The sequence below is a fragment of the Pan troglodytes genome, chromosome 8 (genome assembly GCF_028858775.2).
Source record: "Pan troglodytes isolate AG18354 chromosome 8, NHGRI_mPanTro3-v2.0_pri, whole genome shotgun sequence".
Lineage (NCBI taxonomy): Eukaryota > Metazoa > Chordata > Mammalia > Primates > Hominidae > Pan > Pan troglodytes.
Genome location: NC_072406.2, coordinates 28,933,507 through 29,077,685, shown reverse-complemented (window position 1 = coordinate 29,077,685; position 144,179 = coordinate 28,933,507). Strand labels below are relative to the sequence as shown.

The window sequence follows — 144,179 nt, the reverse complement described above, 5'->3', positions numbered from 1 at the left end:
TTATTAAAAATAGCCTTTAATTAATTGACTTAGGAAGGAGCCTAAGAAAAATGAGAAGTGAGGCAAGGACCTGGAGAGCTTCTGTCTTCAAGTCCTGTTTCTGAGCACTGAAGGGAGGACCCCAACAAGGCCTTGGTAGGGCACAGTCATGGTGATGGTGGTACAGCGAAGCTGCTTGACTGTAAGCTTCATGTCATCACCGATGGCCACAGACAGGGATGCAGAAGGCAGGATTGACATGTGGAATATCACGTTGCGCACCCTCTTCTCTAGGTGCTGTGTCTATGGTGTGTCTTATTCTCTGGATACAATTCAGGATTATTGACCAAGAGTTTTAAACTTTGAGGGGCTCACTAGAACTTGAAGAATAAGACAGGACATCCTTGACAATTTGGAGAGATACAAGATTTACGAAGATGGTTTTGTAGCTGGAATCATTCATAAGATAGGAGATTGGGTGTCATTCAACTCTCAGACCCAATTATATCACCATGAGCTCTACACACCAGAGAGTCAACATTGCCTGTTTGACTGTAGCTTCATGATAATGGGGAGTCTGTCTTTCTTACTCAATATGTTTTTCCCAATATTTATCACACTGCCTGGCATTGAGTAGAGGCTCAGTAAATGTTTGTTGAGTAAATACATAGTCACAAAAACATTCAGAATTAGGTGAGGTATCCATTAGCATATTTTGATGTCAATTAAATTGAAATATACTGAAACTAGGTAACCTACACAAAGTCACTTAAGTCAGTCAATAAAGTGGTACTCAATTTAATAATTAATGATAACTAATACTTAACAGTACTATACACCAAGCACTATTATAAGAATTTTACATACAGTAATTTTAAGGCCCACTGCAATCCTATTTGGTAGTTAAATGAGAATCTCTATTTTACAAATAAGACAACTGAAGCACAGAAAGGCTAAATAGGCTGGGCGCGGTGGCTCACTCCTGTAATCCCAGCACTTTGGGATGCTGAGGTGGGCAGATCACTTGAGATCAGGAGTTTGAGACCAGTCTGGCCAACATGGTGAAACCCCATCTCTACTAAAAATACAAAAATTAGCCGGGCATGGTGGCACGCACGGTAGTCCCGGCTACTCGGGAGGCTGAGGCAGGAGAATTGCTTGAACCCAGGAGGCACAGGTTGCAGTGAGCCGAGATCATGCCACTGTACTCCAGCCTGGGGACAGAGCAAGACTCCATCTCAAAAAAAAAAAAAAAAGAAAGCTAAATAATTATCTCCAGTTCCTGTGACTCCTGAAAGAGTTGAGCTGGAATTCAGATGCAGGTGGTCAGGTTCCCCAGCCTAAGCTGTGAACCATCACCTCCAATTCAATGGAAAAATATAGCAAGTTCAATCTCAGATTTCCTCTTTCTAAATGAGTCTTATTGTACCATGCTGTCTTTTCTCTAAATGCAGTCAGTTCAGTCAGGACTGTGTTGATTCTGAACCTTGTTCTCCTTGCAAAAGTTTCATCTTAGATATTTTTATGTTTTCATAACTAGTTAGGTTAGGCATTCTGTTTATTTTAAAAAACATGCAGAAATATTGATGTATTGAGTCAAAGTGTGCTGTTACCTAAATGAGTTGATTTTTAATGAAAACTAGTCAGTCCTATCTGTAATAAAATGTAGCCCAACACTGTCAAAAGCTACTCAGTAGCTTTTGGGACAGTGCCTTCTCACTGCAGGAAGTTTTACTTAAAACATGTTCATTAAGGCTGGGTGTGTTGGCTAAGGCCTATAATCCTACCTCTTTTTGAGGCAGAGGTAGGAGGATCCCTTGAGGTCAGGAGTTCAAGATTATCCTGGGTAACATTGTGAGGGCCAATACTCAAAAAAAAAAAAAAAAAAAAAAAGGCCTGGTAGTGTGCATCTGTAGTCCCAGTTCGTTGGGAGGTCGAGGCAGGAGGATCATTTGAGCCCAGGAATTCCAGGCTGCAGTGAGCTATGATCATGCCACTGCTCTCAGCCTGAGTGACAAAGCAAGACCCCAACTCTAAAGAAAAAGAAAAAAAAAAGTCAATTAACTTGCTGGCTATACTAAATTAATCTTTTCCAAAGGGCTTTAGATTTTTCAAATTTAGATGTTTATTGTCCAATTATGAGACATCATGTTTGTGATAATGTAGCATTTTGACTCTACTATTTTTGTACATGGCCTAGTGATTTTCAAACTATGGTTTCAGCGAAGAGTCTACTGCCTAAATGGGCTGGTTTCCTGTTTGAAGGTTTTTGGCCTGTTTGTCAGAAAAGAAAAGTTTTCTGTTCCATGCATACATATTTTTAAAGGCATTTCTTTGCTATATCAGCATGCCTGTTTCAGGTAAGTATCAAATATATGCTTCATATCCGTGGTGTGATAAAATCAATACGTGTAAAGTCTTCTATTCTCAAATTTATGTAGACATCAATATTCTTTTTAGCCAGATATGTGAAAATTGGCATCTACTTAAGTCCAATATAGAGCATAAAGAGAATTTTCAGAGAACTAAAGCACCATTTACTAAAATGTAAATTGAAGGTGGCGGAAGAAGATAATATAGCATTTAGAAAACAAATTGCATTTTGCAGGCAACACAGAGTGAATCCAGCTGGAGAAATCTCTCTACATTATTAAAAAAAAAAAAAAAAGACTGATGCAAAAGGAAAGCATTTTAGGGCATTGAGAAATGCATTCTCTTATGGGATGAACTATCTCATTAGTGCAAATGTGGTCTTGAACTCTATATGAGGGTGAACCTGAGGCCAAAGGCAGTGTCATCGACGGTACACAATTCACTCACATTTGAGCTAATATTATATAATCGAAGGCCTTCTTGGGCTTATCATATCTTGCCACCCAGTGCAGTTCCTGAAGGCCAGGATTGCTTTAAATGCACTCAAAAAAAAAAAAAAAAAATCAGGCAGACCCTACTACATTGAGCATTTGTTCTCTGGTTTTGTGCCTTTTTTCAGCAGGATGGCTATTCCACAGAAAAAATACTTTCAGTATAATAAACTGCCATAACTGTGCCCCAGATCTGCCATTGCCCTCCACATAGACTCTCCATCCTCCACCATCTTGTTTCTTGCTTGGGAGGTCAACCCCTAAGGCCCATAGCAATAGGTGCTCCTTTCCTCAGGCTTGCTTTTGGGTTAGCAAACAGAGAGTCCCAGCAGATCATCAAAGGGAGAGAGGAAAGCATATTTGGTTGCCTCAGGCTGGTCATGTCCCTCCACAGAAGGTCACAGTTCTCAAAACACACCATTTTCTCCTTTCAATTTCCAATATCATTATCTCAACTCTTCCTTTTGGTCCTAAGGTTGGCCATACCTGGTATATTAGCCCCAAGGCACTGTACTATCTCGGAATTTCTCTCCGCTCCCGTGCTACCCCTTTTACGTAGTCCCCTTACAAAACACCTCTGCCCCCTCATGAATTATCCTAACTTGAGTGTGCCACCAGATTCTACTTGGGCTTGATTGATAAAGTTAACAGCCTCAGAAAAAACATGTTTTAAACTCTTAAATGTAATAAATAGCGCTTAGAAATCATGTTAAATTCTTCTGCAAATCAAGAATGTATAACTTTCCTTTTGCTTATAAAATAAATAGTTAAAACATTTTTAAGTAAAATGACTAAAGAACTTACTAAAGCCTTACTTTATCCTTTACTGGACAATCAACGTGATGCAATATAACCTCTGACTTAAGAGACCATCCTTCATTTTTCACTTAGCACCTGTTACATACCAGACACTCTGCTAAGCGATGGAGTTGCAGCAATTGATAAGAGACAATCTCTGCCTTGAAGGAGCTCACATATATGCACCGATTATTATAATGCTGTGTGACAAGGGTGATGACAAGAGAAAGTGTGTTATAACTCAGCTCAAGATACAAGCAAAAGTTTCCAGCAAGAAGAGGGATTTTTTCTTTTTAACTGAAAGAAACTGAACCCTTTTATACCTGGAGGGAAGGAACAAATTTCTGGAAGAGATGTCAAAAAATAAAGTTAAGAGTAAACATGAAATTAAGGTGTTAGAAGCTAATTACATGTCACTTTTTTAAAAAAGAAACACTTAAACAAGAGACACCTTTTGTTTACGTGGATGATGCAGGGTTGAGTATTTTAAATTATGAAAATCAGTTTCAGCGCTGCAATCCAGAAGGACTCTATCTCCACCCAAGGATTTATGATTACTCAGCCATCTGTGACCAACAGTCCCCACAGAATTGTTCCAAATTTATTCTCCAAAGTTAAGCCTATGATGGAAAAAAAAATCTGGCACCCGTGCAGTACGTGAACATCTGGATTCATTTTGAACAGATAAGAACCAGATACCTGATATTTTAAATTTTTAATGACCATAAGGAATAATGCAGAAATATATTATTCTATTGTAATAAAGTAGAAAGAATTAATTAAATATATTGGAAGCATACTGAAAGTGGTTGCAATACCAAAAGGTCTATGAAATTGCAGAATACTGTTTTGAAGATTTACTTTTAGAAAACAGGAGGCCACAGGGAAAAGATACTGAATCCTAAAAGTCAATTGAATATAGGATTCATTGTCCCAAATTTTGTTTAAATTGGAAGATCGGCCACTTTAACAATTGTTCTTGAAAATGCATTTCAAATTTGAATGTCTGTAAGTTAGATAACACATACATGATTTGGCTGGCAAGGGACGGAGTGGACCTCGTTCCCAGAGAACAAAATATAATTATAGAAAAACTAATTCTAACTTGAAAGGCTACAGCTTTAATTACAGCCTTCCTTAGACCAACACACTAACAGAGGAAGGATAATCAGAAGCATCGGCAAGCAGTCCTGATCACTGGGAAAATCTGTCCCAATGTCTACTTTATCCACAGCCCTTTGTGCTTCTCCAGATTCACTGCAGAGATGAATATATTAATAGATGGAAATGGGCTGGGCGCGGTGGCTCACGCGTGTAATCCCAGCACTTTGGGAGGCCAAGGTGGGCGGATCACGAGGTCAGGAGTTCAGAACCAGCCTGACCAAGAGACCAGCCTGGCCAATATGGTGAAACCCCATCTCTACTAAAAATACAGAAACTAGCTGGGCATGGTGGCAGGAGCCTGTAATCCCAGCTACTTGGGAGGCTGAGGCAGGAGAATTGCTTGAACCCAGGAGGCAGAGGTTGCAGTGAACCGAAGATTGCACCATTGCACTCCAGCCTGGGTGACAGAGAGAGACCCAGACTCAAAAACAAACAAAACAAACAAAATAGATGGAGATGTAGTTCTTAATCTTTAAAGCTCACATCTATCTCGATTGCATTCTGTTATAGCAGCCTAGACTGAGTAAGACACCTGTAAAATCAGAAGCTTGGACAAGGTACCAGTTCTAAGCCAGGCAAAGAGGAATCAGGGATGGGTATGTCCTGGCCTTAAGACACAATCTAGTGTAGAGATAATAGGAAGATTCAATAAAGCAAAGCAATGAGGCTGCTATGGAACACAGAGAAAAGGAACTTAATCCCAGACTTTTTGTGACTCCTTTTCTTCACAGCAGATAAGGCCATGTGAACAATGGGATCATTTGACCTTGAACGCATTGACTCATTATAGAGTTAGATACAAACCCAACACAAGAAGTAGAATGATATGAAAAGTTACCCTTACATATTTACAAAATTTAAAAGCCCATGGAGGGAATATACAGAAGCATCAGTGGAACAAATTGAGAGTAGAAAATGTTCCCCAAATGGTGATCTCATTATAAGTTAAAGGTAGCACTTCAAATCATTAAGGAAATATTATTTAATAAATATTAATAGCCAACTATACAGCCACTTGTTTTCATTAAACATTGAAATATTTACATGAAAATGACAAATTCCAGAAATGTACCTGGAAAGGGGGTGGATGTAAACAGGCCTGTCTTTCCAGACCTCAGGAATAACAGCAGAGCAAGGCCTCCAACTCTACTCCTTTGCAAAACACTAGGACCTCATAAGGCCTTCTGTGCAGAGAGCTGGGGATTAGGGTGGTGGCGGGGGGAGAGAGGTCTCAACAAGAGACAATAGCAGGGCCAAAAATAAAAGGTTGGTCCTATGTGATAAAGCAAATCTTGGGCCAATAGTGCCTGTCCCCCAAGAAGCGGACCAGCAGAGGGAGCTGCTCTAGCTTGCCACCAAGAACGATGAACATCCCCTCCTTCCTCCAAATGTAATGAGATTATCTGCACATATTCCTTTATATGAGTTTCTGTATGTTTCCTTCCTGAGAATTTATAAAAAGCCTCTTACTAGGTAAAGTATGTGAAGTTTTTAACGTCTGTAATACATATATATATTTATATGTAACCATGTACATATATATATATATATATAAAACCAAGATACTTTCTAGAAGGAGTATACCAATTTTTACTCCCACCAACAGTGTGTGATGTGCTGCCAGTATTGAGTAGTAGCTTTTTTTTTTATTTTAGCAAATAGGTGAAGAATTGTATCTCGCTGTTATAAATTGTATTTCCTTGTTGCTAATGAGATTCAAATTGCTTTCAACTTTCAGTCGCCTGTGATTATCCTGGTGTGTGTGCATGTGCACACAGATGTGTATGTGTGTGCAAATGTGTGTGTATCCTCTGCTTTAGACTGCTATTCTTTTAAATTGGCTATGTCAGTATAATTTCATCTCTCTACATACCAATGTCTTGTCATGCTGACTATAATGGAACTTGGTCATAAGATCACCCAACATAAGACTTCTAACTGTCAGAGGAAGGTTTTACACACTGTGCAGAATTTACCTGTTGATAGAGGTTAATTATGAATGTTTCTTCTTTTCTAAATCTTTCCCAACGCCTAAGCGACTTGTGGAGAAATGCCCAAGATTTGGTTTAAGGTAGCTAGACTTATAGATGTTTTAGATTAAGTATACAAAATACATTTATTCAGTCAGGGTCCTACCCCTGATTGTATAGCACCTGTACAGCACTTTTTCTTTCCATTTTAAGCCCAAGTATGGGAACAAGCTCATTATTCTAAACAACGAAGAGTACTGGTACCATCTCTTTATAATTTATGTCTTGATTCAACACATAATGCATCTTTTAAAATGATACATTTTTTTCTCGTAAGGGATTCATTTGGCAGGAGACTTTTCTTAATCACATCATGTTTCTTAACAACTCAAAGAGATATTTTAAGACACTTAAATATCTTTAAAATGTTCCCTCCAATTTTTATTTTTAAATCCTTAAATTTCTACTTAGCACAAAGTTTTTCCTTACAACTATTTCTTTTTTAGAATGAATAATAATTCACTGTGAACACATTAATGTAATACTAGTGCAGATCATTTAAAAGCAGTTATTCAAAGTAATAATGCTCATTCTCACTCTACAATAACTTGGCCACATATTACATCTTGACACATTCATTTATTGAGCAACTACTATAAATTGACACTATGCTCTGTCGTCATGAATGTGAACAAGACAAAGACTCAACAATCAAAGTGTTTATAATTAAGGTTGCCAGGTTTAGCAAATAAAAATATTAAATTTTTGATTAATGTGAATTCTAGATAAATTCTTTTTAGTGTCAGCATGTTTCAAATATTTTATGGGATTTAGTTATACTAAAAAACATTTAGTGGCATGAACCCGGGAGGTGGAGCTTGCAAGGAGCCAAGATTGTGCCACTGCACTCCAGTCTGGGCGACAGAGCAAGACTGTCTCAAACAAACAAACAACAACAACAACAAAAAATTTAGTTCATCTGAAATTCAAACTTAACAGGGCATTTTGTATTTTTTCTGGAAATTTAGTTATGATCTAATAGAAGAATAATAAAAATCATGATGTATTTAATAAACATAAAATAAACAGTTGTACTGAGCACTAGAAAATAGGAGCTTAAGCTAGGCGTGGTGGCTCACACCTGTAATCCCAGCACTTTGCGAGGCCCAGGTGAGCAGATTACTTGAAGTCAGGAGTTCGAGACCAGCCTGGCCAACATGGTGAAACCCTATCTCTACTAAAAATACAAAAATTAGCTGGGCGTGGTGGCTCATGCCTGTAATCCCAACTACTCTGGAGGCTGAGGCAGGAGAATTGCTTGAATCCGGGAGGCGGAGGTTGCAGTGAGCCGAGATTGCGCTACTGCACTCCATCCTGGGTGACAGAGTGAGACTCCCTTTCAATCAATCAATCAATCATCATCAATAAAATAGTAGTTTAATCATGCTATGCAAATTGAGAAGTGGAAGAAAAGAGAAGGATTTATTAAAGAGTTGTTTCTGAACTGGGTTTCAAGCAAGCAAGTTATATTCAGACAAATGGTAAGCACTGGAGTTCCAGAAAAGGGGGAAGGTAGTGGACTCAAGAAAAGAGCCACATTTATCCTCATAATTGTGGTCCATTTGGGCTGGCAAAGAAGTTTATACCGGGAGATATAAAACAAGCGGTACCATAAATAATGTAGGTAAGTCTAAAGTGATAAAGTATGAAAAATATGCACCACATTATAGTTCTAGTATATTAATTATAAATTCAAGGGTACAATAGTTCAACAGTACAGCTCGGTGATGTAATTTCTGTCTAGAAAAAACAGCTATTTATATCAGGAGTTATAGCCCCCTCTACTGGTCAAAAGGAGAAAAATCCTCCGTTGATACCAAAATACAGTGGTTGGACAGACTGGATATTTCATTATAAACCATTTAGTAATATTGGCAGTTTTGTGGAATGTCTTATTTTAAGCTGCACAAGTCTTTTTATAAATACTGCAATTCAGAAACGAATTAATAATACAAAACACTCCAAAAGTTGGGGGATTCCTTTAAAGCCATTAAATGGAAAATGTTAGATTGTTCAAATGAAGCTCACTCAAGTTCTTGCTTTCCTCACCAAGATTAGGGGTTTTTGTCTGTCTAATCTGACCAAAAGTCCCCAGATGGCAAACACTAAGTCTGTTATAAAATACATTTTCTAACTACCTATAAAAGAACTATGTGTAAATAAGACTTACTCTGTGAGCCTGTAGAAATACTGCTTTCATCCCAAACCCATGGAAATGAGCACTGCAAGAGCGGCTTAGCAATCTTCAGTTGAAACAATTGGCCCCGAGTGGTTCTTATTGGACCACTTTGGGAGCATTTCTCCAAAGGAAATACTCTTCAGTACACTAAACTTCTTCAGCTGCTAACTTGCTGATTGACTCCTGGGTACCCTCAATTAATCAGCACCACCTGTTTAACAAAAGCAAATCACTCCCTATTGTCTGTTAGATCAACTCTGAAATCTCTCTCTGGCAGGAATTTAATCTCTCCGCCAGCTGGTCTTGACTCACCTGCTCACATTCCTGTCCAAAGCCTGGATTCCAGCGAGGGTTCCTCCTCATTGGTCCCCGCTCTGCCATGGGTCTCCCTGAAAAAAAAAAAAAATCACCCCTACAGGAAAATGTAACTTCTCCTCTCTTTTCAGGGTCTACCTCAAGTCTCCACATCTACTGTACTGTGCAGCTACCACCTACCATGTCTTAACTCTCTAAATCCTTCATATTCATTATGTTTTAGACTTGCTCCTCTATGTCATGTTGTATTCACTGTTTTCTTGTCAATTTCTGAGCCAATACATGTGTAGGACCTCCTGGAAGGTTAATAATTTGGTACCTTTCTAATTCATGTTAGTTACATGTTAATCCAGAAGAGATTCACGGGGTATGAGGAAGCACATAGGGCAGGGACCACAGAGCACAGTCACTACCCTACTGTTTCCAAGACCTTCCTACTTCACTCCCTAAAACACAAGCCCTACAGTATGGCGTATCTCTAAGGGTCTCACCACCCTCTTCCTCACCCTCAAGAAGCTACTTGAAAACATTCATTCCAGACACACATAGTGCATACCCTCAGAAATGATTTGTTTATAGGATCTTCTCGGTCTTGTTATTTTTCTACTGATATTTGGCATGCCCTCCAGACTGAGACACAGCAGTTGCCTGGCTAGCCTACTCTGTGGCCAGCTCTGTATATATTAAAGTAGTGCTTGGCTCCTCAGCTACCATGTTTAGATACTTTATTTTAGTCTTCTGTATGTGCAATGGGATCTGTCATAATTCAGCATACACTAAAACTGTTTTTCTTCTTTTTTTCTTCACCTTTTGAGTTCGGGGTTACATGTGCATGATGTGCAGGTTTGTTACATAGGTAAACATGTGCCATGGTGGTTTGCTGCATAGATTATCCCATCACGTAGGTATTAAGTCCAGCATCCGTTAGCTATTCTTCCTAATGCTCTTCCCCCCTCCACACTGCAGCAGGCCCCAGTGTGTGTTGTTCCCTGCCATATGTCCATGTGTTCTCATGGTTCAACTCCCACTTATCAGTGAGAATATGTGGTGTTTGTTTTTCTATCCCTACATTAGTTTGCTGAGGATAATGGCTTCTAGCTCCATCCATGTCTCTGCAAAGGACATGATCTCATTCCTTTTTATGGCTGCATAGTATTCCATGATGTATATGTACCATATTTTCTTTATCCAGTCTATCATTGATGGGTATTTAGGTTGATTCCATGTCTTTGCTATTGTGAATAGTGCCGCAGTGAACATGCATGGGCATGTATCTTCATAATAGAATGATTTATATTGCTTAGGGTATTATATACCCAGTAATGGGATTCCTGGGTCAAATGATATTTCTACCTCCAGGTCTTTGAGGAATTGTCACACTGTCTTCCATAATGGTTGAACTAATTTGCACTCCCACCAACAGTGTAAAAGTGTTCCTGTTTCTCTACAACCTCACCTGCGTCTGTTAGTTTTGACTTTTTAATAATAGGAATTCTGACTGGCATGAGATGGTATTTCACTGTGGTTTGATTTGCATTTCTCTAATGATCAGAGATGTTGAGCTTTTGTTTCATATGTAAAACTCTGGATAAATACTTGAAAAATTGACCATAATCATGGACAATCATCATTTTACTGCTGTCTACCATCTCTGGTTTAAGGGCATTAAGGAGGTTTTACATCAGCATTTTGAACTTGTTTATGTTTTTAGGCTGCAAAAGTACAATTCTTTAAGGTATATGTATTACTTCAATAGAAGAATGCCTTACATTACCATATAGTTACTTTAGCAATTCCAAACAACCTAAAGAATTTAATTTCTAGCCATAAGACTGACAAATTAACCTGACGACACCGACACTAAAGCACTAGAAAAGCTAAATACAAGTTAGCAAACATTCTTCTGGGGCAAAGTACTTAAAAATACATAAGAGAAAAAGGATATTATCCAAAAATGTCAGGTATATTTGACAAAGAACCAAACATAAAATTGGAATATTTATTAGAAAATAAATTTATTTGTTATAGCAGAAAACCCCTAAATATTCAAACTCTAAGACTATTATATTCACTTCTTTGACATAAGGTTTGTGTCTGCAATTATGTCTCAGCCATTGTGATCCAGAACATCAAGCTATTTTGTGTATATTATATTCAGGATTGAATTTCAGCCAGGACACAGCATAGTACATGAGACATGGCAGATACCCAGTAACAGTTCGCTACATTGTTTGAAATGAACAAACCACCTTAGACTAAGTATTCTGATTTAATTATCAGAATTAAGCATCAATTTGATTTGAGAGCACCTATTATCTATTAATTAAACAAAAACAGCAGAATATATATATACACACACACACATCACACACACACAATTTATCTGATGAAGTTGCACACTAGGTATACCAGTTGTTCATTGCTACAAAGCAAATTGCTACAAACGTTGTGGCTTTAAGCAATATTAATTTGTTATATCACAGCCAGGTAGGTAAGTAAGAACTCTAGGATGACCTGACTCATTCATGGCTGGATTCTTTTCATAGGGTCTCCCAGTACTGAAACTACGGTATCAGCCGGTTGGTCTATTATTTGGAGTATATGGAAGAATCCACGTCTAAACTCATCCAGATTGTTGGCAGAACTGGAGGTCCCCGTTTCCTTGCTGGCTGTCAGCTGGAAGCCACTCTCAGCTCCTAGAGGCCACCTGCATTCCTTGGCCTCTAGGAGCTGGGAGTGGTCCCATCCATCTCTGAAACCAGCAAAGATGCATCAAATCCCTTTCCAAGCTTTGGATCCCTGATTCGTTTCACCAGTCCATTAAAACTTGGCTTTTAAAGGGGTTCATGTAATTAGATTTTCTCCCTTTTTGCCATATAATATAATAGAGTTTATAATCATGGGAGTGGTATCTCATCATATGCATATTTTCCACTGCACTCAAATGGAATAGAATTCCACAAAGGTAGGGGCTATTGGGGTCTTCTATAGAATTCTGCCTACTGCATGCCAAGTGTGTTACTTAGTTGGTAGTTATGCTATATATTAAAAGAAGATAGAACATGGCCAGGTGCAGTGGCTCACACCTGTAATCCCAGCACTTTTGGAGGCTGAGGCGGGCGGATCACCTGAGATCAGGAGTTCGAGACCAGCCTGACCAACATGGAGAAACCACGTCTCTACCAAAAATACATAAATTAGCCGGGCGTGGTGGCACATGCCTGTAGTCCCAGCTACTTGGGAGGTTGAGGCAGAAGAATTGCTTGAACCTGGGAGGCAGAAGTTGTGGTGAGCCGGGATCATACCATTGCACTCCAGCCTGGGCAACAAGAGTGAAACTTCGTCTCAAAAAAAAAAAAAAAAAAAAAAAAAAAAAGAGAAGAAGATAGAACATATACTTATTAATTTAACAAACATCTATAGCACTCCATGTACCAGATGCTATTACTACAAAGATTAATAAACCATAGTCCCTGCCCCCAAGGAGATTGACTTATAAATTGACTTATTGTCTTTACTGTGGTGAGTGCAAGAATGGAGAACTCTTGAAGATATAAGAGATGGGTCTGAAACTTGACATGGGACCCAGATGGGCACTAGCGCGAGATACTAAAATCTAAGCAGCATATCAGATGGTAGAGGGTCTTGCACATCATGCTAAGGGATTTGGTTGTATTCTGTAGTTGATACAGAGCCCTTGGTAGTTATCAAGCAAGGGAATGGCATAAGATTCCTGCAAACAGCAGCCATCCAGACATTGACAATGTCACTAGCAATAAATAGTATAATACCAGCTTCAACATATGCAGACTGACTCACTATTATCCTTACTGTTTGGGGAGAAGCAAATTCTAATGACCTAGTGGCCAAAAATATTAGTGCAATTTTCAAAGGAACTTAATTTGTTAACTCAACCATCATCTCGGCACTGAGAAAATCTGACTCAACCCGGCATCTCTTCCATCGATATTCTGTGACAAATTTCTAATTCACCATAATCTACTATGTCATCCTTCCAAACTTTCATGACTTTCCCACCCACCCTCTGCCAGGCTTTTCAACTACCCACAAAAAAAAAAAAAAAAAAAAACGATTTTTTATAGACTAGAATTGAAGTTTTGCACACATTTGTTTTTTAAAAAGCTGCACATTTTTTACCTGCTGTTGCTTCCTGAGAAAAGGTTACAGGAATCTCAAGTAAATTTTAATGAGTTGGCTTCTTGGGTCTCAGAACTGATTTATGTAGGGAAGCATTTGAGATTTTGTAGTAAGTGCATAGTTGACATGAATTATCACGTAGGTGTACACCATTCCACATACATAGTCCTCTTAGTTTAAAGAGTGTCCAAGTTACAGAAACAGAATAATTTTTAAATGTCACTGTTGGATCTCTGCTAACTACAAAGAACTAAGTATTTAGAAAATCAAATTTCTGCCTCCTAGAAGTGACTCATCATTAACTTCTTGTCAGAGGAATATATTGTTTAAAAAAATAATAAATGCGGAGGAGGAACGACTATTTCCTGATTAAGAGGAGAAGAAAAAAAATCAAGTAACTCCCTTTGCATGACTGTCCCTACTCGTGAGTCCATCCTGTTCTCCCTCCTGTTAGCAGACATGTGTATGACTCATGAGATTCTATTTGAAGTTTCAGCTCCGCTACTTTCCTCCTAGAGTAGCATTTTCTGGCAAAATCTATGAGGTAATGAAATGGAGAAGCCTGAGCTTTCAAGATTCCTGACTACCAAGAAGACAGATCAACATTTTTAAACAGGAAGGCTCAAAAATCAAAATAGTAATATTTAAAGGAACATAATGTCATCTCCCCTAAATATTTTAAAAATCCATACCACGATAAGGTAATGGGAAGTTTTAGGGCTTCTATAAATTAACTTCTGAAATATCTAAATTCCTCAAAAAGAATTTTTATTCAATTAAAAAAAAATGCTTCTTAACACCTACCATGTTCAGGCAGGATACTCTGCATGGGAAATACAATGTCGAATGAAGCGCCTTGTCAAATTCTATTTTAACCATAGGGTGTGGGGAGTTTATATCCTGGGAAACCTTCAAATATCAACCCCCCACCCATGCATTGCAACCATGGAAGCTTTACTGATCTTCCCAGCTGAGGTAGAAGGTAGGTGGGGCTTGACTCTGGAACAGATTGAAGACTGGCCAAAACCTGGAAGAGGCACAAAAAACACCTTTCCATAAGACACACCTACCAGCGCCATGACAGTTTACCATCACCATGGCAACACCCAAAAGTTACTGCCTATTTTCTAGCTATTTCCTGAACAACACACCTTTTCATTAGCATGAAGTGGGTATTAACATGACTGCCAAACTGCCCCTAAGCTGCTACTCTCTGCACGCTGCCTATGGGGCAGCCCTGCTCCACAGGGGCAGTCACGGAACTGGAACACCACTGATGCCTCAATAAAGCTGTTTTCTTCTACCACCGGCTCACTCTTGAATTCCTTCCTGAGCAAGGCCAAAAACTTGAGCTAAGCCCCATTTTGGGGGCTCACCTGTCCTGCAACACAACCGGATGTTATAACTTCTTCCTGTAAGGAATCAACCGTATTTAGAGCCTTTAGCCCATTCTTCTTCATATTCAAGTTATTTATTCAATTGTCCTTTTAATCACCATTATCAAAACAACACAGTTCACCATATTCTAACTCCCCCAACACATCCCTTTATGAACTACAAATCCTCCGAGACAAAGACTTTCCATTTCTTCTGTAGCCCTCAAAGCAGAAACGTTAAGAAAATATTAGACAAATTGAAATATTTCAGTTAATTACCTTTCATTTTCTATAACTCTGACTCAATGAAGAGTCCAGTTGTATGATGTGAGGTCATAGTCACAGCACCTATTCCTGTGGCCTTGTAGAGTTACAGAAGAATCTATTATTTTGCCATTCTCAGGGTTAGCAAAATTTCCTAAAAACCTAAATTCCATTGAATAGTACTAAGAATATGTTATTCTCTGATATAATAGTAGACAATAAATTTTCTATAATTTAAGGGATGTCTTGTACAATTTCAAGAATAATTCCCAGTCAGTTGGCATCTACAAAGCAGGGCAGGCAAAATTCTATAGGAAAAGAGCCTTGTGAAATTTCACAGGTGGAAAAGTCAACCTCTCCTTATCTTACAAAAACACAGTAATTAGATCATTTTTCTCAATATATATAAGGATACTTAAGTCTTCATTTCAATATCACTTAAGATATGGATATTTTGGATAATTAACAAATAGATGCTGTCTGTACCTTTGGAAAATTAAATAATAGGCTTTGAAAATAATATTCAATTCATTTAGTCTATTAACAGGGTCCAAATGCATGAACGTTCGGGGCAGACTAGAACACCTGTCTTTTGACTAGAGTTCTGCTGATTGGTAGATAGGTGCCATGGTTGGTACCAACAGCTGTGGGAGACAGGTTATGAGTGATTTTTTGCTGGTAAGTTTGTAGCCTTACATTTTGCATGAGGTATAGACATATTGAAAATAACAATATAATTGCCACACTGAACCATACTCTACTATTCTAACACTCACCCCCTGAAATCAGCATCCTTGCTGCATTGACAAACTTTGTAACAATGTTCTGTTTTAACTTTATTCCCCTAATATTATTAATCATTATTCATATTTTGGAAGAAAAATCTACCACAGCACTATCAGCCTAATCCTCTATTCATCAATGTCTGGTAGGAGAAGTTTCCCAAGAAGTGCTCCTTCTTGGAGAGGAGAGTGGAATGTTTCATAAGATTCTGGCAAGAGAGCATCACCAAAGTCAGCTAGCACAAATTATTCTTGCATCTTAGCAGTCATTACTTGGGCAGCTTGGTTTCATCAAGAGAAGTGAAGAGAAATAGTCGTTGGATAAATTCAAGCGAAGGCAAGGTGGGGAAGGACAGCTGCCAGGGACAATGACATGCAAATACCACAGTGGGTAATTCTCTTTTTTTTTTCCCAACTTTTAGTTTAGATTCAGGGAGTACATGTGCAAATTTGTTACATGGGCATATTGTGTGATGCTGAGGTTTGAGGTATGAATTATCCCATCACCCAGGAAGTAAGCATAGTACCTAATACCTAATAGATAGGTTTTCTTTCTTTCCTTTTTTTTTTTTTTTTTTTTTTGAGACAGAGTCTCACTCTGTTGCCCAGGCTTGGGTGCAGTGATGCAGTCTCAGCTCACTACAACCTCCGCCTCCTGAGTTCAAGCAATTCTCCTGCCTTAGCCTCCAGAGTAGCTAGGAATACAGGCACCCGCCACCATGCCCAACTAATCTTTGTATTTTTAGTGGAGAAGGGATTTCACTATGTTGGCCAGGTTGGTCTCGAACTCCTGACCTCAGGTGATCCGCCCACCTCGGCCTCCCGAAGTACTGGGAATACAGGCGTGAGCCACTGCCCCCAGCCAGGTAGTTATTCAAACCTTGCTTCTCCTTCTCCCCACTCTTAGAGTCCCCAGTGTCTATTATTCCCATTTTTAGGTTCATATGTACTCAATGTCTGGCTCCCACTTGTAAGTGAAAATATGTGTTACTAGGTTTTCCACTCCTGCATTAATTCACTTAGGATAATGCTGCATCCATGGTGCTGCAAAGGACATGATTTTATTGTTTTTCTGGCTGCATGGTATTCCATGGTGTATATGTTCCCACAGTGGGAAATTCTCAAGTCTCAAGTCCTGCAGGGTTTCTCACAAGATTAAGTTGATTGAAAGTAAAGGCTAAAACAAAATAAGAAAGTTGGCTCTTAGCAATAAGTAAGAACAAAACTCCACTGTAAGTAGATACCTTCTAGCTCAGGACATTACATCACTATAGTACTGTACATACTATAGTACATATATACTATATATGTATATGTACTGTATGTGTACCGTATATGTATATGTATATGTATTATATATAGTACACATACATAGGGTACTATACACATATACACATATAGCACTATATAGTACTATAGCATACATATATACATATGCCATATATAATATAGAATATACACATATATGTATACTATCTATATACACTATATGTAGTATACATACATATACATATAGTATATATGTATCGTATATACTATCTCTGTAGTATACACATATATGTATATATAATATACATGTACTATAGTATGTACAGTACTACAGTATATACATATATACTATAAATAGTATACACATATACTATATACATATATACTATAAGTAGTATACACATATACTATATATACTAACTATATATGCAAATACAGTATCTACATATAGTATATCAGTGTATACTATTATAGTGTGCATATATACATAGTGTACATATGTAGTGCAAAGTATAGAATAGATCATTATATAATAACTTAATGAATTTTGTTAAATATTTATTCAACTCCTGCTGAGCAAAGGATATTAATTTTTGTCAACATGTTGCAAAATGATGCAGTTACTTCTTGGTAGGAGGCAATTTGGTATAATGGCTACACTAGGTCTTTTTGTGATTTGAAAAAATATTAGCCTTGGTTACATGATTTTATAGATTTCCCTGTTTTGATTGTTCTTAAAACTACAAAATTAATTTTACTTTGTGTATTTAGTTGTTCATTTAAAAAAGGTATTAGTACTATATGTAAAGTGTTTTGCTAGGGCATTATAGAAAATGAAGTATTTCACTTGGAGGCTTTAATATGCTTGGGATGAAAGTGCTAAGATAAAAATATGTTAGCAATATCAATGAGAATCTTTGGCACAAGATAAGTAACTATATGTTTATTTTCCATATCATGCATCTTTACTTCTTTATTTACAACGAATAAAAAATGAGAAAATATAATACCTTTAAAAATCATCCATAATTTCACCTTCTGGTAATAAATGATATTAAGACTTTATATCTTTCAGCCTTTTTTCCATACATGTAAGTGAATATGTGATAAGGAAAAAAAAACAGCATCGTCAGTTCTGTGCTGGCTGGGAATCCCATGGCTGACAGCAGAGTGCCTTGGTTGTTTACTGTCCAGAATGAGGTTGTAGGGGATGGGGAGATACAAGAGGAAGCAAGGTTGGCTTGAATAAGCTACAGAGAAAAGAACATAGCATAACAAAATAGATCTGGAATGTGGAAGGAAAAGAGAAAAGACCAGTCCAGTAAAGACTGTGGTGTGACACTTTAGGTGATCTGGAAAGACCCAATAACGCTTTGAGTAGAGGTGACAGAGAGAGAGGCAGACAGAGAATGAGAGAACAGAAGAAAGTTTAAGAAATGTATGCCATTTACATTTAAATTGCTTTTCAAATTTTGGGAAGATGTCATACTTCTAATTATTGAATGAAGACCCATAGGTGATTCAACTGAAATGAATATATTTCCATATTTTCATGACACCTGTTGGATTTGTGCCCAGCTCTACGCATTCCCTTTTTTTCCAGTAACAGCATCAAATCCCCAAACCTATTCCTGGCAGCAGCACTTGAAATGACATAATCTATTTCCTTGGCCATATTTCATACACTAAGGATAGACATCATATATGTGTATATTCTTGGTCCAAGTCTCTCTAGGAATTTGAAGCTGGAATTTACAGAGTGCCAAGCAGTGTCTAGATATAGCTGGACTGTAATACATAAAGTTGGGAGTTCTGGGATAGACATAACCCACCACATGGATCATGGAATTAAACAGAGAGAGAGATGAAAGATGAAGAATACTGACAACTTTTTAATACGTGGGTGAGACTTTTCTTGGGACATTTCTCATAAGAAGTAGCCTTGGGATCCTTGAGATCTCTTTGTTTTGTTAAAATAAATTCCTTTTTTTCTTTGTTTTGACTATTCAGGTTAGCATCTTTTTTTTTTTTTTGCAACCACACACACACACACACACACACACAAACACACACACAGATGTTTGGTAACCTGTCTTTTCTCATTCAGTAATATCGCAAGAACCTTTTTCATATTAATAAATATAGATTTACCTCTTCTACATCAATTACTGCATAATTTTGCATTGAAAAATGCCCCGTAACTTATTTAACTAATCCCTATTTTGTGCATGTTTTGCTTTAATTAACAATCTTTACACATACATCTGCATACTTAATTGATAATTTCCTTAGGACAAATTTATAGTAGCATGCGTACTGGATCAAAGAGTGAATATTTCTTTTAAGACTTTTGAGACGTGTTGACAAATTATCTTAAAAATATGTAACAATTCATCAAAAATAGCTGTAAGTATTTACTAGTTCAATAGGAGGTGAGACACACATCCTGTTTTAAGGTACATCCCTTTGATCACTAGAGCAGTACAATATTTATTCACATGTAGGTCATTTTCTTTCTTTGTTAATTATACTTTTACATTCTATTCTTAATTCTTTTTTTTCTTTTTTTTTTTTTTTTAGATGGAGTCTCACCCTGTCACCCAGGCTGGAGTGCAGTGGTGCAATCTCGGGTCACTGCAACCTCCACCTTCCGAGTTTAAGAGATTCTCCTGACTCAGCCTCCCAAGTAGCTGGAATTACAGGTACACGCCACCACACCCAGCTAATTTTTTGTATCTTTCGTACAGACTGGGTTTCACCATGTTGGCCAGGCTGGTCTCAAACTCCTGACCTTATAATCAGCCCGCCTCGGCCTCCCGATCTTAACTCATTTTTATAAAGGTATATGGTTTTGTGTCCTTGATTTGTAAGAGATCTTTTAAATATATTAAAAGTAAGGAGTTCTGAGATAGACCGGGATCATGGAATTAGAGAGGAGATAAAAGATGAAGAATACTGACAACTTTTTAATATTTTAAATATATTAAAAGATATTTTAAATATAAATCTTAGTCCTTTTTTAGCATATGTGCTACACATATATTTCCCTAGTTTGTTATTTAACTTTCATTTTTCTGTCTGGTGGATTTACGACCATTTTGTTTTAAATTTTTCTTAATTTATCATATGGCAATCTTAACCTTCTACATTTCTGCCTCTGAGAATACACTTAGAAATTCCTCTTGCATTCCAAGATTACATAACCAGTCAATTGGTTCTCTTAGTTTTTCCAGGAAGGGAATCATATGATCATCTCTGTTCTATTATTTAAAACGGTTTTTCCTTTCTTCTTCCTTCGTCCTTTTTCTTTGTCTCATTACATTGACTAGAATTTCCAAAACAATAGTAAAAAAGAAAAAAGCAACATAGATCGTAGGCATCCTATGTCTTATTCCAAATTTCAGTGGAAAAAACATGTAGTGTTTTTCTGTTAAGTCGATGTTCGGCAATTGGATTCTGAAGCACACTGTTTATGCTACCAAAGTAACTTGCTGTTCACAGCTTCCTGGGAGGTTCTGTGCAGATTGGAAGCTGACTTTGCTCAAATGCCGCTTCAGCATCTCTAGAGCTAATTTTTTCTCCTTTGACCTATTGATGAGATAAATTATATTAATAGATTTTCTGATATTGCGCCATCCTTAAAATCCTAGAAAAAATTTAATTTATTATGATGGCATTATATGTTTTAATTCCTCTTTGAAAACCTTAAGATTTATATTCTTAAGTATTACTTGTTTATCATTTTTATTTTTCTATATCTTTTTCAAGTATAGTATGAATACACTAGCTATAGAAAAAGAATTCAAAATGTAATTTCCTATTACTGTCTAATAACAGTTAACTGTGCAGAGGAGTTCTGTTCTATTATTCACCCTTTCTCTGGTGATAGTAACTACCCCTCTCTCTATTCTCAACCATGTGGTTTTGTGGGGGTTTTTAAAACTTTTTTTATTATGGAAATTTTCAAACATATGGAAAAGTAGGGGAATACAAGTAAACTGAATACAAAAATAGGGGAATACAGTAAACTGAAATACAATGAATCCATCATTTGGTCCCAGCTTCAAAAATGACCACATTCTTCACAATTTGTGTGTGTGTGTGATTTTAAGGAGCAGAGAGTTTAATAGGCAAGAAAGACAAGAGAAGGCAGAAGGAAGAAGCTCCCCTGTACAGAGACAGGGCGGCAGAGAGGGCTCCAAAGCCAAAAGAGGAGGTCCCTCCCCAATTTTTTTCATTTATTCCCCCTCATGTTTTAAAAATTTAATGCTTGGCATCGTGTGATTTCACAGTAAATTCTTCATGATATATCTTTAAAGGATGCAGTGAAATGAACCAATGAAGTGCCTTAGTTCTTTAAGCTTAGAAGTTTTTGGTTGGTTTTTTACTTCAAGCAAAACATCTTAACTAAGGAAGATTGCACAGTTGGTGTCTCTAGAACATTTCACAGGCCTTGCTCATAGATTCCTGAGTCTAATATGTTTGAGGGACCACTCCTCTAACGTAATCTTCGCATTTCTTCTATGATTATTAATCAGAGTTCCTCTCATATGCTTTATGTGTTGTTTCAAAATAAACTTTTCTCTTCACTGCTTTTGGTTTATTATTTTCTCCTTTTTTCTCTATTTCTCCTATACCTTTCTCCTATAGCTCTTTGGTATATTTTAATATTCCTTTATTAGGTTTTATTGAACGGTACTTTAGTTAACTTATATCTATGAGTTGTTGCTTAATAATAAACAATGAGGCCATGAATTTCTCATATTTTATGAAGTTAATAGTTTTACTTTGGCCCAGAGAAGTTATACAGGAAAATATTTTACATGTTTCTAAGTAGTTAATTTTTATTATTGATCTTTTGTTATTAATTTCAATATGATGCCTTTGTGATTAAAGAATGTGTTCTGCACACTTCACACATTTACTGAGAAATATATTTGTGGCCGAATACACTATTGATTATGAGAAATGTTCGAAGGCACTGCTTAAGAGAATGTACATCCTCAATATAAAATGCAAAGTTTATAATATTTATACATGTGTCCTAATCTGCTTTGTGTTGCTATAATGGAATATTTGAGACTGGGTAATTTACAAAGAAAAAAAGGTTTATTTGGCTCATGGTTCTGATGGTTGGAAAGTCCAGGATTGGACTTCTGCATGTGGTGAGGGCCTCAGGCTGACTCTACTCATGGCAGAAGGTGATGGGAGCTGGTATGTGCAGAGATCACACGGCAACAGAAGAAGCAAAAGGGAAAGTGGGGAAGTGCCAGGAGCTTTTTAACAACCAGCTCTCTCGGGAGCTAATAAAGTGAGCACTCACTAACTGCAAAGGAAGGCCACTAATCTATTCACGAGGGATCCTCCCTCATGACCCAAACTCCTCCCATCACCCCCACTTCCAACATTCGGGGTAAATTTCAACATGAGGTTTAGAAGGATGAAACATCCAAACCACAGCAACATGCATGTATGTAACTGTAAAATCAACATTTTTTGTTGTTATATTAGTCACAGTGTATTTCCAGAAATACAGAGGACCCTATATCCTGAAAAATTCTCCCAAACTTCCCAGGAATGAAATACACCTGTAATCCCAGCACTTTGGGAAGCCTAGGTGGGTAGATCACCTGAGGTCGGGAGTTTCAGACCAGCCTGACCAACATGCAGAAACCCCATCTCTACTAAAAATAAAAAAAATAATAATAATAATTGGCCAGGTGTGGTGGCATATGCCTGTAATCCCAGCTGCTCAGGAGGCTGAGGCAGGAGAATCCCTTGAACCCGGGAGGCAGAGATTGCTATAAGCCGAGATTGCGCCATTGCAATCCAGGCTGGGCAACAAGAGCGAAACTCCATCAAAAAAAAAAAAAAAAAAAAGAGAGAGACAGAGAGAGAAAGAAAGAAAGAAAGGTAGATAGATAGATAAAACAAGCCTCTTTAAATGAAGAGCCAAGCATCCAAGAATAAGAAAAATTCTTAGGAAAAAAAATAAGGTGTTTAGAAAGCTGAATCCTGAGTGGTAGTTGAAGCTGAAATTTATGGATCATGTGTTTTGTGAAACTACTAGGGAGCAGGAAACAAGGCCTTGCACCTACTTAAGGGAACTGGGACTGAGGCACCCACCACCCACGCTTATTAAAGGTTGCAGGGTTTATCACATACGTAAAAGTAAAAGGACTGGCAATAATAGCCCAAAGAACAGCAAAGATGAAATATAGGTACAATATTGTGAGATTTGTATACTCTGTATGAAGTGGTGAAAGTAGATGGTAATTTATTAAAGACATATAGTAAACCGGCCAGGCGTAGTGGCTCATGCCTGTAATCCCAGCACTTTGGGAGGCTGAGGTGGGTGGATCACCTGAGGTCAAGAGTTCGAAACCAGCCTGGCCAACATGACGAAACCCCATCTCTACTAAAAATATAAAATTTAGCTGGGCGTGGTGGTGGGTGCCTGTAATCCCAGTTACTCGGGAGCGTGAGGCAGGACAATCTCTTGAACCTGGGAGGCAGAGGTTGCAGTGAGCCAAGATTGGGCCACTGCACTCCAGCCTGGGCAACAGAGTGAGATTCCATCTAAAATAAAATAAAATAAAATAGATACATAGCAAACCTAGAACAGCCACTAAAAGATAAAGCCAACAAAGGAGATGAAATGGAATTCTGAAAAATACTCATTTGTTCCAAAAGAAGGCAGGAAAAAGAGGGAGGGAAAAAACAAATATAGGACTAACAGGAAACAAATAGCAAGAGTTAAAGATTTAAAGCACAGCAACTTGATAAATACATTGACTGTAATTTAAGTGAACCCAGTGGACTCAGAGTGAAACAGACCTGGGCCAGGAGTTCATCGATTTCCTTTCCCCTGTATACACGTGTCTGGGGCATGGGATGGGGGCTCTGTGGGGGAATGATACCACTTAGGGTCTTTGGATATCAGTTCCATCTTGGATCTGTATCCAACAGCTTGCAAGATAGCTGGGTCTTGTCCTTTCTCCAGTGTACATTTATCCAAATAAATGGCTCTAGTTGTCTTTGTTGAAGGATTAAGACAATCACTATTTCATACACGTGCTGTGGAGTTGCAGAGTTCTTTTCTGTGAAGACTCCAGCTCTCTTCTTCAGTCGATGAGTTCAGAATGAGAAAGCTCAAGCCTGGGTACTGGACAAGGGCTAATTTTTTTTTTTTTTTTTTTGATACAGGATCTTTCTCTGCCACCCAGGCTGGAGTGCAGTGGTGCCATCATAGCTCACTGCAGCCTTGAACTCCTGGACTCAAGCAATCCTCCTGCCTCAGACTCCCGAGTAGCTGGGGCTACAGACATTTACCACCATGCCTAGCTAATTTTTTTTGTTTTTAGTAGAGACAGGGTATCACTGTGTTTCCTAGGGTGGGCTCGAACTCCTGGCCTCAAGCAATCCTCGTGCCTTGGTTTCCCAAAGTGCTGGGTTTACACACATGAGCCACTGTACCTGACCTGTTTGCTTCTTCCATGTGATATGGGTAATGTGCCCATGTTGCAATAAGGTTTGGGAGTGACACATCTCACACATGCATGCATGTGAATACTCAATCATCACACTTACAAACTACCAGAGGATCTCATCATTTTCTATTGGAGCACCCACCTCAGCCTCTGCTCATCCATGCTTTTTTTTTTTTTTTTTTGAGATGGAGTCTCACTCTGTCGCCCCTGCTGGAGTGCAGTGGCATGATCTCGGCTCACTGCAACCTCCACTTTCTGGGTTCCAGTGATTCTCCTGCCTCAGCCTCCCAAGTAGCTGGGATTCCAGGTGCATGCCACCATGCCCAGCTCATTTTTTATTTTTAGTACAGATGGGGTTTCACCATGTTGGCCAGGATGGTCTCGATCTCTTGACCTAATGATCCACCCACCTCAGCCTCTCAAAGTGCTGGGATTACAGGCGTGAGCCACCGCACCCGGCCTGTTCATCCACTGTTTATGTCTTTTGACTGCATACAGCAAGCAAGGCCTTTATTGACAGCTTCTTTGGACACTGTGATGCACCACTCAGATGCCCCTTCTATGAAAGGCTTGAGGTCCCAGATGCTGGGATGCTCTCTGAAGACACCTTTGAACTGCCAGCATCCTTACGTATCATCCAGCTGTAGAGACACTGTCAGCTAAGGTCATGCTCCTTCCCAGAATGGCCTACATCCAGTGACTGCTTGGTGCAGGAATATAAAGGGCTAGCATCCCCACTCAACTCAAGACAATACTAAAGGGCCATTTCAGCTCCAGGGCTCCCCTGCAGTCAGCCAAGACTGGTGTTGGGTCTGCCACAGAGCTAGATTTCCCTCTGCCCAATCCTGCTTCCATAACCTGCCTTCCACAGGTATTGACTCCAAGTGCACCCTAAATTCTGCCCTAGAGCCTGCGACAGTTGATCCCAGAAGTATTCTGTGAAAGCAGGAGATAAGATGGGGTTTTGAAGATAGCACCTGCCACTGGCTGCAGTAAGGACCACATCCGTAGGGGTAGGCAGAACACAGGTGCTCCCAGAAACTTTCGCTGGTGGTAAACCGGGATGGCAGATCAGTAGTACAGGGGTGCACTAGCTGGTATATCAGAGATTTGAGAAAGATGGAGGGAATCACAGCTACAAGATCAAGAAAATTGGATGAGTAGGGTTCAACTGTGTTAAACTCTGGAAATAAGTAACAAAAATCTGAGACTTATTAATGGAAAACTATGTCTGAAAGCCAGATGGTGTTCTTTGTCATATACCTCTCATTGGGAGGGCAGTGAGAACTGAGGGCCATGTCCAGGTATGAATTGTGGAGGTGACTGAGCTCCAGGGAGAGTTAAACTAAAATCAAAGACAGATCCACTATTCTGAGGTCAGGGTTTGGTTTAGAAAGAATAGATCCTGGCCAGGCACAGTGGCTCATGCCTGTAATCCCAGCACTTTGGGAGGCTGAGGCAGGCAGATCACTTGAGCCCAGGAGTTTGAGACCAGCCAGGCCAATATGGGGAAACCGTTTTCCTACCAAAAATACAAAAATTAGCTGGATATGATGGCCCATGCCTGTAATCCCAGCTACTCAGGTGGCTGAAGCAGGAGAATCGCTTGAACCCGGGAAGTGGAGGTTGCAGTGAGCCGGGATCGTGCCACTGCACTACAGCCTCAGTGACAAGAGCCAGACTCCGTCTCAAAAAAAAACAAAAAAATGGAAGGGAGGAAGAGAGGAAGGGAGGAAGGGAGGAAGGGAGGAAGGAATGGAGGAAGGGAGGGAGGGAGGGAGGAATGGAGGAAGGGAGGGAGGGAGGGAGGAATGGAGGAAGGGAGGGAGGGAGGACGAGAAGAAGGGAGGGAGGGGAGGAAAGGAAGAAAGGGAGAAAGGGAGAGAGAGAGAGAGGGAAAGAAAAAAAAGAAAAGAAAAAAGAAAAGGAAGGGAAGGGAAAGAAAAAAGGAGAGAGAGACAGAGAGGGAGAGAGAGAGAGGGAGAGAGTCCTGACACACAGGAAGGGGGTATCTGGTTTGATACTCTCCCCAAATCTTGAATTCCTAGATGTCTTTGACTCCTTCGAGCCTGCACAAATGCCCATTCTTTGTGTTAAAAGCTAGCATGCTCCACCTTGCCTGAAGACAATGCTAGAAATCTTTCCCTTGCAAGTCGAAATGTGCCCCACCTGAGATCTGCTTTTAAGTCCTTTCCTGGCCTCTCTAAGCCTATAAGCCAGGTGAAGTCCTAACTTAAGCCAGTCCAGAATGTGCTGGGCCTGATAAGGAAAGAAAGGAAACTATACTTCAAAAGGAGCTGCAAGACTTAGCCTGTGCACACTAGAAATATATATTCAACAGTGAACTCTGTAGTTGGTCCCACTAACCTTCCTCTTCCTGGTATCCCACAGACACACCAGCTGGAAGAGCAGTTCCTAGAAAGCGTGTGACAAAGTAGACACAAGAGGTAGACTGTACTGAACACTCTAATACATCACCCACGTCCCCAGTCAATAAAGGGCTCATGGCTCCAGTTTTTAGGGATGTTATTGTCAGATATGCTTCAGTTGACGAATCTTTTGGGATTTGTCAGTGGCAGAGAGCTGCCTTACCCAACATTATACCCCATGATGGTTCATTTTATGGTTCAACCTGCCTGGGCCAGGAGATGCCCAGATATCTGGTGACACATCCTTTCTAGGTGTATGTCTAGGAGGATGTTTCCAAAAGGGATTAGCATTTGACAAAGTAGACTGAGTAAAAAAGATGCCCTCCCCAATGTGGATGGGCATCATCCAATCCATTGAGGACCTAAATAAAACAAAAAAAAGGGAAGAAAGTTTGAATTCCCTCCTTATCTGATTGCTGGAGCCTGGACATTGATATTCCCCTGCACTCAGCACTCCTGCTTCTCAGGCCTTCAGTCTTGGAGTGGAATCTAGAGAACCAGCTTTCCTGGATCTCCAGCTTGCAGGTGGTAGAATCACATCCGCCTCCAGAATCAGCCTCCATAAGCCTCTACAGTCATATGAGCCTATACCTTATAATAAATCTCTGGAGAGAGATGGAGATTCAGATGTCTGTCCCATTGGTTCTGTTCCTCTGCAGAATCCTGACTAATACCTGCCCCTTCCCAAGGTGGCCAACATCTATTCATTGATCAGTGTGGGACAATAAGGCCTGGCCATCCCAACCCAACTTGGAACACTGCTAAAAAACTATGTGAGTTTCACAGCTTACCCTGCGGGTCAGCCAGGCTTGTATGAAGTTCATTTCCCTCTGCTTAATGCCACTTTCTTTCCCTCAGTTTCACGAGTTTCAATCCCAAGGACATACCTGAGTGAACAACCTGCTTCCTAAACACCAGCCTCTTTCTAGAAAACCCAACCTGTGACAGCGGCTCAGCACTCTTGCCCTTAGGAGAACCATGTCATCTCCCAAGTTCCCTGCAGATCAGTTTCCCCTGAATGAAATTCCAGTCTTGCTACCTGTTATAGTAATTATGTTCATCTTTCTTCTGATTCTTAAAGGCTGCCTCCTGGCCTCTGCTTTCCTGGGATCTAGTACCCTCGTTGCTACTAAAATGCTCGGTTCTGCAACACCATCAGCTACCTTCAGCCTCAACCTACAGAAGACAGACTTTCCTGAGGTTCTCAAAATGCTGGTGCCCCTTCCCCTCACCAGGGCATTTCTTATCAATTGGGCAAATGTAGTATTTTCTAGACCCTCCTGAGGACAGTCAGCTGGTGGGTTTTCTGGTTAGGTACAGTAGACTCATTATAGCATTTTCAAGTCCTTGAACACCCCTTTCTCCACAATCTCTCATGGATTTTCTGGCATCTCTACTTCTGTTAAGAGGTGTATCAGTTTTTCCAAGCTAAAACCATGCTTACTAACTGTTATTTAGCAACACATCAAGAAACTTTATAATAGAGAAGTCTTGAGAGTCACCACTTTGGTCACTCAGGTGATCAAAGTAAACACCATTGGACAAATTAAAATCACATGAGAGAATGCAGTGAAAGCACAATATCCCCTGTGAGAGACTCCCACCCAGAATCCATAACCTAGATCTCATGAGGAAACATGAAACAAACTCAGATCGAGTGACATTCTGCAAAACAACTATCCTAGTGTTAAGGTCATTGTCGTGGGCTGAACTGTGTCACCCCCCAAATGCATATGATGAGGCTCTAACTCCCCAGTGTGACTATATTTACAGATAGTGCCTTTAAGGGGGTAATGAAGGTTAAGTAGTCATAAGAATGGGACCTCCCATAGAACTGGTGACATTCCAAGAAGAAGAAGGGAGAGCGAGTGTGCTCTCCAAGCTTGCACAGAGGAAAGGCTGTGTGACCACACAGAGAGAAGGCAGCCGCCTATTAGCCAAGAAGAGAGGCCTCACAAAAACCAACCCTGATTACACCTTAACCTTGGACTTCCAGCTTCTATAACTGTGAGAAAATGAAGGTCTGTTGTTTAAGCCACTCCTTCAGTGATATTTTCCATGGCAGCCCAAGCTATCACAGCCACATTTATGGAGATCTGCATTTTTCTACCATCCCTCTCTCTTTTCTTCCCTACTTATTGACATTTTAGCTAATATTTCCTAGCTTTATGATTCTTTTTCTAAATAAGGAACATTTCTTCTTGTATCCTGCTAGGGCTGTAAACAATGTCCAGAGATTTACTTCTTGGAGTATTTTCCAGGGGAAGTGTGTTGTGTTCTTGCAGCTCCAAATCTGTTTTCTACGAACTTCAACAAGGATAAATCAAACTCTCATTTTTATCAGTTCTAAGTTAAATAATATGATGTAATATAATATATGACCACTTTGCATAAAATTTCTGTAAAAACAATTAAGAGCTATAATTTTTAACGAATAAAAAGCATGCTTACTGCTATCAAGAAATATAAAGTCTCAAAATTAAAAGTTCATCCTCATTAAAAAAATCACTGTTCACTTCCCTGACATAAAGGAAAAAGGGCAAAAGTGTACTCTGTTATCTCTCACAGAATGGATAAGAAACTGCAAACAAACTTTAAGAGAATGTAATGGCAGATGGGAATTGAATAATAACAAAATAAGTCTTGGATCTGCCCTCATTCTCTTTTGTGCCAGGCAGAAGTATATTTTCCGCTCTTCACTTACTACCCCAATTAGAAAAAAAAAAAAATGCCAGATCTGAAAGTCAAAGAGGTCCTGCATGCACAATTTAAACCTTATTGAAGATAGAACCATATGGCAACACAATTCATGGAAAGGATAGGGGGAAAATATCTATTATCACAATTTAATAAAAACAACACTTGGCTGGGGGCGGTGGCTCACGCCTGTAATCCCAGCACTTTGGGAGCCTGAGGTAGGCGGATAACGAGGTCAAGAGATCAAGACCATCCTGGCCAACATGGTGAAACCCCGTCTCTACTAAAAATACAAAAATTAGCTGGGCATAGTGGTGCGTGCCTGTAGTCCTAGCTACTTGGGAGGCTGAGGCAGGAGAATCACTTGAATCTGGGAGGTAGAGGTTGCAGTGAGCTGAGATCGTGCCACTGCATTGCAGCCTGGAGACAGAGCGAGACTCTGTCTCAAAATATATATTTATTTTTATTATATATATTAAAATATATATGCAAACATATATATTTGTACAAATATAAATATATATATTTTACAAATATATATGTGCAAATACAAATACATATATTTGTAGCCAGATGCAATGGCATGTGCCTATAGTCCCAGCTTCTCAGGAGGCTGAAGCATGAGGATCATGAGCCCAGCAATTCAAGGCTGTAGTGCGGCATGATCACGCCTGTGGATAGCCACTGCACTTCAGCGTGGGCAACCTAGAAAGACTCCCATGTCTAAAAGGAGTAAACAAATAAAATTAACATTTGTACTATTCTATACACTGTATTTGTCCTCTAAACTTATTCACTTACTCTACAACAGAGCAACTATAGTTAGAGTTAAAATTTCATATGTTCAGTCTCCATTGTGGAATAAAAAAGAGAACATAATTTAGAGAGATCCAGCTTTTAGTCTGGGCTCCACCTCTTACTTTCAGAGTAACTTTTGAAAATGTATCTTAATTGTGAAATGGGGATTGTGACAGAGTTGCATAATAAGAATGAATGAGAATAAACTCAAGAATAAATTTCAGAATGTGTCTGTGAACCACAGATATATGCTGTGTAAATGAAAACTACACATTCAAACTTAAACCAAAGGAAAGTGATTTTAAGAATATTTCCCAGTCTATTAATAAAAGAAAGAATATGTTCAGTGTATTGATAATTGCATCATTTAATATATAGCCCCTAACTTGGATGTCTGCTCCCAAATAAATCTTATTTTGTCTACTTTGAAACTGAATTTTTCATCTGCTAACCTATTCATCCAATTTATCCAAATGGTTCTAAATGTTTGTTTCATTTCTTGATATTTCTGTTGTTTACAGTTTTAGCATTACTAAAGAACTGTATCATTTTCAATTACTGTTTTTTCTGATCATCCATTACAACAATGTAGGACTAATTAGCTTAGAAGAGCTGGCTGTTGCTGAAATCCCTGAGGAGAATCACAAGAAGTCTCAAACTAATTTCTCTGTCAGTGGCTCATGCCAACTTCCTATTACCACCTCCTGTGATCATGCTGTGACTTTGACAACTACCCTTGAGGAAATAGCTTTGCCAGTTTACAACAGTGAATTGCAGGCAGAACAAAGAATGGGGTAGAGTCTGATGTCATCCTTTCTTTCTTCTCTTTATGACAGGGCATATGAGGTTACCCATCTCAAGCTGTCCACATGACTTGCCACAACTCGAAAGGGATCTCCACAGTGTTGTTTCTGGCAACACATAGCTACAAAGAGATCTTTTGGCAGAGCTGTGACCCATGTCCCATGTTATATTTAATGGTCTATGTAAAGAAAAAAACACAAATCTTGACTTGCTTTCCTTGGTATTGCAAAAAACGTGAATTTTTTTTTTACTGATACCCAGTAGTTTTTTAAATTTATAAAATGAAAATAAGATGAGAATTTTCAGGAACAAAAATATTAAAGCAGATATTCTTTATATATCAGAATATATAACTACCTATTATGAATATTATTTTCGGTTTTTCATGACTTTGTAGACAAAATAGCAGACATATAGTGTGCAATTTCTAGACTTAATATACATGAGAAGAATCCAGGCAGTTTTGCTCTGCAATATAACTTTAACCATATAACATTTTTTAAAACCCTGAAGTCAAAGTTTCTCAGGGTGCAAAAGAAGCTCTAAAAAAGCTGAGATGCTTATCAGTGCAAGTAACGACAAAATATTTTTCTTTCACAACATTCAAATTATAATACAATGGCACCACCTGTTGATGGAATGGCAGAATTGAATCCTAAGACTGCAACACAATATCAAATGTTTACTGGAATTTTAAATCAAGGGATAGAACATAGGTCATTGACCACTGAACAGATAATATATCAGTGAGATGGCTAACTCACATTTGATGTGGTTATATCAATTGCTACTTTGACATTCTGGCATTCTGTAGAATGGCACAGCATTTCCTTAAGTGCTAATCATTGCATGAACGTAAGAAAATGTATAATTAAGATTAGTTTTCTTACATATATTTAAATGTAAGTTTTAGAGAAAAAGTTTTTCTAACATTAAGTTTTTTCTTCCAACACATAGTTACACTGGATTGAATATGAGTGTTCTGCAGAACACATTTTTGGAAAACTAAACTCATTTTTTGGAAACATGCTGGACTGGATAAATAACCAGTAAACACATTTAAAAGTTACTCTTATAACATAGCAAACATACTCTCGGAAAAAAAAAAAAAAAAAAAAAAAAACTGTGTCAGAGGCTTCCAAGACGGCCGAATAGGAACAGCTCCGGTCTGCAGTTCCCAGCAAGATCGATGCAGAAGATAGGTGATTTCTGCATTTCCAACTGAGGTACTTGGTTCATCTCACAGGGACAGGTTGGACAGTGGGTGCAGCCCACGGAGGGGGAGCTGAAGCAGGGCAGAGTGTTACCTCACCCAGGAAGTTCAAGGGGTCAGGGGATTTCCCTTTCCTAGACAAGGGAAGCTGTAACGGTCTGTACCTGGAGGAATGGTACACTCCTGCCCAAATACTATGCTTTTCCCACAGTCTTTGCAACTGGCAGACCAGGAAATTCCCTCCCGTGCGTGGCTCAGCAGGTCCCAGGGCCACAGAGTCTGGTTCACTGCTAGCGCAGCAGTCTGAGATCGACCTGCAATGCTGCAGCTTGGTGGGGGGAGGGGCATCCGCCATTGCTGAGGCTTGAGTAGGCAGTTTTGTGCTCACAGTGTAAACAAGGAGGCCAGGAAGCTCGAACTGCGTGGAGCCCACCGCAGCTCTTCAAGGCCTACCACCTTGCTGTAGATTCCACCTCTGTGGGCAGGGCATATCAGAACAACAGGCAGCAGACAGCTTTGGCAGACCTAAATGTCCCTGTCTGACAGCTCTGAAGACAGCAGTGGTTCTCCCAGCACGGTGTTTGAGCTCTGAGAATGGACAGACTGGCTCCTCAAGTGGGTCCCTGACCCCCCATGTAGCCTGACTGGGAGACACCTCCCAGTAGGGGCTGACAGACACCTCATACAGGAGGGTGCCCCTCTGGGATGAAGCTTCTAGAGGAAAGATCAGGCAGCAATATTTGCTGTTCTGCAGCCTCCGCTGGTGATACCCAGGCAAACAGGGTCTGGAGTGGACCTCCAGCAAACTCCAACAGACCTGCAGCTGAGGGGCCCGACTGTTAGAAGGAAAACTAACAAACAGAAAGGAATAGTATCATCATCAATAAAAACCACATCCACACCAAAACCCCATCTGTAGGTCACCAACATCAAAGACCAAAGGTAGATAAAACCACCAAGATGGGGAGAAAGCAGAGCAGAAAAGCTGAAAATTCCAAAAACCAGAGTGCCTCCTCCAAAGGATTGCAGCTCCTCATCATCAAAGGAACAAAACTGGACAGAGAATGAGTTTAACGAGTTGACAGAAGTAGGCTTCAGAAGGTTGGTAATAACAAACTCCTCTGAGCTAAAGAAGCATGTTCTAAGCCATCGCAAAGAAGCTAAAAACCTTGAAAAAAGGTTAGATGAATGGCTAACTAGAATAAACAGTGTAGAGAAGACCTTAAATGACCTGATGGAGCTGAAAACCACGGCATGAGAACTTCGTGACATATGCAAAAGCTTCAGTAGCTGATTTGATCAAGTGGGAGAAAGGATATCACTGAAGGAAGATCAAATTAATGAAGTAAAGTGAGAAGACAAGATTAGAGAAAAAAGAGTGAAAAGAAACAAAGCCTCCAAGAAACATGGGACTATGTGAAAAGACCAAATCTACATTTGACTGGTGTTCCTGCAAGTGATGGGGAGAATGGATCCAAGTTAGAAAACACTCTAAAGGATATTATCCAGGAAAACTTCCCCAAATTAGCAAAGCAGGCCAATATACAAATTCAGGAAACACAGAGAACCCCACAAAGATACTCCTTGAGAAGAGCCACCCCAAGACACAATTGTCAGATTCACCAAGGTTGAAATGAAGGAAAAAATGTTAAGGGCAGCCAGAGAAAAAGGTCAGGTTACCCACAAAGGGAAGCCCATCAGACTAACAGCAGATCTCTCAGCAGAAACCCTACAAGGCAGAAGAGAGTGGGGGTCAATATTCAACATTCTTAAAGAAAAGAATTTTCAACACAGAATTTCATATCCAGCCAAATTAAGCTTCATGAGTGAAGGAGAAATGAAATCCTTTACAGACAAGCAAATGAGGAGAGATTTTGTCACCACCAGGCCTGCCTTACAAGAGCTCCTGAAGGAAGCACTAAACGTGAAAAGGAAGAACCAGTATCAGCCACTGCAAAAACATGCCAAATTGTAAAGACCATCGACACTATGAAGAAACTGCATCAATTAATGGGCAAAATAACCTTCTAAGATCATAATGACAGGATCAAATTCACACATAACAATATTAATCTTAAATGTAAATGGGCTAAATGCCCCAATTAAAAGACACAGACTGGCAAATCGGATAAAGAGTCAAGAACCATCAGTGTGCTGTATTCAGGAGACCCATCTCATGTGCAAATACACATGTAGGCTCCAAATAAAGGGATGGAGGAAGATCTATCAAGAAAATGGAAAGTGAAAAAAGCAGGGGTTGCAATCCTAGTCTCTGATAAAACAGACTTTAAACCAACAAGGATCAAAAGAGACAAAGAAGGCCATTATGTGATAGTAAAGGGATCAATTCAACAAGAAGAGCTAACTATCCTAAATCTATATGCACCCAATATAGGAGCACCCAGATTCATAAAAAGAGACCTTAGAGACCTACAAAGAGACTTAGACTCCCACACAATAATAGTGGGAGACTTTAACACTCCACTGTCAATATTAGACAGATTAACAAGACAGAAGGTTAACAAGGATATCCAGGACTTGAACTCAGCTCTGGACCAAGCAGACCTAATAGACATCTACAGAACTCTCCACCCCAAATCAACAGAATATACATTCTGCTCAGCACCACATCACACTTATTCTAAAATTAACCACATAATTGGAAGTAAAACACTCCCCAGCAAATGCAAAAGAACAGAAATCACAACAAACTATCTCTCAGACCACAGTGCAATCAAATTAGAAGTCAGGATTAAGAAAGTCACTCAAAACCGTACAGCTACGTGGAAACTGAATAACCTGCTCCTGAATGACTACTGGGTACATAACGAAATGAAGGCAGAAATAAAGATGGTCTTTGAAACCAATGAGAACAAAGACACAACGTACCAGAATCTCTGGGATACATTTAAAGCAGTGTGTAGAGGGAAATTTATAGCACTAAATGCCCACAGGAGAAAGCAGGAAAGATCTAAAATTGACACTCTAACATCACAATTAAAAGAACTAGAGAAGCAAGAGCAAACAAATTCAAAAGCTAGCAGAAGGCAAGAAATAACTAAGATCAGAGCAGAACTGAAGGAGATAGAGACATAAAAAACCCTTCAAAAAATCAATGAATCCAGCAGCTGGTTTTTTGAAAAGATCTACAAAATAGACAGATTGGTAGCAAGACTAATAAAGAAGAAATGAGAGAAGAATCAAATAGATGCAATAAAAAATGATAAAAGGGATATCACCACTGATCCCACAGAAATACAAACTACCTTCAGAGAATAGTATAAACACCTCTACACAAATAAACTAGAAAATCTAGAAGAAATAGATAAGCTCCTGGACACATACACCCTCCCAAGACTAAACCAGGAAGAATTTGAATCTATGAATAGACCAGTAACAGATTCTGAAATGGAGGCAATAATAGCCTACCAACCTAAAAAAGTCCAGGACCAGATGGATTCACAGCCGAAATCTACCAGAGGTACAAAGAGGAGCTGGTACCATTCTTTCTGCAACTATTCCAATCAATAGAAAAAGAGGGAATCCTCCCTAACTCATTTTATGAGGCCAGCATCATCCCGATACCAAAGCCTGGGAGTGACACAACAAAAAAAGAGAGAATTTTAGGGCAATATCTCTGATGAAGATTGATGCAAAAATCCTCAATAAAATACTGGCAAACCAAATCCAGCAGCACATCAAAAACCTTATCCACCATGATCAAGTGGGCTTCATCACTGGGATGCAAGGCTGGTTCAACATATGCAAATCAATAAATGTAATCCATCACATAAACAGAACCAATCACAAAAACCACATGATTATCTCGATAGATGCAGAAAAGGCCTTTGACACAATTCAACAGCTCTTCATGCTAAAAACTCTCAATAAACTACATATTGATGGAATGTATCTCAAAATAATAAGAGCTAATTATGACAAACCGACAGCCAATATCATACTGAATGGGCAAAAACAGGAAGCATTCCCTTTGAAAACTGGCACAAGACAGGGATGCCCTCTCTCACCACTCCTGTTCAACATAGTGTTGGAAGTTCTGGCCAGGGTAGTCAGCCAAGAGAAAGAAATAAAGGATATTCAATTAGGAAAAGAGGAAGTTAAATTGTCTCTGTTTGCAGATAACATGATTGTATAATTAGAAAACCCCATCGTCTTAGCCCACAATCTCCTTAAGCTGATAAGCAACTTCAGGAAAGCCTCAGGATACAAAAATCAATGTGCAAAAATCACAAGCATTCCTATACACCAATAACAGAGAGCCAAATCATGAGTGAACTCCCATTCACAATTACTACAAAGAGAATAAAATACCTAGGAATCCAATTTACAAGGGATGTGAAGGACCTCTTCAAGGAGAACTACAAACCACTGCTCATCGAAATAAAAGAGGACACAAACAAATGGAAGAACATTCCATGCTCATGGATAGGAAGAATCAATATCATGAAAATGGCCATACTGCCCAAGGTAATTTATAGATTCAATGCCATCCCCATCAAGCTACCACTGACTTTCTTCACAGAATTGAAAAAACTACTTTAAAGTTCATATGGAACCAAAAAAGAGCCCGCATAGCCAAGACAATCCTAAGCAAAAAGAACAAAGCAGGAGGAATCGTGCTACCTCACTTCAAACTATGCTACAAGGCTACAGTAACCAAAACAGCATGGTACTGGTGCCAAAACAGAGATATAGACCAATGGAACAGAACAGAGACCTCAGAAGTAACATCACACATCTACCACCATCTGATTTTTGACAAACCCGACAAAAACAAGCAATGGGGAAAGGATTCCCTATTTAATAAATAGTGCTGGAAAAACTGGCTAGCCATATGTAGAAAGCTAAAACTGGATCCCTTCCTTACACCTTACACAGAAATTACTCTAGATGGATTAAAGACTTAAATTGAAGACCGAAAACCATAAAAATCCTAGAAGAAAACCTAGGCAATACCATTCAGGACACAGGCATGGGCAAAGACTTCATGACTGAAACACCAAAAGCAATGGCAACAAAAGCCAAAATAGACAAATGGGATCTAATTAAACTAGAGCTTCTGCCCAGCAAAAGAAACTATCATCAGAGTGAACAGGAAACCTACAGAATGGGAGAAAATTTTTGCAATCTACCCCACTGACAAAGGGCTAATATCCAGAATCTACAAAGAACTTAAACAAATTTACAAGAAAAAAAACAAACAACCCCATTAAAAAGTGGGCAAAGGATATGAACAGAAACTTCTCAAAAGAAGACATTTACGCAGCCAACAGACTTATGAAAACATGTTCATCATCAATGATCATTGGAGAAATGCAAATCAAAATCATAATGAGATACTATCTCATGCCAGTTAGAATGACGATCATGAAAAAGTCAGGAAACAAGAGATGCTGGAGAGGATGTGGAGAAATAGGAACGCTTTTACACTGTTGGTGGGAGTGTAAATTAGTTCAACCATCATGGAAGACAGTGTGGCAATTCCTTAAGGATCTAGAACTAGAAATACCATTTGACCCAGCGATCCCATTACTGGGCATATACCCAAAGCATTATATATCATGCTACCATAAAGACACTTGCACACATATGTCTATTGCGGCACTATTAACAATAGCAAAGACTTGGAACCAACCCAAATGTCCACCAATGATAGACTGGATTAAGAAAATTTGGCACATATACACCATGGAATACTATGCAGCCATAAAAAAGGATGCAAAAGTTCATGTCCTTTGCAGGGATATGGATGAAGCTGGAAACCATCATTCTCAGCAAACTATCACAAGGACAGAAAACCAAGCACTGCGTGTTCTCACTCATAATTGGGAGTTGAACAATGAATGAGAACACATGGACACAGGGCAGGGAACATCACACACCAGGGCCTGTCGGACCTGTCGGGCCTGTCGGGGGGTGGGGTGCTGGGGTAGGGATAGCATTAGGAGAAATACCTGATGTAAATGACGAGTTGATAGGTGCAGCAAACCAACATGGCACATGTATGTATACCTATGTAACAAACCTGCATGTTGTGCCCATGTACCCTAGAACTTAAAATATAATAAAAATTATAAAAAATAAAATAAAAAACACTCATGCAAAAACAAAAAAACCCACCTTATACTTGCAAGAAAGTAAGGGATACCCCATAGGAAAAACCAGAGGAAGAACCCAGAAAATAAGAGCAACAAACCAACGAACTTAATATTTTTCAGCTGTCCTGGAGGAAAGAATATGTATTTTGAGTGGTGGCAACTGGTTTCAAAGTTGTTTGGTTTGAAGGGCTCAAGACAAAATATAATAACTTGAACTTGACTAGTGATGTCACCAGTTGAAACTGAGCCATTCAAATGGCTGTACCATTAGTGCAAGTGTGGAATAGAAAAAAGAAATATCTGCCAGCCCAGGAAAAAAACATGGATGCTTGTAATCTTGACCTGGGATCTAGATGGATAAGTAAAATGTCAGTTCTGAGAATTTTTGATAATGGAGTTCCTGGCATGGGCTCAAGTTCTTCAGTCCATTTTCTATGTGGTCCAGGAATGTTTCAGCTGAGAAAGCAACATAAAATTGGCCTGTGGTTGCATCATGCATAATATCACTGGAAGTACCTGGATGAACCACATTCAAAACCCTTTAGGGGACACGTACTCTCTTTAGACTATATAACCAGATAGGATTCTTGCAAAAAAAAACAAAAAACAAAAAACAAAAACAAAAACAAAAAAACCTCCATTGAACATGAGTTCATAACTCATAAATCAGAAAAACTAACATGAAAATATTATAAGTGAATTAGTAAATACTATCATAAAAGTTCAGACAAATCTGGGAAACAATGAAATGGAACTTGTATAAATAAAAATATGTTATTGAAATTAAAAACCCAATAGGTTGGACAAAACAGATAAGACAGAGCTAAGCAGAGAATTAATACATGGAAGACTTTATTGCATATATATAATGCTCCAGAGAGAAAGAAATGGAAAATGGGAAAGAGAAATTGAGCCATGGAAGATGGAAGAACTAAGCCCAATGTATGTCTATTCAGATTTCCATAGATGAACAAGAAATGAAATGATGGAGAGAAAATATTAAAAACGAAATGGTTGAAATGTTCTGCAAACTGATGAAAGACACAAATTCCCCAATTGACAATGTATAACACTCCCAAGCAGGATAAATAGAAGTGAAATACCTAGATAATCCAGTGGAACAGCAGAAACCTAAAGATGAGGAAGCAATCCCAAATGCAAACAGAGAAACAAGACAGGTTTCCTAAAAAGGAATGACAATTAGATAAACCACCGACCTTTCAAAAGTAACAATAAATGGCAGAGAACTGTAGAATGCTATCTTTAAGGCATGCAGGAAAGCAACTCACAATATATTCATTTATTTCATGTATTTTATTTTTAATTTATTAGAGATGAGGATTATTTTTTCCTATTCCACACTTTCACTAATGGTACAGCAATTCGACTGGCTCAGTTTCAATTAGTGAAATCACTAATCAAGTTCAAGTCACTATCTTCTGGCTTTAGCCCTTAAAACCAAACAACTTTGAAACCAACTCCCACCCCACAAAACATATACACTTTCCTCCCGGACAGCTGAGAAATAGTGAGTTCTTTGGTTTATTTCTCTGATTTTCTGGGTTCTTCTTCAGATTTTGCCTATGGGGATATCTGTTACTTTCTTGCAAGTATAAGTTTTTGAGAGTATGTTTGCCATGTTATACAAGTAATTTTAAATGTGTTTACTGGTTATTTATCTAGACCAGCATATTTCCAAAAACAGTTTATTTTATTTTCAATTTAATAATCATAATAGAGACAAAGTCTCATCCCTAAAAATAAAAAAAACTGTACCTACCTTATGTCAGTTAAATGAGTTAACATTTGTAACTCTTAAACAGGGCTGGCTCATAGTAAATGCCATGCAAATGTTTGTTAAATAAAAACAAAATACATAAAATCCACCCTCCACCTTTGCCTCCTGAGTAGCTAGGACCACAGGCGCAAGCCCAGTGGTGAGCATACCCTTAATTTTCATTTCACTGGTGAAAAAACTGAGGAAGAGTTAGGTAAAGCAACATTCTCAAAGTCACATGTCTAGTAAGAATTTAGACCTTGGAATTTTATCCCACCTAAATTATCACATAAGAATAATGACAAAACAGGTCAGGTGTGGGGGTACACGCCTGTAATCCCAGACCTCCAAAAAATTAGCCAGGCATGGTGGTATGTGCCTGTAGTTCCAGCTACACTGGAGGTTGAGGTGGGAGGATCACTTGAGCCTGGGAGTACAAGGCTCCTGTTAGCCAAGGTGGTGCCACTGCACTCCAGCCTGGGCTACAGAGTGAGTCACTGTCTCCAAAAAAAAAAAAAAAAAAAAAAGAATGACAAAAATAAGCACCTTCTTTACAAATCAAATCAATGTTTAACGACAATAAAATTTATCATTACAAGAATTCAAAAACTATATGCTTTATGAAATGGGAAAAAAAATCCAAAAAGAAAGAAAGGTAAGCAAAGAAAGTGACAACTAGGACAGTAAACCTGAACAAACCTTGACTATAAAAACATAACACATATGAAGACTAATTATAGAGATTACACAAAGGGGAAGTAAATATTGGACACTGCCTTTCTTCTAATATGATCTTACAGATTAAATGAATTATTTGTTAGATAGATATAACAACTCTAAATGTGTGAATATCAGATATATAATATAGCAATATCTAAAGCAGTGCTCGATACAACAGCAAGAAAAGTATTGACAAATCCACCTCAACAGTGGGAGATTTAACAATCTCCTAAGTGATTAACTAGATTTAAACATTTTTTAAGGCTGTGGATGGATAAAACAATTAACTACTTTCTTAAACTGTTAGTAATACATAAAATCCTCTACCAAAAAATCAGAGAGCTGATAATTCTTCTCAATTATGCATGAAATTTTTTAAAAAGTTGACCATAAACTAAGCCTAAAAGTAACTTTCACCAAATACCAAAGTATCAGGATTATAAAAACAATTGTCCTCTGAACAAAACATAATTAAATTAAAACAATAATAAACAGATAACTCTAAGAGACGTCTGAAGGTTTAAAATCTACTTGTAAATAACAAATGGGTTAAGGAAAAAAATGGGAATCATAAAACATTTGAAATGAATGGTAATTATAAAAGTAGTATATATCAAAATTTGTATGAGACTTAGATTGTAATTTTATAGCACTAAATGTTATATTAGAATGCAGTAGGAAGGTTGAAAAATAATGAACCAATCATCCAACTCAAGGAGTGAGAAAAACAACCACCAAAAAACAGAAGGTGATTATTTTGCAACTCTCAATGGAATAATTGATTCAAGCAAGAATTTTTAGTGGCTGCTAAACCATTAAATAAAAGGCTAACAGAGAATTGAAATGACACAGAGCTAAGGTAGAGCCCACAGGTTACTTGCAGGGGGACACCTTACATGAATAATCAATGTTAGCAACACTAGTAATTAGATGACCAGCTTTTGGTGTGATGCAGTAAGAAAAAACATAACATTATTCTTAAGCTATTCTTGCAAAGAAGTGTTTTGCCATGTAATTAATGTACTCAAATTAAATCGAATCAAATCTTTCCATCTAAACTTCCGATTTACGCGAAATTCCAAAACCTAAGCAAGGTACAAATCAAACATTCCTACAAGGAAACAATCAGACAAGGAAACAATCAGAATCAAACGTTCTAAAGGAAAATTGATACCATCTCTTCAACAAATTAATGTCATGAAAAAACAGGGGAAGAGGAATGTTCTACGTTAAAATATTCTTTAGAGAAATGCCATATGTTGTCATTGATCAAATCGTGACCTGTCAAAACTAGCTCTAAAAGGCGTTGTAAAACTTAATGGAGACATGCAGATAAAGAGTGATGATAAATTACTTTAGGAAATTATTAATTTTCTTGGATGTGATAATGTGGTTATGTGGGAATGTTTTAATTTTCAGAGACGCATTCTGGAATAACTAGGGAAAAATTGTTATCACATCTGTAATCAGTTATTTTAAAATTTACCAAAAATAGATGAAACAAATGATTTAATTATTAAATCTAGGTGTGACAGGTGTTTATTATACCTTTCTCTCCATTTTTTCATATGTTTGACATTTTTAATAACACATTTCAAAAATAAAAACCAAAGAATGTAGAAGCAGCCTTGGGGGCTCTACTGTTGTTTGCTTTTGAAGGTGCAAAAGACCTCTGTCTGTCCATCTAGGCTCCAATCCCGCCTAAGGCTGCTTCCCAAAGCCGCAGAATGTGCAACACAAGGCCCAGGGGCAGAGGGCATTCATTGTTCAACAAGCATGACCTTCTGCCTGGACAGATGCCATGCTGGTGATCATGACATGAATTGAACCAGGGAGTTTGTTAATGATCACATGCCTTTTCCTACCCGGGTTTTCTATGCAACATTCCAATATCAGTTTTTAGCCAAGCAAATCTGGACAGCTTCTAAGAGAACCAAGAAAATTGGGAGAGAGACTGGGATAAAATTAAAAGCAGTTTCAACTCATAGAATCAATTTTGTTTTACTATCACTGACTTAGTTCAAAACTGCCAGACGTTCTTTTCTGGGCATCCAAATCCATTCAGTTTCTGAGCTTTCCCCAAAAGAAACTGTCATTCTTCTTCCAGACTATGGAAGAAGAGTTCAATATTGTACCATAATCCCCTGCCTTAGCCACAGTCTCTCTTTCCAGTTTGTTACCCATGGTCAAGAAGATTGCATATAATACAATAAGATATTTTGGGAGAGAGAAAGAAAGAGACCACATTTACATAACGTTTACTACAGTAGATCGTTATAATTGTTCTATTTTATTATTAGTTATTTTTGTTCTTCTCTTACTATACCTGATTTATAAGTTAAGGTTTATCATACGTATGTATGTATGTGAAAAATCATAGTATTTTTAGGATGAAGTATTGTCTGCAGTTTCAGGCATCCACTGGGGGTTTTGGAATGTATCCCTCATGAATTTTTGCCATATTGGCAAAAGTTAAGCTGCTGGATTTGATATGTTTTTATTGGAGTCTCAATTCATCCAGAGGGGATTTGATCAGTGCTGTGAGGGAGTCACAAACATGCACAAAAGTAACAGTACTAGAGAAAGGTCTTAAGGATTAAGGGCAGGGTGTGCTATAGAAGTCCAGAAAAATGCTAAGTACAGAATCGAACCTGAGACAGGCTATGAATCATGAAGCTTTATTTCTATTAGTCTTTTTATGTATTCTTTTTGCCTTCCTTCATTATATCGAATAGAAGTGATGGTTGTAGGATGTCTTATATTGTTGCCATTCTAAAACGGAAATTTTTCTTCATTAAGTATGTTGTTGCTACAGACTTTTTGATTTTTGGTATGCATAGATTCCACCTAGATTCCTTTCATTGAACCAGTCGGTATATCCATCCCCCAGCTACTGTAAATTCTTGGCAGTTCAAAGTTTTTAACTGTCTCTTTCTACAAGGAGTAATTATCCTTGACCAAACTAGAGCCACAGGGACAATCCGTGGCTAATCACTGACTGATATTGAATTGCAAAGACTGTCTGCTTTTTAAGTGCCATTGAAATGATAAGGAAAGAAAATGACAGGCTTGTATTTATTAATCAGCAACCTAAGATGAAATATGAGAGTCAAAAATGGTCCCTGGCAGCATTTAAAACAAACACGCAAAACCAAACAAAACTTACTTCCTGCAGTGGCAGAAACAAACAAAGCTGAAGGCCAAGGCAGAATTTATTTTTTGAGAGTAGGAGAATTTCAGAAAAAGCTGAATTTTCTTTGTCTTGGTGAAGGTCCTAATAATAACCAAGTGGGATCTTAGAGACTGGGGATGGGAACATCTAGCCTGAATTTCTCTTTATGTGTGCCTGTCCATAGACAACTTGAGTACCCTCACAACATGGCAGCTGGCTTCCCCCAAAGAAACAGAGCCACGAGACCAGGCAGAAATTGCAATGCCTTTGAAAATCACATCCCATTACTTTCACAATATCCAGTTGGTCAGGCAGTTGGGGTCTTTTCAATGTGGAAAGCAACTACCCAAGGACATGCCCATCAAGAGGCATGGTCACTGGTTGCCACCTTGAAGGCTAGCATTAAGAACATTTGTGATTCATGGAAGGATATCAACGTATCAACAGGAACAGGAGTTTGGAAGAAATTGATTCTAACTTTCATAGATGACTTTGAAGGGATCAAGACTTCAGTGGAGAAAGTAACTGCAGATGTGGTGGCAATAGCAAGAAAATGGGAATTAGAAGTGGAGGCTGAAGGTATGACTGAATTGCTATAACGTCACAATCAAATTTTAATGGATAAGGAGTTGCTTCTTATGGATGAGCAAAGAAAGTGGTTTCTTAAGATGGAATCTACTCCTGGGGAAGATGCTATGAACACTGTTGAAAATGACAATAGAGGATTTAGAATATTCCATAAACTTAGTTGATAAAGCAGCAGCTGGGTTGGAGAGGATTGACTCCAATTTTGTAAGAAGTTCTACTGTGGATAAAATATTATCTCATGCCACAGAGATCTTTTGTAAAAGGAAAAGTCAATCAATACGACAAACTGTCTTATTTTAAGAAATTTTCACAACGACCCCAATCTTCAGCATCCACCAACCTGATCAGTCAGCAGCCACCAACATGGAGGCAAGACCCTCCACAAGTAAAAAGATTGCAACTTGCTGAAGGCTCAAATGGTCATCAGCATTTTTTAGCAGTTGAGTATTTTTTAAATTACAGTATATATGTCCATTGTCTTTATTAGACATAATGCTATTGCACATTTAATAGACTATGGTATAGTGTAAATATAACTTTTATATGCACTAGGAAACCACAACATTTGTGTGACTGGTTTTATTGCAATATTCACTTTATTATGATGATCTGAAACTCAATTGGCAATATCTCTGAGGCATGCCTGTATTTAACATTTAATATTTTTAAGAGACTGTATTAGTTTGCTTGCGCTGCCATAACAAAATAGCACAGACTGGGTGGCTTAAACAGCGTAAATTTATTTTCTCACAGTTCTAGAGTCTAGAGGTCCAAAATCAAGGTGTTGAGAGGTTTGGTTTCTTGCGAGGCCTCCCTTCCAGGCTTGTAGATGGCGACCTTCTCACTGTGTCATTACATGGCCTTTTTGGTATAGAGGGAGACATCATGCACTGGTGTCTCTTTCTCCTCTCTTTGAAGGAAATCAGTCCTATTGGATTAGAATCCACTCTTAGGCCTTCATTTCATCTTAACTACCTTCTTAAAGGCTCTATCTCCAAACCCAGTTTAATCAGGGGTTAGGGCTTCAATATATGGATTTTGGAGGGACAGAATTCTGTCCATTACACCCTCCATAACCCGATATTCCTGACTCATCTCTCTTTACTAACACAAATGCTAAGATTCTGCCACGAGAGTATTTCAAGCATAAAATGCACATCCTCCCTTTTTTCTCTAGTCAAGATTTTATCCAGGTCAAACTTCTCTGGTTTTCCCCAGTTCAATGCAGAAATAATTCATACGCCATCTTTGCTCCTTTATAATGTTTTGCCTAAATCATTAATAAAACTAACATAAGAATAGTATTTTTCAATGCTTGTAATTCTTTCGTGCCTAATGTTCCCTATTAAATATCACAATCGTTGTATGATACAATTATTAATAAGATCATTTTATGAATGTGGTAACTGAGCCTGAAAGAGGGTATTTATTCATTCTATCACAATCAAGAACATTAAGGAATGAGCTTTTTGTAGATCATGGCACCATTCACTGATATATGAAACATTGAGAGTAAAGCAGGGTTTGTGGGAAGAGTCATGTTTAATTTGGCACATATTAAGTTTGAGGTGCCTATGACACATCCAAGTGTGTAAATATTATATGGTTACTTTATATAGCTAGTCTTGTGTTAATGTACAAGTTGGAATTTTATCTTCTCATTTCATAATGTTAGCACAAGTGCTAAAATGGCAAATGACCTCTTTTATTCTATGTCTTAAAGAATAATGCCATAATTATTTCTCTATTCCATACACGTTTCCGATATTCTTTTTCTCCCCATTATCCCCATACATTTCAAGTTAAAGACAGCCACTTTTTAGAATCATAGAAGTGTACAGGACCTGCAGTGAATATGACTTTAAGAAGTAACCTATATTTAGTTCTCTTATTTTACAGATGAAGAAAGCAAAGTACGGCTAGTTAAATGATTCACCCAACATCACACTTACTGCCCATATGGGGACTAACATTCAGATTTTCTAATTCCATTCCAAGAGACGATTTCATTAGACCCCTGATTCCCTAACAGTATTTTGCAGAACATAAATGATATAAGAAGTTCAGTGAATGAAATGATTCAAATGTGTCTTTTAACATTAAACACAATCCCCACTCCTGGAGAGTTGCAGTGAATGACTTGTTTAAATTTATTTAACCCAGCATTTAATGAAAGATCCCCTTTGCCACCATGTATTAATGTCAGTAGGAGATGCAATGGGGAGTGCTGCACTATGCCACCCTTGAATATGATGTTGGTGAGTTTGAAAGGGACTTGTTTGCTCAGCTGGACAAGTATTATCCTGCTGAGATAAGGTTAGGATGATGCAGAAGGAAGTAGTTTCATTTGCTTTGGTAGATTTATGCTGCTATTGGAAGGCAGAGGACATACAAATGAAAAAGTTTTAGTAATAAATGAGTATGGGGTTGTTTTAATGACCCACCTAAATGTTATTAATCTTATGACAGGGTGAGTTTTTGAAATATTTGATTTCTTCTAGGTAAGGAGTAATGTAAATACACTAAATTAGGAGTCCAGGGTTTCCAAGTGGAGAATTGTACTTTTCATGTTAGTTGCTAGGAACTAGGCAATAAAGTTGTTGTGCTTTTATTTGGCAAAAAAGTTTGAGGAAAGACAGGAAAATAATTAAACAGAGTTAGAGTTTAATGCTGAGTAATTAATTTTGTTGCCTGAAGTAGTAAAGATGGATAAAAAGAATTATTATAATGGAAATCTCAGCCCAGTTTTATGGAAGCACCCTGACTTGAATTTGAAAGAAACAGAAGTATTATTAATAAAACTTACATATAAATAGGAAGTGAAAGATTATTAATGCAACCTATATACACCTCAGTGATACAAGTTTAATCGAAACCATAGACAGTCCTGAGAAAAACAATATGCTAAAATATGAAGTGTTATAAATACATGAAAGAACATTTACATAATTTTCCAAGTCATTATAACAAGAGAAAGGCATTTTCATCCAGCACCAGGTATAGATGCAAAACGTGATTCATTTAAATATTTATTTTATAGATAATTACTGAATAAGAACAATTTTGATGAATATTAATTTCTATTTAAATGTTATACCTAATGAATAATTAAGCCAATAATTTAACAGTAAAATATTCCTTGTTAAAGATATGTCCTGCTAATTAAAAAATTTAAAAGATTACACATAAAAATTATAATGTGGGCCAGGTGTGGTGGCTCACGCCTGTAATCCCAGCACTTTGGGAGGCTGAGGTGGGTGGATCACCTGAGGTCAGGAGTCTAAGACCAGCTTGGCCAACATGGTGAAACCCCATCTCACTAAAAATACAAAAATTAGCCGGGCATGGTGGCGGGTGCCTGTAATCCCAGCTACTCAGGAGGCTGAGGCAGGAGAATCACCTGAAACCGGAAGGCGGAGGTTGCAGTGAGCCGAGATGGTGACACTGCACTCCAGCCTGGGCAAAAGAGCGAAACTCCATCTCAAAAAAAAAAAAAAAAAAAAATTATAATGTGGAAGTGGAAAGGACATTCATATAAATGTCTATCCAGGATTTTGCCAGCATCACTGTAGCTGGAAACTAAGAAAAATCATAGATCAAAAAATTTCTCGTTTAAAAAAATACAGTTTGAAAGTACAATTTTTTCTTTTTTCATAACAAAGTAATCAAACTTATAACTACTATCTGTATATTAATGTAAAGGAAACAAATGTAGTGTTATATACACTACACCATTAATATTTACATACATTAATGGAGAAAGTCAAATGTGGAAACACCTCTGAACTTAGAAGTCTGCCAGTTATGAGCTCTATGTACATAGAGCCTTCTGTGTCTTTCAGGAAGTGGAAGAATTACGTAAATTGTAATCAGCATGCAAATATTAGATATTTAACTGGAGCAGTCAGTACTACTTCCCCGATCTCTCACTTGCTGAGAGATAATGAATTCTTTATTTCCAGTAAAGGCAAGTTTTGTTCCTTGGAATCGTAATTATTGAGATCCAGTGATGTTCAAGGCCCCATGCTAGGATTATGAATAGGCAGCTCTTTGCTTCCATAAATTTATATCCCAAGAGAAAAGCAAATAATTCTTTGCAAATACAATGATGATAGGAATTGTCATAAGCAAGTTACACATAAGGTACTATGAAGCCTCAGAAATTATAATTATTACTTTCAATTGTAATGACTGGAGAAAGCTTGGCATGCACACTCTGACATGAAGGATAGGTAAGATTTGATTTGCAAAAACAAGGCAAGGGATATTCTAAAGGGAATAAAGATCAAAAGGAATGCTATGGCTCTACTACAGGCACTTTGGGCAAGTCCCTCTAATTACAGTAAAGGGTACTGAAGAAATTAAATTAATTAAAATAAAATTAGAAATAACGTATAAATAGGAAAAAATAGCTAGTAATAAAGCATAAATTAACAAAACCTTATTTGCAATCTAAAAGATTTTAAATTAAGGGTTAATTTTAATTAGCCAAATGCAAGGGTATTCTACAATGAAACTGCATGTTTTTGAAATTAGAGAACATAACGTATTATACTAAAATACAATTGGCTAGAATTTATGAGGAAAAAAGTCAGAACTACTGTTGCATCAAATTCCCACAAAACGGCTTCTTGAGGTAAAAAAAATACCCACTGTTGCTTAAATGCCTTCTATGTGCTAGGAAGTACACCAAATCCTTTGCATGTGTTACTTTTTCCATTTATTCCTTACGATATATGAAATGTATGCAATCTCCCTTTTAGAAAGAAAAAAGCCTAGGTAGATAGTAGGTAACTTGCTAGTAAGTGCAAAAGGTAGGAATATGGGCCAGTATGACCCACAGCTTGGCCTCTTAACTATTGCATTACTGCATCCCAAAGTAATATGGTTTCCAAGAGTACCGAAACCTTACAGAACCAAAATAAAAGCATGTATTTTTTTTAAATCAGATTTTGCCCTTTCGTTTTAAATTCAAAGCTTGAGCAATACAAGCCCTCTTTTTTTAAGCAGCACAAACAAAAGTTTTCACATGAACTCAATTTAACTGCTAGTTAATGAGTAAAACCTAAACTTTAGTCCAGGTGTTGCCCACACACTCTGCAGTGTCAAAAACTGGAGATGAAAATGCTGTAACATTTACAAACAGGTTGCTCTGAATTTGTTTCCCTGCAAATACCTTGTAATTCTGCGTTGCAGCTGGTGGAAGCATTTCTAATGCACATTATGCCACATTCTTTGCCATGTTTTTAGGTAATAGTTGGTCTGACTTTGATTTATTGAAGTACAGAGGCGGACAGCCTCCAGCTTATGAGAAGCGCCCTACAAAGGCACGGATGTTACAGCACAGTGACTCAACCATTGCCTTATAGTTCTAGTTTTGCAAAATTAATATTGTAAAATACAAACAATGGGCATATGTTCTAATTCCTAGTGCCTGGGCCTCAGAGCCTCCAGCTTAGCCCAGAGCAGTGCGTAGAGGAAGAAGGTATTCCTGGAGTTTAGAAACACGCCGACGCCCCTTCCCAATACCAAAACTACCACCCCACCAAAGGGTCCCAGACAGTACAGAAAGGTCAGAAGCTACTTCCACCGCTTTCCGTGGCTGTTTCCGCCTCCAATTTCACTTCCGGGGAGGGGACTTCCGGGCCCTCAGCCTTAAGGGGCGGGAGTTAAAGAGGAGTCGGAAGTGGCACCAGCACTTCCGGTACGGAAAACTCGCTGCTGCCCCAACCTGGCTTGACAGGCTTGGTCTCTGCAAGTGGCTCTCAGCCCCTTCTTCTTTCCTGCCTCACCTTCAAGTTCGTTTGCCGCCGCCGTCCCGCAGCTGCTGTTTCCGGAGTTGCCCCTTCCCCATGTTCCGGGGCAGGAGTCCGCAAAGCGAAGATCCGCCCGCCGGTTCCCCATCATGTCCGAACTGACTAAAGAGCTGATGGAGCTGGTGTGGGGCACCAAGAGCAGTCCCGGTCTCTCGGACACCATTTTCTGCCGCTGGACGCAAGGTACCCTGGCGGGGCTCTCACACTTGCAGCCGCTGCTTCTTTTGCCCTGCGAGAGTCCGCCTGTGACGCCTCTCGCTCCAGCCCCTCGTGTGCCCCGCTCTCTGCCCCAGTCGCCGTGCTCAGCGCTGAAGCTGGACTTTTTAGACACGCCCTGCCTTGCCTTGGTGGGGAGAGTTTGAGTAGGAGAATGGTTACAGCTGCCACTAAATACCCGCAGCGCTCTTTCCATCCTCCGGGCTGCCCTTCGGCTGGGGAGGAGGAGAGGGTGGCCCCTTGCTGGGTTGCAGGGCGTGACACGGCAGATGCGCCCCGTGCCCCGGTGTCACTTTCTCAAGGGGTGCTGTGGCCTTCCGCATCTTTACCCCCTAACAGAGCTCTCTATTGGTGGTGGTTGGTCTATTTTTGGTGAGAAGGAGGGACGTCCAAGGGAAAGTCCAAGTGGCTAATTCCAAAAAGCAGTTTTTTGTTTGTATTGTCATTATGTGGTTAGGCGTGGTAGTCTGTGTATAAACACTGTTATTTGCTAAAAAGTGTACTCTTGGCCCAAAGTATCCCCGTTTTTGATATGGTTTATTATCTGTCACGGTTAAAAAAGGAATATGGATCATAGTACTTCCTCGGCCGGTATGCTTGTAACCGAGACAGGATTTTTACTTACATAAAGAGTCTTAGTACAAATAATAATGAAATAAAATAAGCATTTATTGAATTCTTGCGCTGTAACAGGCTGGGCGCTTTATACCAGTAACTATCCCTAATTCTTAAGTTTGGATAGGCAAACAACTGACACATTCCTAAAGGTGACTTAGGAAAGATGATCATGAGGTTAAAACATAACCTTGAGTCAGAAGGATCAATAATTTATGTATGCAAAACACTATTATTATTAAAACATCTATTTAGGGAACACCTGTTCCCGAAATAGATTGGGCGGAATTTTGGCATAGTAAATATAAACCCCTATTTCAAAACGTGTATTTTGTAACAAAAATTCAGGATTTACGTAATCTCTCCCTCCCTCCCACATGTTTGTTTTAAGAGCTGGTAAAATTACAATTACGATGTATTGTTAAGTTGGGATATTTAGTCCCTCACTGTTGCTTTGCAGGCGAAAAAAATTAGTTGTAAAGGTAAATGACTGGGCCAAAGTTGCACAAATCGATAGAACTGGGAGTGGATTCCAGGTCTCTCGATTCCTAATATACCTCTGTTTTCATTATCTTCCTTTGAGTTCCCAAACTCTACATGTAATGACTTGGGCTCTTTTTTTCACATTCAATTATGTCAGTTACCTAATCTTGGGCTTCTTAGAGGGAGATTTTATTTTAACACTTCCCACTTTGACTTACTTATTCTAATAGTAAGCAGCTCTAAAATACTGTGAAAGACTAAGAAAAAATTTACTTCCATTGTAATCAGTTAACATTTATTAAACATTTTACAAAGTAGAATAAGATAATATTCAGCCCTGTTTATATTTATACTGTAATGCAAATACAAGGAAGATTCAGGGTGGCAGTTCTAGTAATGGTTAAGAGCACAGTCTGGAATAGATGTACTTGGTTCAGGTTCATGTGGTTTAGCTTATTTAAGCCTCAGTTTCCTTCTGTGTAAAGTATAGATAATAGACCTTACAGAGTTATTGTGAGGATTAGAGGCCATGTAAATAATTTAGGCGCTTAGCACACTATCTGACATATGGTGAACACTCAGTATATGGTAGCTGTTTTTATATTATTTTAAAAAGTGTTTAATTGTAGACTATGCCAAATTCACTCTTTGGCTTTTTCCTGACAATTACAATAAGTTGTTTATTTGATGGCTAATCATTATTCTAAATAGAACTTTATAATGACTTATTAGAATGCTCTGCCACCTTTAATCATGCAGAAATTCTTTAACAGGATTAGTTCCGTCAGTACCCTTTCAAAATAAAGGATTTCTTTCTTTCTTTTTTTCGTTTACAGGGTGCAGTTAGTTATATTTTGGATATGTAGCTCTTCAAGGCCTTACACTGATTAAGATTTTAAGGCAACCAAACATATATTTTTGAAGTTACCACCTCTGAATCAGAGGGGTCCTGTTACTGGTTTTGATATGTTAACTGTTGTATTCATTTGTTTGTTCTTTGAGGCCATTGCTAAATATTGCTGTGGCAGTCCTTTGGGATTGTGGGAACAGGCACAAGACACTGCTTTGCTGCATTACTAATGTGACATCAACTCTGGCTTTATTTCATAGTCTGTGATCGTGTCTTCAGTTGACAACTGCAGTCTCATTAGTTTTCTGGAAGCAAGATACAGGTGTAAGATGTTTGGCATGAATATTTATACAATTATGTCTAGAGATATTTCATCTATAAAATTATATTGATCAAGTTAAATTCTTTTGATATGGTTGTTAAAACAATAAGCTGCAGGAGTGGCACATAGTTGTTTTTAATTGGCTTGACATTTTTAGATAATTCTCTTCTACAAATCCCTGTTCGTTTTAAAAAATGTGGGGTGTTTTTTTTCTTCTTCTTTTTTTGGGCAGTTTTAATTTTAAAGGCAATAAGCCATGTAATTTAAGGGCTTAAAGTTGGCAGGGTTTTATTTTAACGTGAAAATTTATTCTTCTCTCTGCTTTCCTCCTGCTCAATTGCCTATAGTACTTTTTAAAGAATAGCATATAATTTTCACTTCCTTAGCTCATTAACTCTATTTATCCTCCCCCCTTCCCACAAACTACACCAGTATTCCAAGCTCTTACAGTTGAGAGTCAGTAGGGTGGGAGGGAAGACAAACAGTAAACATAACGTAGCATAAATTACACATGTACAATAAATAGTTTGAAGATGAGGAAATACGGAGTTCTGGGTGGGGTGTCCTGGTCAGGCCTCATTTTAAGATGAGATTTGAGCAAACACTTGGAGTCACTCAGCTAGTCATGCAGAAGTCGGAAGAAAGAGTGCTCCAGGCAGAACAAATGGTAGTTATAAAAAACTTCACAGAAAATACACTTGGTCTGTTTAAGGAACAAGAAGGAAGTTAGTGTGGCAGGAGGAGGAATACAGGAAAAGGAGAGTAATAAAAGATGATATAAGAAATGAAATGGCCCAAATCATATAAAGCTTTCTAGGCCATTAGAAGGACTTTCACTCATCTTATACATGAAGTAGGGGTCCTTCGAAGGTTTGAAGCAAAGGAGAGATACTACTTGACAAGTTTTTAAAGGACTGATCTGCCTGCTGTGTTTGAGGATAGACTGTAGTGGATTGGGACGGCAAGATCAGATAAGAGACAATGGCAGCAGTCCAGGGGAGAAAAGATGCTATCTTGGACCAGAGTAGTGGTAGTGGAGATGGTAAGAAGCGGACAGAGTGACCACAACCAAACAGAACCAAAATAAGAATCAGCTAGACCTAACAGAAGTAGTATTTCTTGTATAAATAAAAACATTTTGACTTATTTGGAATTTATTTTCTTTTCAATATTGATTGCTTAGCTCAGTGTTTGGCAAACTTCTTTAAAGGGTGAGTGGCCTTTTTATTGCCTCTCAGCTCATTAATGGTATTGCAGCAAAAGCAGCCATGGTTAGTATGGGTGTGGCTGCATTCTACAACATGAAAGCAGATGAGGGTTGTAGTTTGCTGACGCCTGAGGGAGAGTGTAAACTCTTATAGCCATTTTTCCTTCTTCCAATTATTTTCCTTCTTCCAGTTATTTTATTGTTTCTCCTAAAGACTAGTCAGAGAGAGACTTATTTTTGCTATTTGTAGCAGTACAGTGGGTGGGGTTTTTTTTTTCTTTTTCCCCAGGGGAAGAGGGGCGTGTAGGTGTAGTTGATTGAAATTAGAGCTTTGGGCTTTCAGTGTAGCACAATTTTTGTTACGTAATATGAAAAAAGATATTTAACAAATAACTTAGGAAAATTGAGGGATCCATTAAAATATAAATATAAAATATATTAGGAGTTAATACAGTTGGGTTAATTTAAGGTTTAAAGGCGTGTTTGGGTATTTATTTTAATGTGATTTACTATTTTATCAAAGTAATAAAATGACACACCAACATCATTAATTTTTCTTCCAAAGTGAATCTAATACTGTGGATCACATCGTTTCAAAGATTTTTTGTTGTTTTTGGAAGTTTTTAACATTCTCTTATATATATTTTTCCTTTCTTCAACATACCTAAATTATAATTTGCCTAACAACCAATATTTCTTAATTCGTAATTGGTAAGCATATATGACAAAATTAATCCCTTGGTACTTTGAATATATAATTTGTTTTATTATTCAAATACTTGAAAGTATCTGTGATAATATCTTATATTTGTACTATATTTTACAGCTTATGAAAATCTTACCTAATCTTTGCAACAACCCTGAAAGATAGGAAAGAACAAATGTAGTTATCCTCATTTTTTTAGATGTGAAGTCCAATTGAGATATTTGACTCAGCCAGGATGTCAAACTAAGTCTTTCTATAGCCTTGTTTACATGGAAGGCTAGAATTGTAGAAGGTATAGTTGTCAGAATGGTGTGCAAAATGTGTATATGTGTAGTAAGTAATATGAAAACAAGAGATTGAAAAATTGCGATGAGGTTCATGGCTCAGGTTTACCCTGGTTCTGAGCTATAAAATGTGAAAATGAGAAAGACTTTTCTGTGATCTGTAGTACTGTGTAATGTGATACAAAATTGTCTACGTAGGATTAGGTGTTTTAAGATGGGTAATTTCAGACGTAATCAGGAAAAACGGCCATTTGTGGTAAGTTAAGTCCTTTTAAAACTAGGAAATATTTGAGTATGAGAACTCTTGACAAGAAAAGTAATGCTGTGTCCTGAGAAATTCAAACTTAAGTAAAACCTTATTATGAAAAGAGAAGTCTACTCAGCATAGTCCTGTTTTAGGATAGAATACTTAATTTTCATTTAGCTGACTTTATTTCATTTTGGCTCTACTAGCCTTTGTCCGTTATCAGTTAACACACTCAAACATGTATACTGGAATTAAACAGAATTTGGCATGAAGCATAACTGCTTAGAATTCACTCCATGGGCTTTTAATATTCAAAGTACAAAAGCAACTCACTGTAACGCATTTCCAACTGAAAGCCCCACCTGTGGATAATTGAGTTACATGATTTAAATTTTTAAGGAAGGCAAGATCCATTACTAATTCACACTTTAATTTCATACACGAAAAGTTTAGCAGATCTTAATTTCGCCTCTGCACTTGGGTACAACACTAGGGTCCCTTTCCTTATTCTCAGTAGAAGAGCTGGCCAAACAGTGAAGATTTCATCTCTTGTTCCTAGGTTGGACCTTAAATTTGGTTGTTTTAACATAACCAGAAACCTTAGTTGTCACTTTCTTATTAAATTTGTTACATGTATCTTCTCTATTCCAGTTCTCCATTTGTCCTATTTTTGATCTCCCAGGCTGCTGTGTATTGCTGGAGAAAATTGTGTCCAGCACCAATACAAATGTAGTTAAATCTTAGCTGAGCCCTCAGTGCTTCTCTTAGTTCTTTCCTTATGTTTTTCGGAATTAATACTTTCCTCAATTCTGTACCCTTCTCATTCCTCTCACTCTCAATATAACACCTGTTCACTTTTTCATTTTTCCTCATATGTTTAACTTAAAAGGCTTCTAAAATTTACTTCTTCTCCTAGGCCAGTGGCTCTCAAGTTTTTGGAGCTCAGGTCCCCATTACAGTGTTAAAAATGATTGAGGACTTCAACTCAAAAAATTTAAAACTTAGTGAGACTCTTGGCATTGTTTTACATTTTTGCTAATCTCTTTAATGTTTATCATATTAGAAGACAGCTGGATTCCTACATTGGCTTCTCCAGTCTGTGGCAATATATTATTTTGGTTGAAGTGGATGCAGAAAATCTGGCCTCACATATGCAATTGGAAAAGGCATGAGAAGTATGGTAGTAGCCTTTTCAGATAATTACACATAATCTTCTTTAATACCACACCAAAACTTGACACATCAGAGTATTGTAGAGATTAGTTGCAATACGAAATCTAAAACCAAATCATGTAACTTCTCATCCTCTGTTAAATTGAAATCCATTGGTCTGTCTTGCAGTTTTAATAGATCTCTTACCTCTGCATTAATTTATAACAGTATACATCAGTGATTTGGAGATTATCAGTCTATTGGTTTATGACAATCTTCCAAATGTTAATGTATGTCATTATACCATACCAGAAGTCACGTTTGTTTCTGTTACCAGTGATGTCATCAGAACAATCTGTAAGCATTGAGAAGCTGTCAGAGTCACAGTAGTGGACACAAGTGTTCCAAGTTACTGGTTGAATGCTCGAAATTTTATCACTGACTATTTTCCTTGAAATGTCAAGCTTGCTTATTTTTGAGAAAATGTCAGCCAGATACTCAAGTCTGAATAACTGTAGCTTATTGGTAGTTATACTAGGTAAAAGCAGCACTCCATTAAAAAAAAAAGTAGCTGGTTCAGCTTGCAGTTAAAAAAAATTACACATATACTTTTCCTTGAGATAACTTTTGACCATCATACCCAGTATGTAGCATAAGTGCTTTATGGGTAGCTTCCATTTTGTTCTGCAGAATATATTTTTAAAAAGACATTGTATTCAAGATCAAGATACAATAAAATTAGTAATTTTGACTGCAGCAGTAAGTATGTTCTTAAATTGGCTCTGTAGTTGTGTGAGGGTATGGGGGTATTTTTTAGGACAGTGACCACTAGGACAGCTTGATGTTACTGTCTCGATGTGTGCTAAGGAACCAGCAATGTATTACACCATAGCTTTTGTACCATCACTGTGAATGTCAACACAGCGAAAGGGGCAAATCATATCTTAGTTTTATCATGTAAATAATTGTAACTTCCAGTGGACCCCCTGAAAGGTCTCTAGGATTTCCAGGGTTATCTGTGGACCACCTTTAAAAGTCTCTCTCAGCTCTTTTTCAGGACTTGGAGACCTTAAACTTCCTCTTTTCCATATAATCACTCTTTCCCTTTTCTAATTCACGCCCTTCAGTCTACAAAATTAATAATTCTTGATCCAACTACCCTTCAAACTATCATTCTTTTTTCCCTTCTGCCAAACTTAAATTTAGTTGTCTGTTGGTGTTCGAGGGGTAGTGGGTTCAAGGATCCCCCTGCAGATACCAAAATCCATAGACGCTCTGCAGTATTTGCATATAACCTACACACGACTTCCCCTACACTTTAAATAATCTCTAGATTACTTACAATACCTAATACACTGTAAATGCTATGCAAATACTTGTTACATTGTATTGTTTAGGGAATGATATGAAAAAGAAAGTCTGTACATGTTTAGTACAGACCCAACCATCGTTTTTTTCCCACCCTCAAATATTTTCCATTTGTGTTTGGTTGAATCTGTGGTCGCCAAACCTATGGATACGAACGGCCAACTGTAGTTTGCTTTTACTATTTCTCTTTCTAATCCGAATTACACTTCAACCTTTTAAAATTTGGCTACTCTCCCCAGTGCTGTAAATTTATATTTTTAGTATTCCCAATGACATGATTAATCTAGTATTTTAATTTATATCTTTATTCAGCAGCATTTGTAATAGTTGACTACTCTTTGCTTCTGATTTTTCCTTTCTAGGAGCTCAGTTAATGTGCTTTTCTCTTCTCCAATTTCTAAAAGTTGCCAAATAGTTATCTCACATTTTTGAGACTGAACTTGGTATTCCTAGAAACAAACACTGCCATTATCTTCCATGCCAAAACATCAACAAGCATTAATTGAGCAATAGCCACAGTATGTTGTAAACATACTGTGGGAAAACAATGACCAGTAACACAGATACAACACCGGTCAGGCAAGGCAGATGATTAAGAAGTAAACAAACAATAACTACAGATTATGGTTAGTACTGGTTGTGCTGGGGGATGACAGGAGAGACTACTTAGATAGGTTTGTAAGGAAATATCCCTATGAGGAATTAACACCTAAACTGAGACCTGAAAAATAAGGATTTATCTATATGGAGAGTAGCGGAAAGAGCATTTTTATGTAGAGAGAACAGTGAGCATTGAGGCTACAGGTAAAGTCTCTGGGATGTTCTGAGGACCTAAGGTCACAGTAGATAATGATTGTAAGTGTAAACAGAGTCAGCTGGATTGATAGATCATACAGTGTCTTCTAGACCACAGAAAGGAGTTTGGGTTTTATTTTAATTGCAATGAGAAGCCATTGAAATGTTTTAAGCAGGCTGTGTCAAAATCTGATTTCCATTTCTAAAATATTCTTCTGGCAACTGTGTGGTGAATAGTTGGGGACTGGACAGGAGGGAGGAAGGAATAGGGAGATGTGATTGGAAACTCGACAGTATTTAAGGTCAAAGATTATAGCGGCTTGAACTGTAAGGTGGACTGGAGATGGGATGGAAATGGACGCGTTAAAGATATGTTTTGAAGCCTTGAAGCAGGCAGGCCTTATCTTAGGGTGAAACCTATAGGTAAGTTTGAGTTTTCCAGAGAAATGGTTAGCAGGTGTATCAAGCAGAAGAAACATTTACAAGGGGTAAGAGACATAGAGAAAATGAAATATCTCAGGACATGAAAGAAAATGTGCCCAGAGTCTAAAAGGGAGAATGGCAAAGGGTGAAGAGGGAGATGCAGGCAGAAGCCAGATAATACAGGACCATGTTAAGGGACTTAGACTCTGTCTGTGTCTGGAGTCCTAATCTGGGCTATATTTGGGAATTACATGGTTATAACAAGGAATGGACTGTCTGGGAGTAGATGAGATTACTCAGGAAAAATACATAGAATGAAAGGAGCATAGATCCTAAAACCAAGACCTGGGGAACATTAGCACTTAAAAGCAGTGATCATGGAGGCAGAAGAACTAGAAAAGCAAAACTTGGAACAAAAAGCCAAGGGACAAAAGTTTCACAGGTTTGTGGTCAGCATTTCAGATTGATTCTTTGGAAGGTTAAATAAGATAAGATTTGGGAACTAGCCTGTACTGATGACTGATGAACTTGGGTGAGAATGAGTTTGGTTCACTTATCGGGGGAACCAGCCCCCAATATTTCAACGTAGGTTCTTTTCTATTTTCCCTAAGTGTTGGCTGGTCTGAGAAATAAAGGGACAGAGTACAAAAGAGAGAAGTTTTAAAGCTGGGTGTCGGGGGGAGACATCACATGTCAGCAGGTTCCATGATGCCCCCTGAGCCGCAAAACCAGCAAGTTTTTATTAGCGGTTTTCAAAGGGGATGGGGGTGTACGAATAGGGTGTGGGTCACAGAGATCACATGCTTTAAGGGCAATAAAATATCACAAGGCAAATGGGGGCAGAGTGAGATCACAGGACCAGGGCAAAATTAGAATTGCTGATGAAGTTTCATGTTGTACTGGGCAGGCATTGTCATTGATAACATCTTATCAGGAGACAGGGTTTGAGAGCAGACAACCGGTCTGACTAAAATTTACTAGGCAGGAATTTCCTAATCCTAATAAGCCTGGGGGCGCTACAGGAGACCAGGGCTTATTTCTTAGACACTCCCCGAGCAGCCATTTTAGAGACCTCCCCCTGAGAATGCATTCTCTTTCTCAGGGCTGTTCCTTGCTGAGAAAAAGAATTCAGCAATATTTCTCCTATTCGCTTTTGCAAGAAGAGAAATATGACTGTGTTCTGCCCAGCTCCCAGGCAGTCAGACCTAATGATTATCTCCCTTGTTCCCTAACATTGCAGCCATCCTGTTGCTTTTGGGTGCCCAAATTTCATATTGTTCAAACACACATGCTCTACAAGCAATTTATGCAGATAACACAATCATCACAGGATCCTGAGGCGACATACATGCTCAGCTTACGAAGATGACGGGATTAAGAGATTAAAGACAGGCATAGGAAATTATAAGAGTATTGATTGGGGAAGTGATAAATGTCCATGAAATCTTCACAGTTTATGTTCAGAGATTGCAGTAAAGACAGGCATAAGAAATTATAAAAGTATTAATTTGGGGAACTGATCAATGTCCATGAAATCTTCACGATTTATGTTCTTCTGTCACAGCTTCAGCAGGTCCCTCCATTCAGGGTCCCTAACTTCCCGCAACATTTGCTCATGGGTTGAAAACCAGATTAGTGAGGGTTAAGTAAATTGTGTGGTAAGAAAATTGAAATAGGGCATATATAGATGACTAGCTGGACTTTGGGAGGACAAGAGTGATGGAGTGCTGATTGGAGTTTTTGGTGGAATCTTAAGGTTTTGTTTTGTTTTATTTTAATATGTTAGATAAATGTTTATATGCTTCCTGGAAGAGATTGAAGATAAAGAGAGGAGATGGGATGGAATGGCACCCTCTCTGGCACCCTCTCCATTGCTCTCACCTGGTGTCTCAAACTAGAAACTTCAGAAACAGCTCTAATTTCTTTTGTACCAAGCCTTTGCCCCACTTAACACATAGTAAATAAATCTTATTTTTACCTCAGAAATATTATTTGAATGTAGTTTCTCTTCTCCACGGTAATGTTGCTTTCATTACGTCAGCATCATCTCTATAGGGATGTTGAAACAACTTCTTCCTGCTTCTCTTCCTTTAAAAAAGGAAAAATAAAAAAAAAAACCCAGTAAGATGATATTACTGTTTTACTGAAAGATCTCTGCTGGTTAAGTCCTGGTTCTTTGGCCCTTTGCAATATTAACCACTTGTCATCTTTCCTGCCGCCCATTTGCTGGCACCTGCATCCTACCCCCGTACTACCCTTTAGCTGTGTTAAATTTTCTCTGATTTATAAACATTCTGTCCTCTTGGAAAACCTTTTTGCTTTAATTAAGGTATTTTCTTTAGCTGAATTCCATTCATTCACCTTTGCCTCTCTGGCAAATTCCTGTTCAAGATGAGCCTGGAAGTTATCTGTTGTGATAGTATAGAGCATGCCTTTCTGTATCCACAATACTCTGCATTCTTCTCTTATAACATTAGTTGATTCCTTTATTTTAGTAATTATCTGTTTGTATGTCTCTCTTCACCTGAACTAATGGCTCCTCCAGACCAGAGACTGTGTCATCCAGGCATATATCCTAGATGATTGGCATAATGTCAGATGTTCATTAACCTGAACTGGTTTGGCTGAATGTCTGAATAGTAACAATTAATGGAATTTATAGGTTCTTAGCATTTTGGAATTGGGATTGATTATTTTAATGAGAACACTGAGGCCCAAGCAGGTGAAATGATCTTCACAGGGTTATCCAGATGGTCACTGGGTTCTCCTAACTTCTGACCCAGGGCCCTCTGAAGAACTTCCGCTAGCTGCTATCAGTCAATGCTGGTTGGGTAATATTTAAATTAAGGTAAAGCCAATATAAACACATGTACTGTCTACAATGCCATTTAATTTTTTTTTTTTTTTTTTTGAGATGAAGTCTAGCTCTGTGGCCCAAGCTGGAGTGCAGTGGCGCAATCTCGGCTCAGTGCAAGCTCCGCCTGCCAGGTTCACGCCATTCTTCGGCCTCAGCCTCCCGAGTAGCTGGGACTACAGTTGCCCACCACCACACCTGGCTAATTTTTTGTATTTTTAGTAGAGACGGGGTTTCATCGTGTTAGCCAGGATGGTCTCGATCTCCTGACCTCGTGATCCGCCCGCCTCTACCTCCCAAAGTGCTGGGATTACAGGCGTGAGCCACTGTGCCCGGCCAATGCCATGTAATCATTAGCTTATAGAATGTGACAGAAAGTTTGAAATGATAGAATGATATGGTATTTAAAGAGTTCTAAAAATTGTTTGAATTTAGTAGACTATCTAGTCCTCCTTAGATGAAAAGTCAGATTCAGTGTCATTTTACTAAAGTCCATACTTTATCCTGCTAGAGGAGTTCCTGGGTGCAAAATTGTGTGAGTATATGTACTCTTACGTGCATTTGGGAGTGGGGGTGGATAGGTTCTATACATATTTTTTCAAAAGGTTCCTTGATCCACACCTCATGATTTGAAGATATTTTGCTGTTGTGATAAGTGATCATTCTCAAAGCAAAGTACATGAAAGATTCTTTTAGCTGCTACTTGAATTATATTTTTAATCTTTCCTACTTGCTTTCATTTTTAGGGTTTGTGTTTAGTGAATCAGAGGGATCTGCATTAGAACAGTTTGAAGGTGGCCCCTGTGCTGTTATTGCACCTGTTCAGGTAACATAGACTCCTTTACCAACTCCTTAGAGGGACATGTTAAAACGTTTCATACTTGTCGTTTTCTAATGTCTGTACTCCATATAGTAATTATGAGACATGATCAATTAACTCTTAACTTTTGCTCATGTAAATTACAATAAATATCCAAAATAAAAATGAATTCACCATATCGATGAGTTGTGCAATAGTAGCCTTTTGACAATCTTTATTTTCAAGGAAAAATAATAGGCGTTCCCTGACTTTCAGAAAATTAGGAAGTTTCTTGACTTCTTTAACACAGAAATCCTATTAAGTAATAACATGTTATACACTAGATAGGTACAATCACTGTAATTGTACTATTTTCATTATTTCAGTCTGTAAAAGTTACTTTCCTAAAGCTGAAGGTGATTTCATATTTTTCTGGCTTATAACTTTTTCAAATTTGAAAAAAGTTGGCAGCTTATACTATTTTATGCTATAGCTTTGGCTTTTCTGAATAAAATTCATAACAACTGATTTCAAACAATTTCAAAAACCAAAAATGTTTTTTCTTTGCACAAAACATAGGATTTATCGGAATGTCTTTATTTGATTTGGAATCTTGGTATGTTACATTGTTTGAATTTCAAAGGCTGATTCGCTATAAACTGTTAAATTGTTAAAACCAAGAATTGAATTCTCAGTTTACTGTAATACTGATGATGTCTGTGAATGACAATGTTACTTTGGAAGTGTTATAAAAGAACTGTTATAAAAATTACAGCTAATTTATTGTTTATGTTTTAACCATCGTGTTTTGAAAATATATATATTTAATGTGGCATTTATTATTCATTGGGTATTAAGAATGCATTCTGGCCAGGCGCGGTGGCTCGCACCTGTAATCCTACCACTTTGGGAGGCCAAGGTGGGTGGATCACATGGTCAGGAGATGGAGGCCATCCTGGCTAACATGGTGAAACCCCGTCTCTACTAAAAATACAAAAAACTAGCCGGGCGTGGTGGTGGGTGCCTGTAGTCCCAACTACTTGGGAGGCTGAGACAGGAGAATGGCGTCAACCTGGGAGGTGGATGTTGCAGTGAGCCGAGATTGCACCACTGCACTCCAGCCTGGGGGACAGAGCGAGACTTTGTCTCAAAAAAAAAAAAAAAAATGCATTCCTAAACTGTTGGCTACAAAGTAAATTTGTTTCTCAGAACTTATGCTCTATATAGAGCATAATAATACTTACATTATTAAAAATATATTTCTGTAGAGGAAGAAAAATTATGGTTGATTCCAAAATATCTTTTATAGATCATTTATTTTTTTTAAGTTGACTTTTTTTTGCATTGGGAGAATTTTTTTAAAATGAGGAAAAATATGAATGTCTGAATCTTGCCTTGGAATTATGGAATGTGAAGAATGAAATTTTAACTACAAATTAGTAATTATAGCTGTTGTACTGAGTAACTGAAACAGCTTTTGGTTGCTAGTAGGAATGTTACCTGAATTTGAAGATTCCTTGTTATGTCCATATGTAAATTAGATTATATAAATACTGCCCCTCTTGGTCAGTAATAGCAAGGTTTTTGTTGCAAGTGCATGAATATAGTTAAACGGAGGGTATATCACAGGAGTTTCCTGTTTTATAAAGTACAGTATATTTCGGTAGTGGTAGTTATTTTTGCAAGTGGGTGCTATGCAATGATGGTTATATTCAAAATCCTGAACCTACTTTTCTATACCTTTGAGGTAGTAATTAAGTTTAAGAATCACGTCCAGGCGCGGTGGCTCATGCCTGTAATCCCAGCACTTTGGGAGGCCGAGGCAGGTAGATCACCTGAGGTCAGGTGTTGGAGACCAGCCTGGCCAATGTGGTGAAACCTCGTCTCTACTAAAAATACAAAAATTAGCTGGGTGTAGTGGCAGGCGCCTGTAATCCCAGCTACTTGGGAAACTGATGCAGGAGAATCACTTGAAACCAGAAGGTGGAGGTTGCAGTGAGCTGAGATCACGCCACTGCACTCTAGCTTGGGTGAAAGAGTGAAACTCTGTCTCAAAAAAAAAAAAAAAAAAAAATCACATAGGCCAGGCACAGTGGCTCACACCTGTAGTCCCAGCACTTTGGGAGGCTGAGGGAAGAGGATTGCCTAAGGCCACGAGTTCAAAACCAGGCTGGGCAACATAGTGAGACCCCTGCTCTAAAAAAAAAAAAATTGAAAAAATTAGCTGGGCATGGTAGTGCACACCTGTAGTCCTAGCTACTCGGGAGGCTAGAAGGGGAGGGTCTTTGGAGCTCAGGAGTTCAGGGCTGCAGTGAGCTATGATCATGCCACTGCCCTCCAACCTGGGCAATAGAGGGAGACCCTGTTTCTAAAAAGGAAAAAAAAGAGTCACGTAAACTTTGTAAAGAGTTTTGTTTGTATTAATATTTCAGTGTAAGAGTCAAAACTAAGTTATTAAGGAGACCAGAAGTGAGCAAGTACATATATTAAAACTTTTTTAGAGTATAAAAATTAGAGCATGATACTGTGTAAGAAGAATAGGCAAAATAATGGAACCAAATACATAATACAATCATAGACCTCATTACCTGTAACAATTTACCAGGAATTTGTCACACCAGGAATAAAGAAGGAACTAAGATCAGTGGTGAAATAAAATAAACTTCCATAAATCCCATCAGTATGACTTGTTAGCACTTTGAAGGGAAGATAAGTTTAGATCATTTTGTACCATATATCAAATGTATTCTTGGAATAATATTTAACAATAAGAAACTTAATGTATCATCAACACTCTAAGAGAAACAGAGACTTCCAAACTAAGAAATATTTGCAGTAAATATTAGCAATAAAGGGATATTGTCTTTCTTATATAAATAACTTGGAGAAGTTAATTAGAAAAACACTAAGATTCAGGGGTGAAATGGGCATAGATGTGCAGTCATAACAGGTGGAATGATGCTTTACAGCCAAATAATCAGGATGCTCACCCTCACTAGGAAGCCAGGAAAGTAAAAATAAAACTGTAACTAGGTTCTATTTCTTACTTTTTGTCATCTTTAAAAATAAAATTACAATTGCCAGTGCATGTAAGGGTGGGACGATGCTGGCACACTCATATACTGCTATATAGTACAAATTTGTGGGTAGGAATTTTAAATTATAATTGGAGCCATGACAGTGCAGATTCTGATGTAATAGTTGTGTTTCTGTGAATCTTTTCTAAAGAAATATTTAATATGGAAAAAGTTGTATTTAAGAAGGAGCTTATATGTTAAAGTAGCAAAAAAATTGCAGGCAACCTAATGCACAATAATGTAATTTAAATAATAAGTAAACTTTGATAAATAGCTTGATAGACAAGTAGTGATTAAGAATTATGCTTACGAATTCTGTAGAAAAACAGAAAATACATTCATATACCCATTATGATTTTTCACTTGTAATAAAATTAAAACTAGATATTAAAAAAGATGGGAAGGAAGCATGTCAAAATGCTAACAGTAGTTATATTGGCTGTGAAATAATGAATATCCCCATCTCACTTCTCAAATGTTGTGATGTAGTTATACTCTTCTACTTGATGGTTGTTGCCCTTTTGGGGAAAAATCAGAAGCGCTTGATTAGCATATTTGTAGACTTTATGCCTATGTAAATGGAATATGACTTAGTTTTTTGTTGTAACACCTTGAATTGTTTATTGGTGCCAGGTACTGTGCTAAGTGCATTACATAGATTTTCTCATATAATCTTTGCTGCAAACTTTTAAAGTTTGTGCAGTTATTTTTAGTTAGTAATAGTGGAGCCAGGATTCAAACCTAAGTTTGCCTGATAAAAAGCAGTCTTCCTAATCTGTACACTAATACTTTCAAACACAGGTGAGGAAAAGTCATCATTGTAACCTGTTTTTTCTTGGACCTGCCCTCTAGAGATTCAGAGAGAATAGGTGGAGCCCAAGAAACTGCAATTTAAACAAGTCAGGTGACTGGGATATAGCTACCGTTGAACTACACTTTGAGAAGGAGACACTTCACTGTGCAGCTTTTTATCAAATAACCAATGTAACATCGTTGACTCGCTTCAGGGGAAGTTTAGAAATCCGTTTGTCTTTTCTTCTGAATCTTGTACCTTTTTGAGTTAAACTTGAGCTCCTGATAATAAAGTGATGACTCTAATAGTGTTAATCTTGTGTCACAGATGAAGACTAAGGGAACAGAACCACTTTTATATTTAGATTTCTTTTACCTGAAGGAATCTAAATGAAATGTAGACTTGTTCCTGTTCTGCAGGGCTTTCACTTTGTGAATAGAGCAGTAAGTTTGTGTGCTTTTCAGTTATTCTGTTATGTGAGTTAGTTCTTCTACTTGTCAGAAAATATGTATTGTGGAAGAAGAAGAATTTTATGAATCTAGAATCAAGTTTATAACAGTATACTCTGAATAAATAACTCTGCACAGTTCCTGTCAAATGTGAGGGGAACCCATTTGACCTCTTTACAGAACTAGTCAAAAGATTTGAAAGGGAGTACACATTATTTTTTCCCACTTTAAAATTGAAGAATGATATGATGTATGGTTATAATGCATTTCACTAATTATTGCTTTAATTGTGTAAAGGCATTTCTTTTGAAGAAGCTCCTGTTTTCTTCGGAGAAGTCTTCTTGGCGGGATTGTTCAGGTATGATAGCTGTCTTTTAAAACTTTTGCTTCCTCCTCTATTTTAATAGAGATGATCTAAAATTATCTGAGAAAGTCAAGTATCAGTGGGAATTTTTTTTCCTGAGGTTTCCTTTTAAAATGTTTTAGAAAGTTTCATGAACAGTGACTCCATATTTCCAAATTTGGCTTTCTAACCAGGGGTTATAAGACATGATGGTATAACTAAGGGAAAAACGTTTGGCCTCTTGGTAAAACACGGTGCATTTCCTAGAACTGTTAGGTGGCAGCATGCAATAAAGAACAGTCTTTTTTTTTTTTTTTTTTTTTTTTTGTAGTCTTATTTAGCTGTGGGCAAGACCTCAGAATTATCATTATATTCCTGCATGTTTTAGTATAATGCCTTACACAATGCAAATACTGCAAATAATTCTGGATGAAATTGCAAATGAAGCTGTCATAGCTTCTGTAACATGAGCTTCTGTACCCAGAGAGATGTATGGTGCCACCTTATAATAACAAGAATTTGCATTCCACGTGACAGTTTACAAAGATCTTTCCTTCACTTACACAATTTCCTGTGAACCTCACAGTAAATTCTGGAAGAAGTTAGGACACATTACAATCCCAGTTTTGTATCTAAGGATGTAACAGCTTACATTCCAAACCATGACTATAGAATCTACTAATGATTTTGAATTTAAGAGTTAAGGGATCACTTCCATAAGTTTTAAATTAATAGGTGAAATACAAAACAAATTTTAGTAGAGAAGAAACTATTTGAGATACTATTTTTGAAATGAACTTTTAATAAAATTTATACTATTTCTTATACTATATTCACTATATTCACTTTGATAAAACATTTGTAAAGCATTGTCATAAGTGTCATAAATACTGTGGTGATTAGAAAGTGAACAGCATAGTTCCTGCAGTTAAAGAACTGTTAATCCATTAGGAGAGACAGAAACCTCCTTGTATCATAAAATTTTTGAAAGTTTCAGAAAGTAATACTACTTCTTGAGAGTAATACTGCTTGAAAAGAGTGTGGCTAAGGTTCATAAAGAGATGGTCTGAGCATTTGCGCCATTTTCTATAAAATTCTAATGCTCAAATCTGTATTCTAACCACTGGCTTCTGCTGATGTAATGGACTTTGGTAACATATGTGCTGACGGTCTCTCATCTCATTATTCTTATCCCTTTGGGACGGGGTGATCATAGACGTTAGACTAATTCAGATGTGAGGGAAAAAAAATAGAGGTTTCAACAGGCCTTTACATTGTGCTCAGTTCTTCAGTAGAGGAAACCTCTTGGCTTAAATGCTGCAGTTGCTAAAGTTTTAAGAAAGTGATGATCAGTGTCACATTATGATCTTTCATAATGTTTAATTCTGCATTTTTCAGTATTCTTTTTCTACTTGGTGGCGTTATTTGGATGGCTTTATTTAAAGTGGTGATATTTTAATCCACAAACACATTGTTTTTCTAAGACATAATTTAAAATCTATTTAGAGATTTTTCCCCCGTTTTTAAAATGCTTGATTTTCATCATTAACCCATTCTTACTATTGTTATTCATGACAGAATTTTTTTTTTCCAGAGGAAACCATTATAACTTATGCTTTGGTTATTTTTAGAGGAAGAGCAGAAGGAACTCCTTTGTCATACCTTGTGTGATATTTTAGAAAGTGCTTGTTGTGACCACTCTGGATCATACTGCTTGGTTTCATGGTTAAGAGGAAAGACAACTGAGGAAACTGCTAGTATTTCTGGGAGTCCTGCAGAGTCTAGTTGCCAAGTGGAACATTCTTGTAAGATATATTTTTATTTCCTGAAGTTTTTTTCTTGTTCCTTTGTTTTAATGAATCTATTGAATATTTTGAAGAAAAAATTACTTTAAATTTTCATAACATGTATTCTTTTCCAGCTTAAGCTTAATTACTGAGCCTCACTATTTTTTATTTCCATTTCATTTATTTTAACTACTTAGAAGATACTACATTTTTGCAAAAAAAAATGCATCTCTTAAACTTTTAAAAATGTTCTGGTTAACTTCTGCTTGATAATAATCTCTTTTGAGCTTTAGAGCTCTTATTTAGAAATAATGATACGCTTCAGTTTCAGATGCCTTAATGTTTTGCTTTGGTATTGCAAAAACAGATTTTTTTGGACATCAGAAGATTTCATAAAGTTATCTTTACTTGCTTCCCAGAGCAAAGATGGGGACATTTCTCCTCATTGCAAGCTGTTTCTTTTCCTTCTGAATTATTTGGATATTTTTATACATATAGATTATTTTAAGGCAATTTTAATTACACCTTAAGTTTTTCATACCTTGATTGAAGATAAGTTAAATAATAGCTGTTTACGTTAAATAATAGCTATTCTCATTATTCATAAAAATTATATATTCTGTGGTTTTTAACTTTTGAAAATTGTTATGTAATTGACCCGAAAGCTGCCAGTGTGAAATGGAGACAGCTAGTGGTACAGAAGCTAGTTAAGAGTTGCTTTTCTGATTTGCTTTTCAGGAATAATGTTGCTAGTTGATGGTTTTTGATAATTGGTAGTCCCAAGTGCTTATGTTAAATAAGTGACTTATTCTACCCACAGAGCATCACATTAACTATCATCTTTGTGGAAAGTTTTTGCAAAGAGATTACGTACCTGAAAGTACATTTCAATTGTATGGGATACACATTTTGCTTTCCATATAGTATTATCTATAAGGTGCTGTTGCCTCCCTGGACTAAAATACCTCTGTGTTGTCAGTGTCTTTTTTCTCCTACCTCTGCAGTTAAAATGCCTTAAGCCTGGCAAATTCTAATAGTAGTACATTTGCAAGGAATAATTTTGAACATTTAAACAGCTGAATGATGCTTCCTTTTGAAGCCTTTGAAACATGGCCTTTCAAAAAGAACTTAACATATTTTAGAGTTTATAATGACATTTGAAGACAACAAGTGGAAAACAGTCACAAGGATGCTAGTCCAAAGTGTCACTAAGATTGGTTTTAACATATTCTCCAGGTTTTACTGTGTGGGTGTTAGCACACTTAATAGGTTCATTTAGGATATTAAAATTTTGCAAGAGGAATTGTTGATCTTTTGAAAAGGTATTTTAAAGATTTTGTGCTTAAAGCCAGTCTTTATTGATGTGAGAAAATAGTAAGATCTTTTTATATAACATTTTCCATTAGTATCTTAATAGTATACTGAGTGCATACTATGAAATATGCTATGCAGTTCTGTAGTGATAGGTCACGTTGCTATAGGTTAAAGGGCCTTACAATGCATTCCCTTTGGTACTTCAGTAACTAATTTAGATGGGCATATTATATTGAATTACCCTCCAGAAAACATTTTAGTAATTTTTCCAGTTTACTTTGTATCTCATTTTAGAAGTTGCCATGAAGTAAACCATATTTTAAATTTTTTTAATAATGTATACATTTGAAATACTTTGTTAACTGAAAATTTGAGAATTTACCTTAGTGACAAATGAACTGTATTTATATTACAATTTTTATTCCATGTAACAATCTATTTTACCTGTTCTTTCCTTTATTCCCAGCTTTGTTCTTTTTCTTGTGTTTTATATTTTTTCACCATCCCTGCCTGCTAAGCTTTTTATTTTGCTTGCCTCTTTTCTCTAAATTATTATCTTTATGTCTACTCTTGTAATATACCCAGTAAAACTATTTAGATAATCTAATGTTGCAGAACAAGCAGTATAATTTGGAAAAGATTAGGTAGAATTTTCATTTTCTGAAAGTTTTAATGTAAAGTGTTTTCCCCTCTTGTTAATATTACTTTCTCTACAAACATTAATTTCATTGGCTTATGTGGTGTGTATAGTTTTGGCTTGTTGGTAATGCACAGTTGTTCGCAGTAGTGAATACTCAGGTTCAATTTCAGTTTGTTTCCCACATAAACCAAGAAATAACTTAATACATTTGGACTGCTAAAGATTTTAAAACGAAATATGAAACACTCACAACTAGGCTTTGGAAAGCTAGCATAATGTGACATTTTAAATTGTAAATAAAAATCTAAAATTTTGACTTCATAATGAATCAATTTTCTTAACTCACCAGTGAGAATTTATATTTGATAGTAGTAAGATTTGCTTTATAAAATATATGTGAAGTTATTCATTTTGATAAATAACTCCCTGGAGCCAAGACTATCTAGGCTCAAGTCTCATCTCTGCTGTTTAATCCTATGTACTCTTGAGAGGATTTTTCTGTGTGCCTCAGGTTCCTCTTCTGTAAAATGGAGCTAAGAGGGTTTATATGAGGATTAAATGAGGTAAGACATGTAGGGCATTTAGAAAAGGGCCTGGCACTTAGTAAAGTGCTCAATAAACATTACCTCTGATTAAAATGCTTTCTTCTATTTCCTTTGATTAATAAACATAATCTAAATAAGTTACTGAAAACTTTTTAACAGTTATACAAATAAATGAGGAAACAAACTTAAAGCTGTCATTGAACCTGTGTAGTTTGAAAGTGTTATGCCTTTTTATACATGTTTGTTTAATAATTAAGCCTTAAACCTAAAGATTTTATATTATAAAAAGGAAGGTTAGCTCTGATGATATTACTTGGATTTATATAATCTGAAAGATTATTTAAAAGTGCAGGACACATTATGATATGTGAGGCACTGATTATCAGTAATTTTTCATACTTTATAACTGCCGTAGCATAGCTGAATTGAAATGTTATTTAATCACCCTTCTATATTCTCAGTATTATATCGATTTTAGTTATATTCATAATAAAGATGTTGAAATATAAATTCATGTTATAATAAAGTTGAAAATAAACTGAGAATTTTAAGGGAGTAAGGAAATAGGGAAAGTTTTGATTGCTTGAAAGTATTTACAGCCTGCTGTGTGTATCTTGTGTCATTTATTTGCCATGTGTAGTGCTGAAAAGTGTCTTTTATGTATAGCTGCCTTGGCTGTCGAAGAGCTTGGCTTTGAGCGATTTCATGCATTAATTCAGTAAGTAACATTGGAACATTTAAAATACTTACTCTGTGGACACATTGCCACTTTAAGTCTGTTCATACTGTGGAAAGGTTCTTAGTTTTACATAGAAATGCGCTACTTAAACATAAATTTTAAATCCATTGCTTCAGGATTAATTTGCCTTTAAATTAAAATAGTTTGTAAATGTATAAACTATGAGTCCTTAATTAGCTATCCAGATACGCTTTTTAAAAACATTAAAAAGCTTTTTCATCATTACAATGAAAAAAAATCATTTTAGCTTCATGTTTCTGTGTCCTAAACAAATATGAAGATTTCTAGTAGGATAAATATTAGAATTATTTATTTGCCAGTATCTGTTTTCTATACCTTTTATTAAGAATGCCGATATTTTTGTTAGAGCATTTAAACTTTTTATTACAAAGTAAAAGGTAAAGATGGCTGTTGATAGAATTATGGGTGGCATTTGGTTTAAAATGTAACATTAATTTCTTTTAAAAGAAGCCGCAAATGTGTAAGTTATCTTTGGCATTAAGATATTTGTTAAGTAATTTCTAGGATTTAAAAAGTGAAGTTTTCTTTGTGTTTACCCCCTCTTACAAGAAGTCCACTCTATTCTTTAAATAACTGTATATTATTGAAGAATTTACTGATGCCAGACAGTTCACCTAAGAGATGGAGGTTCCCTGCCAAGTAGGTGTTCTTTCTTAATGATAAATATCATATATAGTGATAGTTGTCAGAAATAGCTTTTGGTTTTAGTGGCTAAATTTGTACTGAAAAATTTAGAAATGTCCCAAAACTTTCCTGTTTGTATGTATATGTTTTAATGTATAAGAAAATTTAAAAATTTTCCCTTTTATGAATGTAGTTAATCTCATCATGATACCAATACTTAATTCTTTTTTTCCCCCCAGAAAAAGATCGTTCAGAAGTTTACCAGAATTAAAAGATGCTGTCTTGGACCAGTATTCAATATGGGGAAATAAATTTGGAGTATTGCTTTTTCTGTATTCTGTATTACTGACAAAGGTGTGTTCAAGAAGATGATTTTTCTGCCTTTGATTAATGTTGTTCAGTGCTGTTTTACCTGCAGTGATGAGTAATTTTATTCCTGATCGTGTTTTTAAATTCTTAGAATAAAAATCTTTTACGTTGAAAATGAGTTAATTTCTGTTTCCTCAGCACTCACTCGTTGCTTAAGCAGTTTCACCTCTGCTCTTTTGGACTACAGAGATTATCAATAATGTTCTGGTTGTGAAATGCTGTCCTTTCTTCCAAATTGTGTTTCCTTTGATCCTTCCGTGTAGCACTTGACCCCTTAACCCCTTCTGGAAGCTGTTTTTGACCTTGATTCCATTTCTTGATTTTTTTTTTTTGAAAAATCACTGTGTGAGTTTTCTTTCTATAATGTCTCACGATTCTTATTTTGTTTTGTTTTCTTTGATAGCTTTGTTTCCTTCTTTATCTGTTACCTCCTGCTCTTTTCTCTCCTCCTCTAAATTTTTATAGTCCAGAAATTTTCTTCCCTGGATCCAGTATGCCTTTTATGGATATTTCATTTGCTCAGGTTACCTTTATATAGCTATTTAATAGTTCCAATATGTCCCCTTCTAGTCCTACTCTTTTTCCCCAAATGCCAGTCTCATAGCTCTAGTAACGTGTTAGTCTCAGTTGACTATGCTATTAGATCTATCATGTCAGAAATCAAACTTCTTTTATTTGACAAATGTTTTTTGAGCGTTGATTGACTCTATGCTAGGGACTATGTCTGTATTAATAATATGGGATGCATTTTTAATGGTATCTATTTAGCATTGTAAAAAAATGGCACATTAATAATTCCATTATGGCAGTGTGTTTTGGCGTTTGGTCTTCTGTCTGAACCTATTAGATGGAATCAAGGGCATACTGTTTCTAGTAGGGACCATCTGACAGAGATAGGACCTTGATGCATGAGGGCAAGTCTTCTATATGGGAAAGCTGGAGGAAATTTTTTCCAGCAGTGGGCACTGCAAGTATAAAAGTGTAAGGGATTGAGGGTATAATGCAGGTTTGGGGAGCTCTAAGTAGTTGAGCCTTACTGTAGCATAAGACACCAGAGAGGCAACTGTGGAAGATGAGACTGGGCACATATGTAAGAAAAGACTTAGAATATGAAGACCTTTCTATGTACACTGTACAAAGAGTAGGTTTCATCTGCTCAGAATTGGAACACAGTAAAAAGTTTGAACAAGGGAGTGACAAGATCTTTTTGTTGATAAAAGATATCTTAAATTGGGATAGGAGTTGTGATGGATGGAGTTGGTGTTTGTAATATAAGACTAGAGTCAGGAAAACTAGAAAATTGGGTATTGAAATAAGAGCAGCCTAAACTAGGACAGGTCATGGAATGGAAAACAAAAGGAGTATATTTAGAAATGTAAATAAATACCTATTTGGAATATTAAATGTAAATAAATAAGAGAACCCAAAGTGCTTAGTTGTGTAGATGTTCGGAGTAGCTGTGATGGTGGTATCTAAGATGACTGGTTTCTTATAAGCTCTTCTTGACTGTTCAGTATTCTCCAACTTTCTTATGCTCAAAACGTTTGATACCTCCTCTGTTTCTTCTTCTTTACAGCCAATAAATTATCATGCAAGTTGTCCTTCCTTGACCTGGTCTTTAAAATGGTATCCCCTTCCTCAGTAGTGATTGTGTCACTTGTTGATAGTATTCATCTTGACATTGTCATAGCCTGATTTGTATTGTTTAGGAGGATGGCATATGCAAGAGCTCATACTTCTTTGTTTCCCCCTGCGGGATTTAGTCATTCTTTAAAAATCTTGGTTGTTAATTAATCATCTATTTAATTCTCAGAAATGACCTCTAATATGATAGAAACAATGGCTAAAGTTAAGTGAATAGAACAATGAATAGCAGTTTATCTTTGTCCTTCTGGAATTGATGAGGTTACAATAAGTAGGTCTTCTTGTACTTATCCAGTATCTAGAACTTTTGGGAGTTGAGTGCCCTTCTGAAGGTTTAAAAAGTATCAGGAAATTGGTTTTTAAGAAAAGAAGGCACTTCCTGCCCTCCTAATTTGCATTTTGTCAGTATACATTTGAATGACCCACATTTGTGAGAAAGTACAATCAGAAGTAGACCTTCCATTTTATGTACCAGTTAAATAATTAAAACGCAAATTATTTAATGTTATATCTCTATCGATATTCGTGTGTGTATGTATTTACTGCAATAAGTTTTTACATGATCTAAAAAAAATCAGTTGCCTTAACAGGCTCATATTCATTTAACTTTTAAATAATTCATTTAACTATTAAATAATTTCTCCTTTCTCCTATTAAAAGTTAATTCTCTCTCCTTGCCCTTTTAACCAACAGTACATATTTCACCCATGAGTGTTGTTTATATAGAGCCCATGAAAGAAAATAAAAGATATTTGAGGAACTATTTTTTAAAGTTATCTCAAATGCACCCCCATTTCAAATCTGAGTTACTTGTGGTAGAAAAGTTACTTAAATAATTGTATTAGTTTATAGTGTAAACTAGTCAGTTTTTAAACAGTCATAATTTTCATTTTAGTTTTTTAAAATAAGTCAATGAATTCTGTTTCTTTAGGGCATTGAAAACATAAAAAACGAAATTGAAGATGCAAGTGAACCCTTGATAGATCCTGTATATGGACATGGCAGGTAATTAACTAAAATCTCTTGTCTCCTCATGTGAACTCCAGTTTTTAGAAACTTGACTTCAGATAAAACATGACTGAGTCAAGTAATTTTGTTTGTCAGTAGTGTTGACAGTACAACATGTATGGATTTGAGCACTTCTTTGTATTATGCGTTGTTTGCTTGATGTATGAAATGTTAATTTCATTTTATGTATGCATTTATTGGGGCAAATGTTTTGTTTTAAGATAACAGTGGGGAGGTATTTTAACAAATCCATTTGTGATTTTTTTAAATGAGAAAATTTATTCATTTTGACTTAGAAATAAGTATATCTTTGTAAGTGCTTCTCTGCTTGGGAGAAAAACATTCCCCATTTTCCTCTCGGACCACCCTCCTCAAGCTTTTTATGGCTATTTTTACCAAAACTCAATGAAACAGTGATAGTTAACCTACTCTAATACGTGAGTCCTTCTTTTTAGACCTTTCTGCCTGAAAGATGAAAGTTCATGTATCTTTCATCAAAGACAAAATATTAATAATTATATATTCATTTTTAAAGATTGTAAATATTAAGTAACTTATTAGTCTGTCATTTTTTATCCATTTAAATATATCTTAGATAAAGTTGTTAAATGTATGTGAATATGTAGAACAATAAATACCACTGTGCTGATATATTTGGTGATACATTTAGCAAGGCCGAATATATAAAATGGAAAATGTAAGGTTTTCTCTAACTTTGTAAATTCTTACATAATTTAATGTGAAAAGTCATTACTTTATACTTTGCTGTAGGAATTATTTGATTTGGCAACTATATTCATATTTAATTGCTTTTTAATATTTATTAATAGCCAAAGTTTAATTAATCTCCTGCTGACGGGACATGCTGTTTCTAATGTATGGGATGGTGATAGAGAGTGCTCAGGAATGAGTAAGTATATTCCTTGTTATGTTGCTCTCTTTGATGAATAATATTTCATTGGAATACAGCTGATTATTATTCGTCTATTTAATGGCTCTACATTACCTAGAGGTTAAGTGTTTTCTAATAGAAGAATCCTTTACAGTTTTCAAGGCACCATAATGTTAAGACCATTAATCTTGGAGCCAGGCGATCTTGGGTTCAAATCCCAAATGTATGACTTTAATCAAGTTACTTCTCAGGCCTTTCATTTTCTGTGGTATAAAACTGGGATTTATGACTCTTAATATGTATAAACACAGTGCATATTTATTCAGAGATATTACTGCACTCTTTGCTTAAAATGGAGCATTACAAAGCCTGGTGGTGTGAAATACTTACTTTGGGTTTTTGCCTATATTACTTTTAATGTGCGTACTTTAAAACACTGAGCAAATTTAATACTGAGACTTTTAAATTACCAACTCTTCCACTACCACTTCCGTTTCTGGTCTCAATTATTTCTTTCCTGTGGCTTCATATGTTGTCAGGCACATTGAAATGGATCCCATTTTGGCCAATCCATTCCGTTAAGGAGAGCTGATACATAACTGAATAAAATTCCCTTCACTTTATTACTGGGTCAGTCTGAATTCATTTATTTGTTCATTTAACTTACATTAAGTAACCACAGTGTGCCTCTCTGAAGTATGTAGTATAGGACACGAAGCTCCAGGGTTCCCAGAGCTCACAGTCAAACAGAGCAAATATAATTGAGAAAATAATAGTTACCACTTTTTGCTCCCATTGAAGTGATTCATGATCTTCCATTTGAATTTTTCTCAAATTCAGAAATGTGTAGTTAATTAACAGAAACATGAAAGGGTATAATATTAAGGAAAAAATCAGTAAAATTAAAACTTCAGAATTAAAAAGCACCACAGTACAACCCGTTTTACTGTTTAAAAAATTTAAGAACTAAGTTCACTTCTTATTTAATTCATATGCAAAATTATTTACTTAGTGGTGAGGTTAGAATGAGAGCCAAGTTTTGCTGATTTCTAGTAAAGGTCAGAGTTTAAACAGTGAAATTCGTGAACAAAAAACTACAAATTATCTTGCTCAGCTCTCTTTAATTGAGCTCATCCTATTCTTCAACCCTTAATCTGATTCATAGCTGAAAGCATTTAATCCTGTCAATGAAAAAAAAAATCTCATTTCAGTGTCTCTTGGGTAATATACAGGGTTTTTTGGTCTCTCTGTTTCTCTGTCACCTGTGATGGCTTCTGTACACTCCCGTCTTTCTTCTTCTTCCAGTTGTTTCTGGACCCCCAGGTATCTTATCTCATATGATTAGGGAAGCAATAGGTTCTTGCTGAACTTGGGTTGAGGTGCCTCATCTCACTTGGCCCTCTGTCCTTGATACTTCTTACTGTGTGCTCTGGCCTGACCCTTCCCACACTGTCTTTAGCGCATCACTCTCTCTCACACTTGGTACTCATCAGTGTGGTTCATCCTTCTACGCGTTCTCCGGATTCTCGATAGCTTATCCTAGTCCCCAAACCAGAATACTCTTCTGCCTCCCTAGGATCTTCCTCACCCAACCTCTCGTAGACTGAGATGAGATAACTTTCATTGGCAGGCCTAACAGTCAGAATGAGGTTTCAAGAATAGGAGGCTCCATGTCCGGGCACGGTGGCTCATGCCTGTAGTCCCAGCACTTTGGGAGGCCGAGGCGGATGGATCACCTGAGGTAAGGAGTTCGAGACCAGCCTGGCCAACACAGTGAAACCCCGTCTCTACTAGAAATACAAAAATTAACCAGATGTGGTGATGCATGCCTGTAGTCCCAGCTACTCAGGAAGCTGAGGCAGGAGAATTGCTTGAACCCGGGAGGCGGAGGTTGCAGTGAGCTGAGATCATGCCACTGCACTCCAGCCTGAGCAATAGAGCGAGACTCCGTCTCAAAAAAAAAAAAAAAGAAAAGGAGGCTCCTTAGGCAGCTCTTGCCATGAAGTCGTTACTTCCTTTACAGAATATATTAGTCAATTATCAGTTTCGGTTCTTGAGATGTACACATATGTCGTTTTTGTTCCTTGAAATAGTGCTTTTCAAGGCTGTCATCTTGCTGTGGACCTTTTTTCTGTATAGTTTAAAAGCCAAAACTAAGCAATAACTTTGAAATAGCTAACTTGGAAAAGAAAATTGGGTATATTTCTTGCATTTTGGAATGTTTGTTTGAAGCGAATGTTCAGTCATCAAACTTAAAAATGAGAAAAATACCCCATTTATATTTCACTGAACCTTCTTGGTTTTTCCTGGATAACACATAGTACACATTTTCCCTCCCACTGCCAGGCTGATTATTGCTAGAAAAGAAACCTCATAACAAGTTTCATTGGTTGGGCGTACTCTAAATTAATCCTACTTAAACTCATTTAAACTCTTACTGCTGACTGCACATTGTAACCCTTTTTTCTACTCCTCATAACTCCTTTATCTACCACTGCTTGAGGCAGTGAATTCAAATCCCTTCTCCTCTTTATCTGTCTCTAACTTTACCTCTGCCCACTCACTCTCAGCTGACTTTAGAATCTCAAGTTGTCTTTTTTCAGCATATTCTTTTTTCCTGTTTTAGAAGAACTATATATCTTTCCAGAGTTACTGTTGATTCCATTTACGGTCTCTGCTATTAAATGTGATTCTCTTCCCTGGTCTACACAAAATTTAGGTGGCTTCTACTGCCTAAAACAAAAATCGTGATGTGTAACGACCAGGCAACAAACCTCTTTCTCTCCATCCTTTCACCAGCAGAATTTCCTTGCCCGCATCGCTAAAATATTTACTCTCTATGATCTGAAATCTGTGTCATTTGTTCTTCTAAAGCAAAGACCTCACTACCTGCGAAAATCGTAGCCTTTTTCCTACCCCTCATTCTCCCTGAAGGTGGCACACTGCATGGCTCATTTACTAACTCTGTACCGCGGACAGAAATCTTTGGATTAAAATCTCAATCACAGCTTCTTCTCTATGAATGGGGCAGATATCTGCCTCTCAGGTGTACTGTGGAATTTAAAGAAGATGAACTCCCGTGCCATCTTACATATGTGTTATAGCACTCAAGACTAACACGTAGTGTAAGAGGCAGTGTATCATTAAGTATGTTAGCTTTGTGGAATTAGACTACTGTGGTTGGAATCTCAGTTGCACCATTTATTAAACTGTGGAATTAAGATGCTTCACTCAGTGCCTCTTTCTCATCCTCCAACGGGAATGATTATCACAGGATAGTTAGAATGAGGTGAGAAAATGGCAAAAAAGAGATATTCATCAAGTCCTTGAGCACTGTTCAATACATGTTTGCCACTGCTGCATAATGAGCACTCTTACCAACAACTGGTTCTCAAACTTGTGTGCACATCACAATTAAGTGGGAGAAATTTAAAATCATCAGTAGTTGTAACTGCCCTTTATAGAAAATTGAAACACTTGAGGGCAAAGATTGGTTATGCAGCTTGCCATAATGTTTTCTGATGTTAATTTATTCAACAAGCTTTATTTGAAAACCTGCTAGTTATTTGTACCTTGCTGTCATGTATCTAATGAGTTGCTGAGTCTTCGAGATTCTCCATTCTCGAACTTTGTCTCACAGAGGCCAAGTGGTACCGCAGGACACTGTGCCATGGTGGAACAAGCAGAGGCCTCGGGTGTGGCGATGGCACCAGTTAGTTTATGCCTCTGCTGTTTGACGGTGGGCAAACTGCTAAATTATCTGAGCCTCGGTTTTCTTACCTGTGCATTGAGGTTAAAAATACACATATTCATATATGCTGCCTAGCACAAGCACAGAAATGCTAGCTGCTCTCTTTTTTCTTCCTTTGCCAAGTCTGTTGTAGTCTCATTACTCTCACCTGTCTAGACTATCATGCTATAGCTTTCTGTCTGTCATTCCACTCCAGTATATTCTGCAAACTGACAAGTTAATGATTTTATTTTACACGTCCTGTTAGGTTATTTCTCTGCTCAGTGCCTTCAATGACTCTCTTGCTAATGCTTGCCAACTAAAGTTTCAGCTTCTTAGCATTCAAGAGCCTCTGTGTTCGTACTTAACCCTATGTTTATAATCTTTTACTAGTCTCCTTCACAAATCCAGTGCCTTAATCCACTGGTTCTCAAACTTGGCTGCACATCACGATTAACTAGGAGGAATTTAAAATCATATGCCAAGGCCACACCACCTAGAGGTTGTAATGGAATTGTTGTCAGCTGGAATCTGGGCATTCATATATTTTTAAGCAAGTGATACTGTGTAGTCAGGGTTAAGAACCACTGTTCTATTCAGACGGCTCTGCCTCCCGGTCGTTAAAAACAATGGTACTTTCCCCAAAATGTCATCCTGCTCATTCCATCTGGCCCCATTAAAATGTTAACTCCCATTTAATGTCTCTCCACTTAACCCCGACAGCAGGAAAAGTTTTCTCCTCCCTCTGATCATCTATGGTGCTTTACCTCAGTCGGCTTCATTCTGTTACACCTCGCATCATAGTTCTTTGTGTACATGTTCTTGCTTCTGTAAACGAGGTGCCTAGGCTTTTGAGGGAAACTGAATTTTTTCTGTGGGCCAGTGTAGGCATTTTGGAAATAGGATCTTAATCTTTACAACAACCCTTCAAGGAAAGTATTACTCCATATGTTACGAAGAAGGAAACTGAAGCCTAGAGAGGTAAAGCAGCTTGCCTAAGGATTTTCAACGAGTAACTATTTAATTGTAATTTTTCTTTCTATATTGCCTGCCTCCTACTATGTTGTCAGAGCAGGAAATAAGTCCAGTAAATGCTGAATGAATGTGTATCTCATGTTAGTAAATGTATTTTTTTCCTAGTCTGTTTTTTGCCTTGAGTTTCCTTATGGTAAACAGTTAGATTGTTTCCATTTTTAGCTATAAGAAACTGCTGTAGTAAACATGTTTTGTATATACGTCTTTCCTTACATATTTAAGTATACCTACAGGTTAGATTTCTAAAAGTAGAAAGTGTATTAAAATTTTAGGCATCTTTTAATTTTTTTTTTTTTTTACTTATAGCTTTATTGAGATACGTATGCATGTCACCCATTTAAAATGGACAATTCAGTATTTTAAATATTTTCTCAGAGTTGTTTAGCCATCACCACAATCAATTTTAAAAAATTTTACCATCTTAAAAAGAAAGCCTGTCCTCCTTATACTTCCTTCCACGCCAGCCCTGGCATCCGCTCATCTACTTTCTGCTCTATAGATTTGCCTGTTCGAGGTGTTTCATAGAAATAGAATCATACGCTATCTGGTCTTTGGTGACTGATTGATTTCACTTAGTATAATATTTTCAAGGTGACCATGTTTTAGCATGTACCAGTACTTCACTCCTCTTTATTGATGAATAACATACCGTTGCACAAATGTACCACATTCATTTGTTCGCCAACATGTGGAGTGTTTCCACTTGGCCATTATGATTAATGCTTTGAGGAACATGTACAAGTTTTTATGAGATGTATATTTTAGTGTTTCTTTGCCATAGACCAAGGAGTTGAAATCTTGGGTCATACAGTAACTCATAAGGTTTAACTTCTTGAGGAACATCTGTTAAATTTTGATAGATAATGCCAAATGTCCTTCTAAAATTTGCTTTATCAACTGGTAAAAGTATAAACTTATTCTTTCAAGTGTGTAGGAGAGTTCATATTTTTCTGCATCCTGCCTGACACTTAGAATTGTCCATCTTTAACATTTTGTCAGTTTGTTGACAAGTGATAGCCTGTTTTAATTCACATTTCTCTGGTGCTCATTGAGCCTGAGCTTGATCATCTCTTCATGTGTTTGTAAGTTTTGAGTATTCTTCTTCTGTGAATTACCTCTTCCCATCTTTTTGGCTTTTGGGGAGGAGGAGTTATTTTCTTTTGTTCAGTTTCTAGGAGCTCTTTATAAATTCTCTTAGTTCTTTCTCTGTTTGACCTTTGTTGCAAATATTGTCACCCAGCCTTCTCTTTCTTGTTAACTTTGTTAATGATATATTTTCTTATATCCAAGGCTTTTATTTATTTATTTATTTATTTATTTATTTATTGAGACGGAGTCTCACTCTGTCACCCAGGCTGGAGTGCAGTGGCATGATCCTGGCTCACTGCAACCTCTGCCTAACCCGGGTTCAAGCAATTCTCCTGCCTCAGCCTCCCGAGTAGCTGGGATTATAGGTATACGCCACCATGCCCAGCTAATTTTGTATCTTTAGTAGAGACGGGATTTTACCATGTTAGCCAGGCTGGTCTCGAACTCCCGACCTCAGGTGATCCGTCAACCTCGGCCTTCCAAAGTGCTGAGATTATAGGCGTGAGCTACCGCGCCTGGCTGGCTTTCATATTTATGAGGTTAAATCATTTGGTCTTTTTTTTAGATGGCTTCTATTTGGGCTTTTTTTTTTTTTTTTACTCCCGTTATATCAATTTTATGTGTCTCCCACCCCCAGATTTTTTATTTTCATTTTTTAGAGACGGGGTCTCGCTCTGTCACCCAGGCCATAGTGCAGTGGTGCAGTCATAGCTCACTGCAGCCTCGAAATGGGCTCCAGTGGTCCTCTTGCCTCAGTCTCTCAAGTAGCTGAGACTACAGACGTGCACCATCATGCCTGGCTCCACCCCAAGATAATATTCTCTAGTATTTTCCAAAAATGCTTTTGTGGGCTTTTTGTTTTTTAATGTTTGGCTCTTTAGTCTATCTGGATTATGTATTTATGAATGGTATGAGTTTGGGATCTGCCTTTTGACTTTTTCTCGAGGAATTATCTAATGTCCTAATTCCAGTCAGTTCTCCACAGATAGGAAATACGTTTTTTGTTGAATGCATTTTTCCATATTTACATGTTTTTATTCTATTCCACTGATCTATTTGTGACTTCTTATGCAAAACTTCACAATTACATAGTTTTATAATATACTTTGATATTCATTAGCATGTTTCCTGATGTTATACTTTTACAAAATTGTCATAGTCTTTTCTACATTATCTATTCCAGTTGAACTTTCCTCCCAGCTCTTCAAGTTCCAGTTTTAAGAAATCTTTGAAGATTTGAATTGATTACATTATATTTGTAGGTTATTTTGAGGAAATTATATCTTTACATATTATCCTCCCAACTAGATTGTTTTGTACATTCTTTAGTAAAAAATATTGAGTGTTTTATATAGATTATATGGTCCTGAATCCATATACTTCATTCTACCCCAGCTTTTGAAACCATCTTTTGCTTCTCCAATAGAACAGAAATAAGCTGCAGTAGAACTAATCAAATTAAATGCATTCTTGCCCACTCTTTCACAGTGGCTAGTGTGATGTTTTTCAAACTCAGTGAGATCATGTTTCTCTCTCCCTTAAAACCATTCGATGGCTGGCTTCCCTATGCACTTAAAATAAAATCCAAACTCCTTCTAAGGTTCTCAGATCCTTTTGTGGTCTGTCTCCTCTCTCCCTGCCATCCATCTTCGTTTCGTACTATTCCATGTGTGTTGAGCCAAAGTTTTCTTTGATTTTGATTTTCTGTAGATTAATTTTGTCATGGTCTCTTTTTATCTTAAAGGAATTCTTCAGTATTTGTACATTATTTTTGTCCATTTTGTTTATTTATTTTTGTATGCTTATTTGATGATTATTTTTATTTTATAATTTTCTTTATGGCATAGGGATAGAAGAGTCAACTCTTGTAATTCAGAAACCCAGAAGTTTCTTGGTTTTTTGTGGGTTTTTGTTTTGTTTTTATAAAAAGAAATCAGTATTACAGCCAGTCAAATGCTTAGCTAATTGAAAGATGATGGACTCATACACAGAATAATGCATATGTTAATTAGCTCACTTTAGCCATTCTACAGTGTATACATATTTCAAAACATGTTGTACACCGTAAATATATACAACTTTAATTTGTCAATTAAAAAATAAACAGAAACGGATATTATAGTTAGGCCAAAAAATAGTCATGTTTCTCTGGTCCTTGTCTGGTTATATTCCACTTAATATGTGGAACTCCTAAAAATGCAGTCAGAAACTGAATGAGTTTTGATGGTTTGTTTCATTCGCTTTTATAAGATAATCAGTTAGGCTGGGCGTATTGGCTTGTGCCTTTAATCTCAGCAGTTTGGGAGGCCAAAGCAGGAGGATCACTTAAGGCCAGGAGTTTGAAACCAACCTGGGCAAGATGGCAAAACACCGTCTCTGATAATAAAAGATAGTAAATTAATTCTGGCAAAGAAAACAAGAATATAATCACAAAGTAATTTGAATTTTTTGCAAATGTAGAGTACATGCTTGGGACCAGAAGCATTTAAGATTTCTGATTTTTTTCAGATTTGGAAATATTTGCATTTTTCCTCACCAGTTTAGCATCCCTAATCTGAAAATCTGAAATCCAAAATGCTGTAATGAACATTTCCTTTGAGAGTCATGTTGGCTCTCAGAATGCTTCAGATCTTGGAGCATTTTGGATTTCAGATTTTCAGATTAGGGATACTTGAAAATAGACACTTTCAAGGCTTATTGAGAAAGTCTCATACAAATAAATTCTATAAATCGTAACATGTGAGAATATTAAATCCTCACTGTATTACAACTTGGCATAAAAGTAAATTTTCCTAGTGTGATGTTCTTGAAACTATCGTAAGAAGGTAAAAATGTTAAGTATATATTCTGTTTAAGAAAACAGGCATAATACATTTTTAAAATATTACCATCCAGACTAGACGTCTAAGCATGTGTTTACTGATCAAATCTAAATAGTTCATTACCCAAGAATTATGAACAACTAGTTTGCTGTATTTAGTAACATGATATTATTATTAGACATTTGTTTAAAAGTCCAGGGAAATAGATGATGTAGTATCTAATTGTAACACTAGGTGGTGGTAACTGATTTTAGAAATTAAATTGTGAAACTGTTTCCCAATGTATGTATTCTTTTTACATGAAAACATTTAGTGTTGCTTACATTTAAGAAGGAAAGGGAGAGAAAAGTTTGCGAAGATATGAAGTATCCATTTATACCTATTTGGGCTGTTCTTCTCCTCTCCCTTGTTTTGCTTTAACCTGAAGATTCTAAAACCTTTTAATCTCATGCCCTTTACACTCTTACGGATGATCCCAAAGCAAATAATCAGTGTTTTTCATGTTAAAGATTGAGAAATTTTTAAATACGTATTAATTCACTTTAAAATAACAGGTATATGAAAAAATGTTCAACATCACTGATCATGAGAGAACTACAAATCAAAACCACAATGAGATGTCATCTTACCCCAGTCAGAATGGCTGTTAAAAAAACAACAAAAGTGTGGCGAAGATAGAGAAAAGAGAACTCCTATATGCTATTGGTGGGAATATAAACTTGTACAGCCACTATGGAAAACAGTATGGAGATTTCTCAAAAAACTAAAAATAGGATTACCAGATCCAGCAATCCCACTACTCAGTATCTACCCAAAGACAATGAAATCAGTATATCAAAGGGATACCTGCATGTGCATGCTAATTGCAGCACCATTCACAATAGCAAAGATAGGGAATCAACGTTAAGTGTCCATCAACAGGTCAATGGATAAAGAAACTGGAATTCTATAAACAATAACAAAGAATGAAATCCTGTTATTTGCAGTATACGTGAATAGAACTGGAGGTCATAATCTTAAGTGAAATAAGCCAGGAACAAAAAGACAAAATCACACGCTCTTACTTATATGTGAGATCTAAACAAATTTGATCACATGGAGGTAGAGAGTGGAATGATAGATAACAGAGACTGGGAAGGGTCAGTGGCAGGCGGTGGGGGAAGCATGAGGGGAGTGGGTTAGAGTACAAACATACTGTGAGATGGAGTAAATTCAGTATTTGATAGCAGAGTAAGATCACTATGCTTAAGAAAATTGCACTGTACTTGAGCAATGGACACTCTTCATACTCTGGCTTGATCATTATGTAGTATATGTGTTTAAAGAAATTTCACATTTACGTCCTAAATTTGTAGAAATAAAACATAATTTAGAAAAAAACAAAATATACTCATTAATATTAACATAAATAACATTTTTGATAAACTTAACAAAAATTAAGCAGAGTGATGTTGTTTTAAATTTTTGCAAATCCCTTTAATGCTTGGCTTATTAGTAGACAGCCGGATCTTCATATATGCTTATAAATTTAGTCTGATACAATATAACAGATCAACCTCTGTAAAACTCTGTTCTTATGAGAGAGTAAGTGTAAACAGGTAATTAACATCATATTATGAAAATCATGTTGATCTCACGTAGTCTCTAAGAGGGTCTTGTGGTCCCTGAGGAATCCTAAACCACAGTTGAAGAACCATTGCTCTACCTGATCTGTGCCTGTAAGAAGCTAGTGACAAAGTATAAACTGTATGTATATGCACCTTCTATTAATTTTGGATTTACCAATCCAGAAAGTTAAACTGTCAGCTCTTGCCTTACACCATCTAGATGTTGTAATTAAGGTTACATAGTAAAATGTTGGCCACAAAAATGAAAGAGTTAATATTCTTACTACATTCATTGTTAAGAAAATATATCCTAATGGAAAAAATGGACAGAACATGACCAGATGGTAAAAAGGATGCAAAATTATATATGCATTATGTTTACAGTGAACATAATTTTTACCCAGAAAGAAATGCTTTTTAGATATATTATGGACCCAAATATATTATTATATTAATGTATGTTAGCTGAAGGGTATCGTTTATGAAAAGACTTTATTATCATCACATTTTTATTCCCTGCGTTGTGTCTGTTCTGACTTACCCACATCCATAACTTTAACTCTCATCTCTATGCTGATGATTCCCAAATCTTTATCTCCAGCCCTGACGTTTCTCTCCTGTATTCCTGAGCCTTGCTTCCGGCTATTTATCCCTCTCTAGCTAGAGCACGTAAAGGTACCTCAATCCCAGCTTAGCTAAAACCAAACTCATGTTACCTCTTCACACGAGTCCAGAACTTACTTCTTAATTCTTTGTGTTAATCACTATTTATCATGTCCCCCCAGGCCAGAAACATTTAAGGAAACTTTGCCAAATTCTTCATTCCTTAAATGCATCGATTTTTCATACCTGTTTGTTGTTTCTTCTGCTTTGAATTTTCTTGTCATCCTCTTTTTGGCCTGGAGAACTGTAATAAGCTTCAAGATTCAACTCCCTGTTATTAATTTTATAAGCCTTCCCTAACACTGTAGGCAGATACTCTCATACCACTCCGTGTGTGTGTGTACAGAGAGACCACATATGTTTTTTTCATCTGTCGTCTTTGGTAAAGTCGTATCCTTTCTAAGGCGGAGATCATTTTCTATTCATCTTTATTTTCCCAGTCTGAAGCACACAGCCTGTGTTTATAGGAAAGAGGGATGGCATTAAATGTCCATGTTTTAAGTATTAGGCAAGTGGAGTCACTGCTACCTAATGATAAATTTTACCAGTGATTAGCATATCCATTTGTTTTTCAAAATCAAAGTCAATTCAAGTTAGCCCTTTTACATAGGTATTGAGTCTCTTTTTCTTCTTGTATTTTTGTCAACAATGGCATGGATTTCAGGGAGTAAATTCTCTCATTTAAAAAGTTAACAATGAATATCAAGTTTTATAAATACATTTAATATACATCTAAAGCATCACATTTACCCACCACAAACCTGATCTAATGGTATTTTATAATGAGCAGTACTGTAATGATTAGTTGACATTATCTCCTAATAAATACATGCTAAGTTTTAAAGTATAGTTTTGGGTAAAAGTTAAAAGTTTTGGTGTAGTATAAATATATATACATATAAGTACGTTTCAAATTTATACACACTACTACAATGCTAAGTTTTCGTTTTTTGTTGTTGTTGTTGTTTTTTGCAGAACTTCTTGGTATACATGAACAAGCAGCTGTAGGATTTTTAACACTAATGGAAGCTTTAAGATACTGTAAGGTAAATTGATTTTTAAGGTACTTTGAATGTTTTTTGTTTAGATGTCCACTATTGTGGATACTGTTTTGTTCCTCTGACAGCACATTTGAGCACAGCACTATTGTTCAGTACCGCTCTCTTCTTCCTTCCTATCGCCCACCCTAAACCAGCAGGGTTATTAAGTGTGGTTAAGCCGGCTGATTATGCTGAGTTTCCTATGCTAGGTCTGTTGTTATTTTTTGTAGGAGGAGGGGCAGAACCCAGTACAAAATAATTCAAAAAAGCCACAGACATCTATTATTGAATATGAATTTATTTTTGGCAAAATGAGGATGAAGAAAGCACTGTTTCTTTATTACCTAACGAAGAATATGCTTCACTAAAACAACTGGTAATACTTTATTAGGCAAAGAGAAAGAATTGCCAGATGCCTGAAATTCTGACTTTTATCTATTCCATCTGAAAAATGATTTCACACTGAAAAAAATTTCAAGCATTTTACAACATTAAACTCTTTGACACATGCACTAGGGTTAGGAACTGCCATGGAACTCTCATTTACTGCTGTTTATTTCATTCTCCTCCTACGCAATGTGAAACAACCTGAAATGGGTATTGTAAATAGTTTTAAATGGAATTTAAACCATTATTGACTTGCACTTCGTAAGATGTCATGATTTGGGAGAAAGAAGTAGATCTAGTTTTCTTTTTCATTAAAAAAAAATTTTTAAATAGAGACAGGGTCTTGCTATGTTGCCCAGGCTGGTCTCAAACTCTTGACCTCAAGTTATTCTCCTACCTTGGCTTCCATCCCTAAGTGCTGGGATTACAGGCATGAGCCTAAGGCAGCTGACCTTCCTTTTCTATTTTAGAACAGGGTTCCATAGCAGGGGTTCAGATGGTGATAATTATATGTAATAACAATAATCATGGTTGATCCTCTTTCTTTTTTGTCAGACAGCGTTCCTTTTTCATGTTTCACTTGAACACTGGGTGATATGCATATGATAATCAAATTGGATTTGTCCTGCCCTTACTCCTTTAGTAGTGATCATATGGTTAAACAGTATTTTCAGTGACTTTTATCTTCGGTGACTTTAATTGTATAAACTAAAGCTATTCTGAAACAGCCTGGCAACTAGAGAATCAAAGTGTGTCCTCTTCCCCCTATCACATATACACACACATTCGTAGATCCTAAAGAAAGTTAAGCATGGAGGCGGGGGTGGGGCAGGTGGGATGTGCATGCATGCCTGCGTCTTGTATGAGGCTAGGGGGTGGAGATTTTATATTTGGAAATATTTCCTGTGTATCCCTTAAGACCCTGATGGTCTTTGCAGTTGTGTTGCTTTCTCTACTGCTGTGCTCCAGCCACACTGGTCCTCTCACTTTCCCAGACATGCCGAGCCCTCTCCAGTGCTTGCTGTCCTTTCTGCCTGGAGTTGTCCAGCTCTTGAGATGGATGGCTCACTGTCCCCTTCAGGCTGGACTGCAGATCGTACCTCAGAGACTTTTTTCTTGACCACTCCCTCAGTTATTCTTTTCCACAATATTTAATAGGAATAATTAATGACACTTTTTGTTTACTTATCTTTTGAAATCTTGAGTTTGCTTTTCTATTGTCTTCCCTAATGGAATATAGACGCTGGAAACTGGGACATTGCTAGGTACATATTAAGTGCCAGGTGCTCAGAAATATTTGTTGAATGAATGAATGGACATATTCACCAGAATTGTACGGTTTTCTAGATGTAGGCTTTACTTTGCTTTAATTTTTAGGTAGAACAGAAGAACGTTTTTCCCCTCAAGATCTTAGTGGGAAGTCAATCGCTGCTGTATATTCTTCTGTTTACGTATTGCTGTAGTGTTTTAGCAGTTAACTATGGTTTTAAATGAGATTTAAGGCTTCTGCTAATGGCACAACAAAACACACTAACACTTGGATAGGTGAAAGGCAAAACTCTGTTCCTTCCAACTGCAAATGAGGGAGGGAAGCCAGGCAGGGCCACATGCAGGATTGCATCTGGGGACTGGGGTACAGCAAGCTGGAGCCATAGGAGCAGCTTATGTACCTGAAGTAGGATGGGGTCAGCTAGATTGCCTGAGCTCCCCTGTGGACTGGCTAATTTGCATAACTCTGGGGGGCTCTTGGGTTATCCCTGGTAGTCTGTCTGGTACCTGACTCCAGGGTGATTAGGGTGATCCCTGGAGTGTGGGAGACCTATAATGGTAGTGGCTGGAGTAAGAACTTAATTAGCTATCTTTTGCGAGGGAATGACTGACCTCTAGCCAGGGCCTCAAAAGTGAGTCAAGACAGCATTTTTTGAAAAACTATATTACGCTACAGTGTTCATCTCTCTCTAACTTCTCAAATTCTGTGTATATTTTACATTTACTTTCTATCAGATGCTTGGAGGAATGGCATTAAGGAAGTCATTGAGCTTGTGTTAATTTTGTAAGTCTGAACATTTCCCCGTGCTTTGATAAGTGTAGCAGATTTCCCTTTAAAGATGAAATTAACATTTTGCAATATCATTTTGATTATACATGCATTAATACAATTAAGGTGATGAAATAATCTCTTTCTCCCTCCTGCACTCTCCCTTTCAACACACACGTACAAACCCAACAAAGAATAAGGTGGCTATGGCTACTTTTGACTCTACTTTTTTAAAAAAGATAGATTTATAACTCACATACCAGGAGATTCACCATTTTAAAGCATACAATTCAGGGCTTTTTAATATATTCACGATGCAATGCAACCATTACCCCAATCTAATTCCAAAATGTTTTCCTTACCCACAAAAGGAGCTCTAAACCCATTAGCAGTCGCATGCTCCTCCCACTCAGCCCCTGGAAACCACTACTCTGTTTCTGCCTCTGTGGATTTACCTCTTTTGTACATTTCATACCAATGGAATCATGTAGTATATAGCCTTTCGTTTCTGGCTCCTTTCACTTAGCATGGTGTTTTCATTGTTCATCTCTGTTTTTTACATGTGTTAGTATTTCATTCCTTTTTATGACCAAATAATATTCTTTTGTATGTTAAACCAATTTTATCTGTTCATCAGTTGGGTTGTTTCTACTTTAGCTGTTATGACTAGGGCTGCTGTAAACATTGATGTACAAATTTTTTGTGAACATGTTTTTATTTCTCTTTGGTACATACCCAGGAGTGAAATTACTGGTCATACAGTAATTCTATTTTTAACTTTCTGAGGAAGTGTCGAACTGTTGTTTAAAGTGATGACACTTATTTATGCATTCAATATATTTTTACTATTATAAAACATTTCATGAGTTTAGCATTCATTTATTCTTTGATCTTATCCTTTGTTTTTTTTTTTTTTACTTAATTTAAATACACACTTTTTCTGAAAGAAAGGTTTATATCTAATCTCTTCACCACACGAGGCACCATGTGATGTGATGGAAATCCATCAGAGTAGATAGAAGTCAGAAAACTTAAGTCCTAATTCTAGCTCTGTACTATTTAGTTGCTTGAGATGAGACCAGGCACAGATCCTGTGTATTTCTCTGGTTCCTTATGCATAAATTGAAGGACTTGCACAGCTCACCTCTAAAATCCTCGTCCACTCTGGAACTGTGATTTTATCTTTCCCTCTTTCTTTGTTCCTTTTCTTTTATTCTTCTCTGCTGTTCCCAAACCATCCTTCCTACTTTACTGGCTCAACATTGCCACATTAGCACATCTAACTCATCCCTCCCATCATAGGACAAAAATACTAGTTTCTCTGTCCATGGATACAAGAGAGTACCTATTTTCCACTTCCCTCCTAGTGATAAGAATAAATTCCACAGGGCCAGGGTGGTGGTTGAAGCAGGGGCTGCTGGCTGATTAGGACAGAATTTTTGGCCTGACTGCCACAAACAGCTACTTGGAATTCCCCAATTATAGGCAGTCTGTAAGACAAAGGAAAATGCAGCAAATTGTATTGGTAAGATTCGTCATTTTTAAGTTAAAGTTTCTGTCTTCATATGAGAGTGGAATTGAGTGGTGTGAACGTGTTGGGTTTCATAAGTCTATTCTGTTTGTTTAGTATTAAACTTTTTTTTTTCTCAGTCACACACACACAATCGTGTTCTCAAGTTTTTGGTATAGTAATGTTCACAGATTATGTAACCTTGAGAGCAGAGTACAAATACGGCTTTTTATACATTTTAAAGAGACTGTTCATATTGTGAAACTTTGAACTTACCTTCTATCATGAAGAGTCAAATAACAGGACACTTAGATACTTAAATGGTTTAAATTGTAATTTTTCTTGATTATTTGGGAGCAAAGATGTTCTTTCCCTTTGATTATTCATAAATCTACTCATTTGATAAACTATAATTATTTTCCTTATAAAGTTATTATCGTCAAGTTTATAGTTTTAGGGTTTGAGGTTTCATGCTGAAATTCTAGGAAGTGGTCATTTTATCTAGGAACTTTAGCAAAACCTGAGAATGACTCTTAGGGCTAAATAGTTATCTCCAGCTGTGTTAAATCTATATTGTTGTTGTTTTAATGTCAAAGCACAATATAAGCTCAGTACTGACAGTCTTCTAACACTCATTTTTACATTCAGCATTTGATCTCTATGGGTGAAGTGCTCGGGCACAATACATTATTTCAGTTAAATACAAATTGGACACTTTATGCTTCAGATATTTATGGGCAAATAAGAGGCAGTATAAATTTTTAATTTGTTTATTTGTTTTATTTTGCTACATTTGTTCTAGGTTGGTTCTTACTTGAAATCTCCAAAATTCCCTATTTGGATTGTTGGCAGTGAGACTCACCTCACCGTATTTTTTGCCAAGGTATGCTTATAGCAGGATTTTTTTTTAAGTTATGACATCAGGCAAACAAGTATTATAAGTTCATATTTGGTTTGGATCTTTGTGCAAACTTCAGTCTATTCCCACAACAAATGAATTGTTCAAAAATCTCAAAAACTAATACTGAAGAACATACTGTTTTCGTGCTCTAAATCTGGAATCTTTTAATCAAAATCTGTCATGATTTAGTTATAATTTCTTCTTCTTTCTTTAGAGCTTTAGCTTTTGATTTTTTTCAGAAATCACTTGTGTTATGGAGAAAACAATTGAATTTTAAAGTTTTAGATTGCTTTTTTCATAAGTAGGATAAAATATTTATTTAACTTAGATGATACATGATATAAAATGTTTTAATTACAGCATCTCCTTTAAAAAATTTTAAAATCTATTAATAATTCAATGGTATTAAAGTCAAATGCTCTTTTAAGATGGAATACTTCCCACAATTTTAATATATACCTGATTACAATATTGAAATAGCTGAAATATATCTGAATATTTCTTTTCTTGTCTTTTTTATTTTTCTTCTTTTGCTTTTTTTTTTGCGATGGAGTCTCACTGTGTTGCCCAGGCTAGAGTGTAATGTCACAATCTCGGCTCACTGCAGCCTACGTCTCCTGGGTTCAAGCGATTCTCCCACTTCAGCCTCCCGAGTAGCTGGGACTACAGATGCATGCCACCACACCCAGCTAATTGTGTTTTTAGTAGAGACAGTTTCGCCATGTTGGCCAGGCTGGTCTCAAACTCCTGACCTCAAGTGATCTGCCCACCTCGGCCTCCCAAAGTGTTGGGATTACAGGCGTGAGCCACTGTGCCCCGCCATATCTGAATATTTCTATTTCAAAATTCTTAAAGCTGTTTCTAAATCTCAACTATAATCTGTATATCATGTTTTTCCACAATTGAGTCGTTAAGAGCTTTGGCCTCGGACGACTTTGGTTTTAATCCCAGCCTTGCCACTTCTTAACATCTCTCAGCCCCCTTTCCTGTGTCTTTAAAATAGGGATTCATAATAGTACCTAGCTTTTAGAATTGTTGTCAGGCTTAAATACAAAGTGTTTAGCAGTGCCTAGTACAAGTTAAATGCTGAGTAAATTTTAGCTGTGGTCATCGTCATCATCATCATCATCATCATTTTTAGTATTCAAGAAACATACATTAAACATCTCTGGGATCATAGGTAACTTGATAGGTTGCTGAATGTTCGTAGGAAGATACAGAATTGTATTTTTGAGGTTTCTTCATTGTGATGTGCTTTCCTGATTACTCCTTGAGCTTTTTGAGCATATATAGTCAATGTAAGTTTATTATTTGTTTCTGTAGAAAGTACAAGTGGTATAAATTATACTCTAGTCTGAATTGACAATGCTAAGTTTCGTGAATGTAATTATGTATTACTGTATTTACTTTTATTGTGTCAGCAAAAGTCCAGGTAGGGGTTATAGAGCAAGATACATTAATTGCCTTTTCTCAAGCACGGAAAGCTTTAAAATTAAATGCTGAAAGTATAGAGTTACTGATACATTGCATTTAGTTTGAAAGCTTTTGCTATTTATTTCCTTCCTGAAGTAGAGAGAGGAAGTTAAAAAGCACAGTGTGAACTACAAAAACTGACAATTACTAATTCCCGAGTGAGGATTTCATTTTATAAATTACCATAAAAGAAAATTAATTGTGACTTACACACAAAAATGTATTTTCAAACCAATTTTTAATCATGTTTGTCTGCAACCTTATTCTTTAAGGAAAACTAATTATATGAAACTAAAAGTGTTGAATATAAAAGATGACAATATTTTAAATCTTAAATTTTATAATTGATATTTAAGAAATGATTTTGTTGTCAGAACAGTAGGAGAGATTTCACAGAAGGCATAATACAAGGAACAGTGTCGAATGAGCTGTGAGTCTGAGGACATTATCTGAAAAAGTTAGTGATGTTGAGGGAGTTCCCAAGAGTGAAATAGGCCCTTCTTTTTATGACGTACACTCTTCCTACCTGTCCTGATACTTTTGTGGTTCCCATAGCACTCGCCCATTGTGCTGTTGCATGTGTCAAACAGCACACAGTTTCTAATTCCCATACTGTTTTCTGCATGTCCCATGGCAGCCAGTGAACTTTGTCTAGGGCAGGGGCTGTCTCTGGCCCACCTTTTTATTCATAGATCCCTGTCGTGTGCAATAACGTGTTGAATTAGAGACATGGAGTTAAGAGAAAAACACAAAAACTCCTGCCATGTGGGTGTAGAACTCTTGAATTTTATACTAATTGTTACTGTTTTGAGACTTACCTGTGTAGTCTCAGGATCTGGTATATAGTCTGGCACACTAGGGGTGGGGGGAATTATTAGTTGAATGAATAAAACTTTTGTACAAATTTCCCACATTTGGGTTCCAATGACATTTATATCCCCTAAGAATATTTTACACGACTCATTGTGATGCTTCATTGTGTAGTATCTATAGATACTTTCTTAGAGTAGTCGAATTTGGATTGTTTGAGATGTTACCTTTAAGAGGAGTTACCAGTGAAGAGTTGTTTTTTCCCCTTGAAATAAAAGTAAAACAAAGCTGGAAGTTCACCTAAATGGTAAATAAGAACAATAATACTTGATCACATTTATTGAGTCCTGTTTTAGATTTGTTAAATATAAACTGATGTTCATATAGTCTTCACCACATAAAAAATACTGGAAATTTCACTCTTCTTAAAATTATAACAAGAACCATTATTCGGCCATTCCTTCTTTAACATTTCTGCATTTGAGCAAGCAGTTTTGGCTGTGGGTTTTTCTTTTTTCTTTTTTTTCTTTTTTTTTTTTTGAGTTTTGGTGAGTTTGCTTTATTATACATTCAGTGGCCTGAAACAACATTGTTTTAATTTTTCCCCAGCAGTTCCTTGCAAATATTTATGTCTTTTTTTATAAAACTGATATGTTTGTTGGTGTATTTCATGTGCTGACTTCTTTGTTCTGGTTAGAATTAATTAAAAAAGTATATTTTATTTGCATAATTTTTAAGGCAGTCTGTAATTTGGCGTTGTGAAATGCCTGTGAAGAACAGTGGAATTCTTTGTGTGCCTTATGCGGTGAAGGTGGAAATAGTTGCAGGTGTCTTCATTCATTCATATACTCATTTATGAGCTTTTTACTGGATTACAGTATGTGCCTGGCATTATGCCAGATGTTGTGAATACAGTGGTGAGCAAAAATAGATACGGGTCTGTTCTTAATGGAGGCGGACATTCTCCTTGAGTTACTCAAGGATATATAAATAATCACATAAATTTACAAGTGTGATGAGTGCTGACAAAGCACAGGTCCATAATGCTGTAAGAATTTATTGTAGTTTTGGAAAATTGGGATGTTTACTTAAAAAATTGATGCCTAAAATGAGAACCTGAGGTATCAGATTAAACCAGAGGAAGAGAGGGGAAAGAGCATTCTCTACATGACAAATAGAGCAAATTCATGCCTGAAGAAAGAAGGACAGACAGACAGATGAACTGGGGTGAGAACAAACTGAAAGACAAGGGCTGGAGGGAGCACTGAGAATTAGGGGGACAAGGTGTAAGATGAGGCTGGAAGAATAGCAGGCCATGTTACTCTTTGATACTAAGAGTTAGGACAACTAGACTTGTTAAAAATTGGTAGTGGGAGTAGTTTTGGGGGAGGTAGGAAGGAAGGGAACAGGATTAAATTCACATTTGTAAAAGATAACTCTGACTAATTGTGGAGAATGGATATATTGAAGGATAACCCAGGGAATAGGTAAAAAAAGACTTCTCTAGTTCTATTTCAGGTAAGCAAAGAGTACAATTTGGTCCAGAGTAGTGAGGTAGAGAGGAATAAAGTGCATGGATTTCAGAGATTTACTCCTGAGGTAGAATGACAGGACTGGGTGATGGATTGGATTGGCAACGGAGGGGTAGAAATGTCTAATAAGATAGGTGTGGCTAATGATTAGATCTTAGAGCTTTAGAAAATGTGTACTTAGCAGCTTTGCTGTTGTTGAATGTAACTGCTTGTTATTAAAGCAATTTGTTCACTATATGCACATCACTTAATAAGTGGGATTGGGGAAATAAGAGGTGCCTCTCAGACAGGCATGTGGAGAGCTGTGCTGTAGCTTCTGTGACATCACTTTCTTCTTGTATTTCCCTCCAAAGAGCAGTGATGGGAGACAATCTATTATGTAGACTGATGCACCACGTAGAAACTGCTTAGTTTTTAAATTTAAATTTAGCACTAGTGAGAGCTGTCAGAATCCTTTGACCCACATCTATTCTTTATGCCAAAGGAACCAGTCCATAGAGGAATTAAAAACTTTTCTAATACTGCATGGGTAGGAAGGTAGAAATGTGATAGCTAAGATAGAGTAAAATATCAGAAGCTGTATTGAATTTAACCTTCTGTATGGGGTAAAAAGATAATGTGTTAAGTGAATTAATAAAGCAAAAGATGTTGTGAGTAATATTTAACACATGACTAATTGAGAAGGGATAATTAGTACTATTTCCCAGAAATTACAGAACATTGAAATTTATAGAATTAATCAAGAATTGGCCAGGCGCAGGGGCTCATGCCTGTAATCCTAACACTTTGGGAGGCCGAGGCAGGTGAATCACGTGAGGTCAGGAGTTCAAGACCAGCCTGGCCAACATGGCAAAAGCCATCTCTACTAAGAATACAAAAATTAGCTGGGCGTGGTGGTGGGCACCTGTAATCCCAGCTACTCAGGAGGCTGAGGCAGGACGGTCACTTGAACCCAGGGGACGGAGGTTGCAGTGAGCTGAGATTGTGCCACTTCACTCCAACCTGGGCGAAGGAGCAAGACTCCATCTCAAAAAAAAATAAAAATAATAAAAAAATTTAAAAAATGAAAAATTAAGCATTATTGCAAATGTACATGGAAAACTGAATTAAGCATCTAATTAGAAAGTTTTATTCTGAAGTTTTAGGTTATAAGTACTAGTTTTATATGTTCTATACACATGTAATTAAATTTTTGTAGGAATGAAAGCTTCGTGTATTAGACCCTAGTAATAAGGAGAAAGTGCACGTTATTTTTTTTCCTGAAGCAAATTAATGGCTTTGGGCAAAAATTATGAGTAATGTTAACTATATTATAGGTAAGATGAAGCACAAATTGACATTTTCTTAAATAGTAGCAGTTTTGAGTTCTATTCATTTTTCATGATTTAAAAGTATTGTTAATCAGTGACATTCAAATACATATACCACTGCTTTAAATACATTGCAGTTTTGGAATAATTTGTGTTTGTGTTGTGTTAGAAGTGAATATCACTTCCAAAATTTTCAGAAATATTAATCTATGCATAGTCTCATGACTAGCACTGAAAATATTGTGATGTCAAGTGGTTGATGGCTTTGGCTCCTTTTTCTAAATTTTGTAAGTAAATTTTTCAAAAAATATATTTTGGTATATTTATATACAGGATGAACTAAGGTCTCAGCAATTAAATATGATGAAAGTAGTGTAGTATATTGGCTAAGTTTTAAAATTATAGCATTTTTCTTTCTCAGAAAAAAAAATCTTTGACATTTCAACTTTGGTTTTATTGTGAATTATGTTTATTTAAATTTGACTTGATTTTCTTATTGAGTTGTTTTTTCTTTTCTTCTCTACCCTTATTCCTAACCTACTTTCCTTTAGAAGTCGAAGCTTGTGGCCCGTGTTCATTTGCATTATCAAAATAATTGGCAGAGTTTGAAAACCGAATTTTTCCACATCTTTGCCAATACTGGATCATTAAAATTATTATTATAATCATCCTAGTGGGTGTTAAGTGGTAATTGTAATTTTGATTTGCATTTCCCTAATGACTAATGAGCATCTTTTTATGTGATTGTTGTCCACTTCTAGACGTTCTTTGGATAAACGTCTGTTCAGGTCCTTCGCCTGTTTTTTAATTGGGTTGTTTGTCTTTTTGTTATTGAGTTATAAGAGTTTTTTAATATATTCTGGGTACTAGATTCATCCTGTGTATTTACTTGTTTTCTATATTATCTGTCTCTCTCTGTAGTAAGCTCTGTGATGGCAGGATTTTTGTGTTTTGTCACCTACTGTTTGCCAGGTCCTAGAGCAGTGCCAGGCATAGTGTAGGTGCTCAGTGACTTTTTGTTGAACAAATACATTATAGAACACACTGTAGATCCATCTTAAAAAAATTGTGAGATAACCATGTTATTACTTGATAAGTTGGGGGTCGGGAGGTGCGCTTAAGATTGCTGAATAGTCTTGGATCATCAGAATTCAATAGATCTCTATCTTACATGGAGGGCAAATAGAAAAACTAGCTTTTGCTATCCTACCTGACCAATTCAAACCGCCCATATTATTAAATAGAAACAGCTGTCATGAGTATTTACAAATAAGCTTTGTGAAACTACCTATATGCTGTAACATGTTCAAAATTTACTTTCATGATTTGAGGATGGTTAAGAAAATTGCTTCTGTCCAGTGAAATAACCTCTTAACTATCTGTTTTTGTTTTTGAAGTGAACAATTTACTTTTAGGACTTAAAGTAATTAAATATAATTTTTTTAAAGGGCACTAGTATAGGTTCATGATTTTAATTTTCAGTGCCAAAGTATTTACTTAATGAACTTATCACTTTATATTTGATATATCCAGTGACCCAGAATTTACCTTTTTAATTGTACTGGTGCCCTCTTCCTGACCTATAATCATCCAACACATTTTGTAGGATTAAAAGAGATTTTTCACAAGTCAGTTTTACTTGAAAATCATCATTAAAAATAAATAATTTTATGAACAGGTTGTAAAAATGTTCAGGTTGATCATTTATAACATTTCTTTCATGAAGAAATATAATTTTAAGGTTTTAAATTTAAACCGCCATGTTTTATAAATCATATTTTCTGTCTGATATAGAAAGAGTCATCTTTTCTTACTAACCCTCTGTCTCTGTCAAACAACAAAACTGTTATTGTACTCCTTGACATAGTATCCTAAGGAGTCTGGTTGTGAGAAATGCATCTAAGCCACCCTATGTAAATGAGATTTTTGTAGTTACTACTGAGGGAGAATATCACAGAATCTAACTTCAGGAACCTTATAGGAACTGCAGAGTCATCAAGCAGCAGGGTTCCCACAGAACTTCTAATAAGAGGATACGGGTGAGGTGAAATGCAGTACGTAAATGGACCTCTTCAAAGAGGGAAACTTAATTCCTATTAAGTACGATGGAGAACTTTCCAAGCAGGTCATCTGAGCTGTGGCAGAACAAAGGTCTGTACATGGAGACAGAATGTGCCCTGTGGGCATGGGTCTTCAGAAATCGTATCATGGCACTTTCAGTGAGGTTACTTGAAAACATGTGAACCTACTGCACAGGTAAAAAGAAATGTATTTTGAAAAGTAGATGCTTAAGGAATACAGAACTTAAACTTTTTGAATTGTTTTTCCTTAATTTCAGAAGAAAAAACTAGCTCTTATTAGATGAAGGCTGTGTAACATTTGTTTTGTAATATGTCAAATATGTTAGGAGTCAGGTCTTTCATAATAATACATAATTATTTAAGTGTTCAAACATTAGGGCATTTGTCCTCTATTTTCTCCCTAACCATCGTTTTCCTCATTGATTCTTCATCTTTTATTTTTATACTTGGGTTTTAAGAATAATTTATTTGGGTCACTTTCTTAATTTCCCTTGAATTGGGAACTAATTAGGAAATTAATTTTCAATGCAAATTCAAAATGGGCACTTTAAATCTGAAAATCTACTTTAAATATTACTAGAATTTAGAATGTATAAAATGGAAGACATAATAAATGCCTTTTTTGTTTTTATTGTGCATTTGAATCTCAATGTGGAGTGACAGCTGTTGATCCAATATAAAAATAGTTGGACCCTGCCTATAGCATCTAGTTTCATCTTCAGAAGATCAGTGGCTAATTTGCTTGGTACTCCATTTAAACTCTTCATTGAAGTTGGGGAGATGAGTTTTACATCACTTTTTTGTTCTCTTTTATGGTTATAAAGGGGCTCTATGTGTGTGCGGAACCTCACCTTTGACCTTTCCTTTGATAAAAGCAGTTTTCTTGTCAGGCATGAACACGTGAATATCCATGACAGAACTGTTCATATAAAGAAACTGAATTTAATGCTAAGGAGGAAAAAATTATTTAACTGTTGCTGTGTGAGCTGACATTGTTCTTCCAGTGGGATCTGTTACTGGGAATGTAGGGAGAATTATTTCTACAGCACAAGCTGCTTTTATTACTCCTTGGTGTAACAGGAAAAACACTGTGGTGAACTGTTAGAGCCTTTCTCTCTTAGGTATTTAAAAACTGGACAGTTCTACATCGACATTTCTCTGCATGTAATAAAACGGTGTTAAGGAAAAGCTGTAAAGTGATGCTTTATACGTTTACTCTTCCAAGAAAATTCACCGTTGGCATTTTGTGTTTTATTGCAGTTTAGTTACCTCATCCTTTTATCTTAAGTAAATTCTGGAGTTTGTGCATATATTGAGATTTCATGCCTCATCTAATACAGAAAGGAAATAGGGAAAATGCTAATTATTTGTTCTTGTAGTTTAATCATAACTTCTGTGACTTTTGACACCTTAAAATAACAACTTAAAGGATCTCTTATCTGAACTACTTGGAAAGTCTGGGTAGACATCTGGACATCTTAATTATTCTCAATGATTTGAATTATTACAAGCATGTAAATTTTTAATCACAAACTCTTTCCTACCTGCTTAGCACAATTTGGGGCTGTCCCCCATCAGCCATCTAGGATTATGCCAATGACTTGTACCACCATAATACTAAAGCTTTTTATTTTTAATTATTTTGACCAGAAATCTTTCAAAATATAAATGTTCTTGCCTCCTTAAGCCAAGTGAACATCAGTTACCCTTATGTACTCTTTGCCTTATGCAGCTGCATTTGTATATTCTGGTTTTTGTGATTTCCCTGAATTTTCTTTTTCTTTTAGTTATTACTTCTCAGTCATCAGTGATGCTAGCCTTCCTGGAAGAAGTCTCTCTTTTCCACTGAACTTTTCTTTTTCTCTTACAATAGTATCCAAATAATTGTCTAAAGATAAAATACTGATGGAAGGGCCTAGAAGTATTCTGTTAGGAATGAAGCCTATGAGTTTTAATTAAGAGTCAGTATCATTAAGCCCACACCCCTAGCTATCTGTTCAGAATTGATAGAAAAAAATCGTAGCCAGTAGAGTTGATAGCAGAGTACAAAAAAGGTCTTGTATGGTTAATAGATGACCGCCACTAAGTCTTACTAAGTTTAATTTGGGGGATTATTGTGTGTGTTTGCACACGCTTTGCTTATGTTATCCTCTGCCCAGAATACGCTTATCAAAATCTTGCTCAGCATTCCTGGTCCAACCTTCCACCATTCGTATTGTGTCCGCTGATTCTCCTACTCTCTTGTTGCTCCTGTTCTTTCTTCCAACTTCCTTCCTTCTTGTGGCACTAACTGATTTCCCACACTACCTACTGTCACACACATTCAGTATTGTGGTAAGTACTGTTGGAACGTAAGGATTAATAATACATGGTAATAGTTTACTGTGAATGTTTACTGAATGTTGTCTGTATGTTAGGCAGTATGCTAATTAATCATCTCAGGAGCATTCCTCATTTAATCCTCAAACCAACCCTGTGAGCTGCGTGCCGTTTTCATCTGCATGTTACAGTCTGGGGCCAATGAGAAAAATGACATCTCCAAAGTTAGATACTAGTGAGTACCAAGGCAGGATTTAAACTCCAGTCTTCTGACTTCTGAGCTATGCATTTAACTACTTCCCTCCCTTAAGAAAACAACTCATTCTGCTAGAGTAGAGTAGACCCTGGAAGAGGGAAGAAGTAGGTGTAGAAAAGATTACACTTGAATGAAAGGACATGGTAACTTTGAGACTGATGTGAAGTGAAAGCTGTATAGATGTAGTGTTATAATGGGAAAGTTAATACTGTGTTTGGGGAATAGTAATTGGTAGATGATAGCTAAACCATACTAGTTGTGCTAGGATATTAAGATGAAAGCAAAGGTTGACGGTCAGCTGTAGGACCAGCTTGAATAATCAGATTTATTTACAAATCATCCTTACTATATGAAAGTCTGTCTTGATATGGAAAGCTAAACAGGAATATCTGTGGCATGAATGTAAAGCAAATTCATGGAAGTAGAACAGCCTTCTGAATCAACAGTCAAAGCTTCTCTGCACAGCTGTGATAAAATTTTAAATTATAAATATGAGTACTGTGACTAATTTGTAATCATGCAAACCTTGTTTAAAATTGTAGAAAACGAGGTAGGATTGGTTGGGGGCCCTCACTTTTTGTTCATACTAATCCAAGCCTCCCAAGATTAAATTATTGGTATTGAGTGGACACAGTTTCAGTAATCTTCTTAAGCATTAATTTTCATAGGAAACATGAAGTCTGCGTATGTGGAGATTCCTCCATGTGCAGCTTACATTGTTAAGGTCAGAGTTACTGGATAGCATGAGGGAAGACACAAGAGGAAAATGTAGCTGCTCTCAATAGGAAGATCAAATAGAGTACATGTGGCACAAGCAACATACAGCCCCAGCCAGAATATTAGGTTTTAATCCCCTTTGCCAGCTTGCTGCAGTAACCAACAACCCTGACATTTCAGTCCTGTACACAGTGGTACTCAAGAAGGGGGCGATGAGAACAGCCCATCCTGTGGGTAGGAGGAGTGTGTGACTACTGACATTGTTCAGATTTGCCTGCATGTGGTGATGGCAAAAAGGAAGTTGAGAATGTTTTAACATCTCTAAAAACAATGTACCCTCTTTTTGGCTGTACTGGAGCACACCACTGCCACCATACCTCTCTCCCCAACACACCCAGCCCAAAGCTTACCGCCCTCATAACTTACATGTCGGCTGCAGGTGTGCTCCACGTGTTTCTTTTATTTTAAGATCTGGGCTGAAGGAGTAGCCTCTGCCTGGAATGTGCAGTTCTTATAAGAGAGGGAAAAGAACAAGACTTCTGGCCAAACCAGATAGTGGCACTTAAAGTTTCTGCTAGGAGCTAGCATAATGTCACTCCCAGTTGTATTTCTCTGGCTGAATCTGATGTCAATGAGGCAAGGAAGTAGGCCCATTTCAGAGAAAAGTACTTCAGGTCACTTAGCAACAGACAGTGACAAATAATCCTCTTAGAAGGAGGAAGCGGCAACTAATTGGGAACAATAATATTATCTACCACCATCGATTACCTTGTATCACTAGGTGATTGAACAGTTTAATTCCAGTGATACAAAGAGTCCTAACTTTGAAATAAAGAGGAACTTTATTTTTTCAGGTACCTCTATCTGTATTACCAGTATAACTATTCTCTGTTCACCAGAAACCTTTTAAAATGTAACATTAACTATCCTTCTGAACACCTACTGAATTATAAGGCCTGTGTACAGTGAGTTGGCTGGGGATAAGTAATTCATTACTGAAAAGGTCTTTAAAGTTTATTCATTAAGCCTTTCATCATTATGAAGAGCAATCTGCTGTCATGAATAATCAAAGAACCTCCAAGAACGTCGCCTAACTTCAAGAAAAGCTTGACGGATTTGTTAAAGTTAGTTGGTCGATTACGATAATTTGGAGAGTCAGCAGCTCACTCATTAATGATTTTAATAATTATGGCACAAGAGTAGATTACATCTGTTGGAAACTTCTTCTCCCACTGCGTTATTTCCACTTGTGCATTTAGAGTCTGTGTTTCTAGAGGAAGAACCTCAGAGGGCTGTCTGCTCTGTTTCCTACCCTGATTTCTCTGCCCATACTACACAGATTGGTGCCTCACAGCAGTGGGCTACTGTGGAGGTGACCTGGGCTTTACACGTTATTTGGAAAATAATGGAAGAATAAGAGAAAAGACCACCATCCTTCCTGCTTTCAGGTATTGGGATTAACTGAATTCTGTTAATCTTGCTGGCACTAATGACGTTCTGTGTTTTGAGATGATTTAATTGACTTAAAATCTATTTCCCAAATTATTTGTTCATAAATACAGATAGTAAGCAAAGACTAAAGGTGAAACATTATAAAGTAAAATTTTGCTTAAAGGTAAATTATACAGCATTTACCTTTTATTTATTTATTGGAGGGACTTTAAACACTATAATATGTTGTCTGCAAGCTAAAATGTCATTTATATATGTGCAATCATTCTTGAAGTTAGATGACGATGCTCTTGGAGGTTCTTTGATGAATCGTGACAGCAGATTGCTCTTCATAATGATGAAAGGCTTAATGAGATAAACTTTAAAGACCTTTTCAGTAATGAATTACTTATCCCCAGCCAACCCACTGTACACAGGCCTTATATTTCAGTAGGTGTTTAGAAGGATGGCTAATGTTACAACATTTTAAAAGGTTTATGGTGAGTAGTGAATAGTTACACTGATAATACAGAGCTACGTGAAAAGGAGATATCTGTTTCATGATTGTAGGCTATTAGATAATCCCATTAACAGCTTGGTCCACCTACCTCCATCCCCCGCCCCCCCGCCAACCCTCTGCATTTAAGCTGAGTGAGGCTAGATAATTTTAAAAGCTATATTGTTTTGCAATCCCTGTTGACCAGTAAATTGGTTGAATATAAATTCCTCTGATAAAATCATGTGATTATATCAGACTAATGTAAAGAACTGCTTTTACAATAAAAATAATTTTGATGGTAAATCAGAGCTTAAATTGCTAACTAAAACAGTATGTAATCGTTGAGTCTTATGTGTAGGATCTCTTCCTACTGAGGGTACCTAAAAGAGTTCCAAATGCAGTACATGTTGAAATTTTCTCCTAAGTATTACAACTAGGGATGAAGAAAAGAAAATGCAAGTGTATTTGCTGACCTTGGAATCCCTTTACTTAATTATCATTCATGGGGTTTTTTGTGTGTGTGGTGGGGGAGTGTAGGATTAGTGTATATTTGTTAGAACTTCATCTTGGAAGATAATTTTCTTAGGATAAATTTAATAAGATTCTTGGAAGTAAAGATAGAGTAGCATGTTTTTCTCTGTTCTATTAGACTGCGACCTTAAGTGCACAGACTGGGTTTTTCTCTACCATCTATTAAGCCTGCCAAATGTTTAAGAAATTATAGTTTTATGTATAGTTAGATAGAGAAAATATACTACATATGGAACCTAAAAGCTGTTGCTATATTAAATTTTGGAAATGGAAAATCTGAGGGTAGAATCCTCCTCTTCACATTTATAAAGTCATTACATTCCTTCTAACTAAACCATTTTAGGTACAATAAGAAAAATACGGCAGTTATACCTCTAAAGTGTTTTGTCTTGATTGTAAAACACTCTCAATTGAATGTAATTCTATACTTGCTCTTCAAACTTGCTATGCAGATATGCAGTATATTGAATATTAATATTAAGTTTGCTACATGGATTAGTCTACAGATCTTTATACTAGGAACCCTGTTTACAAGTGTTTAAGTTAAATAAATTGGCAAAAATTAGTGTTTATAATTAATTTGAATTAAAATTACAGAGTTAAAAGAACTGCAACATGAAACACTTTAATGGGAATAGAAGGTGGTTTTGTAACTTTCTGATTACATCTCTGAACATTTAAACATTACATAAATTTAAACAAGGTTTAAATAAAAGATCATTTTCTACGGTGATCCAAAAAGCATTGTAAACAGTCAAAATAAGCAAGCCAGTAATCACTTTAGAAGACTATGTACTGGTTTTGATTTGTGGAAGAAAACTTCTGGAATGTTTCCATTTGAATTTACAATAATCTCTTGGGTTTCTTCTCTTTTCATTCTCTTTTTTCATCCTCTAGTGTAAACACATCTTTTTTAAGTGGTGTGATTAAGAGTTATTGCCTAAAGAGTTGACCAAATTAGCTGTTAGTAGTATATGACTGAGACCAAAAGAGCAAAACATGATTTTTTTTTTAATTGTTCAAGACATAGTTTATTAGTAATGACAGTTATAGTTGGTGGTTTTGTTATTTGGAGCCTAACCAGTATCACTGGGTTGTATGTTGGGAGGAAAGAAAGAGTTTCTGTTTAAATAGCTAACAAATGGGTTTGTTATCATTTCCCCACATACAGGGTTTTGAGTTACTTGTTTTACACTTAACTTCAACCAATAAGTTGCCTTAATTCCTGATATGATTTGGCTTTGTCCCTACCCAGATCTCATCTCGCATAGTAAGGAGGGACCTGGTGGGAGGCGATTGAGTCATGGGGGCTGTTTCCCCCATGCTGTTCTTCTGATAGTGAGTTCTCAGGAGATCTGGTTGTTTGATATATGTCTGATGCTTCCCCTGCATGCTGTCTCCCCTGCTGCCTTGTGAAGAAGGTGCTTGCTTCTCCTTCGCTGTCTGGCGTGATCATAAGTTTCCTGAAGCCTCCCCAGCTATGTAGATATATGAGTCAGTTAAACCTTTTATTTATAAATTACCCCACCTCAGGTAGTATCTTTATAGCAGTGTGAAAACAGACTAATGCAGTTCGTTTTTGAAAACATAATTGACCCTTAAGCAACATGGGAGTTGGGGTGCTAACCCCCTGCATAGCCAAAAATCCACATACAACTTTTGACTCCCTCAAAAATTTAACTACTAGTAGCCAGTTGTTGGCTGGAAGCCTTACCGTAACCAACAGTAGATTAACACATATTTTGTATTTTATATGTATTATATACTGTAATCTCATAAGCCGGAGAAAAGAATATGTTAAAATTATAATGAATGTCAGTTTGTATTCTGGCCCTGCTTCTTCTACGTCATCTTCCTCATTGTCCAGCACTGGTTCAGAAGCACTCATCTCTATCAAGCCATCTTCTGTTATTTCTTCTGATGTGGTATCTGTTAGCTCTTGAATTTCTCCAAGATCTTTATCTTGAAACCCTTTACTCTGATTGGCTCTGTAAATCCTATGAACTCATGCACAATATCTGGACACAGTGTTCTCTAGCAGGAATATGTTTTGGGCCAGATGGATTAGCTTTTTCTGTAACAGTGATGGCCTCTTCAGTACTGTAATCCTACCAGACTTCCATGTTGTTCTTGCTGTTGCGGTTCTCTTTAATAGCAATAACCATATCTTTTCTGCAGACTACTGTGTGTAATGAGCCTCAAGGGTCCTTATGACCTCCTAATCTAGAGGCTGTATTAGTGATGTTGTGTTTGAGGGCAGTTAACTATTTTGGTGCCTTTGGTGGTGAGCTCATGGGATTCTGGGTGGCCAGGGACATTGTCCAATATCAAAAGAACTTTAAAAGGTGGTCTCTTACTGGCAGGGTACTAGGTAACTTCAGGTACACAGCATTGATAGAACTGATCCAGAGAAAGCATTCTCTTCCAGGCCTTCTTTCTTATACAGCCAAAAGATCGGCAGCTGGTGTTATCTTTTTCCCTTCAAGGCTTGGGTTTAGCAGTTTTATAAATAAGGGCAGTCCTGGTCATCACCCTGACTGCATGTGCATAAAACAGTAGCCTTTTCCTTTCTGTCTTAAATCCTAGTGCTTCCTTCTCTTCCTTACTTATAAATGTCCTTTATGGCATTTCCCCCCCATGCCAGAATAGGACACTTTTGTCCACATTAAAAACCTGTTCAGGCAGATATTCTTTCTTCTCAAAGATTTTCTTAATGGTTTCTGAGAACTTAACTGCTGCCTCTTTGTTAGCAGAAGCTGCTTCTCCTGTTACCTTGATATTTTTAAAGCCAAACCAGTTTCTAAAATTATCAAACCATCCTTTGCTGGCATTAAGTTCTCCACCTTTAGCTCCTTCACTTTTGTTTTGCTTTAACTTGTATAATGACTGCACTTTTTCTTAAATCATATTAGAATCTAAAGGTGTGCCTTTCCTATAGCAACCCTGCACTTACATACAAGTTGCATTTTTTGTACAAGGAGGTATTTTGCAAAAAGCGGAAGGTTTGTATGGCTGCAGCAATGGCTTCAGGAATTTCCTTTTCTTTCTTTACGATATTTATGCTGGATTCATTTATCTTGACATAGTGAGCAACCACAGCAGCAGACCTCAATCCATGGTGCATATCAAGCAATTCCACTTTTTCTTACTTCCTGACTTTGGTTTCTTGGGAGAACTTCCAGCATCACTAGTGGCACTTCATATGGGTTCCATGGTTTTTTTCAAGATTTACAGTATTGCACTAAACATGATGAAAAGTATGTGAGAACTGCTTAAGATCACTTTTTACTGTGATGTGGAACTCACTGGAGTGATGGGCTGCACATGCGGAGATGATTAGCACCATACTTGTGCTCTGAGCAGATACAACACAAGCTCACCACAATAGCATCAGGAGATGGTGATGAAATTATTCCAGTAGTACAGTATGCACTAAAGTTAATTTTATGCTGTTGTGATCTGATACTGCATCTTTACGTTCATTTACATCTCTTGACTGTGAGTGGTGCCAGGTACAGTCTGTATGCCCCTGTTTTGATACATTTTAACTTTTTATAATAGATTTGTGGCATTTCATGGTAGTAAAAAAAATAGACTAGTATCTACATATATTTTATGCATGCATGGCATACTTAATTTTTTCTTAACTTTTGAAAATATCTCTAGGCTGCACAGTTTGCGAGTTTTTCAAATTGTCGCAAATTTCCAAGAAAAATTTCCAATATATTTATTGAGAAAAAATTCATATATAAGTGGACCCATGCAGTTCATATCCATGTTGTTTGAGGATCAACTGTACTCGCTTCTTAGTTCTTTGAGGGAATCTGCTTTCATAAGTTTTCAATATTTTCCCTTGCAAGTTCCCCAGCCGTAACCTCAGTCTAACACTAATATTCTATTTCTAATAGCTCACGAGAAGCTCGCAGTTAGCTAACAGTGAGTGTTCGTAGTGTGCCAAGTATTAAGATAACTCCATGTATTCTACTTGGATGTTTAACCATTACCTCCAAACTCTAAAAGTTCGAAAATCAAATTCATTCTTCTGTCAAAGCTCATTTCCCTTCCTAAGTCCTCCTTTTCTGTCACAGTTCTCAGTCCTGTTCACCTTTTTCAGTTTCCCTGTGTGCTATGAAGTCACATCTCCCTGCCTTTCCTGATTCCGTTCCTTCTAGCTAGAATTCTGTGCCCTCTTTTCTATTTCTGCTAATAGCCAAAATATATTCTTTGTAAAATCTGTAAAAGTGATTAAGATGTCTTTACTCCCCCCATATATCAAAAAGTTGGCATGTTTAATAAATGTTAAAGGCTGGTTGCAGTGGCTCAAGCCTGTAATCCCAGCACTTTAGGAACCCGAGGTGGGTGGATCATGAGGTCAGGAGTTCAAGACCAGCCTGGCCAAGATAGTGAAACCCGGTCTCTACTAAAAATACAAAAATTAGCCGGGCGTGGTGGTGGATGCCTGTAATCCCAGCTACTCGGGAGGCTGGGGCAGAGATTTGCTTGAACCTGGGAGGTGGAGGTTGCAGTGAGGCAAGATCACACCACTGCACTCCAGCCTGGGCAACAGAGCAAGACTCCGTCTAAAAAAAATAAATGTTAGAGCATTTGGGGGAAAAATATGTAATATATTATCTAAATCATAGGTCAGCAAATGGCCCTCAGGCCAAATAAAGTCACCACCTGCTTCAGTAAAGTTTTATTGGAACATAGCCATGGCCATGTGTTTTGCTGCTAAGACCATGTGCCCTGCAAAACATAAAAATTTACTATAAAAATTTACTCTATGGCCCATTACAGAAAAATGCTTGCCAAACCCTGCTCTAAATGAACACATGTTAACTAGAGTCCACCGAGATTTTTGCCTAAGTTCCAAATGCTCTTTCTATAGCAGGTGAGCTTGTATAGCCTGTTCAGAACCAGAGGCAAGAAAGAGATGTGTGGTATACTTTTCATTAAGGTTTACTTTAATTTCTTTCTACGTTGGCGTAGTGGTTTTTTGTTTGTTTGTTTGTTTGTTTTTGAGACGGAGTCTTGCCCTGTTGCCCAGGCTGGAGTGCAATGGCATGATCTTGGTTCACTGCAACCTCCGCCTCACAGGTTCAAATGATTTTCCTGCCTCAGCCTCCCAAGTAGCTGGGATAACAGGAGCCCGCCACCACACCCAGCTATTTTTTGTATTTGTAGTAGAGACGGGGTTTCACCATGTTGGCCAGTCTGGTCTCTAACTAACTCCTGACCTCGTTATCTGCCCACCTTGGTCTCCCAAAGTCCTGGGATTACAGGCGTGACCCACCGTGCCCAACCAGTAGCAGAGTATTTAAAAAAAAAAAAAAAAAAAAACACTTGGTACTTAGAGACAAGGCATCAGGTAGTTTACTTTAAATTCTTTTTACACTCCTGAACTGTCAGCTCCTTAATGCCAGAGAATCTGATCTAAACCTTCTATGGCTAAAATCTGGAATTCTACTTGCTTCCCTCTACTATGTAAACAGCGATAATTTCCCAAACTTTACTTTGTAGCAATATTGAAGTAACACTTCAGTTACATTTCTACTACCTTTCCCCCAAAAAGATTTAACCCAGAAAAAAGTAACCTGATACTCCCTTTTCTTCTGTTTAGATCATAGTTTTAAATAATACTTAGAAATTACCAGCAGTATCTTAAAACTCATTTCAGAACTTTTCCTCATTCATTGGTGATCGCAAAAAAGGTTGAGAATGGAACAGATGGTGAATAGAAAGAATAACTGTATCCTGATTTTGTGCCCCTGTAAGTTCTCCTCTGCATAAAATTTGAATCTGTAACCATGTACCTTCTCAGCCAGAATTTCAAAGGTTATGGTGTTCATCTATAAATTTCAACAGTCTAACGGAGACAATTGAAAAAGAAAAATGTGTTAGAAATAGTTAAGGGAGCTAAAGCTTATACTAGAATAAATGTAGAAATCTGCAACTAAGGTTTGGGAGTGATAAAGGGAACTGAGGAATAATAATAACCCACATGTCAGCAATTGCTCCCTAAATCTGAGCGCCAACACTGCAGTCCTAGCTTTGGCATAAGAGTTAATTATAGAGCTAAGGCTGTATTGGTAATGTATCAGAAAAAGGAAAGAGGGTTTTAAGAAATACTGTTCAGGTTAAATAAACCTTTGACCCAGCCATCCCACTCTGGTGACCTGCTGTGCAAATATAACTGCACGTTTATGATGTTACATGTTCAGGTTTATTTGATTCAGCATTTTTTGTAATAGCAGAAGACTAGATACAATTCAAGGGTCCAGCAATAAAGGATTAGATCATAAAATCAAAAAGGCATTGAAAGTTAAGCCAAATGAAAACATGTCACTTGGGCATATACATTATCAGCAAAATAATGTTGGAAATGCAGTGAAGGGTGAGCCTAAGAAGTTTCTAGCAAGGGATGGTAAATGAGAGACAACTGTGCATTACAAAATTTTACAAATGTTAAAAAATGTCAAGTGGTTTTTAAGTTGCTTTACCTTTTACTGTAATACATGAAAAACTTGTAAGGACTTGCACAGGTTGCCTTGTTTTAGTTCCCATTCCTGTTTTTTATAAATAAGGTTTTCAGGAATCGAGTCCTCATGGCTGAGTTAAAACTCCTCTGATTCTTAGTTTCTTCACCTGTGAACAGAGTAAAGATGAGATATTAGAACAATAGTTAAGAAGTACATTTCTTGCAAAAATTGTGTTCACAGGGGAACAGCAGTTTAGATGTTAACATTTGTACCCCATAAAAAGGATTCAAGGTAGTAGGAAGGGATACTTAAAAACTTACCCTCTGATGACGTTTGTCTGAGTAAACACCATTATAGGCAAAGACAATTATAGGTAAAAGCTAACCAGAGGTAAACAACAGGAGCCTACATTTTAGATTCATGTGTGTCAAGTAGAATTTCATAATGGCTTAGATATGTGGGGTAAATGTAAAGAATCAAAGAGAACACAATTTTTGTGCTTAGAATCCTGATAAATGTTTTCTGTGATAAATTAGTCATGGTAGAGAATTTGTTTTATGGGGGAAAGAAATTTCTGTCCTCTAGGGTGTTTCCTTTGAGTTCAGAAAAATTAATTAAAATTCTGGACATGTAGAAGTTGATTGAGCTTTGACTAGGTTACTAAATTAAAATTTTTAATGCATTGCTATCTCATTGTATCATTATTTGCTATAATAAATCTCTGGATTTTATTTTCGAATATTTGAAAACTGGAGTATATTTTATTTCTTCTTTCCTGAACAAAAAAATGTGGAAAAAATGGTTTGGGTTTTGTTTTTGTGTTTGTTTTGTTTTTTGTTTCATGCTACATTTTTATAGTAACTACCTGTATTAGATGTTTTTCCCCAGTGTTTTAAGTATTTATATAAAACTCCACATGTATTGTTCACAACACTTTTCTGTGGTTAAGCTTTTATTGCCACTTTTCAGACGTAAAATAAATGGCCTGGAGAGTGTATGACCTATCTCGTTACACATCTATGATACAAATGTAACTCAAAGTCTTCTGACTCCAATGTCATTATGTCTGCCTACCCTAGTATCTGTTTTCTTTTTAATGTCATAATACTGTAGCTGGTTGACAACATGCTTCTTATCTTTTCAGGACATGGCTTTAGTTGCCCCTGAAGCTCCTTCAGAACAAGCCAGAAGAGTTTTTCAAACCTACGACCCAGAAGGTAAAAGATTTTAACATCATCTCTGTGTTTTATGTCTTCATATGTTTGAAATACATTGATAGCGACCTGATTTTATTCAAAAGATATATTAGATTATTTAATGAAACGTAAGTTGTGTTTCTTGAACATTTTAAAAGGAAAGTAGTGAAAATGGGAACAAATGAAATAGCACACAAGTCCTTGTTGAGTTGGGTTTCTGTGTTTCTTGGAGTACTGAAGGTATAGTTGACCCCTCTGATTAATCTTGACCCCAAACAGGGAAAAATACCACCTTTTGAACAAACTGTTTGAAAAGTAAATCATTTTCTTCTTTACTTATCCAAACGAATATTAAATAAACAGATCTTCCAGGATATTTCTGTATAATTGACCTCCCAGGATAAAGAAGCAGAGGAAGATGATCTGAATCATTCACTTTGGAGCCTATGCTTAGCTATTCTACCTAACAAAGTATAGTTTTTAGAAGTTCACATATATATCATTAAAATGTCTACTGAGTCATTGTCACTGAGGTTGTTTTGATCACTTTTGTGTTTACATATTTAGGTAACGGTTAAGACTTTATTATAGCTAACTCACTGACCTTTCAAGTATAACTTCAAAACTAAGTTGTCATACTTCAGAGTTCCCTTACGAAGTACCGTGTAGAAATGGAAGTTGCTGTATCAGTGAAGTCCTTGTAGATATCTGAATGGATTCAGTTATCTTTACTTTCTTCTGTCTTGAAACTTTGTACACTTAGTAATCTGCTCTTTTCCTCTCTGAAAATCCATGTCATGCAAATTCTAAGAATATATCTTCTCTTACCACTTACTAGCAGATAACTTTAGGCTAGTTACTTTTAGGTCTACTGTTTTCTTAGGTATCAGTCTTAGAACAACTGTAACTAGTTCTTAGAGGCATTATGAATATTAAATGAATAATGTGGAAAGCACCTTGTCCAGTGGTACAAGCAGTTGTCCAAGGTAATAGTCATATTCTTAACCCAGTATAACTATGAACATTCCAAAACCAAACACATGGCTTTCATGTAATCGTTATGTGTTGTGTTGTGTTGTGTTTTGTTTTGTTTTACTAGTGAAGATTTTGGAACCACAGTTGAAACTGGGAGTGAATGACTTTCTTGAAAAAAGAAACATAAAAGGAAAGGATCAGAAAATCTTAGGAGATAATAACTATTAAAGAATAAAGGCATGAAAAAATGCCTTCAGAGCAGACATAGGAGCCCTAAACTTTAGAAGGCTGATGTTGTAAGGCTGAAAAAATTTCATCAATGCTGCAAAGATCCTGAAATTAAGGTTGTTAAAGTAGGAGACAGTTGTCATAAGTAGTAGCTTTGTTTGCTTTTAGTAATCACTAATGAGGTAGCAGGCTTGTACTATTTATTTTCTTTTACAATGTACCAAGGAAAATGAGAATTTCTCATATTACCAATACTAAAACATAATTAGTGCAATTTTTCAGAATTGAGTTGTGAGAGATGCATATGAAAATTTGTTGTATTTCTTTTAGACAAAGAAAATTACTAAATGGTTTTAATCTACAGAGTTACATGTGACAGCTTATCATGACTATAAACTGAATTATTAAAGCAAGCAAAATTTATTCAGATAGCTTAGAAAGTATGCCTCTATATATGACTTAGGAAGAAGATAAAATCCACTTTTCATCTAAATATCACACTGTTCGTGGTTTAGCTATGTGTATAGTCAGCTCTAAGAAGGATTAAAAGTAGATTAATTTTTTAGTTTTTTTTCTTTTCACTTACAAACTAATCTGCTAATCTAATTTTCTTTCCCCAGATGATATGCTTTTGTTTCAGGATGTAAGCAAATCATGCTTTCTCAGAACACTTAGTAGGCAGAAAGTTCTTACAAGCATTTACATACAGTTTCCATTTAGCAGAGGCTGGTATAGGGACAGTTATCCTGTGTCACCGTCCTCAGAATGCTTGTAGAATAACTGACCTAGAAGGACACTGAAGGTACCCAGGAGTATTTTTATATCTTTATCTCACTTTTAGCTCCCACCCCTGGTTGATAAACCCAGCTATCTGACAGGTAGGTGGATTTGCAGTCACGCTGTTAACACTGTGCTGTGGGTATATTCCTAATTAAATAGGCGTGTACAGGCCAATCACCATTTATAGCATTGCCTCTATGAGACCACATCTTCCATAGCATAAACAAGTGATTTAGTACTGATAGTTTGGAGCATAAACCTGGTATGAAATTGGGGATCTATCTAAGAATGATGTGTGGCATTTGCGTGGAATGTTACGATTTCTGAAGCACTTTACCTCCATGACCTCATTAAAACCTTGCCACAAACCTAGGAGATAGGCAGGGATCATCATCCTTGTTTTTGTTCTTTGGAGAACAACCTTGTGATGGTTTGAGTCACTTCTCCAGAGCCACATACCTAAACGTGAGAACCAAGACTAGATTTTAAGTGTTTCAGCAATCTTTCCCCTTCTCTCTACTACCGGTATCTTTCTTGAAAGGCTAAAGTCATAAAAAGGTACTTTTTAACCTTTCTAAATTTAAGTTTACTTTGAACTGTTAATTTAATGGAGTAAGGATTTGATATTCTCGCTTCTAGTTGAGCAATTTCTGCCCATTTCAGAATCTTGAGGATCTTAGGAGCCCAGTACTTATTTTGATATCAAGCATACTTATAAAACAAGGTCAAAAATATAGTTTTTAACTGTTAATTTCTCATTTGAATAGTAACAAAATTGTACTTTCTGTGGGACCTTGATGTATCACCTCTAGATAATTGGCTCAGTTTAATCTCAGATTCAGAAAGGGGAGACTAGCACACTTATTCAGCTTAAAGAGAAGCAGTTATCAGGCCTATTCAAAATGTTCCACATGAGCTTTGGAGAAAGTCCACAGTGTTTATTTTTGTGTGTCTTTTTTGTGGAAGAAAATGTTTGGATATGTGCTTCGTATCCAGGTACATGTTTTGTAGGAATTTTTGTAAAATGATTGATAAAGATATATTAATATGATCAAAGATACTGGACAACAACAATTCTCTAGTGCCTCTGAATACCAGGAAAATGGCTCCATCCATTACGTCTCACTAGCTGTGTGATGTTGGACGAGTTCCTACCTCCGTTTTTCATCTGTAAAATGGACTTAAGAGTAACTTTACATGATTAGTCAGTACTCAATACATTAACCATGGTGTTGTTTTTTAAAAAAAAATGTGTGGCACAGAGCTTATTCCATAACCTCCAAAGACATCAAGGTCTACATAGGTAATGTCTGAACTGCTAATCACAGGTTTTCACATTATACATAATGAATTTTGTTTTCTTCTTTCTCCTTTATCCCCTCCTCCTTGTACAATTATATGTCAGGAAGCAACACCATTTCTTTTAAATCTGAAGCTGTTTTGTTTTGTTAAGTTGCTAAAATATGTTGACAGCCATATTTTGTCTGATTTCAGTGTACTGCATTTTTTTAATCTTTAAGAATAATTGGACTATTGTAGGTAGAGCTTAATATACACCACTCCCTAGACATCCTCTAGAATTGCCTTGTCTTTTCTGTTCCTTTTAAATAAATGCTCCTCCCTGTGCCCTTGCTGTGGCCTCCTGTCACTGTTAGCACTGTTTCTGTCAGGCACCCCCAGCTAACAGTTTTCTGTATAGTGCCACCATATTTTGTACCTTTTCCATCCCATAATAAAAGTGAATTTGCAGTACAAGCTATAAATGAGCTACTTATTTATGAGCTTGTATCATTAAAAGTAACAAATGTTAACGAGCAGCTATGAGTCAACCACTGTGCTAGGCCCTGGGGATCTGGACTCCCTGCCCTCCAGAACTCATTGCCCACTGGGGAGCCAGAAGTAATGCCAAAGAGGTCTGGAAAAGCTCAGCTCTGGTGTGTGACTTGGCCTTGGGGAAAAGGTCACTTGCTTTTTCAATAGGAATATAGACCTACAATTTAATAAATACTAAGGCTTTATTAAATTCTATTTTTTTTTAATTCCCAAGAAACTGTAGTCTCCCTCTCCCACAGTGTATGGAAAATGTTAGTCTCAAGTACAGTGGGCTTCACAGTTTCCTTATAAACTGTTCGTTGCACAACTCTGAGAAACCTTTTTCCAGCTTCTCTGTTAGTTTTGAGTATCCAACATTTGGCTTCTCTTCCTGCAGTGTCCAGTTTAGCTAGTATCTCTGTTAAAATTGAGACCTGCTAGGCTCTCCTGTTTTTTTCTTAATCTTTCAGGACAGAAATCCTGATTGTTTTATATTTCCTTTGAAAGCCCAACTCAGGTTTCTTCCCAGTTATGAAATAGTTATCTTATCCAGGAAATTACATGCCTCACTTTCACTGTCCTTCATCAGCGCTCCTTTGCATTGAATTATTCCTCCCCACAATCTCTAAGGACTTGACACTTTTAGCAATCTGGATATTCAGCTGGTAAAAATCTTTTAAAATTTTAAACCAACAGCTTTTTTCCTCCTTTCAGCCACAATCCAACAGCATTACAGTATGTACGTGCTAGCCGTTTCCCATCCTGGCTGCTCTGCCCTCTTTTGCTTGCCCTGCCTCATAGTCCCCATTCTTTTTTGTTGATATCTATGTAGTTAATTTACCAGTGTATGCAAGTTCTATTTTTTTCTTTTAGTTCTTCATAGATCTGCTTGACTAATCAAATGGTATTCTCTGAGATTTCCTTTGCTGTTGACTTTGAGGTTGTCTTTTCATCTTTGTGCCTCTGTTTCCTTATTCTCTAGGGAGTCAGTTGGTGAAATGTCAGATGACCTAGGTTTCATCTGTTTTTACACTTAATGATTCTGGCCTTTTTCTAAGGAATTTTTTGTAGGTATGGTTAACATGTCAAAGTAAGTCTTCTACAAAGGAAAATAATTTTGAAATCTCTTCTAATCTTGAGTATATTAAAAGTTTTGAATTATTGAGAAAATTCTATTACATCTTTAGTTTTAAAATACTAAATGTACAAAATGTAGAGTTACTGACTGGGTACAGTTATGGTTACACTTCAGAATATCTGTGCTTATGAGTTGTAAATCTCATAGCTACCTTAAAAATGTTTAAGCTTGAGGTTAATCATATATAAGCATGTTGTTAAGTAGGTCACATTGTTGTTTTTGTTGTCATTTGCCAATTAGCTCTTGCTTGGGGTGGGAACTGAGTTGCAGGTTATGGTTTCTGCGGAAAGGCTGCCAGCCATGACAAAGTACATGCTGTCAGTGCTCCTGAAAAACGTTGTACAGACTGAGCATCCCTCACCCGAAAGGTTGATCCTCCAAAATTTTGAGTGCCAATATGACACCGTGGAGCATTTCAGATTTTGGACCAGATCAGGGATGTTCAGCCATTATATATTTGCAAATATTCATAAACCAGAAAAAATTTGAAATCTAAAACATTTCTAGACCCAGGCATTTTGGATGAGGGAGACTCCACCTGTAATATCAAATGGATATAGCCTATAAACACAGAAACCTAATTGTTCCTGTCTGTTGGTGGCCACATACAGCCTGTTTCACATTCGGAGACGCTGAGCCTTTAGCTATGACTTAACTTAAGCAAAATCAGTGATCAGACTCATCAAAGCTAAGCCCACAGAGCTTGAATGTTGTCACAAGTGCCTTCAACTAAGGTCATCTTTATTCTCAGTACCTCAAATTATTGGTAACTTAACAAACTGGAATTACTCTAACCCTTCACTTAAAAAATTGCACATTTTTAATTATTCTAGATGACTCATAACCTTTTAGTCAAGGCCAATCTGTCTTCAAATGGGTAAACAGCTCCTTATGAGGTTTAAGAATAGAAAAGAGGTTTAAGAATAGAAAAGACCTTTCTACAATCATAACTTCATTCCTTTCTGATAGAGATAGTGTACAATTCCACACCCTGAAGGAGCAACTGCACACTTTATTCTGTAGTTTGATTATAGGAGCAGGGCTTTTGGACATCTTGTTCTCCATGGCAAGATTTTTTTTTTTAATCATCTAATCCCTGAAGGACATTGGAAGCTGATTTAAAGCTGAGACAATCTTCAGGAACGAGTAAATGGATAGAGGAAATTGGGCACTGTACATTTAAGGAATAAACAACTTTTGTTTAAAACCACTCTCATTTCAAACTACCCCACAAGGACTTTGTGTGTGTCATGGTCTGTTGCATCATCAGAGTTTGGACCATTTTCCATAAAGTAGTCATCATCAACATTAGTTTGACTCTTCATTTCAGGGCTGTTTTTTTTTTTTTTTTTAAACCTACAGCTTTCATTTAAATCACCAAGTCTGTTTTAGAATACCTTTGCTGTTAATCTGTCAGTTGTCTAAGTATCAGTGGATCACTAACATTCCTTCAGGAAACTAAATAACATTGTGACAAAGGGAATTTGTTGGTAAAGAATTATTTTAATTGAATTGTTAAATGGGAATGTAAAGGTTTACTTTGTTTATTGAAAGATAAACCTAAGATTTTAAGTAGAAAAATATTTTACCCACTTAACGCTGTAACACTGTTTAAAGATCAAGTAATTTGACTTTAAGCTTTCGTCGGAGTTCTCAAGTTAAAAAATATTTTTAAGTATTTGCCGATGTTTCCAAGAAAACAAATAGAAGAGAGTCTCTAATAACAATAGGCACTATGCCTAAAATAAACTTAAGGAATAGTATGTTAACTCTTTGTATTTTTTATGCGATTTTTTTTCCTGGAACCTGATCAGCATTAATAGCATTTCTTGAAGTAAATTCTTATTTCAAGTTGTTTCTGATTTTTTCCCCCCTAGATAATGGATTCATACCCGATTCACTTCTGGAAGATGTGATGAAAGCATTGGACCTTGTTTCAGATCCTGAATAGTAAGCTAAATAGGAAGTGTTATTTAGCCAACTCAAAAAGATTCGATTAAGTTTAAGACATATTGTACATTTTTTGCCTTTTTAAAAATCTATATCTGCATATATGAAGCATAGCAATCTATGTAAAGCAAAGATTTAGAAAGAAATCGAACTAATCCAATATTATAGCAGACTTGACATACTTAAATTGAGTTTCCTTTCCCACCCAGCAATTACTGTCCTGCTTTTTAAAAAATGCTAAAAGTGTCTTTCTATAAACTTTAAAAAGTTTTTTCTCTGCAAACACTTCCCCACGTCTTAAAATTTTATGTGACTTTAGTATCTTCAGTAAAGTAATGACGGTTCTGTGTAGATGGTGCTAGTTGCCCTGCTTAAATAACCAGCAGGCCTCTGACTTTCCCTCTTAAATAAAGATGATCAAAGATATCTAACATTTCTAAATGATTAAATTAACTGACCTGAAACTTTTAGGGATGGCTGCAATATATTATGGCATATCGTTTTTCAGTATTTTCTTAGGATCCTGTCATTGTCTTCATTCTCACTGTTATGTTTTATGCATTGTTACATCTACAACTTCCTCTGTAGATTAAGATCTTTAGTTATTATCCATGAAAAAATAACTCTTAAGTGGATACATGTATTGATCAAATATGGGAATAAAAGTTAAGATAGGACCTATACTCCTTTTTTCAGCATAGTTTTTCCTTCTGCAAGTTTTTCTAAGAATGCAAAAACTTGAGCTTATCAAACATAATGAAAAAGTTCAGCAAAAGCAACAGGAAACATTGGTAGACACCGTTTTTAGAATTTGGTCTTGTTCCGTTTTTAGATGAGTTCAGTCATACTTTCTTTGAAAGTATGCAATACACATAAACTAGCCACATCTGAATTAATGTGTCTCAATCTTACTACTTAGAGCTGTGATTTCATCCATTCTCAATAGTTAGAAATATTAATAAATGAATAATTGTTTTCAATTTAAAGAGAAATTGAGTGTTGAACTAGTCCAACAAATGGTATGATAGTAATTACTATACTTCTTCTAACTTTATTTCCAAGTAGAGACCATGTTGTTTACACTGCTCTAATTTACAAAAGAGAATTAACTCAAGTAATTTTTGTTACTGACCAGCCTAAGACAAGGAAGAGAAAGAAGAAAGTTTTTTTTTTTTCCAAATTCTTCCATAGCTATATATCATCTACCTAATTTTCCTTGTTTTATCAGATGGAAAACGTACCTTGAATCATGAAGTTAGTACAATTGATTCAATCAGGTTGTTTTTCTTGAAGTAGTTGAAAGATTGGACTGAAGTATTCACTCTACTTTGGCCTATTTACAACTGTAATACAGAATGGCCCATGAAATAACTGGGCCATCCTAAGGATTAAATGAATTAAACACAAATGACCCTGCCTTCATTTGTTTCATCATAACTTCCCGGCCTTACTCAGACTCATTAAAATGCCATATCCTTTGTACAGTATACTATACAAGAATGATAGCCACAGGCCCACAAAAGTATCTCACGGGGCCAATACTACATGTCAGGTAGGAGGTCTGTGAGGCAGCCTGACCCAGGTGTTTCCGGGAGAGATGGCTATGTCAGCGCAGATGCAGCTTTCATAAACCTTAAAACATAGCTTACCCTCACAAGAATAGCTTTAACTCCTTTTGTGAAAGGCACACCTGGTAACTGACCCAGACCGAAGAGGCAAACTGAAAGGAGAGAAGTTGCCCCTGAGGAAGGTGGTTGACTAGAACCACCTGAAATCCCCAAACAAACACAACACTTTGCATGTTGTGTAGTAAGGTAGATTTAACTTGGCCTTTATAGTTTGAGATAGCAAGGAAAATAAAACTTTTCTGAAGACTATTTTCATTTTTAAACCCATTAAACTGCAGTCTGCCTTCTTCTGCCTTCTTTCTAGTCACACATAACACCACCTGTCACCAGCCTTGGTACACCTGCATTGTAAGGGCTGGTATGCACTTTAGGCTGCTGCTGGACCAATACAGTATATATCAGTCACTGTCATTCATGACGCATTAGCTCTTTGAGAATTAATGTAGCTCTTTAACCTTCAAATTACATTGTCTATGAATTTTAAGCTGCTATCTCAATTAGTTTTTAAAAGTAAGCTTTTTAGGAGATGTTTTCTATTATCTGATGTACCACTGCCTTTTGACCCTGTTTCTTTTTCTCCTTGGGCTTAAAATAAACATTTTGTTAGTTAAATGCCTCATTTGTTAAATTCAGGCATACCTATGAAGCAAAGAGAATTTGCCTTTGGGAAGTTACAAGCTTGAGTTTATAAACCTTGGTTTTTAAATTACTTTACCTAATAAGGAACAATATTCCAAAGTCGTCACAATTTAAATTTTAAATAGTAACAGATTACTCTAGTTTAAAAATAACCAAGTTTTGGCAAATTAGATGTCATTCCTGTGTATTTGTCATTAAGGTTCTAAAAAGAACAGCTCTTAGTATTTTTGGCAGCTGAATGTGTTGTAGTACCAGTAATTTAATCATGAAAGAAAAGCAGCTTTTTTTTTCCTCTGGTATCCACTGTTTTTCTTCTTTCTCCCCGTAGTATAAATCTCATGAAGAATAAATTAGATCCAGAAGGATTAGGAATCATATTATTGGGCCCATTTCTTCAAGAATTTTTTCCTGATCAGGTAACATAGTTGAGGAAATATATTTATTGTTATTCTGTTGGGATGATTACCTGTGATTGTTTGCAGCATTTTCTCTTTCTGTACAATGTCCTAATGCGCAGATATGAGACTGAGAAAACACCGTTACATGGAAACCTTCCCAGACAGAGGGAATGTGTGTTCGAATACGGTAACGCAGTGCCTTGATGGGGAGGGCAGCAGAAGATGACGCAGACACCAGTCTGTATACATAATGATACGGAGAGAACAGTTCGGAAGTTTGAGGAGTAAAAAGAGAAAGATTCTCTTTCTCCACTCCCACCCCCACTTTTTTCTTCTCTCAGGAAGCTGTTAAATACTGTGAGAAGAGGTCAAGGTGCCTGTGGGTAGTAGAAGCCCCTAGCTAGTGAAGCTAAGCTCCTGGAGAATTAAAACCTAAGTGGGTCTGGGCCGTTTCCCATTGGGACATGTCTTCCACTGGGCTTTGATAGGAGCTCAGTTACCTGGAATAGCAGAGGCATCTGGGCCAACCTGAATGTTTTTGAGTTGTATCTGCATCATTGGCAAGCCAGTTCTATATCCAATACCCATCTTTCTGTCTTTGTTCTCTAAGTGAAGCATTTTCCCACTAAATCAAATTACTTAACTAGATAACAGATATCATGGTCATTTTATCAGATATCAGTATAGTTTGCACTGAAGTTCATTGTTGCAATAGACATTCCAATTTCTATTTTACCACTATTATTAGAGAGACATATTGACAAATAGAAAAAATTTAAAAGCAAGAGGGAAAATTTCAAAATATAATTACTAAAATTCAGGATGTAATTGTTAAAAAAGATTGTTAAACTCAAGATAAAATTGTTAAGAAAGAGGTAAGATTCAAAAAGTAACTGAGGATATCACAATGTAGACAATGTAGACTACTGGACTTTTTAAAACTTTGGTCTTAAAGCCTTCATGAAAAATTAGATTTTATTGTCCGACATTAGACCCTTCAGTGTGATATCCTCTTTGTTCACATTCTGACTGCTAGATTTTTTTTTATTGGAATCTGATGTTCTAGATATCTGGATTAATAATACATTATACCATCTTAAACTTTGAGACTATTAATTTTAATTATATTTCAAGGCTGCTATCGGAACTTTTGATAGAAATGTTGATTCTTTGTTATAATAAAAAGAATATTCCTGTTTTTAATTTAATTTGGGGAAGATTTTGAAAAGTGAGAAATGTAAAGTGAGACAGTTACTTGTAGTAATTTTTTAGGTAAAAAGAGGGTTCTAGTCCCTTCTCTTTCGCCTGTAACAGACATTTCCATTTGGTTGTACTGTTTGTTGCCTCTGTGTTCCTCTCTCACTGTTTACTTGTTGCCTGCTATTCTGAAGACACTCTCCACCTGGGCCTGGTTTGTCTCATTGTCTGTATAGTTCATGCTGTTTCCCTCCCACGAGCATGTGATCCTGCTCTTGGTTACCTTTAGAGCAGTGAGTTCTCAGTATGATCTCCAAGAGCTTGTTAGAAATGCAAATTCTCAGGTTTCTCCCTGAAGCAGAGACTTTAAGGGTGGGTGCAGCAATGTGGTCTAACAAGCCCTGCAAGTGATCTGGAGGCCCAAGTTAGAGAACAGCTGCTTTAGAGGAAGACCTGTCACAGTCCCACCTATTCCCATCTGTTCCCATCCTATAGCAGCTCAGACGCCCTCTGTGTCATAGATCTTTTCCGATCATGCCCTACATACCACTGATGTCCCCTTTCCCCTGTAGCCACAAAATGCATAGTGACTCAACACTCCTTTTGGCAATTAGTCACATACTGCCTTGTCCCTAACAGATGAATATAGTGATCATTCCGTAAACTATTTATTTATTTAAGATGGAGTTTCGCTCCTTTACCCAGGCTGGAGTGCAGTGGCACGATCTCAGCTCACTGTAACCTCCGCCTCCCTGGTCCAAGCAATTCTCCTGCCTCAGCCTCCTGTGTAGCTGGGACTACACATGGTGGCCTGGCTAATTTTTGTATCTTTAGTAGAGATGGGGTTTCACCTTGTTGGTCAGGCTGGTCTCAAACTCCTGACCTCAGGTGTTCCACCCGTCCTGGCCTTCCAAAGTGCTGGGATTACAGGTATGAGCCACCTCACGAGGCCCAGTAAACATTTAATCAGCCACAAATAAATGAAGTTGCAAAACTGGAGTGACAAGGACAGCCAGGAAAATATTTAACTTCGGTAATCTTTACAATGCTTCAAGTAGGTCCTGTGGAAGAACACTTACTTGCTATGATGTAGAGGCTGATGCAGGAAGAAAAAAGTGGTAATATTTATAAGCTTTTCAAGACCATTCGTTTAAATAAGAATAGCAGAAGCAGCTCCCCTTTCCCAAGCACATACTCTCCATCAGGCACTGTGTGCCTTCCAAACACCATACTATTATTTTCCCCATTTTGACAATGAGGAAATTGAGGATTAGAGAACTTAAGACGATTGTTTAAGGTCTACACTAGGTATCTTAGTAGCTGATTCAGGAATCTTTTGACAATGAGGAAATTGAAGATTTGAGAACTTAAGACAATTGTTTAAGGTCATACACTAGGTATTTTAGTAGCTGATTCAGAAATCCAATATAGTCTGTCTAACCAGAGAGTCTATGCACTTTACCAGTGGGCTACACTACCTTTTGTTGGTATTTCTGTATTTTATGCCAGTTAATTACTGGAAATAGGGAATATAAATTATATTCAGTTACAGGAAAATGGTTATTTAAGTTCACATAATTTAACTCTGATAGCCAAGAGTCAAATTATGTAACTAATTGCAATGACTCCTGTAATTAAGGAAACGATCAAATTGATTTTTCTATTTTCTGTAAGGCATTTTGAGTGGGATACAAAACAATTTTAGGCTTTAGTTGGGAATGTAAGACATGAAAAATTAAACAGTCTTTCAAAATAATAGAAGAGATGATACAAAGTAGTACTATATGATTCCTTCTCAAATTATTTAGACAATTGTTATGATAAAGGTTAAGTTCCAGTGTAGTAAAAAACTAACTAGTGTGTCCAGGAAAAACTTTACAGAAAAAGTAAGATTTAAACCAGGTCTGGAAAAAGGAAGGAGAGGAGGGCATTTTAGAGAAGAGTAAAAAAAAAAATCATGAATGTGCAAAAGGCCAACAAAAGATCTTTTCATGATGAAATGAGTCATGCTTGTCCAAAACAGAATTCAGAAATGTGAGTAGTTGGATATAAGACTAAAAAGGTAGATTAAGCCCTGTATGATTTTAAGACTCATGATTGCAGGTCACAGAACCTCAGCCTAAATTGGCATAAGTGAGGGGGAAAATACATGAAGGGGAAGGAGTAGCTCAGGTGAATTGAAGAAGCAAGCACCGGGAAAGTGCTCCTGGAGTCCTTGAACAGCACTGGGAGGTCTCCACCTCCCATCCCCTGTCTCTAAAGTGGCTACATTCTCACAGCCTATCTTCCTGTAGGAGCTGAAGCTCCAGTTGCCAGCAGCTGTCTTCCCTTAATTCCAGTTGGAAAAAATTCTAAGGAGGGCCATGTGCCTGCTTGTATCCATCGGATATGGCCAGGAAGACAAGGGGGATCTATCCAGGCAGACTCAGCCAGGGGCCCTGAGGGAAATCACTGGGAGCCAGGCCTGTAATGGCCTTGAACGCCAGGTTAAGAGGGTTGAACGTGATCTTTAGCTAATTGAAAAGCAAGGTTAAGATAGTGGGAATAACATGACCCATTTTTCTACAAGCTTACTCTGTTAGTGATATATAGGATATCCTTTCTTTATTGAATATTACTGAAATCGCCTTAAGCATTATAAGTATGTTTTCATTTCTCACAGTGCTCTTTTTACTAATTAATGGTTGACAATATTCAAATATTGGATATTTTTTGGAAAAAAAACCACTAATTAAACATCGTGGGCCAAATTGGAAGTATTGGTACATACTGGAAGTGTATTTAGTCTGAGTAAAAGTGATGCTACTGCTTTTCTCAATTCATTGAGAGGAACAAATTATTTACATAGAAAAGGAGATATACTTTAGGAAATGTTTTAGAAGCTTGTCTTTTGAAAAAAGTTATAGTGATACATGCGCATAATTAAAAAAAATAAGTTAGTTCTGAAGAGCTTATAATGGAAATCAACCTTCCCTACTTTCCAGCATCTTCTTCAGAGGCAACACTTTCAACTTCAGGGCTTTCTGGTAGTTACAACTCCATAAACCTAAGTTCCTTCTTTTGTCAAATGAGTCCCCAGTCAAAGGATAAGGATTTGAGAAACATGCATTTTACTTTCAGTTGATTAGAAATTGCCTGATATAAATATAATTTAAAGTTTTAATAGTCCTTTATTTATAATAGGGCTCCAGTGGTCCAGAATCTTTTACTGTCTACCACTACAATGGATTGAAGCAGTCAAATTATAATGAAAAGGTATGATAATTCACGTAGTCGTCGGTGTTCAACTGGGTTGATGAAATAATTATGTGAGTATATAACAACATTCGATTCCCGTACAATTGCTACCTAAGATTATTCCAGGAGTCTCTTTACTATGAGGACACATTTTAGAATCAGCCATCTTTGGATTTGACCAGTATATGTTAGTCTGCATTGGAAATTGACATTGGACTTCAGAGCAGTAGTTTCACCATGACTAAATACACCCCCATACAGATCGTTACCCTTGGCAGTGTAGCGTGTTTCTAAATCAACATCGTAGTTAGTCCAGTGAAAGTTGTTACTTATCCATTTAAAGGAAGAAAGAGGTAACAGTGAGATTTTTTACTGGAAAAAATATTTTTAAATAAATAACCTTCATAGTCAGCATATATTGAGCATTTACCCGAAATTGTATTAAGTACTTTGCTTAAGTTTCACAGCACCTTATGAAGTAAGTGTTGTCTGTATATCTCCATTTTACAGGTCAAGCAGCCAGGAAATGACAGAGCTGGGAGTGAAACTTAGTCCAGCTCAGAGACCATGCTCCTACCCATGATGCTTTGCAGCTTTCCTTTGCTAACCATTGACAAAGCACATAGGTGATTCACTGCCAGGTGTACTCAACCTGGCGTAAAGCTAGAGTTCGGCTGCATTGATTTCCCCTTTTTGTGTGTCTATTATCTTTGCATTTATTCAAGTATCAGTTACAGTACATACTATAGTATATATATATAATATATATGTACTAGTTATAGCTAATATTAAAGGAATAAGGTCTAACATTCCTTTTTAATTTGATCTGCCCATGCTGACTTCATGTATCTAAATTGTGGAAGGTTACAGAAAACAGTGTAAATTAAGTACATAATTTTAATTAGACCAAATCTAAAAGACTAAAATTTACTGCTATCTTTATAACAAAATATAAATTAGATGTTTTTGTCAGGTCCAAAGATATATATATACAGCATCCAAATTTTCTTGACAATGTATATTCTTTGCATGTATATATATATGCAAACTTGGATGTTGTTTTCTAATGTGCGAATGAGTGCTTCATCTAGAGTTTGATGTTTGCACAGCTTTGTAATAGGAGGTACTTTATAATCACTAATTATTCACCTACACAATCCCTGCAAGATAGGTCAAATATTATCCATATTTTACAGATGAGGCATCTGAGACGGGGAGATTAAGTGACTCACCCAGGGTCACACAGCAAGTCATTGGCAGAGCAGGGATTGGAACTGAGTTCCTGATTCCCAGTCCTGTCCTTGGTCTGCTTGGCCACTCTACCTGTATGTAGTATAAGTTTTCAAATCATGCTTGTGACAAGCTTCTGACACACCAACAAAAAGATTAGAAAACAAATAGGATGAACTGTTAAAATGACAGTAATATACAGCAGCTATAAAGCAAAGTATGGATGTCATTAAGTCACAGAAATATGTTTTGAAGTTAATCAGGAGCTAAAATTATAAGCTGCATAGCAAGGTCCTGTTAGAAAGGAAACAGACAAAAGGAGAATGCTGGCAAAGTGAGATGGAGTCTGAGCCGCCAGGCATCCGAGCCTGATTGAGGCCATGGAGGTGGGTCATGGCACCTTGCCCAAGCACTTCTGCTCTAATGACATGAGTACATGAAGTTCTTTGTGAAAAATAGGGCCGATTGTATTTAACTTAATAACTTGAATTATATTCTTTGTGTATAACTTTTCAGAGAAGGCAGTTTTGCTTTGGGGACTGAAAAGCCCGAGTTGTAGTTTCAATGTCAATTTATTTCATCAACACTGGAAACTAATATATTAACTAAAATAAAGATGCCAAAAAATGTATTTCACATTACAATGTATCTTTAGCACTTTCTTAGGAATGAGTAGATTCATGACACAAGATTATCTGATCTAGTAATATATTCTGTTCCTATATTTAATGTGTTTTAGAGGCAACTACCATTTAAGGATAATAAAGTTGTTTCTTTTGGCTCCTTAAATAGCTTATGGCTTTTATTTTGGAAGAACATAATTACACTCATGTGTATCAGCCAGTGAATGTGTAAAAATAATTTTATACACTTTGGAAGAAGACAGTCATCTATATCTGTTTCTTTTAAATTATACAGCATCAGAATTTCTCTTGGTACAAAAAAGAAATTAACCACCAAGGAGTGCCTTAATGTCCACAGTGAGCCCTTGGTAATGAGTTAGGGTTTTTGTTGATATGTCCAAAATACTTTTTAAGTATGTTTCATTGTAAATTAATCAGAATAAAATTTTTCTTGCTATTCACCTGCCAGTATATATTTCTGTGATCACTGCCACTGCATATACAGTATCTGGTTAGTTTGATCTTTCCACCCTCTTTTACTTTTCTTTCTGTCCTGACATCCTTTTTAATTTTTTTCTCCATGATTTTTCATGCTGTACAGAATGCACTCATGAATTGCATTTCAGGAATATTTAATACCATAATAGCAAATTTTGTTGACAAACATTCAAATTGGTTTCAGCTCTAGAAATTCAATACTTAAATTAGAAGGAGACACATGTTCCTCAGAACATAATAGCTATATTCCTTTTATAGCTCTCCGTTTCATTAGGCAGCATGAGCATCTGAGAACCTCAGTATTAAAGCAGTAGGACCTGTATAAATTATATGTAAATATGATAATTAAGCATTTCTTTCCGATGGTATAGATCCGTTGAAGAATATTTTTTTTCTTAGAAACAATCTATGTGTTTTAGGATTCACATGATCTTGAATTTTTTAAAAATCACCTGGCCAGCTAGCAATTAAATATCGTTTACAAATTTACTTTCACATTAATCAGTAAGCAGATATTCCTTCTCATTTCTAGCAAAATAAAATTACATGTCAAGTTTCATCTGAAACTATGTAATACCTTATTTGCTAGCCTCTAAAAATTGTTTTCATTCCACATAAGAATTTGCTAAGACTGTTGATTGACCTTGGTGGCTTTATTTTGTTCAACAGGTCATGTACGTAGAAGGGACTGCAGTTGTGATGGGTTTTGAAGATCCCATGCTACAGACAGATGACACTCCTATTAAACGCTGTCTGCAAACCAAATGGCCATACATTGAGTTACTCTGGACCACAGATCGCTCTCCTTCACTAAATTAATTTACCTAAGTATTTATAAGGAAGATCTTAATAACAGATGTTGAAAGAAGGAGTCAAGACTGGCAGTTGGCTGGATTAAGCTAAACACTGGTATCATTGATTAACTGTAAATAACAATTAAAAACACATTTTCAGTGTTTATGATATGTTTAAATTATTTGTCCTAAAGCTTTATGTTAAAGATTATCCTATTTTACCCCTTTGTGTGAAATTTACTAGCAAAATTAAGCTTTCATCAAAGTTCATCACTTTTGCATTCAGATACTTGGTCATTTACTTACCAAATTACAAACGCAATACTACAGCATTTGTATATTAAGTATCACAGTTACTATTTATAAACTACTTTTGGGTTTTATTTCATTGAGGCACTTTTTTTATTGTTTGAATGATTCCGGCTTGTAATATATCAGCCTCTACAATGAAATGCAGAAGAGTTCATTTTTCTTAGATCTGTTTTTCATTAGAAATACTGACAAATAACACATTGTCAACCTGGATCCTTTGACAATTTACTTAACTCTGGCATGTTCACAAAAAGTAGAAACTCTAAGAGACCATTACCATTTATTCACAGATGTATAGGGGATGTATTCTAAAAACTGACAGAAAAGAGAATCTGATAGTCAACACTGTTAACTTTTACTGTGTAATTGCCAAATACACTTTTCCAAATTTGTCCCAACAGCCCTGTAAGCCAGCTTTCTTCTATATTTATAAACACGATAAATGCATGAGAACATCTGTTATTACATTAGTATATTACGTTATTTATTATGATCCTAGTTGATGGCCTAAATAAACACCTTTTTCTTTAACTGTACCCTTGCATTTTTTACATTGGTGGCTCAAAATAAACAAATACGTACTTCTAAATGTTTCTACCCAATAACCCTGAGAGCACAGAGTACTACAAATGGCTAAGTCATACAGGACCTCGAATAAGAGACCAGGCCTTATGCTAACCTAAGAGCTCTGCTAACTCAGCCAGCCAGAAGCATGAGAACCCACATGGCAGCTTTCTAGACCAGTGAGCAAAGATGCAGAAGCCCGTTTACTTGAGAGAGAGATTTGCTGTATTCTGATAGGTTTGTGGCCCAGCAATTTAAAATCACATAGCCATTAATACTTTTTTTCCTCCACGTGTAAAGCAGATAATTATGTAGTATCCTCTTACACATTTCAGAACTGAACATTACCTTCAATAGTATAGTTCCTGTGTGAATTTCTGTTTGGGTTTTGTTTTCTTTTGTACACACACACAATTACAAAATAATTAAGCATAGGGAAAGGCATGAGATTTTGTGTGTAACTTTTGGTGACATTCTGTTCAGGAGTATGATACTACTTATTAAACTTACAGCTTTCAAATGTCAATATTTTGGTCTAGGCTACTTCCAAATCTGTATAAAATATATAATGCTAGAATTAGTTTCTCAAAACTCTGGTTTAATAATCCCAAATTCCAAAAGGATTACACAAAATCGTAGATTGTCTCATAAACATCAAGCCTATGAAATAGAATGGTCCTCTTACCATTGTTACACAACAAATCATCCCAAAACTTCATAGCATAAAACAACCATTTGATTAAATGTACAAATTCTTTGCTCAGGAATCTAAACGGGGCAAGGTGGGGATGCATGGCTTGTCTGCTTCAGTCAGCAGCCAGGGGCTAGAATTTTCTGAAGCTGTCTCTACTCACGTGGCAAGCGTGACTGGACCTTAGCTTGATATCATTGCTGTAGAACACTATATTTAAATAGCCATGGGAACATTTCCTTTCCACATGCACTTGGGCTGCTTACCAAACTAGATTATATGCTGGCAATAAAGTAAGTCTAGAAAATCTCAAAAGATTGGAAATTAAGTGACACACTAATGAATTACCAAAGGGTCAAAGAGAAATTGCAATGGGAATTAGAACATACTTTCTACTGAGTGTTAATGAAAATATGACATAGCAAAAATGAAGGAAATATATAGCATTAAATATGATATATTAGAAAAGTAAAACATTTGAAAATTGGGAACCTAAGCTTTTATCTCAATAACAAACCCAAAATAAGAGGAAGTAAATCCTAAAAGAATATCCATATACAAAAGAATGAATTTGGACCCCTACCTCACACCATTTGCAAAAAGTAACTTAAAATGATTGATTATATATCTAATTATAAAAGCTGAAACTATAAAATCCCTAGAAGAAAACAAAGGAGTTGATCATGATCTTGGGTTAGGCAATGGTTTCTTAGATAAGATACAAAACACAAACGACAACAAATATAAATTGGACTTAAAATTAAAAACTTGTGTGTGTCAAAGGACACCCTCAAACTGACATGACAACCCATAGAGTGGGGAAAATATTTGCAAATTATATTAAGGAATTTGAATACAGTATATATAAAAAACTGATAACAACAACAAAAAAAACTTTTAAATGGACAAATGATTTGAAGAGACATTTCCCCCAAAGAAGATTGGTCCTTAGAGAAACACCAATTGATCCTTAGAAAAATACCAGTGAAAACCATAAGATATCACATCATAGTCATTAGGATGGCTAAAATAAAAAAGATCTACAAAAGCAAGTGTTGGTGAAGATGGGGAGAAATTGGAACCCTCATACATTGCTGGTGAGGATGTAAAATGGTGAAGACACGTCAGATAAGAGTATTGTAGCTGCTCAAAAAAATACAGAGATGGCACATGCCTCACTAATCCCAACTCCCAGGTATATCACCAAAAGAAATGATGAAAACATATTCACATGAAACTTTTTGTGAATGTTCATACCTGTATTATTTCATAATAACCACAAAGTGGAAACAACCTGTTGATCAGCTAATAGATGGATAAACAAATATAGTATAGATGGTCTCTGACTCACAATTATTCAACTTAGCAATTTTTCAACTCTTACAATGGGTTTATGAGGGTATTAAATGCATTTTTGACTTACGATATTTTTGACTAATGATGGATTTATCAGGACATGACCCCATAGTAAGTCAAAGAGCATCCGTATATATATACAATGGAACCTTATTTGGCATTTTAAAAGGATGAATTACTGACACAGACTACAACGTAGAAGACCCTTGAAAACATTATGCTACATGGAAGAAGCCAGTCACAAAGGCTGTATGCCTGATTCCATTCATGTGACTGTCCAGAATAGGCAAACATAGTGGATTTCAGGCACCAGGAGCTGGAGGGCGGACAGAGTAGGTTAACAGGATTGAGGAGTGACTGCTAATGTGTATGGAATTTCTTTTTGGGGTGATGCAATGTTCTAAAATTAGATTACAGTGAGGGTTGTACAACTCTGAATATATTAAAAACCACTTAATTGTGAGAATAAAAGATAAATGGGGAAACCAATGAAATAGAAAATAGATATATAATGGAAAAAACTCAGCAAATCCAAAATTTAAGCCTCTGGAAAAAATCAATAAAATTGATACATCTAACAAGATTGATCAAGAAAAAATGAGAGCATTAGCATCAGGAACAAAACGGGACAACATTATCTGGATATTAAAATAATTGGAGGAGATTGTGAGCTATTTTATGCTAAATTAAACTTAAAAATTTAGATCAGACAATTTGAAAAACACAACAGCAGAAGCAGAACTGACACAAGAAATTCTGTATGTCTTAAAGAAATTTAATCAATAATTCAAAAACTTTCCTTAAAGAAAACTCCCTGGCCTGGATGGCTTCACTAGCAAATGCTTTCAAACACTTAAAGAAAAAATAATAGCAATTTTAAATGCTTCCAGGAAATAGAAGGAATAACTTCATAATTCCTGTTATGAATCCAGAGTGACCCTGATATCATACTTTAAAGACATTAAAAGAAAGAAAAATTATAGACAAGTATTTCCCATGATAATGGGAACAAAAATCCTATACAAATAAGAAACATCAATAAAGTATGTATACATGTATGTGTGTGTATATAATACATCGTGACTAAGTGGGGATTTTGGCAGAGCAATAAGTTGGTTTAATATTAAGAATAAGCATTTTTCACATTAACAGAAGGAGAAAAGTCATGATTCAACAAGGCAGAAAAAGCATTTGATATATAATTTAAAACTTATGATTTTTACCCAGTAATGGGATGGCTGGGTCAAATGGTATTTCTAGTTCTAGATCCCTGAGGAATCGCCACACTGACTTCTGCAATGGTTGAACTACTTTACAGTCCCACCAACAGTGTAAAAGTATTCCTATTTCTCCACATCCTCTCCAGCACCTGTTGTTTCCTGACTTTTTAATGATTGCCATTCTAACTCGTGTGAGATGGTATCTCATTGTGGTTTTGATTTGCATTTCTCTGATGGCCAGTGATGGAGAGCATTTTTTCATGTGTTTTTTGGCTGCATAAATGTCTTCTTTTGAGAAGTGTCGGCTCATGTCCTTCACCCACTTTTTGATGGGGTTGTTTGTTTTTTTCTTATAAATTTGTTTGAGTTCATTGTAGATTCTGGATATTAGCCCTTTATCAGATGAGTAGGTTGCAAAAATTTTCTCCCATTTTGTAGGTTGCCTGTTCACTCTGATGGTAGTTTCTTTTGCTGTGCAGAAGCTCTTTAGTTTAATTAGATCCCATTTGTCAATTTTGGCTTTTGCTGCCATTGCTTTTGGTGTTTTAGACATGAAGTCCTTGCCCATGCCTATGTCCTGAATGGTAATGCCTAGGTTTTCTTCTAGGGTTTTTACGGTTTTAGGTCTAATGTTTAAGTCTTTACTCCATCTTAAATTAATTTTTGTATAAGGTGTAAGGAAGGGATCCAGTTTCAGCTTTCTACATATGGCTAGCCAGTTTTCCCAGCACCATTTATTAAATAGGGAATCCTTTCCCCATTGCTTATTTTTCTGAGGTTTGTCAAAGATCAGATAGTTGTAGATATGCAGCGTTATTTCTGAGGGCTCTGTTCTGTTCCATTGATCTATATCTCTGTTTTGGTACCAGTACCATGCTGTTTTGGTTACTGTAGCCTTGTAGTATAGTTTGAAGTCAGGTAGCGTGATGCCTCCAGCTTTGTTCTTTTGGCTTAGGATTGACTTGGCGATGCGGGCTCTTTTTTGGTTCCATATGAACTTTAAAGCAGTTTTTTCCAATTCTGTGAAGAAAATCATTTGTAGCTTGATGGGGATGGCATTGAATCTATTAATTACCTTGGGCAGTATGGCCATTTTCACCATATTGATTCTTCCTACCCATGAGCATGGAATGTTCTTCCATTTTTTTGTATCCTCTTTTATTTCATTGAGCAGTGGTTTGTAGTTCTCCTTGAAGAGGTCCTTCACATCCCTTGTAAGTTGGATTCCTAGGTATTTTATTCTCTTTAAAGCAATTGTGAATGGGAGTTCACTCATGATTTGGCTCTCTATTTGTCTGTTATTGGTGTATAAGAATGCTTGTGATTTTTGTACATTGATTTTGTGTGCTGAGACTTTGCTGAAGTTGCTTATCAGCTTAAGGAGATTTTGGGCTGAGACAATGGGGTTTTCTAGATATACAATCATGTCGTCTGCAAACAGGGACAATTTGACTTCCTCTTTTCCTAATTGAATACCCTTTATTTCCTTCTCCTGCCTAATTTCCCTGGCCAGAACTTCCAACACTATGTTGAATAGGAGTGGTGAGAGAGGGCATCCCTGTCTTGTGCCAGTTTTCAAAGGGAATGCTTCCCGTTTTTGCCCATTCAGTATGATATTGGCTGTGGGTTTGTCATAGATAGCTCTGATTATTTTGAGATACATCCCATCAATACCTAATTTATTGAGAGTTTTTAGCATGAAGGGTTGTTGAATTTTGTCAAAGGCCTTTTCTGCATCTATTGAGATAATCATGTGGGTTTTTGTCTTTGGTTCTGTTTATATGCTGGATTACATTTATTGATTTGCGTATATTGAACCAGCCTTGCATCCCAGGGATGAAGCCCACTTGATCATGGTGGATAAGCTTTTTGATGTGCTGCTGGATTCGGTTTGCCAGTATTTTATTGAGGATTTATGCATCAATGTTCATCAAGGATATTGATCTAAAATACCCAAAGGACCATAAATCATGCTGCTATAAAGACACATGCATACGTATGTTTATTGTGGCACTATTCACAATAGCAAAGACTTAGAACCAACCCAAATGTCCAACAATGATAGACTGGATTAAGAAAATGTGGCACATGTACACCATGGAATACTATGCAGCCATAAAAAATGATGAGTTCATGTCCTTTGTAGGGACATGGATGAAATTGGAAATCATCACTCTCAGTAAACTATCACAAGAACAAAAAACCAAACACTGCATATTCTCACTCATAGGTGGGAATTGAACAATGAGAACACATGGACACAGGAAGGGGAACATCACACTCTGGGGACTGTTGTGGGGTGGGGGGAGGGGGAAGGGATAGCATGAGGAGATATACCTAATGCTAAATGACGAGTTAATGGGTGCAGCACACCAGCATGGCACATGTATACATATGTAACTAACCTGCACATTGTGCACATGTACCCTAAAACAGAGTATAATAATAAAATTAGAAATAAAAATAAATAAATAAAACTTACGATTTTTTAAAATCTCAGTAAACTTAGACTAGAAGGGAGCTTTTTTAATATGATAAGGTGTGTTTAGAAAAAAAACACATTCTTAATGGTGAAATATTAAGTGCTTTCTCCCCAAAGTTCAGGATTATGACAACTATGTCCATTCACCTCTTCTGTACAGCATTGTCCGGTGGAAGTTCTGGCCAGTGCAATAAGGCAATTAAAAGAAATAAAATATCAAACGATTGGAAAGAAAAATGCTAATGTGTCATCATTCATAGAAAACATGATTCATAGATATACATACACGAATGCTTTGAATTCATAAGTAGATTCAGCCAGTTGCTGGATATAAAGTCAATATACAAAAACTATTTTTATAGACATGAAACACGCAATGAGAAAAAAAATTTAACCATTTTTAGTAGCATCAAAAAACCCCCATACCTAGGAATATGAATTCATACAATGGACAATTACATATTACATAACCACTGCCGATATATAGGGAATATTTCCTTCCCTCTCCTAGTCAATACCACCTGAAAAAGTAACACTATTCTGATTGCCATCGTCATAGGTCAATGTTGCCGGTTCCTGCCTTCCATATAATTAGAATAACACACATAGTCTTTTGTATGAGGTTTTTTTTTTTCTTTTTTCTTTTGGCTTAAAATTGTATCTGTGAAATTCGCCAACCTTTTGCATGCATCAGATGCATTATTTCTTATTAATATGTAGTTATTCATTGTATGAATTTGTAGTACTATTTGGGATATGTTGATGGATATTTATCATTTCCAGTTTGGGATTATTATGAAGAAAATAGCCCTGAACATTTGTAATATATGACTTTTGGTGAATGTAGCATTCATTTCTGTTGATTACAAACTCAGGGGTGAAATTGTTGAGTCCTAAGGGAGCTATAGATGTATTCAACTTCAGCTGATATGGCTAAATAAATTTGCCAAAAAGATTGCATCAAGTTATGCTCCCATCAGCAATATGAGAGTTCCTGTTTTTCCACATTGTCAGCAACACTTTGTACTGTTACTCCTTTTAATTTTAGCCGATTTGGCTGAAGGTATGGTAATATCTCATTGTAGTGGCCAGGCGTGGTGGCTCACGCCTGTAATCCCAGCACTGTGGGAAGCCAAGGTGGGCGGATCACGAGGTCAGGAGATCGAGACCATCCTGGCTAACACGATGAAACCCTGTCGCCTGTAGTCCCAACTACTTGGGAGGCTGAGGCAGGAGAATGGCATGAACTCGGGAGGCGGAGCTTGCAGTGAGCCTCCAGCCTGGGCAACAGAGTGAGACTCTGTCTCAAAAAAAAAAAAAAAAAAAAAAATCTCATTGTAGTTTTAATTTGCATTTCCTTGCTGGATAATTAAGTGCCATTTCAATGCTTACAGATCATTATGGATCTCTTTTTTTTGTGAAATACTAATTCGAGTATTTTGCCCATTTTTACATTTGGTGGCCTTTTTCTTTGTGATTAGTAGGAGTTCTTTATATATTCTGAATATAAGCCCTTTGTTTCATATATATATAATGGAGATATATTTTTCTGGTCTCTGTGTTGCCTTTTTACTCTCTTAATGTCATATTTTAATGAACAAATTCTCAATAAGGTCCTATTTATCATATGAATAGTATTTTTATGTATCTTTTTATGAATAGTATTTTTATGTATCTTTTTAAAGAAATCTTTGACTACTGCAAAGTCACAAATTATCCTAATTTTTAGAAGCTTATGCTTTTACTTTTCACATTAGCTCTCTTATTCATTTTAAATTAAATTTCTGTGTATGAAATAAGCCAAGTCTAAGGCTCATTATTTTCAAATAAATACTGATCAACAATATTCATCAACAAGACTAGCCTTCTATTTCATTATACTGGAGCCTTTGTTAAAACTCAGGTGTGTTTGCGAGTCTGTTCCTGAACCATTTTGTTCCACTGGTTTATCTCTCCTTGTACACACCCCACATTTAATTACTGCAGCTATACAAAATCTTGAAATCTGACACATTATTTCCTCCAAATTTGTTTTTCTACTTCAAGATTATCTTGGCTACTTTCAGTCCCTTTCACTGTCTATATAAATTAAAGAATCATATCATCAAATCTACCAAAAAAAAAAAACTCTAATGAGATTCGAATTAGGATTTCATTGAATTTAAATCTCAATTTGGACAGAACTGACTCTGTGATATTGAGTCTTCCAATCTCTGAGTGTGGTATATTACTCCATTTATTTACTGCTTTGTCCCTTAGCAATGCTTTCTAGTTTTCAGTGTAGAAAGTTGCACATCATTCACTGAATTTATTCCTTATCAGGGTTTCCACTGAACTGCCACTGAGGTGCCTGTTTCTGATTAGTGAACACGTGAAGTGGGGACCTCAGTGGCCATTTAGCAAGGAAAAGTGAGGGCATGGATTTAGGGTAATCATGGCTGCAGTGAGCCACAATTACACCACTGCACTCCAGCCTGGGCAACAGAGCACGACCCTGTCTCAAAAAAAAATTATATGCACATTTAAAAGAATTGTGGGGTCAAGAGATGGTTTCAGGAAGACAACTCTTAAAAGTGTCCCCTTACACAATCACTGAGAGCAGATTGTGATAAAGAGATGCCTGATGGGCAGGAAGCATAAATTGATGAGGATGAGACAGTCAAAGAAATAGAAAAACACGAAACATAAAAACAAAAAAGGCAATAAAAAAAGTCACATTGTAATAAACATCTGCATGAGCTCCCCCAGTTTGTCAAGTATTACTTTCTCAGTCTTTAAGTTATGAGTATAGATACCATTTCTTACAGTGCCTTTGAGTCAGTGACTAGGTTTGCTCCATGGCCTTTCCACAAACCTATAGCAAGAGTGTCCCTGTTTTGTAAGTGGGGCACCTGAAGTGCAGAAAATGAACTAATGTCCATAACCACACAATCAGAACATGGCAGTGCTAAGACGCAAGGCCACCTGGACAGCCCCTGTACTCTGCCCCCTGAGTTCCTGTGAACCATGGTGTGGTGCCAAGCCATGAGGACAGTCAACATCACCTATACTTTCAACTATCAGGCAACTTTGCAAGACACGAAGCGATGAAGACCAGACCAGAGGTGAGACTCACATCTCACCACTTCCTTCCTAGTATGAATTTGGGCGATTCACTCAACACTTCCATAAATAGAATGGAGTTGAAAATAATATTCATCTTCATTCATTCACAAGAATTGAACATGGCTGTACATACTAAATAAGATATTAAGCATAAATCATTCTAGCTCATATTAGCTGGTCAACAAATGTTTGTTCTCTCTGCCGGTATCTTCCCCATGAAGCAGATGGAAAGGGGAAGACATGATGTTACCACGTGTACCTAGGAGACACTTCCAACTGCACACAAAATTTACACCAGCTCAATCTATGGAAAATCAGAATCAATTTAACAGAAGAAAAATACATACATGGCTGACTGACATGTAACATAGTACTTATCATGTCTGGTTATATAACTTAATTTCCTAAGCATGAAAAAGATCTGCTATGAAGGAATTTTGATCTCATTATAAAACCAAAAGTACAAATATTTTTTCACTATGTTCTGAACCAGAGTTAATACTCAACATCTATACTGAAGAACACCAACTCATTCTATCAACACATTGGTTATATACTTATATACACAGTAATTTTTTCCTCCCTGTCAATTGCATTTCTTGTTCACACTAATGTTACATATTAAATCAACTGACTAATTATAAACAAATATTTTGAATCAAAAAGCAAATGTGAGCGATTTCCAGCTGCCTTGTGGAATTAAAACATTTTGTCTATAAATACATCTATACTCATGGTAACATTTAATAAGAGAAATATGTCCCATTAAAAATCGCACTGCTCTGGAAAAAACAAAACAACATAATAGTGTTTATTTTTATTTACTGCATTTCCTATATAGTCTTATTTACATACTGTCACACCTTTTTAATCCACTTATTTTTACAATTTCAAGAAAGTTGATAATATCTTTTCCTAGCTGGCAGAGTCCTGAAATCCTAATTGAAATATACAACATTTCTTTGCAAGAGCCTAGGGCTAAGAAGTTAGCATAGTGGACGACTCTGAGGTCAGAGTGGATCCCTGACAGACAGAGGTCCTAGCCACGCAGCCTTGGACAAGTTCCAAAACATTCAAGCTCTCCAACAATCCAACATTTTAGGGAATGGGGCAAAGAGGGCAATAGTTTCCAGCATATTTCTAAAAATGGGTCTGTGGTCTCACAATGTCAACAAGCACTGCAATAAGTTTGGAGGCTTTCAGATGCAGCAACCAGATCGTTTTACATCTGTAGTTCTAGTAACACTTTATGAAACAAAATTGGGACACAGTAGTGTTGTGTTGAATGGTTATGTAATATTAACACCCATTTGTTATCCATTACAATCTTCATTCACTGGAGAAAGAAATTTTCAGGAACTGATTTTTCTATTGAACTCTGGGGATATGAGTTTTTCTGTCCTGGGTAAATGTCACAGCTGGAATAACCCTGGATAGGAGAAGGCATGGAATGAAAGTAACATACTATGATGCAACTGACTCCAGCTCCCATACATCCAAAAATGTCAATATTGGGTGACTGAAATGAATCTTCATTGATGAGATTCTCAGGGTTGGTCGCAAGATTGGGTCAAAACCTCTGGCAATGAGATAGGAAAGACTGCTTTAGGTGAAAGGGTCTCTCTCTCCTAATAGCGAGCCAAACCTTGAGACTTTGGTTTGGCTGCAGAGGGGTTTGATCACAGTGGAGCAGGATGATGCGGGGCCCATGACCGACTTCCATGGAGGACTGGAGGTGAGCATGAGCCCAGCTGGTACCCAGATGTCTCGGGAGGACACCAGGGAAAGGAGGTGAGGATTGGCAGGAAAGGAAGAGGGAGAAGGCCAAATGCAAACACCTAGTTGAATATTTTTAAGAAGAAACAGTATCATAACCAGGACAGGCAAGATCAAGTGTAGTTAGGAGCCAAAACCAGACAGCCCCAAAGAGGTGGAATTGGGGATGGGGGAATTTCCAAACAGCAGGGAGGAGGGGGCTGTCTAGAAAGGGAGGCTGAGAGTGCCTGGTAGAGCTCATGCTGCATCCTCACCACACAGATGAGACAGTAAAACCCAGAGGTAAAGGCCCCAGGTTCCACACTAGTAAGTAGCACACTGGACCTTCTTGTCATTGAGCCCAGTGCAAGGAGAGACCAATGAGTAGAGAGTCCATGGTCTTCATGGCAAAGCACAGAGGAGATTATACTTTTCCTTCTGCAGTGAGTTCCCTGCCACCTGTATGTGCAATATTCTAATTGGGACAGGGTGCAGTGGCTTACACCTGGAATCCCAGCACTTTTGGAGGCCAAGGTGGGCAGATGGCTTGAGGTCAGGAGTTTGAGACCAACCTGGGCAATATAGTAAAACCCCATCTCTACTAAAACTATAAAAATTAGCTGGGCATGGTGGTGCATGCCTGTAATCCCAGCCACTCAGGAGGCTGAGGCAGGAGAATCACCTGAACCTGGGAGGTGGAGATTGCAGTGAGCCAAGATCGAATCACTTGAACCTGGGAGGTGG

The 144,179-nt window shown here is 36.9% G+C and overlaps 1 protein-coding gene and 1 non-coding gene across 8 annotated transcripts; one reads left to right on the top strand and one right to left on the bottom strand.

Annotated features, from left to right (window-relative positions):
- Window positions 1–24,675: 24,675 nt before the first annotated feature.
- On the bottom strand, window positions 24,676–24,783 carry LOC112204699 (small nucleolar RNA U13). Its single transcript, XR_002938366.1, has one exon. It is a non-coding gene; the product is annotated as a small nucleolar RNA U13 (small nucleolar RNA).
- A 25,837-nt stretch (window positions 24,784–50,620) lies between these two features.
- MINDY3 (MINDY lysine 48 deubiquitinase 3) lies at window positions 50,621–132,793 on the top strand. 7 transcript variants are annotated; one of them, XR_010159735.1, is made up of 15 exons: window positions 50,621–50,984; window positions 63,070–63,149; window positions 67,739–67,799; window positions 69,416–69,589; window positions 72,737–72,788; window positions 73,694–73,808; window positions 76,399–76,472; window positions 77,306–77,385; window positions 89,289–89,359; window positions 94,091–94,171; window positions 114,772–114,844; window positions 121,634–121,706; window positions 124,302–124,389; window positions 124,491–128,823; window positions 131,826–132,793. XR_010159735.1 is itself a non-coding variant. In XM_063817548.1 (15 exons), the coding sequence occupies exons 8-15, from the start codon at window positions 77,382–77,384 to the stop codon at window positions 131,973–131,975; spliced, it is 612 nt and encodes a 203-aa protein (XP_063673618.1). In that variant the 5' UTR covers window positions 50,651–50,984; window positions 63,070–63,149; window positions 67,739–67,799; window positions 69,416–69,589; window positions 72,711–72,788; window positions 73,694–73,808; window positions 76,399–76,472; window positions 77,306–77,381; the 3' UTR covers window positions 131,976–132,793.
- The last annotated feature ends 11,386 nt before the right edge of the window (window positions 132,794–144,179 follow it).

Bases quoted from the DNA above. Each gene is read 5' to 3' on its own strand.
- MINDY3 (XM_009458011.5), top strand. From the start codon at position 50,891: ATGTCCGAACTGACTAAAGAGCTGATGGAGCTGGTGTGGGGCACCAAG. The intron at 76,473-77,305 runs GTAATTAACTAA...ATTTATTAATAG, and splicing joins CCTGTATATGGACATGGCAG to CCAAAGTTTAATTAATCTCC. The intron at 89,360-114,771 runs GTAAATTGATTT...TTATCTTTTCAG, and splicing joins AAGCTTTAAGATACTGTAAG to GACATGGCTTTAGTTGCCCC.